The sequence below is a fragment of the Mus musculus genome, chromosome 13 (assembly GCF_000001635.26).
Source record: "Mus musculus strain C57BL/6J chromosome 13, GRCm38.p6 C57BL/6J".
NCBI classification, from domain to species: Eukaryota; Metazoa; Chordata; class Mammalia; order Rodentia; family Muridae; genus Mus; species Mus musculus.
This window is the reverse complement of record NC_000079.6, coordinates 84,203,746-84,347,924: the sequence shown is the minus strand read 5'-3', so window position 1 is coordinate 84,347,924 and position 144,179 is coordinate 84,203,746. Positions and strand designations below refer to the sequence as shown.

Here is a 144,179-nt window from a genome sequence, read left to right as displayed (position 1 = left end):
AGTGCAGAGAAACCCTGTGATCCAGTCAACTGGCACTGCCCCGTCTATTAAGAAAGATGAACGCTCCTTTCTCTTCCATCTCCTTCATGGGAGACCACTTTTCATTTCAGATTATCACATCAATAAATATTCTTCGAGGAACAAAAAAGGCACTTTGCCAAAAGATAAAAGAATATATGTGAAATGTGTGGACTGTAGAGAAAGGCACTACACGAAGGCAAAAGAATAGAAGCACATATGTAAATAACGCACATAATCACATCAAGAACACAAAACACAAGGGCAGATACAGACAGGGCACCCGGAGAGAACGTGGGCTGCTCCCAAGGTCCTCAGAGTCTGCATGCTTCCCACACGCAGAGGCACACACCCGCTGATGAGCCAATGATCTTCCCCAACACACAAGCACACACACATAACACACACCTCAGAAAAGGCATTCACGCGAATTCACACGCAGTGAAAATTTTGCAGAGGAAATACTAGAGCAGAATTAAATGGTTTATCCCCTCCCCCTCCAAAATATACTCAAGCAAAATGATTCTACTTGCATATTACTAATACACGCAGGGCACTGAAAGGAGGAAAATGGCTCCAGTTGGGGCACACAGTGGAGAATACGTGTGTACAATGCATACACAGACACACGCGCGCGCGAGCATCTGTGGGCGGGACACACCCACAGCCTGTGTCCTCTGCCCATGGGCACAGGCAGAGGACAGATTCCATCAGCAGCGCTCAGTACAATTGTCGGAAGAAGAAACCCACCCTATTCGGCAACTATGAAACATGTCAGAGTGCCAAGGGTTTCTAAGACCCAGATCAATACATTCTTGTTACAAAAGTGGTCAAAAAAATAATTGATGCATCTTAGATAATTGAGTGCTGTAGCATATTCGCTCAAACAATACTTCGAAATGACTTCAGCCTGAAGATAGCTTTCTAAACTGAAAAAAAAAAAAAAATCCCTAAGAAATTAGATGTTCATTTGCTTTCTCTTGTTTTTTTATTATTATTATTTTTAAATAATAGTATGAATGCTAGTAGAGACAGCATTTTTCTCTTCCTCCAAAAGAGGGGAACTGATTTTGTTTTGTGAACCCAGGAGCTTTCCAGTTGGTTTCCCAGTGAAAAAGGTGGCAGGAGGGTCCTCTGCTTACCCTCCCAGCCAGACAGCACCACAAAAGGCATTATTACACATCCCAAATTGCAAGGGCTGTCTATATATTTACGAATCTGTTCAAATATTTAACCTCTTAACTTGCTAAATACCCCCTCTTCTTCCTTTCTCCTCTGCGCTCTCCCTCTCCCCCCTGTCTGTCTTCTCTCCAGTCCTTTCTTTTTTCTCTTTCTCTTTCTAAAAAGGAAAGGCATAGAAAGCCCCTTTCTGGAGTTCTTGGAGTGACTGTCACAGTCTCCACCTGACACTGTTTTACTAACGATTTCCTGTCCTAACAACTGTGGGAGCCTTTTTGTTTGTTTGTTTTTTGCAGTCCCAAAGACCGAGTTTGAACCCTCAGTTACATTTCTTAAGTAGAAGCGTTGAGGTTGTCCGCACCCCGCCCCCTCAGCGCAGCTTTTTAACAACTCCTAGGGAAAGCTTTGCCTACATCCGAGGGAGCTTACTGACACTCTACAAATCTCCTGATTCCCGACCCTCTCGATCCCCACACTCTTCATTCGGGATAAACGCTTCTTTGGGCCACCTCTTTCCTGTCAAGGGACGAGTAGAGGGACGAGTGCACAGGAAGAGATCTTCCAAAGACAGCCTGAAATTTTCGTTAGTGTGGGGTGAACAGGAGCGAGGCGCACGTCTGATGCTGGGACCGTCTGGGACCACCACCACAGAGAATCTCAGCCTAAATCTTCTTTTACGGGTCAAATAACGCATTCTAAGGGGCAGAGCAAACTGCGAAGGTATCTGGTGGTGGGCCTTTATGCAGGAACATAAGCTTTCGCAAACATCGAGGTTTCCTTATGTTGATGGGTACAGTGTGGGTACAGCGTGGGTAGAGCGTGCGCACAACAGACTGTGGAACTGACCCCTCACCTCCCAGGCCGCTGCCCAGCCCAGCTCCGCAGGCGGCAGCCCAGGAGAGGGTTCCCATCGATGGATCAATCCACAGATCCATTCCCCCAAAGTGCTCTTGCCTCACCTAGGACTTTCTCCCGTGACACCATTTAAAGTAGCCTGAAAGTGCTTCTCCATGCCTTTGAGGGAGAGGGAGTCTCAAAGAATGTCGGGAAAAGTAAAATAAAATAACAGTGCCGAAAGGAGATTGACTCTCAGCGAATTTCCTCTGGCCTAAAAAAAAAAAAAAGAGAGAAAAGAAAAAGAAAAAAGAAAAGAAAAAGAATAACTTTATTTATAATCCGCTGCCAGCCTTATTTCAGAGAAGATGAAACAATGAAGGTGCAGTTTGGCCAGACAGTAAGATGAGTTTTCATTTGCCCTTTGTTCAATGGTAGGTACATACCAGTTTCAAAGAACTTCGGGGATCCCTCAGCCTGCAAGGTAATCCAGCTCCTAGCCCGCATAAGCATCTTACAGACAAACAGCCCTCAGCCCTGACACTTGCCCTCAGCCAAACTCAAGTTAGGATCACACCTGTCAGTGGTCCAAGAAACTCTCGCCCCCAGAACACCCCAGCAGCTGGACTAACTTAGTGAAAAGCTAAGCTCCCCTCAGTATGGCAATGAACTTTGCTCGCTGCTGTCGGGAGCTAGCACGCCCGCATCAACAGCTCTCAGGGCCCCGCCAAAGCCTTGAGCAAAAGGATAACATACATATTTTTAAGTGGCTTACAAATAAAAAGAAACTAAAAAGAAAAAAAAAACCCAACAACAAAAATAAAAACATTTATGCTTGCTGAAGAGGATGAAAAGCTGTTTGAAAACCAACCAGAACACAAGTATGTTCCCTTTGTGTGCTACATTAGAGGTGGAAGCACACTAGTACTGCATACCGTAGGCACACCCTCTAAAATGTGTGGGTTCGCAGGACTGTATGATTGTCCACCTACTGCTCAAGCCCAGAAGAAAACTGCTACGGTTACTGTTGTTCTAGTTTCTTATCAGAAAAGATATTCATTTGAACACATTATCTAAATCTGCGTAAGAATGAAGGCTGCTTGTCATGCGTCCTTCGTTTTCAGTAATGTGTGCCACCCAATTAGAAGCAATTTAGGCAATCAAGACCGTAGGAGAGAAGAAGGTGTTAAAAATAGGTTTTCTAAAGCCTCAGAACTCTAATTTGGAAGAAAATCTAAAATTACATATGTAACGTTTCTTTACATAAAATAAATACATAATCTGGGAGTCTCTTGTTCCTTTTTCCCTGGGGTCCCTCTCTCTTTGCCTGCCTGGTTCTTAGGTATTCATAAGAGAAGGGAAGTGTAAAGATCAGAAGAAAAGGGTCTGAGGTTTCTAAAATACCTAAAAGATCTGGGAAGGGCTTGGAACAGTTTTTCCCTGGCTTCTCTCTGTCACTATGTCCCCGGACCTTGGTTTTCTGACCCTATCTGCCCTGGCAGGAAAACCGCGGAGAGGTGTGGGGAGACCTAGGGACCCCCTTTCAGGACTAGAGTTCAGAGCCACGGGTTCCCTAGCTGCTTGGGGAAGGCGGACTGGGGAGGTGTGCTCTACGTGTTGGCAGAAAGTTGAGAAAGAAATCAGCACCTTCTGAGGCTTGGACTGGCAAAAAAGGTGAAGATGTATTGAAAGAAAGGGGAAAACACGAAGGTGCACGTGTCCACACAGAAGGGAGAAGGCAAAACTAAAAGATATAAAAGAAATGATAGCCTCCAGAGGACAAGAGAACATGCGACTTGGAGATGTCACTTGGCACTCATTTTTTTCTGAGGTCTCATAGTCTGAATGTGCTATTATGGGGTGAGAGTGAGAATGGAAGGAACTGGGACCCAATGGAGGATTTAGGCACACTCTTCTTCGAACCATGCCTGCCTACCAAGCACCCAGGCGATTTTTATTTTTCCAGCCGAGCTCTCATAAGAGAGCTAGCTGGTCCAGAATAGGACTAGAGTAAAGTTGGCAGAACTTTAGTCCTTCTCTGAAGGACTTTACTCTTCTCTGAAGGGGTTCAGAGAAGGCCCAGCTGGAGCGAGTGTGGGGTGGTCACTGGGTGAGGGAAAGAGCCAGGGTCCTTTAATCTTTTTGGTCTCAGGATCCAGGTTACAGGAAGTGAATAACACTCAAAGTTAATCTCCCAGAAGTTGAGCCTTGAGGGCCCTGGAAAGAAGTTGTCCAGAGAGTCAGAGCACACCCAGACAGGCAGGCGAGAAGTCCCCTCAAGCAGGGCAGACACCTCCCGGAACAGAAATTCTACAATAACTCCCTTCCAGAAGCCAGTCACACAGACAAAATTTAAAGTCAAACCCACACTTATCCCCTTCTAAGGAGGCGGGGAGGAGTGTAGAAGTGGGGACAGTAACTTGTGCACGCCACTATTGTTTCAAAACAAGAGTCTCCAGAGGAGGTAGCCATGCCTCTGCAGGACAGGTTTGACACCGGGTCTGGGCTTCTTAGAGTGAGCCACAGATGAACTGCCCCCAAGCACAGGCAGATGCCACAGCCTCACTTCAGGCAGCTTTTTGCAGAAGTGTCTCAGATGGCAATCTTAAAAACCCTTTCTAACAGCACCTAATTTATTATCCATTTGTTCTGCTTGTTTGTGTCTGACACATGATTCGAAACCATTTGATTATTAACAAATGCATCAGTTCAAAAAAACATTTTCATTGTCAAATAATTTTCCCTGAAAATAATAAAATTTTTTTCCTGAAAAGTTCTTTTAGAAAGTAAATAGACTATATCTTTTTACAAAGTGAATTAGAAGTAAGGGATATTTAAATATATATATTATTTATGATAATGAAGTGTTCTGATTTAGTAGAGGTAAGCAATTCTAAATATAATTTAATTCCCTTTCTTTGTAACACCCACTATGTTCGTGTGTAAATCAGAATAAATATTACTGATGAGCTACACAACTTTTTATCTTCCAGAGACCCCCAGTTTGTTAATTTAAGTGCTTGAATAAATAGAATCCACACTTTCAAAGTTAGGAAGTTTTAAAAAGTTTACTTCAGTTAATTTTACAATTATATAAAATAATAAGTTGCTAATACTAGAAAGTTAGCAATTTCTTATATTTTTTCTGTGATTAGCACCAATAGTTCTCTATGTGTTAGCTCTCCAGAAGGACTTCCAAATGAATCACTCCATTACACCATCACTCCATGAGTCTATGAACACACAGCACAGACAAGCAAGATGTCAGTGTCTTTACACACGTTACATCTTATATGTAACGGGAATGTTTAAGAACCATTCTACAGTACTCTGAACATTTGCAGAGCCGAAACACAGTAATGGTCACAGCACTCCTACATTTACTCTTTAGATCTCTTAGATACAAGTATAATCACTTTTCTAAACAGCTTGGAAAGCACAAGGTCACTAAAGTGAACATTGGGGAATTCAAATCTGGAATCCCAAGTTCTCTTCTAAATACCTAGTGACCCTGAGAGACACCTTATCCCCATGAGCACTATTTCATCTATGAACAAATTAGAAACCAGATCAGACAAGCTCCACATGCCATCTAGTTCAAACAGTCCATAGGTTTTATATTCTGTGAAGAGTCAGTAGGCCTGCAGCTATTTAGCTGTTTTCAGAGCAAATATCTTAAGCCCCTAATTCAGGCAAGAGGTCCATGCTTAAGGCTTCTCTTCATTGAGATGGGCATTGTTTCTCACTGTAGCTTTCCCTTTGCACAGATAAAAAGTTTGGCTCTTAAAATAATTTAAGGACACCAAATGCTATGTGAACTTCTCCAATACTGCTACTTTCAGCTGGAGGAAATGAAGTTCTCAGGAATGGTGTTATCTATAAGAATCCCATGTGTCTGAAAAGAGCTTGAATTTTCCTTTTAGCTGTTGAAGTTGGTGAATCAGTCCCTTTGGTAATTTTATAACTTTCTTTAGCAGACAGCTTGTTCACCTCGACAATTATAAGAATCAAGAATTATATTGAAAATATGCTCTCTGATAATGTCCTTGAGGTTGTCTTTTTCTACAGAAACAGAATCTTGTCTCACTTTCCTCGTCTCTAGCCACTTCTTTTCCCCAGGCCCAGCCCCAACCAAGGTCCATGCTTGCAGGCCAAGCTTATTTACCTTAACACTTTCTGGAATCGGCAGCAAATTACAATGAATTTTCTTATCCCCAATTCATTCCCCAGTCTATGAAATTAATTTCCATTTCTATAATCAAAAGGCTTCCCCTGGAAATATCAGTGACTACACAAGCCACAGGCAGATCAAGTGTAGGTAGGTGTTCCATCAAGTGAGGGGGACTGGGTTATAGTTTCAATTGGAACAAAGTATAAAGTGATTAAACCTGGGCCAGCAGACGTAGCACTTTTATCAAGTCCCCCTCCCCCCGCCAGCCTTTTTTTGCAGGCACAGGGGCAGTGGATCCTGATCCTCCACCCTGAAACTCTCCAAGGAGAAAGTGGAATGCAAATAACATACTGCGTCTTCCTGACTCTTCCAATCCCTTCCAGAATAAACGCTGGACAAGGTGCTTTTGAAACTTTACCCCTCTCTGAGTCACTGCATGTGAGCACACTCGAGAGCAGGGACACACACACACACACACACACACACACACACGTTTATTTTCAAGTAAACTGTTCAAAATCCTCTTCCATTCATTGAGAAGATTTTTGGCTCATTCTTCGATACCAGTACATAACCTTAATTGTTAAATGTTAACAGGCAACAAGTGACTTAGTCTACATGGACACAATTCCAGGCACCAATCTGGGTCTTACCTCACCTAGTATTTACAAAAGACAGATGCTCCAACAGCATTTTGAGCATCTTGCTTTGCCTACCTTGTACCTCATACAATTAGAACAGCAGCTTAGCAATGTCTTACTCCTCTCAGCATGCTGGACACATGACTAAAGAAAGGACTGAATTAATGAATGAAAATGTACAGGGCACCAAATGTCTGTGTGTCTGCTTGGCTCTTCAGTCTGGGGAAGGGTGAAGATCAACAGCCTTTTCATGATTATTAGCATGGTTCTGTGTTAGAGGTGTTCTTAAATTTGAAAATATAAATTTAATCCAATAAAACACTAAACACAGTTAACAAATCTGCACTTAGATTGTTAAGCATTTCATTATCATAAAATTCCCATAATTCTTTCAGCTCAGCAAAATGGGAGAAGTGAAAACTAAACTAGTGAATTGAAGAAAGCTACACCATATTTTCATGCTTTGTGTGGCATAAACTGGGACCACTTTACAGGGAAGATGCCAATGCCAAGGGACTTTAACGCCATATACCGTGTGATGCTGATGACTTGAATATAATGGTGTCTAGACTCAAGGGAAGCATCTTGGCTCCAGAGATGGGGCTCAATGTTAAGCTGATGACAACACAATTTGTTGAAAGAAGTGTAAAATACAGAGAATCAGCTAAGGCTTCTAATAATTGAAAGAGAGTAGTTGCACTGCTCTGAGGGAGACTGGGGATGGGGGAAGTGGAGAGGGAGGAGGGAGAACAATAAGGTATGGCATAGAGGCATAGGCCACAGAGTTAACTGAGACGGGTTCACATCCACAACTCCCCATGTTATAACAAAGAAGCCTTTGAAAAGTCTGGCTTTTCTAAGCCTTGATTCTTTGACTATTAACTGACAGTAACTCAGCTCTCTGCTCCTCCTCGTTCCAGAGACAGCTGTATCTTCTTGGGTAGTGCCAGCCTCATCCCTGAGACATGATGCTGAAAAGGTTGGAGTGAACAGATTTGGCTGAATTGGGTTCCTGGTCACCAGGGCTTCTTTCATGTCTGACAAAGTAGATGTTTTTGTCATTAACGACCCCTTCCTTGACCTCAACCACATTATCTGCATATTCCCTTATGACCCTTCCTGTGGCAAGTTCAACCGCACTGTCAAGGCTGAGAACATGCAGCTTGTCATTATCGGGCAGGCTATCGCCTTCTGGGACAGAGATCCTACCAACAGCAAATAAGGTGATGGTGCTTGGTATGCTGTGGAGTCTACTGGTGTCTTCATCACTATAAAAAAGGCTGGGACCCACCCACTTGAAGGGTGAGGCCATCTCTGCCCCCTCTGTTGATGCCCCATGTTTATGATGGGTATGAACCATGACAACTCAACTCACTCAAGAGTATCCTACATTACCAAGGGCTTAGCCCCCTGGCAAAGGTTATCTATGACAACGTTGGCTTTATGAAAGGACTCATGATCACAGTCATACCATCACTACACCCAGAAGACTGTGGATGTCTCCTCTGGGAAGCTGTGGGGTGATGGCTGTGGGCCTGCCCAGAACCTCATCCCTGCATCCACTTATGCTGCCAAAGCTACAGGCAAGGTCACTGCAGAGTTGAAGAGGAAGTTGAGTAGTATGGATTTCCATATCCCCAATATGTCTCTAGTGCATCTAACATGCTGCTCAGAGAAAGCTGCCAAGTATGATGACATCAAGGTGGTGGTGAATTGGCGTCTGAGGGACTTACTAAAGGGCATCCTGGGCTACAATGAGTACTAGGTTGTCTCCCGTGACTTTAACTGTGACTTCCACTCTTCCACCTTTGATGCTGGGTCTGGCATTGTTCTTAATGACAACTTTGTAAAGTTCATTTCCTGGTATGATAATGAATATGGCTACAGCAACAGAGTGGTGGACCTCATGGCCTACATGGCCTCAAAGGAGTATGAAGCCCTGCACTACCCACCCAAGCAAAGAGATGAAAACAAGAGAGAGGTCCTCAGCTGTTGAGGAGTCCCTGTCCCAATTCAGCTCCTTACACTGAGCAGCTCCTCAGTTTCCATCCCAGACCCTCACAACAATGGGAGGTGCCTATGGTGCCCTGCTTTCTTGAATGCCATCAATAAAGTTCACTATGCCTCAAAATAAACAAACAAACAAACAAACAAACAAACAAATAAATACATGCTAACTCTATGGTATTATAACTATTATACATATACACTAAAAACACAAATATTATGTTATTATTACATGGGATACAGGCTATAGTATTACTTGGTATCCTAATTGCTATCTGACTGAGATTAATTTGAAGATTAAAAGGTCAGAATATAGCATGCTTTCCCCAGTCTTCTTGTCCAACATCTTGATTCTGCTTTCCCAATCTGTTATTTTGAGATAATTGCCTGTTACCCTCAATATGAAACCAAGAAGCTAGAGTCGTTTGTATTTCAGAGGTAAACTTACATTCTTTTTGCTCCACAGAAAGGGCTGCCTTTGGAGATATGGTACCCAACTGAAGGAGGTCTGTGTTAGAAGACTAGTTTGCGATCAGACTTAGACTTTTGTTATATAAATTTTTTAAATTTATACTCTCATATATTACATCCTGCTGTTTCCCCTTTTTCCTCTCCTTCCAGTCCCTCCACACCTCTTCCCCTCTCACCCAGTCCATTTTGTTTCTCTTCAAAAATAGCAGGTCTCCCAGGGATAGCAACCAAATAAGGCATACCAAGTAAAACTAGGCATTTTTTCTCATATAAACGATCCCAGTAGGATTGAAAAAGTCCCGAAAGCACACAAAAGAATCAGAGACAGCCCCTACTCCCACTGGATGGAGTCCCATGAGGGCAAGCTACACAGCCATAACATACATACACAGAAAGCCTAGGTCAGACCCATGCAGGGTCCCTGAGTGTCAGTTCAGTCTCTGTGAGTCCCTGTGAACCCAGTTGATTCTGTAGGTTTTCTTGTGGGTTGACAAACTTTCTAACCAAGTTATCGATTTTCCTGTGGGAGATTTCTCTGTACTTAATGCTTTGCATGTTTAATATTTTTATAAAGTAAAGCATATAATACACAGCTTTAAAATATTGAAGAATAATTTATAACGAAAACCTTTAGTTTCTCTCTCCTCTTCCACACACCTCTAAAGTTTCTCTGTGTAGCCCTGGCTGTCCTGGAATTCACTTTGTAGACCAGGCTACCCTGCCTGCCTCTGCCTCCCAAGTACTGGGATTAAAGGCATGCATCATCACATCCAGTTTGTAACTTCAGTCTCTTATAATTTTCTTGACCTCCATTACAAACGTTTAGAAGAGTCATTTAAGAAATATAAACTCCCTATGCCAGGGCCTAGCAAACACATAAGTGGAGGCTCACAGTCAGCTATTGGATGGATCACAGAGCCCTCAATGGAGGAGCTAGAGAAAGTACCCAAGGAGCTAAAGGGGTCTGCAACCCTATATATAGGTGGAACAACAATATGAACTAACCAGTACCCCGGAGCTCATGTCTCTAGCTGCATATGTATCAAAAGATGTCCTAGTCTGCCATCACTGGAAAGAGAGGCCCATTGGACACGCAAACTTTATATGCCCCAGTACAGGGGAACGCCAGGGCCAAAAAGTGGGAATGGGTGGGTAGGGGAGAGGTGGGGAGGGTATGGGGGACTTTTGGGATAGCATTGGAAATGTAATTGAGGAAAATACATAATAAAAATATTTTTAAATAAAGAAAGAAGAAAAGAAAAATTAAAAAAAATAAGAAATAATGAAAAGAGTTCAGGTGTGGTGGTGTGCACCTTTAATCTTAGCACTGGCAACGCAGAGTCAGGAGGATTTCCATAAGGCCAGCCAGACTACACCAGGAGACACTGATAGTAGTAACGATAAATTGATTGGCAGCTCCCTGATATGAGAAGAAGTTCAGGTAGTGGAAATTGACTGTGTATGAAACACCCATACAAAGTTAGAAATTTTTGTTTTGGAGTTGCCATACCTATGTAAGCTTTCCTGGACTTTGCTAAGTTACAGAAGATCTTCCTGTTTGCCCAGGAAGCAGTATGGTTGCTCATATCATACATCGTGGGGTACATTGCTACTTCACAAGAAGGCAGTTTAAAAGACTGACACAACATCCACAATGCTCGCCCATCTCTGGTACCCTGGGCTGTGAGTCTTCTAGCATTATACAGAGTAGGGGTTCCCCCCACTGTAGTTATCTCTGGGTGTGTTCTACAGAGAAGTTGCCTCAGCTCTTGTTCATCATGTGGCACTTAAATCCATATTAAAAGATGATTTATTTTTATTTTGTTTTGTTATGTATTTTGGAGGGGCATTGTTGGTGAAAGTCCCTTGGGAAGCCAGGAAGAAGTTGTCAGAATTTAGGGAGCTGGACTTACAGGTATTTTTCAGAGGTCTTCAGCAGATGTGAATGCTGGGACTGAACTCCAGTCCTCTGCAAGTGTAGCGCTTAACTGCTGCACTCAATCTCAAGGCCTGATCCCTGCTTTTAATTTTGAGAACTTTCAAAGTCTCTCTCTCCCGCGCTCTCTCTCTCTCTCTCTCTCTCTCCCTCTCTCTCTCTCTCTTTCTCTCTCTCTCTACCTTTCTCTCTCTCTCCCTCCCCCCTCTCTCTCATTTGTCATTTTTCAATGATAAATGTTTTCTAAAATTTTATATGGTTTCTGATAATTTATTCATGTTTTAGGAAGGTCACATTGATCTACATTGAAGAAGAAATTTGTTTTAAAGTTTTAAAAACATTATAGTTTTCTCTTGTTTAATACAACACCTTCAATTGACTTCTATTGAAAATGGTAACCAGTCATGAGCCTGAGATTAAATTACTGTACAATTAGGAATGCTCATTTTGTTCTAAGATGGCCTTTGATTATTTTAGTGATCTCACACAAATTTTCAAACTTACGCTTTTTACCACAAAATAAATGCGAAAATTTTCATTCCCATTAAATATTAAACCCTTCAAGTTTATTTTAATTTGTTTATACCCTGCATCTTTTCAAAAGCAACTTAAAGAAACTAGAAAATCCTGCTTGAGCCACATTCAGACCAACAACTGGCAATCTAACTGTGGATGTAAGTTTGCTTACTACAAAAACAGGATCTGTAATTCCTCCTCAAAAATATCATCATTACCACACGATGCTTAGAGTGTCATATATAATATCGCAAATAGCATAGATTCTTAGACTAACTCTTGTATTCACCTGTGGCTCAGCCTCATAGGGCCTGTCTCTGCCTTTCACCATTACACCTCCAGGGCCTGGCAAAACTTGCACAACGTGGTCTGTAGGAAACAGGCCTAGTAAATGTTAGGGGAGCACAAATCCTGACAATGACAATGACTGACATATAAGAGTTAGAGATGAGATGCATCTCTACACTAAGAAGAAGAGTTTGCCCCATTTAACTGTCATATGGGTCACCTACAAAGAATGCAATAATAGGCATTCAAAAGCCAAAAGAGTGCATTAAACAAAAATGACCAAGTAGCGAGTAGAAAAGTAAAGGATAAGATTTGGGGGACTGGGGCCAGGTGTGGTGGTGCATGCCTTTAATCCCAGCACTCGGGAGGCAGAGGCAGGTGGATTTCTGAGTTCGTGGCCAGCCTGGTCTACAAAGAGAGTTTCAGGACAGCCAGGGCTATACAGAGAAACCAAAAAAAAAAAAAAAAAAAGATTTGGGGGACTGGAGAAATTGCATTGTCTGCTCTTTCAGAGGACCCAGATTCAATTCTTAGGGCCCACATGGCAGCTCAGACCTGTCTGTAACTCCCTCACACAAACATACAGACAAAACACCAATAAAAATAAAATAAAAATTTTTAGAAAGAATTTTGAAAAAAGAATTTGGATAAGTAGCCAGAGCAGGGAAGATCTTCAGCTTGTGCAAAGGACTTAAGTCAAATATTAGCTGGCTTGTACATTTAACTCAAGTAGCAAGGTTTAAAGAAACAGTTCCCTTAAGAATCACTGACAATAGAGGTTTGTTTTCTTTTCCCCTAGATATATTATATGAAGAGTTTAAATAGACATGAAGATAAATTCATCATGTCTTATAAAACCATGTTTTTATACAGTGGAAGAATTTCACACAATGAAGGAGTTTTATACAGTGGGGGAGTTCCATACTACATCTGCTTAGTTTAGGGCATAGATTGAAATATATAATTAGGCTAATATTGAAATTCCTTATTTGTGGTTGTTTGCTCAGAAAGCAAGGAAAAAATACAATTCTCTTTTAGTTTGTGCACTTTCTCAGTTTCATCTCATGGATCTAGGTCTTCCTTGCTGAAAACAAAGTGCCTAGGTATTTTTCCAAATATGCAGATATTTGTACTGCAATCAAATGAACTAGAAGGTGAGTTTGGCAGAGCTCAGTATCTGAGTTGACTGGGGCAGATTGTGGCTCTGAGACATGTATGTATTTGCAATGGAACCTCCTTCTGAACAGAGATGGAAGTGAACATCAGTCCTAGTTTCTCTGACATGGGAAAACAGCATCTCCACAAGAGCAGAGACATCCACAACTGAAGAAATGTGGAAGGCAAAGAAGGGGAGAAAGTAATGATAGTAATAAGGTCAGTTCCCTTGGTTCCTCACACCAATTAGTTCATCTAAGGAGACAGAATAATCAGAACGAAATAGTGTGGGGAGGGTTGGAGGTAGTGATTTCATTCTCTTAGTGTTGGGTGTCCTTACAACGATGAATGACTTTACTTTTGCTGTCTCCGAGGAGGGAGGATGAGTTGCTTCGCTGCCTTAACTACTGTGTCTCTTAAGACTTAGATCTTGTGAGACAGCATCTGACTTGATAACTGAGGACAGAGAAAGCATACAGAGGTATGCTTTAGAAATGCAACCAAGCCAGGCAGTGGTGGCGCATGCCTTTAATCCCAGCACTTGGGAGGCAAAGGCAGGTGGATTTCTGAGTGCGAGGCCAGCCTGGTCTACAGAGTGAGTTTCAGGACAGCCAGGGCTACACAGAGAAACACTGTTTTGACACCCCCCAAAAAAACAAACAAACAAACAAACAAACAAAAAACCAACAAAAAACAACAAAAAAGCGAACAGAAGAAAGAAAGAAAGAAAGAAAGAAAGAAAGAGAGAGAGAGAGAGAGAGAGAGAGGGAGGGAGGGAGGGAGGGAAGGAGGGAGGGAGGGAGGGAGGGAGGGAGGGAGGGAGGAAGGAAGGAAGGAAGGAAGGAAGAAAGAAAGAAAGAAAGAAAGAAAGAAAGAAAGAAAGAAAGAAAGAAAGAAAGAAAGAAAGAAAGAAAGAGAGAAATGTAACCAGGACAACTAAATGGATGAAATGCTTAGAAGCTTTAAAAGTTTAGGTTGTAGGCACTTGGATTAATTCTATCTTAATGCAAACATTTTCTCTGTAATGAATAAAGTTTTTTTTAATAAACCATTTATAACTGTTGTTACAACATAGGTCTTATTTTACAGTGGTGCATCTAACCTTTAATCGGAAGAATGGGTAACATCAAGGTAATAAAGAGCACACAGAGAACACCTGTGCACTTGGAAATCGTCATGGAAACTCAGCAACCACACTCAGCGAAGACTCCCAGACAATTTTGATCTTGCTGGAATCCGGAGATCTAGCAGATCCCTCCAGATAGGCTATATGTTTGACCTTCTATGTCTTCATCTTTGTTCTAATTGCAGATGTCTCTTTTCCTTAGCTAGCTGAGCCCCACAATTGCCATTCTACAGAGGAAAATGTACTGTTTAAAGTTGTTACACCACGGGGTCACATTTCACTCAGGCTGTGTCTCAGCTTCGTGAAACCATATGAAGAAGCAAAGTTATCAGTGTGCTAAAGTTGACCTCTAACATTACAAGTTAAAACTTAAATCTCTGTTCATTTTATTTTATTCCCTAACCCCCTTCCCTTTCTCCCTCTTGCTCGGGCCCCTGTCACTCCATCGGCTGTTCATTTTAAACGTCAAAGATTATGTCTCCTTTTCCCGTTTTATAAAAATGGAGCTCTTCATTGCTTAAACTTTCAAATCAATGTAGTGGTAACTAATGGTGGGACAGGAAGAAATTGTCAAAGCCTACTTTTTACAAAGCTTCTCAAGTATACCAGCTTTTACAATGTTAATCTCTAACGCACTACTTACCTGCCTACCATCATTCAGGCACCAGAGTACCCTACAGTCGAATCATTATTTTGTTCTCCTTAGAGCAATTAGTTCTTTTGAAAAAATAGAGGATTACCTTAGACTTTACAGCATTAACCCTAACTCGATATGTATTTATGTTGCTGTAACCCAGCTCTGAGGACAGACACTGCTGCCACTGAGAACATCTGCGCAGGTCCATTCTAAGTCCCCATGTGTAAAGGGAGAGGTGCCTGGGAAGATTGTGAGAGCATCTGCAGGTTGCACATAAACCCAAAGTTCTGTTGAGTCTGCCTGCTGTTGTTCTAGTCTGTCACAAATTGAAGCACTTTATAAAATTTGTGGCTCTTTGACAACTTTGAATCATTTTAAAGTGCTCATGCTCCAAACGATGAAGTCTTTCTTAACCACTGCAAATGCACAAAAGGCACATTGTCAAAATGACAGCAATCAACTTCTTCAATTTTAGGTATGAAATTTTTTCTAGCTCTCTCCTCTGTCTCCCTCTCTTTTCCTATCTCTTTCCCCTTCTCTGTCTCTCTTTCTTCCTTTCTGTCCGTCTCCCTCACCTCTCTGACTCTGTCTGTCTCTCCCTCTCTGTCTCTCTCCCAATCCTTCTCTGTGTCTCTCTCTCCCTGTCCCTTTCTGTCTCTTTCTCCTTCTCCCTCTCTCCCTCCTCCTCTGTTCTCTCTCTGTTCCCCCTCTGTCTCTCTCTGTCTCTCTCTCTCCCCCTGCCCCTCCCCTCCCCCTCCCCTCCCCCTTCAATGTAAGCTGTATCTCTGACTCTGCTTCTCTACCCCCCCTCTCTCTGTGAATGCACACATGCCTGTGCATCTGTCCAGGATCCTACATAATTGGAAAGAAGCCATCTAAAGGTACAAGGACTACTAATGTAACTCTTTAATAATATCCTTGAAGTATGCACCACGTGGTCAAGAGGAGTTTGTAATTCCAGAGACAGAAAATCCGTAGGAATTTTCTTTGACCTGCTCAGAACGGCAGCATGGTCCACCTCTGTGCTCCCTGGTTTTCCTTTGTCTTTAAATAATCTCATGGATTCTACTCAGGTTAGATTCCTTTAACTAAGGCATCATTTTAACTCCTGTTTACAACTAAAACTAAATACATAAAATCAAGTACTGGTTTTTCAATGAAAGTTTCCAGGCATCTTCTTTAATAACTGTCTTTCATCTCCAGAATAGTCTAATAAAAGCATTACCCATTTTGAGCACAATTTACATATACTTTATAGGGATGTAGAGATATCTCAGTAGTTAAGAGCACTAGTTGCTCTTGCAGAAGACACAAACTTGCTTTCCAGATTCCTCATGGTGGCTCACAGCCATTTCTAACTCCAGTTTTTATGTCTTTTTCTGGTCTCCATGGATACCAAGCACACACACGGTATACACATACAAGCAGACAAAGCATTCATACACATAAAGTATCTCGAAGTTTTATGCTTCAATCCATTCAAGGAATATTCCAGTAACAGTGAAACTCCATTTAAAAGCAACATCAGGTTTGGGACCTCTGAATCCCAAATAAGATCAATAGGGCAATCAGAGTGTGATATTTCTTTTTTAAAAAGTATTTAATGCTGCAAAGTTAAAATGCTTACGTAGAAAGAAAGACCAATATAGGTCTCCCTGTGAATCATTTTGAGCCTAGGAATGTACTAGAAGTCACTATTATATGAGTTGCAGTTTCAAGGGTTGTCAACTTGAGGGGATTATCTCACTAGGAGCTACCTGAGTACTTGATGGTTGCCTTTGTTTTTCTATTTTGAAAGTTTGTTTGTTTTAATTTGGGAGGCAGGAAGATAGAAGGGGGCAGGTCCCTAGTGGCAACAGAGAAGGAGGATTTGTGTTTCAAAGTACTTCTCAATGTTAGCACAATCCTATCATAAAGACTTGATGCTACTAAAAGTGTTTCATTGAGAAATACTCAAATGCTCATAAACACAGATACAAGCACTTAAGGGTAACATGAGAAGGCCCACGTTTTGTTATATTACTCTTCAGAAGAAGAGTTCTCCTCACCAAATACTCAGGCAAATGTAGATTCTTCTGGAAAAAAGAGATAAGACATACATGGAGATTAACGATCATGAAACAAAGTCAACAATGTTTTGTTTTAATTTTTATTTAGATATTTAAGCAGTATTCTTTTGCTCCTTTTTTTTGAAAATGTAGTTTTTAAGACATAGGATGGTCTGAGAAAGGTAAATGTCTATGTAATAAGTGTCTATGCTATAGTCTGAAGAGATAATTAAACTCAAATTCATAGGAAGGAACCTAAGACTCTAGGAATGAGACAGCATTAAGAGGTGGGGCCTTTAGAAGATGATCAAATTGTGAGAGTTCCATTCTCACTAATAAGCTCTTAATTAAATGAAGTAGACTAATTTTTTCCTCTGCCTTTGTTTACCTTATAAGGGGACAGCATGTGTTCCACCTAGAAGATATAGTAGTATGGTCATCATTTCAGAAATAGATACTTAGGACTCACTCAGAAACCAAATCACTGACCTTGGAGTTCCAACATTCACAACAACGAGTAAATAAATTTATGTTCCTTATACATTTTCCAAGCAACAGTGTTTTTCCTTTGTTTTTTTAAATTTCTTAAAATTTTATATGCCTTGATGTTTTTTCAGGTCCCCTGGAAGTAGAGTTACAGACAGGTGTGAGCTGCAATGTAGGTGCTGGGAATTGAATTCAAGTCCTCTAGAAGAGTATCTAGTGCTCTTAACCATTGAGCCATCTCTCTATCACCCTGCTTCTTAGTGTGATTTTAGTAGCAGCATAAATGGACTAATGTACCTCATGGTATGTAGCAGTATACTGAACATGTCCAAGGTCATAAGAGTCAGCTTGCAGAAGGTAGATAAATATGGTACTACTGCGCATGAAAATAGGAGTCAATGGGTCCGCATGGTATAAACAAGTTGATTTATTTTTAAAAGACACACAAAGTATTCGTATTATTTCTAGATATCTCTTCATAGTGTACTTCTCATGCAGAATAGAATGCCTTTAAAGAGATAAAGAGTATCTTTTTTTAATTGGTTGTTTTATTTATTTATATTTCAAATGTTACCCCCTTTTCTGGTTTCCCTCAGGAAACCCCTTATCCAAACCCCTTTCCCTTTCCTCCACAAGGGTGCTCCCCTACTCACCCACCCACCCACTCCCACCCCACCACTCTAGCATTCCTCTATACTGGGGCATCAAGCCTTCGCAGGATCAAGGGCCTTCCCTCCCTTTGATGCCAGACAAGACCATCCTCTGCTACATATGCAGCTGGAGCCATGGGTCCCTCCATGTGTATTGTTTGGGTGGTGGTTGGTGTTTTAGTCGATGTGAGCTCCAGCGGAGGGGGGGGGTGGTCAGGTTGGTTGATACTGTTGTTCTTCCTATGGGGTTGCAAACCTCTTCAGCTCCTTCAGTCCTTCCCCTAACTACATTGGAGTCCCCCTGCTCAGTCTGATCGTTGGCTGCAAGCATTCGCAACTGTATTTGTCAGGATCTGGCAGAGCCTCTCAGGAGACATCTGTATCAGGTTCCTGTCAGCAAGCACTTCTTGGCATCAGCAATAGTGTCTGGGTTTGGTGTCTGCATGAGGGATGGATTCCCAGGTCGAGTAGTCTCTGCTCCACTCTTTGTCCCTGTATTTCTTTTAGACAGGAGCAATTCCAGGTTAAAATTTTTGAGATGGGTGGGTGGCCCCATTCCTCAACTGGGGGCACTGTGCCTAAATTCTGGATATGGTCTCTACAGGTTTTCTCTCCCCTTTGTTGGGTATTTCAGCTAATGTCATCCCCATTGGGTTCTGGGAGCCTCTTGCTTTACTGGCATCTGGGACTTTCATTTACACAATGGAGTGCTACTCAAGTATTAAAAACAATGACTTCATGAAACTCACAGCAAATGGATGGAACTAGAAAATATCATCCTCAGTGAAATAACCCAGTCACAAAAGAATACACATGATATGTACTCACTGATAGTGGATATTAGGAAAAAATATCGGAATACCCACGCTACAACTCACAGATCATATGAAGCTCAAGAAGAAGGAAGACCAAAGTGTGGATGCTGCAATCCTAGTTAATAATCACAGGAGGTAAAGGGTGGGAGGGACTTGGGAGGAAGAGAGGAAGAGTAGGGGAAAAAGAGGAGGCAGGATCGGATATAGGAGGAGATGGGGGAGATGTACAGAGGGTCAGGAAATTGAACAGAGGTGTGTGGCAGTGGGGGATAGGGAACTGGAAGTAGCCAGATCCAGATGCCAGGTAAACAGTATCTTAATCAAAATATTAAAGTAAATATCACCAGCAATTGTGTAGCAGCCTAATAGGACACAATGAAGGCAGCAGTACAGAGGCATTCATGTCATAACCCTTCCCAGTGAGCAACTTAGACATCCACATATGGAAACATGCAGTATGTCTAATCTAAAGATCATTGCACAATCACTATATAGTCTTCAAAAAACAGTTAAAACCAGGAAAATCAAGAAGAGACAATTCAAGGCAGGAGAAATGTAAGAACTAAATTTAATTCTATACCAGACACGCAAAGGGGCAATTGGGACAATTGGCAAAAATTGAATATGGCTTAAAACTTACATGGAAACCAGGTATCAAACTGTCAGTTTCAGTGTTTGCAGTGTACAATGAAGAGCACTATCGTTAAATTAAGTCCTTGAGATGCAGCATTAGCAAAAACCCAGTTTCTGAGTTCTTTAGTTTAAATGGAAAACAGGAGTTAAAAGGAGCCGTTGTTAAATTTCAATGTTAAAATCCCAAGGCTACTCTGGGCAGCTCATCTTTATACTGAAAATTCAAAGATGCACAGAGCTGGCCTATGATGAGTGAGCCAACAGACAACATTGATAACTGTAAAATCCAGTAGAGAAACTAGACATGATGTCTCACTCTTGTAAAACCCAACAGCGGTGAAGCTGAAGCAACAGGACTGCTGTCAGTTCAAAGCCAGCCTGCATGATATAGTGACATCCATGACAGTGTTGGCCACAGAAGAAAAAACTATCAAAAAATGAAATAACAAAACAAAAAACAAAACCCATTACAGCAGATGTACAAAGAAACTGGCCAGTATGAAGCCCAACATCAACCTTAAACATTACTAAAATGCAGGGAGGTGTAAATTTTTCAGTAAATAAATAAAGTTTTGGCTTCTTAATAAGTATTTTTAAAAACCATTGGTGATATTATTGATAATAAAAATGCGAAATGTACTGTAATTTCTTTATTTTTTAAATAGCGTCTTCACTCAAGGGAATTACATTAAAACTATTTTGATATTTTGACTTAAAAGTGGTATTTGCTGTTGCTTTGTGGGGTTTTTTGTTTTTTGTTGTTGTTTGTTTGTTTGTTTTTTGAGACAGGGTTTCTCTGTGTAGTCTTGACTGTCCTGGAACTTGATCCATACCCAGGCTGGCTTCAAACTTAGAGATATACCTGCCTCTGCTCACCAGTGCTGGCACTAAAGACATGCACTACCATACTCAACTCTTAAATGTCCATTTAAAAAAAAAAAAGCATCTCTGTTAAATGGAGGCCCAGAGCAAGTACAATTCAACAATATATATATATATACATATATACTATGTATGTATAGTATATATACTTTATTTTAACTCTCATATCAAAGTTTTCTATCTACTTAAATTAAAAATATCTTAGTTATATCTGTAGACTCATGGCATGACATTTAATACTTCTTTCTATATAAAAAATAGAAAGAGATCAACACAATAAGAAGAGAACTGAGAGCTGGGCTATAGTTTAGTGGTAGAGTGTTTTGCATAGCATTCATGAAGTCCAGTGTTTTGACTCCCAGCACAAGAAGAGTACTCCGTACAAATACAGCATTACTTCCTTCATTGTTTCTCTTCTTTCCTCTGTAGTTAAAAAAGATGATTGTGGGGCTGGAGAGATGGCTCAGCGGTTAAGAGCACTGACTGTTTTTCCAGAGGATATGAGTTTAGTTCCCAGCAACTACATGGTGGCTCACAACCATCTGTAATGGGATCCGATGCCCTTTCCTGGTATGCCTGAAGATAGCAACAGTGTAGTCACATACATAAAATAGACAAATCTTTAAAAAATAAAAAAAAGGTAAGTTTATTTAACAAGCATGAGTGTTTACCTGCATCTATACACCATGTGTAGGCCTGATGCCTTGGAGATCAGAAGGGACATCAAATCCCCCAGAACTGGATTTGCAAGGGTTTGTGAGCCATCTAATGTGGGTGCTGGAATACGAACTTTGGTCTTCTGTGAGATCAGTTCCTGCTTTTAACCTCTTAACCGCCACTCAAACCCTTCACCTAGATTTTTGAAATGTGCCATTTAGAGAAACACCATGAAGCAATTGTGTTTTTATTCTCCCTGGCAAAAATAATCAATTTCTGAAAGTTGTTGAGAATTGCTGCTAAGGAATGTGAATCTCATGCTTCTTGTTTTCAGAGACCACGGATCAACCTTTTATAGGAGAATCTAAACTATCATTAGCACTGTTTCAAACCAAACATTATTTATGTGACTGGAGCTGCCTCTGTGGTTAAGCAACACTCAGTATATGTGCTTAGACTTAGCATTGTGGGGGGAGGGAAGACATGTAAACATCAGAACTCTAATCTCAGCACAAAGGATGCTCCTTTAGATCATATCCATAGAGCCTCATAAAACTGTATTGAATTGTCTTGCAGTCATAATCTTGATAAGAACAAGTGCTATTATACTATTATACTAAGAAATTTGACTCAGAGTCTTGCTCTTCCTTTGCCTGCATTCCTGGAGTCTAATTGTTACATAAATCCTGAATAAACTTTGAGATAATCTCCATAAGTATTTAAATTTATTTTAAAATTGTTTTTATAAATAGTAAAAAAAAGAAAAGTAAAAATAGTAGCGAATTACATGTGCCTGGAACCCAGCTTCCCTTATTAGTATCTTATTGAAGATGGTACATTTATATTATCTAATGAACCCTGCATAGACACATTTTCTTGCCTAAATGTATAATGTATACTTTCATTAGATTACTCTCTCTGTGTGTGTGTGTGTGTGTGTGTGTGTGTCCATGTGTTCTTTCAGCTATGGGAGTCTAGTTAAGTTATTGTGGACTTCTATATTTCTTAACTTCAATCATTAGACCATGTTCCATATTTTTCTTTTCATTAAGCAATCTGAATACACTTCATGTTGGGGCACATGGCTCACATACATTGCTCCACTACTGATAAAGCTGCACTCATCTCCATTGCTTATGATTTTGTACTCTTTTGATTCACACTAATTTTTCCTGCATTGAGTGAACACTACTCTACTCTTCATTTATTTTAAATTCTTAACTGATAATTTTAGGATTCTAATGTGTATTTGTTTTTAAGGAAATAAATACCCAGGCCTTTCATAAACTGCTACATTCTTTTAATTTTTCTTTTTACTGTTACTGTGCACCTTAGGCCTGTTGAATTAAAAAAAAACCACTTTCAAGCATATGGTTTTTGTGCAAGTGTATGTATGTGTGCCATGTGCATGGAGGATCTTAAGGGCAGAAATGGTATCAGGTATCCCAGAATTGTGGCTGGGAGCTACCAGGTAGGTGTTGGGAACAGAGACTCTGGGTTCTCTGACCTGCCATCTCTCCAACCCTAGATACTTTATTTTTATTTGATGTGTGTTTTGCCTGTGTGTGTGTGTGTGTGTGTGTGTGTGTGTGTGTGTGTGTGTGTGTGTCTGTGTGTCTGTGTGTGCGCGCGCACAATGCTAGCACAGTTCACAGGAGGACATCAGATCACCTAGAGCTGAAGTTACAGGTGGTTGGGAGCCAGATCCTTTGCAAGAGTAGCAAATGCTTTCAACCACTGAGCCATCTCTTCAGTATATTTTAAAAATATCAATAGACAGTCTGTTGTGGGGAGTGGAAGCAGGAGACACTACCCCACACAGTCTCCTGCAGCAACCTGACTTCTTTTTTAAGACCTCTCCTTAAGTGAAGTTGGATTTGTTGACTAGTGCACCAAAAGGACTAATTTCAGGACAAGTCAGTATTAACTTTAGTGTTACAAGATTTTAAACAGATTTCAGGTCAGTGATGGTGATTTTCCCCAGAAGTTCTTTTATTGTACAGAATTGTTTTGCTATCCTGAGTTTTTTTGTTTTTCCATACGAAATTGAGAATTTTTCTTTCCATGTCTTTTAAGAATTGTGTTGGAATTTTAGTGGGGATTTCATTTAATCTGTAGATTGCTTTTGGTAGGATGGCCATTTTTACTATGTTAATTCTACCAATTCATGAGCATGGGAGATCTCTTCATTTTTTAAGGTTTTCCATTTCTTCCTTGAGATATGTGAAGTTCTTGTCATAGAGATTTTTCACTTGTTTGGTTAGAGTTACCCCAAGATATTTTATATTATTTGTGATTATTGTGAAGTGTATTGTTTTCCTAATTTCTTTCTTAGCCAGTTTATCATTTATATAATGGAAGGCTACTGATTTATTTGAGCTAATTTTATATCCAGCCACTTTGCTGAAGTTATTCATCAGCTATAGAAGTTCTATGGTAGAATTTTAGCGGTTGCTTATATATACTATAATAGCATCTACAAATAGTGATACCTTGACTTCTTCTTTGCCAATTTGTGTCCCCTTGATCTCCTTCTCCTTTTGTTGTCTCATTGCTCTAGCTAGAACTTCTAGTACTATATTGAATAGATATGGGGAGCATGGGCATCCTTGTTTTTTTTTTTTTTTTTCCCTGATTTTAGTGGGATTGCTTTAAGTATTTGATATTGCCTATTGGTTTGGTGTAGATTGCTTTTATTATGTTTAGGTATGGGCCTTGAATTCCTGATCTCTCCAATACTTTTAAACCAAAGAGGTGTTGTATTTTGTCAAATGCCTTTTCAGCATCTAAGGGATGCTATTGTGCTTTTTTTCTTTGAGTTTGTTTATATAGTGGATTATGTTAATGTATTTTCAAATATTGAATCATCCCCGCATTCCTGGGATGAAGCCTAGTTGATCGTGGCAAATGAGGGTTTTGATGTGTTCTTGTATTCAGTTTGATAGAATTTAATTGAGTATTTTTGCATCAATATTCTTAAGCAAGATTGGTTTGAAGTTATCTTTCTTTGTTGGGTCTTTGTGTGGTTTAGGTATCAGAGTAATTGTGGCTTCATAGAATGGATTAGGTAGTGTTCCTTCTGTTTCTATTTTATGGAATAGTTTGAGAAGTGTTGGTACTGGTTCTTCTTTGAAGTTCTGGTAAAACTCTGCACTAAACCACCTGGCCCTGTTTGTTTTGGGGGGTGGTACCGTAGGAAGGGGTGAGGGGTGGGAGGTTTTTAATGACTTTTATGGGCATGTTTAGATATTTTACCTGCTCTTAATTTAACTTTAGTATATGGTATCTGTCTAGAAAATCATCCATTTTATCTAGATTTTCTAGGTTTGTTGAGTATTGACTTTTGTAGTAGGATCTGATTTTTTTTTTTTAATTTCTGCAGTTTCTGTTATGTCTTACTTTTCATTTCTGATTTTGTTAATGTGGATACTGTCTCTGAGCCCTTTAGTTAGTTTGGCTAATAATAATATTGATTTTCTCAAAGAATCAACTTTTGGTTTTGTTGATTCTTAATATCATTCTCTTTGTTTCTATTTCTGCCAGAGTTTGACTATTTCCTGCCATCTACTCTTCTTGGCTGTGTTTGCTTCTTTTTGTTCTAGAGTTCTGAGATGTGCTGTTAAGTTGCTAGTGTAGGATGGCTCCAATTTCTTTATCGGGGTATTTAGTGCTATGAATTTTCCTCTTAACACTGCTTTCATTGTGTCCCATAAGTTTGGGTATGATGTGTCATCATTTTCACTGAATCCAAGGAAATCTTTTATTTCTTTATTTCTTCCCTGACTAAATTATCAAGTAGAGAGTTGTTCAGTTTTCATGGCTATGCAGGTTTTCTGCTCCTTTTGTTGCTATTGAAGTTTAGCCTTAGACCAGAGTGATCTAAAAGTATGCATGGAATTAATTCAATCTTCTTATATTGGTTAAGGCTTGTCTTGTGACCGATTATATGGTCAGTTTGGGAGAAGGTACCATGAGAGGCTGAGAAAAAGGTACATTCTTTTGTTTTAGAGTGAAATGTTCTGTAGATATTCATTAATTCCATTTGGTTCATAACCTGTATTAGTTTCACCGTGTCTCTGTTTAGTTTCTTTTTCAATGACCTGTTCAATAGTGAGAGTGGGGTGTTGAAGTCTCCCACTATTATTGTGATGAGGGGTTCAATGTGTGTTTTGAGCTTCAGTAAAGTTTCTTTTAAGAGTGTGGATGCCCTTGCATTAGGGGCATAGATGTTCAGAACTGAGACTTTCTCTTGGTGTATTTTTCCTTTGATGAAGTGTCCTTCCTCATCTTGATTGATAACTTTTGGTTGAAATTCTATTTTATTGACTATTAGGGTGGCAACTCCAGCTTGTTTCTTGGAACCATTTGCTTGAAGATGTTTTTTCCAGCCTTTTACTCTGAGGTAGTGTCTTTGTTAATGAAATGTGTTCTTTGTATGCAGCAAAATGTCCATTTGCATATCCAGTCTATTAGCTTATGTCTTTTTATTGGGGAATTAAGTCCATTGAAACTGAGATATTAAAGACAGATGATTGTTAGTTCCTGTTATGTTAGCTGTTGTGGGTTGCATTGCATGTATGTGATTTTCTTCTTTTGACTTTGTTGTGAAATGACTAATACCTTATTCTTTGGTGTAGGTACCCTCCTTGTGCTGGAGTTTTCCTTCTGGAATCCTCTGTAGGGCTGGATTGGTTGATAGATATTGTTTAAATTTGGTTTAGTCCTGGAATATTTTGGTTTCTCCATCTATGTTGATAGTTTTGCTGGATATAGTATCCTGGGCTGGCAATTGTGTTCTCTTAGGATCTGCATGACCTCTGTCCAAGTTCTTCTGGTGTTTTATAGGCTTCTTATACATTTATATTGTGGATGGCACTGGTGTTGTTTGTATTTTGATGTTAATTCTGCTTTTCCCAGGAGGGGTTGTCTGGAACAAGGAATGAGTCACATACTCAGTATTTAGGTGACTTCTTGTGAACCATCCCCTAATGAAATAAGGAGCCAATCACTGGGTGAGTAGGCAGGACTTTTGTGGAATTTGAGGGGAGGTGTTGAGTGTGGAGGGGTGATGGCTCCTAGTCTGCTGGGCTCCTTGGGGTTCCCAGCTGCTGCAGTTATTTGGGAGAGTCCCTTGCCTGTTGCCCTGCATACGGTGAAACTCCTGGGAGGCCTTCAGACTGTGGTGTCTTCAGAGAAGCAAACAAGCTGGTGATCTGTGAAAGGCTCATATAAAATTCTTAATTTTCCTTGGTGGCTTAACCAATTTAAAGGTTTGTTCTTCCCCAGTTTTTCCATTTTCCCCATCTTCCTATCCTTACTCAGTCACTGTTGTGTTTCTTCTGCTTCCTATTTCTCCTCCTCCTCCTCCTCCTCCTCCTCCTCCTCCTCCTCCTCCTCCTCCTCCTCCTCCTCCTCCTCCTCCTCCTCCTCCTCTTTTGCTTTAGCATGGATTCATCCTGCAGAATTCCTGTTACACTATTTTAATATGGTCCATTTCACCACAGACTGTCTTTCCAAAATCAAAGAAAGACACCTTCCCTATCTAAAAGGCACAAGGTTTTACACCAACAGTTATTTCCTTTTAACACACTGAAGAAGTCATCCAAAATGGAGACTGACAGCAGCTAAACCTCAGAATGTCAGTCTCAAACCCTTCTTCCCCAGGTGACAGACATACCGGGTCAGCAGTATGTAACCAACTCATTCGTGAGACATACAAAAGTCAGGTGAGCTCCTGTAACCCTGATGAGCAGGGATTTGTACACTGAAGCTGTCATGAACTTCAGTAGCATGCACTTACTAGTATCCCCACAACCCCGTGGCTTGCCTAGGAGTAAACCAGCTCCCAAATTCTCCTTGAGGAGATAGAGAACAAAATGCGCAGCCACATCCAACTTTGGGGGGTCTCGGGCCGCAGTCCCACTTGCTTTGTTTGTTTGCAAGTGCTTATCTTGAAACATGTTTCTGTCATCCAAAAATAAAGCATGAAATTGAAACACCAAACCATAACATTTGAAACTGGGATAGGAAGAGACCATATTCACTTCACCTTAAGTCCCTAAAAACACATCTTGTGTATACTATCATTTTAAAGAACACACACACACACACACACACACACACACACACACACACACACACACACACACAGTGACATTTATTGTTTTCCTATACATGTTAATACTATAATTTTACTATTTATAAATTTAAAATACTTCTTTTGTTGATTTATTCCTGTTTGAAAATAGTAGCGGTATGTTAGCCATCTCACTGTAGCTCAATCCAGGCATTCATCTTTGGATCTGAAGCATTACTTTGGAGTAAGAACATAAATAAGTACAGAAGACCTCTGAGGGTTGCATCTTAGAATCTAAAACCCTTTAACCAATCTTAAATGTACTTTTCTCCACTGCTCCAGCAATACCAATTTATATACACCAGAAACTTCTTTTTGTAAATCTAAGTGTCCAACTGTGCTCAATTATATTCTAAACTGACTTCTAATTTTTTGAAGGAGTAATGACCACTGAACTTGCAGGAAATTAATGAACACAATCCAAAAGAACTTTCTTGAGAGAGAAGCTCAGTTATTCAATAGTTTGAGTAACTGATTTCTATATGGCAGTAATAGTGCTGTTACTTTTTGTAAAGAAATATTTATGTGTGAGTGAGTAAAGGTGAATTCCACTTATCAGACATTCCCATTCTTTCCTAGATGGTCCTTCACTGAATCTAGTGGCCAACCCAGATCCACCTCTACAAAGAAAGATTCTTTTGGCCTCTGGGCAGCCAAGTGATAGTACAAAATACAGTGCCCACAAGAACAGCATCTGAGAAATGCATTAGGAAAGGAGTCAAACCCAGTTCCTAGGCTGTCACCACAGTACATTAGGAACATACATTGAATCACTTGGACCTTCCAGCCTAGAAGAATACCCCCAAAGGAACCTCAGCCTGTGCCTTGTAGAGGTGAGGGACTGGACTGCTTGAAACTAACCCCCAAGATCAGCACAGGTAACAGAGTAGCTGTTTGAAGCCACAAGTTTGTTGTCCTAGATTTGGAGCAATAGATAACTGGAACAAGTGATCATCAGTAGGACCTCTCAAGGTTTTCCTTATTCTGTCAAATGTCTTTTTGAACTTACATTATGAACTACTAAATTATATCTTTCCTTTTATCTTTACCTACTGACTAGCCATAGAGACCTGATATGGCTTCACCCTTTCACTTTGACTTGTGATAAACCTGTCAAAATTAGAGCATTAGTGTACACTAAAAGAAAACCTCTTAGGTGACCAAATAATTTAATTTCTAATGTTTTATTTGATTAATACAATGTCATAAAATGGGTAGCTCTGGCACACTGAATACCTGACTAAGAAAAACATTTATTATATTTGTATCCATTCTACCTATGGGTAACCAAATATTTATTTTAAAATTACCTTAAGTTATAAGAAAATCAGAAAAGCAAGTCTATAGCATGATTTATGAACATTTTATTAGCAGTACCTTATAGCAAAAACATACAATATAGCAACAACTGCTAAAAACCAAGAAGAAATGTACTCTTGAGAACAAAGCCATAGGAGCATACACAGCCAACCAGAAACATCATAGGCTCTCTCAAACCTTGAAAATCCCCACTTCTTACTACCGATTCCACAGATTTTACATTTGTTACATTTAAACTTGAAAAATGAATTAATTTAAAACTCTAGAGTCTAAGAATATGACACAGAAGCTTTTTCACAGAGAAGCTGGCAAACAGGACTGTAACTTTGTGTGCCAAGGACTGTCCGGGCTGAACATGCCTTGTGGTGCCAGCTCAGTACCCCTAGATGACAAACTGTTGAAAAATTCTTCAGTGACACTGAATGCTCCTAGCTTTTGGTCTATCAAGTGACATAAAATACAAAATGCTACCACCTTCATATTTTTAGAGAGCATATGATTTTTTCTACATGAAAATATCCTTCTCCTAACTTGAGACAAATATTTTCCTCATGTGCCTTGTACATTAAATCTTTACAAGATTATGATGTTAAAATAAGTGCTATTGTGAGAACTAGCAATCTTATAAATATACACACAGTAGAAATCATTTCTAGTACACACTGAAACTCTTAGCATAGTTCAGGGATCATTGAGGAAGAGGTGGTGGTGTATGACTTCAAAGAAACAATGTTTCCTAACCACAGCAGAGTAGCTATGCATATGAATTCATAGCTCTGGGACTGCAAGCAGAGGGCCTGTTTAAGTTGGACATAATTCCAGCATGGAGAGGGAGAATGGACATTAAGTCCCACCTATAGTCAACAAGGTATTGGTAATTGACAGATAGGCAAGAGATAAGCCAGTTGTTTTTGAGCATATAGCCCCTGAAAGGTAACCAATATTTTAGTGGAAGGTGCACATCTAAGTGTATAGGGAGAGCACCAATTGCACTGGATGAATTTATCAAAAAGAGGAAACAAAGTTGCACCAGGATGGAGGGGTTTCTGAGAAATGGAAGAGGTAAATGTGATCAAGATACATTGTGTAAAATTCTCAAAGAATTAAAAGAGATTCTAGACTGGACAACATTGATATACTAAAGAGGGTTATACCAGTAGCATATTTCTAGTACATGTGCAATTATTTGGCACACTGGTACACTAGCATATAATCACTAAAAGATGACTTTTAATAATGCAGTTCAATTTAAGTCTTGAGTCTTCTTTAGAAATTCTACTCATCTTGTGAAAATTAATTTAAAAGTTAAATGTTACCTCAAGAATTCTCTAAGTAAAATTTCAAAAGTACGTATAGCACAGCTCTCATATATATTTACTTTGAAACAGAGGCACAGCCTTCAGTCAATTTCTTTCTTTCTCTCTCTTTTTTTTTATAGACACAATTTTTATTTCAAAATATAACTCCTTGTCTTTTAGGCTTTACAAGTCCTGATTGGTTATCTTGTAACAAATATTGGGACAGGTTTCATCCTCAGAAATTAGATGATTCCTGGAACACAGTAGATATATATTAAAAATGTATGGAGTGAGTGAATGAATGAATAAGTGAACTCAGAAAGAAAGGAGAAAGCCAATTCTTTCTTTAAGAGCTAGGGATATACATCAGAGGTAGAGAGTTTGCAGAGCGTGGGCAAGTTGTAGGTTCAACACAACACAAGTTGTAGGTAGCATCAGAAGTGTTCTATTCCTAAGTTTCTGGGCTAATATCCACTTACCAGTGAGTACATATCATGTGAGTTCTTTTGTGATTGGGTTACCTCACTCAGAATGATACCCTCCAGGTCCATCCATTTGGCTAGGAATTTCATAAATTCATTCTTTTTAATAGCTGAGTTGTACTCCATTGTATAAATGTACCACATTTTCTGTATGCATTCCTCTGTTGAGGGACATCTGGGTTCTTTCCAGCTTCTGGCTATTATAAATAAGGCTGCTATGAACGTAGTGGAGCATGTGTCCTTCTTACCAGTTGGAAGATCTTCTGGATATATGCCCAGGAGAGGTACTGCAGGATTGCAAAACACATGAAACTCAAGAAGAACAAAGACCAAAGTGTGGACACTTTGGCCCTTTTTAGAATTGGGAACAAAACACCCATGGAAGGAGTTACAGAGACAAAGTTTGGAGCTGAGACGAAAGGATGGACCATCTAGAGACTGCCACACCCGGGGATGGGATCCATCCCATAATCAGCCTCCAAATGCTGACACCATTGCATATGCCAGCAAGATTTTGCTGAAAGGTCCCTGATATAGCTGTCTCTTGTGAGGCTATGCCAATGCCTGGCAAACACAGAAGTGGATGCTCACAGTCAGCTATTGGATGGATCACAGGGCACCCAATGGAGGAGCTAGAGAAAGTACCCAAGGAGCTAAAGGGGTCTGCAACCCTATAGGTGGAACAACAATATGAACTAACCAGTACTCCCAGAGCTCGTGTCTCTAGCTGCATATCTAGCAGAAGATGGCCTAGTTGGCCATCATTGGGAAGAGAGACCCCTTGGTCTTGCAAACTTTATATGCCTCAGTACAGGGGAACGCCAGGGCCAAGAAGTGGGAGTGGGTGGGTAGGGGAGTGTGGGGGGAGGGTATGGGGGACTTTTGGGATAGCATTTGAAATGTAAATGAAGAAATACCTAATAAAAAATTATAGGAAAAAAAAAAAAAAGAAGTTCTCAGTTCCTGCCTTATTGTCAGCCAGAATTTGGAGGGGAAGTGCCTGATTAAGAAACAATGTGGAATGACTTATTTTTTCCTGAATGGAAAGTTTAAGAAGACTTGAATTTTAGACTGAATTTTTACTGTATTGCCTTTTCCAAGAAAGGTGGCCACTTTCTCTACTGTTATCAACCCAAACTCATGGAATCCATATTTTATTATGTTCTCAGTCATTTTCTTAAGTGAAGGAGAGGCAAGGATTCCTGAAGGAAAATCTGTGATGCAGACATGAACTCTAATTCTATAGCACTCAACGTGTCTGCCAGTCCATGTATGCACTGTGGAGGTTGGGTTTATGCACTCATTCACACATTCTCTCCCTAGTGCAGCCTCTCACCCTCCCTGTTTCTTCTGAGACAGGGTTTTCATGTAGCCCAGGCTAGTCTTGAATTCAGTTTGTAGCTGAGTTTGTAACCTTGAACTCTGGATTCTACCTCCCAAGTGTTGGGACTTGAGAAAAGTGCTAAAATACTTGTAGAGAGCAGGTTCTCAATAGAATCTTAGCTCATATCTGCTATACACTGGGCTCATTGACGATCCTTGAGTCTATTTGAGATATGTATTCATGTATGTGTGTACATGTATTTAGCAGCTGGCAGGATCCTCACCTTGGGGATTCAAGAATATGAATATAAGTTTAACTGTTCAAATTATTTTTTCCTTTTCTTTCACAATGCTACTATTCTTCGAATTTTTTGACTGAGCTTTTAAATCTAATAATTAAAACTTTAAGATAATTTTATTCTTTTTATAACTTAGCACTCTGACTCCTAGCCATAATAGAACATTCTTTCACTATAATCTACTTATTCAAAATAGGTTTTTAAAAACTTCCTTATCATGACATTAGAAACTTGAACATTTGGTAGAACTTTATTTCATGCTCAAAGAAACTATTAAAAGCAGGAAAGGAAGAGTAAGCATAAACACACCAACAAAACAATAATTGCAATTATTTTTGTATCTTTTCACTTCTAATTTCATACTTTTAATCTTGGGATTATTTTTAATTCAAAAGTACGAATTACTTCATTTTACAACTACAGAATGAAAAATTGATTAGAAATAAAAATATGTGAAAGTAACTTTTATCTGCCAGATGTAAATTTTGTCTTGGAAGCTTACTGCTGAATAAGTTCACCCTTTCTGGTTCTTTCTCAACTCTGTCTGGCTGTTTCAACTCAGCTGTTCCAACTCAAAACACCTTTCTGAGCTAACTGATTCAATCTGGCTTATTTAGGTTTCTCACTGAATTGCTCTGCTTGGAAAAGCTTGAACTGAACTGTATGGACCTCACTGGTTACCAGAACTGAACAGAGCGGAACAGAGCTGCACAAACTCAACTGCACTCAACTGAAGTTACTACATTGCCTGAACTCAACTGAACCGAATCACTGAACTACTCCATACCTGCTTCACTCTGCACTGCTCTCAAGAAGCCATTTTCCTGTCTGTTCTCCTGAGAGTTGGGTATGCCCTATCTCTGACTCATTCTGTCAAATGTTTCTCTTATTTGTCACTTTGCCCTCTCCTCAATTAGATGTCATTTTCAAACATGGCTGCTTCCTTCTACAAACTAATTTTACCTTCATTGTTTGTGGTTAAAGGTATATGGTAAGGGTGTTTCTGTATTCCAGGCAGAGGAATTAAAGACATGACATTCCAGCTGGATCATACAGACCTAGAAGGTCTTGGGATGTGATTCCTTGTAACAGCAGCCATGTTGCTGGATTAAAATTTCTCTACAAAGTTAGTTTTTATAGACAACATTAAAAACAACACATCTTTCTCTTAAAAAAAAAAAGCTGGGTTGGGATCCAACTAGCACATGCTCTCAATCACAGCTATCTACAACCTCACTTTTGTGGTACTTAATACACTCTGTATTGATTATATATTAATTTCTTACATATGAATTAAAATGGTAAGGTGTATACATATTTATTTCCATAGTGGCCTCATAGCAAGGAAAGTCCTAATAGTCAGGTTGTTGGTTTTCTAGTGAGTGCTCTACAGCAATAATGATATTATAAGCTATGTTCCTCTGTGCACTCCTGTCCTTCATGTTCTGAGAAACCAATCTCAGTCATGCTTTCTGTACTCAGTCTATTTAAAATTTAAACTTTATCTCCAATTCCATGCTTCCCCTTCCAGGACTCGTACCCTGAATTTACCAGATTTCACTCCTATTTAACGCATCCTATAAGAGAGACATCCATCTGTGTGTTTTATGCACCCCTCACTCAATTCCATCCGAGGCAGGGCTCAGTGAAAAAAAGAAAATGGCTAATTACAGTCTGAAATTGAATGAGCTATTTTTATTATTACATTAGTATTTCTGCAAAATCATGTTAGTTCATTCAAGAAAATAAACTGTCTTTTGCCAAATAGAAAAGGTTATATGGAAGAAATGCAAAATGGAAAAAAAAAAGAATGGAAGATTATAGACTATCTACTCTATTAAGAATAGAGAAACAGAAGACAGACTTAAAGCCTGAACCTTGCTTTTCTTCTATAGGAAGAAAATTCAAATGAGTAAAAACATTTACTAGTCTAATGAAAGGAAATGTTGACATCAGCTTTCTAAGCAAGTGTCAGGGCCTATGTTGCTTGTAAACAGCATAGTGCATAGTAAGAAGAGAAGGGGCTGAGAGACTACATATCCTTAAATCTGAATCTTCAAGCTATTTGAAGATCTGTGAATATGAGGAGTGAACCACATAAGAAAATCACTTAGTTTTATTTTTCTGAATAAAGTCATATACCATAGGAATATTTTTAATTATGTGATGGCTCAGAAAATGTTTATGAATTCAGAGAATTTGAGATATTATGCTTCACAATACTGAGAATTTAAAATTTGCATTGAAAAGAAATTTATCTAGTGATATTCCAATTATATATTTTATAATGAATTCGATTCACTGCTTCCTGGACCTAATAGTTCCATCAGTACATGATTATCTGTTCTGAATCATGACTCTAGAAGAGATGACAGTATTCTTACCAATGGCATTTATTTAAGAAACAATAAGACAATGGGCCAATGGTCATTTCTAGCACAAGTGGAATTTGAAGGAAAGATAATAAAAATGCATGTAAATATAAAGAGAAAATTATATGCTTTCAATTCAGAAATGTGGGAACATTGTCATCATGAACTTTATAGCAATAGTTGGGAAAGGGCCAAAAATTGTCAAATAAAATTCCACAAATTATGCAAAGCAGATAAATGAGAATTCCTACTTAATATTTCAAACCCAAATTTAAAAATTGGCCTTTGAAGCGCATTCTAATGATTAGAGTCTAATACAAAAAGCATAAAGAACTATATTGGTACAATTGAACAATATGAATATTACTTGGTAGACAAGTGTGGTGGTGCACGCCTTTAATTCTAGCACTTTAGAGTTCAAAGCTAGCCTGGTCTACAGAGAGTTCCAGGGTTCCAGGACAGCCAGACCTACATAGAGAGATCCTGTCTTGAAAAACAAAACAAAAACAACAAAGAAAAAATAATTAAAGAAGGAAAGGATGAAAATATTATTTGGTTTATATATGTTACAAATTTTTTTCAATTAAAGAACATAATTTTGTGCAGAAAGGTAAACAAGTTAAATATGCTAGTTCAAATAAGAATAAAATAAATAACTTACTTAAAAAAATGTGCCGTTTGCCCAAGTCCACAGGATACTTAGGGAGAATTATATAAATAAATGAACCAACATGACATTAACTATACACTACTCCATACAGTACTGAAGTGTGTGCCTTTTATCTGACAAACCACATGTAATATTTGAAACATAAAACAGTAACTTTTACAGTTGCTGACTTTTAGTAGGAACAATTATAAACATAGGGTGCAAGTTTCCAAGATTATCATCTCAGAACCTACACATCCAATGTAAGATCTAACTCAGTATAGTCTTGTTATAAGGCATTGGACTGACTGGTTTTGTGTGTCAACTTGACACAAGCTGGAGTTATCACAGAGAAAGGAGTCTCCCTTGAGGAAATGCCCCCACAAGATCTGGTTGTAAGGCATTTTGTCAATTAGTGATCAAGGATGGGATCCTTTCTTTCTGTTCACTCAGAACCAATCCCCTATTCCCATCCCCAGCTCGGCAGCAAAACATCTATGGAAGCCTACTGTGTCACAAACCACCTCATCTCCTATGGATTCTATAGATGTTTCTCCACTAACCTTCCTCCCTAGAAGATTCATTGCTTTTCCCCATCCTCCAATTCCAGCAGGTATGCCTGCTAACCCAAGGATCCCTCCAGCCAAGGAAACAAGTAGGCTGAAAGTGGATCCACATCTCTCCTTTGTTCCTCCAGATCCAGTTTCCCCCGTTTCATTCACAGCTCTGTAAACAGAAAACCTACCGAGGTCTCCCATTTCTCTCTGACTCTATCTCCAATGGATCACAAATATCCTCTTCCACAACCTTCCTAACTGTAACTCATTGCATCATTCCAGCCTCCAATACCAGCCAACATTCCTTAGGAATACACCAGCTGAGGAGGACAGGGGCACAGGTCCACAGAAAAATTTCTACCAGGCAGCACTCAGCTACCACATTCTCCTGAAGCCTAGAGACAAAGCAGAAACCAAGGAACAAAACACTCAAAGAACAGAGGCAAAACCAGGCATCATCACACAGACCTAAAATCATCCCAATCTTGATGCCTAGGCTTCAGTATAAAAACACAATCAATAATAGTCAGTGTGAGATGTTTCCCCTGGAGCCCAAAAACCCTACCACAGTAGTCCCTGAGAATTGCAACATAGCTGAAGTCCCAGAAGACCTTGAAATAGCCTTTATAAAGATGATAGAGGCCCTAAAAAGAAAAATTACTTACATTCCTTAAAGAAATGTAGAAAAACACAGTTGAAGAAAGTGAATAAAATGGTTTAAGACCTGAAAATGGAAATAGATTCAGTAAAGAAAACATAAATTGAGGGGATTGTAGCACTGACAAATTTGTGAAATCAAGCAGGAACTACAGAGGCAGGCTTTATCAATAGAATATAAGAGATGGAAGAAAGAATTTCAGGCATTGAAGATGTGACAGAAAAAAAACAATGGACACATCCATCAAATCCAAAAATCTCCCAATACAAAACATACAGGAAACTTAGGACAATATGAAAAGACCAAACCTAAAAGTAATAGAAATAGAGGAAGGAAAAGAAACCTAGTTCAAAGTCCAAGAAATATTTTCAACAAAATCATATAAGAAATTTTTCCTAACATAGGAGAAGTCTAAAAAGGTACAAGAAACATACAAAACACCAAATAGATTGGACGAGAAAAGAAAGTCCTCTGGACATATAATAATCAAAACACTAAACATACTGAACACAGAAAGAATATTAAAAGCTGCAAGGGATAAAGACCAAAATAACATATAAAGGCAGACTGATTAGAATTACCTATTAGAATGGAGATTCTAAAAAACAGAAGGTCCTAGACAGATGTGCTATGGACTCACATGGACTGTCATGCTAAGAGACCACACATGCCAGTCCAGACTACTATACTCAGCAAAACTATCAATCACCAACCATGGAGAAAATAATGTATTTCATGATAAAATCAAATTTAAGCAATACATATAAATCTGGCTTTATATAAGGTACTAGAAGAAAAACTTGAACCCAAGGAAGTTAATAACCATGAAACCACAGGGAGTAAATAATCCCAGACCAAAATCAAAGGAAATCCCAGCCCCCATTCTCTCTCTCACTCTCTCTCTCTCTCTCTCTCTCTCTCTCACACACACACACACACACACTCACAGTATCACTACAAAATATATCAACAATCATTTATCAACTCATAATATCTATACCCCAGACACAAGGGTGCCTAAGATTGTAAAAGAGCTCCCTAACAGCTTACATCACATACTGACCCTCAGACACTGATAGTGGGAGACTTCAATCTCTACTCCTACTAATGGAAAAGTCATCCAGACAAAAACCAAACAGACCTAAAGATGTTATAAACCAAATAAACCTAACAGATATACAGAACATTTCACCCAAATACAAAGGAATATACCTTTTCTGCACCTCATGGAACTTTCTCAAAAGTTATCCACATACTGGGACACAAAACAAGTCTCAATGAATAAAAGAAAATTGAAATAACTCCATGCATCCTAGCAGATAAACACCGATTAAAGCTGGATATCAACAAAAGAAGTTTACAAACTCATGGAAACTAAACAACTCTCTAATGAATGAAGAATCGGCCAAGACAGAATAAAGAGAATAACTGTCTAGACTGAATACAATGAAAGTGGTTCTAAAAGGCAAGCACACAGCAATAAGCATCTTAAAAAAAAAAACTGCAGAGATTTCCTAATAGCAATTTTAATACCACACAAGAAAGTTCTAGAACAAAATAAAGAAATCACACCAAGAAGATGGGAAGAAATGAACTTCGGGCTGAAATCAATAAAATAAAAACAAAGAGAATAATACAAAAAATAAAAATAAATGAAATGAGTTTGTTGAGAAAAATTAATAAGATGAACAAACCTTTAACCAACTAACTAAAAGAGAGAAAATATATATATTAACAAAACCAGACATGAAAAGTGGTGCATAGCAACGGACACTAAGCCAGAAACTCATAAAGACATACTTTAAAAACCTGCACTCCACTAAACTGAAAAGAATCTAAAAAGAAAAGGATATTTTTGATAGCTACCTTGTACCAAAGTTAAATCAACATCATATAAGCAATTTAAAAGACTTATAACCCATTGGGGAATAGAAACAGTTATCAAAAGTCTCCCAATCAAAAGAAGCCCAGGGCCAAATGGCTTTAGAAAGGGTCAGATGGTTTTTGCTCAGACTTTTACAAGACTTTCAAAGAAGAATTAAAGCCAATACTCCTCAAATTATTCCAAAAAATAGACAGACAGAACAATGCCCAATTCTTTCTATGAGACCACATTTACCGTGATACCCAAAGCACACAAAGACCAAAGAAAGAGAATGTCAGATCAATTTCCCTTATGACCATAGATGCAAAAATACTCACAACAACAACAACAACAGATCATCTATCATGATCAATTAGGCTTCTTCCCAAAGATGGAGCAATGCTTAAAAAAAAAAAAAAAAAAATCAATGAAAGTAATCTACCATACAAAGTGTAAGAAAAAGAAAAACCACGATTTTCTCATTAGATGCAGAAAATAATACCTTTCACGATAAAAGTCCTAGAGAGACTAAGGATACATGGAAAATAGCTAAACATAACAAAGGCAATTTACAGCCGAAAATGGAGAGAAACTCAAAGCAATTCCAAGGGAAGATTGTTCACTCTCTCTATAACTATTCAATATAATACTTGAAGCCTTAGCTACAATAAGGTAACTGAAGGAAAAATAGAAGTGGAAGTATCACTATTCACAGATGGCATGATTTTACATATATATATATATATATAAATCCTAGTGGGAAACTCCTACAGCTGATAAACACTTTCAACAAAATAGTTGGATACAAAATTGACTCACAAAAATCAGCCCTCTGTGGTGGTTTGAATATGCTTGGTTCATGGTAAATGACACTATTAGGAGGAGTGGCCTTGTCAGGATAGGTGCAGCCATTTTAGAGGAAATGTGTCACTGTAGAGGCAGGGCTTTAAGGTCACATATATATATATTTTTTTCTCAAATATGGCTAGTGTTACACACCCCAAGTTTGCCTTCATACTGCCTTGCTTCCCACCACGAAGACAACCTGTGAAACTGTAAGCTAGTTCCCATTAAATATTTTACTTTATAAGAGTTGCTTTGGTCACGGTGCCTGAAGCCCAAACTAAGACAGAAGTTGGTACCAGAGATTGGGACATTACTGTAACAGGACTTTTTTTTTTTTGGTTTGTTTGTTTGTAGGAGCATGGACATTGGGAAGCACTGGGATGCTTTAAGTGGAACTTAATAGGGCATACTAGTAAAAGTATGAAATATGGTACTGAGGGTGATTTGAACTGGGGTGTGTGGGTGTGTGGGGAGGAGGCTAGCTAAAAAGAGACTTCAGAGGAGAAGAATATCAACTTTGCCTAGAGGTTGTTCCTGTTATATTTTGGTGAAGAATGTGGCTGCTTTTTTTTTTTTTTTTTTTTTGAGACAGGGTTTCTCTGTATAGCCCTGGCTGTCCTGGAACTCACTTTGTAGACCAGATTGTCCTCGAACTCAGAAATCCGCCTGCCTCTGCCTCCCAAGTGCTGGGATTAAAGGCATGTGCCACCACGCTCAGCGAATATGGCTGCTTTCGCCCTTGTCTAAAGAGTCTGCCTGAGGCTAAAGTGAAGAGATTTAGATTAACTGCACTTAGGAAAGAAATCTCAAAACAGCTTAGCATAGACTCTGTCCTAGAGTTCACTCTTATGAAGAGTATTTTGATCAAGAATAGCAAGTGCAGAAATAAAAATTAAAAAATGTATGGTTCATACCACAAGAACACATTCTCCACTATGTTCACAGCAGCCTTATTTGTAATAGCCAGAAGCTGGAAACAACCCAGATGTCTCTCAACTGCAGAATGGATACAGAAAATATGGTCCATTTACACAGTGGAATACTATTCAGCTATTAAAAACAAGGACATCATGAATTTCACAAGCAAATGGAAAGAACTAGAGAATATGCTGAGTGAGGTAACCCAGACCAAAAAGGTTCATATGAATTCACTGATAAGTGGTTATTAGCCAAAAAAGTACAGAATACACTTGATAAAACCCACAGACTGTAAGAAGTTTAACAAGGCCCAAGTGAGAAGGCTTCAACCTCACTTAAAAGGGGAAACAAGCCTTTCTGGTCTGCGCCAGCACTGGGTCACCTTGGGCACGAATCAGCGAACACACCCACGGTACCCAGAGGACTCTCCACTCTATCTTAGGATAAGTGGAACACAACATCTGTTCTAAACCAATTGTGATGGGCCAGTGAGAGCAGGAGCAAGGACACAATAGCCCTGCCTAACCAGAGGCTCAGGTTCCTTCTGATCAGTTCTGGTTTACCTTGGTTTCAAACAGACCAGACAGCTCCTCGGTCATCAGAGGGGACACCACTTCCAGGCATTGTAACACACCGAGGATCTTAGGATAACAGTATCCCAGGATAACAGGAACTTGGTTACAACAGGATTTCAGGGTTTCAGAGGAAGCTTGACTGCCAAGAACTCTGACACACCCAGAATCTCAGGTTCACAGGAGCCTGCAATCAAAGGGTCACAGAGAAACTGGACTCTGAGGAGTCCTGAATCAACTGGGATTATAGGAAGGACAGGCTCCAATCAGATATATTGAGGGCAGCAAGCACTTGAGATAATCAGATGGCAGGAGGCAATCATAAGAACAGAAGCAACAGGAAACAAGGTTACTTGGCATCATCAGAGCCAAATTCTCCCACCATAGACAGTCCTGGATACACCATCAACCAGAAAGGCAAGACATGGATGTAAAGTCAATTCTCATGATGATGATGGAAGAATTTAAGAAGGAAATACAGGAAAACACAAGTAAACAGCTAGAAGCCATGAAAGAGAAAACAGAAAAATCCCTTAGAGAGTTACAGGAAAACACTACCAAACAGGTGAAAGAACTGAACAAAACCATCCAGGATCTAAAAATGGAAGTAGAAACAATAAAGAAATCACACAGGGAGTCAACTCTGGAGACAGAAATCCTAGGAAAGAAGTCAGGAACCATAGAAGTGGCCATCAGCAACCGAATGAATACAAGAGATGGAAGAGCGAATCTCAGGTGCAGAAGATTCCATAGAAAACATGGACACAACAATCAAAGAAAAGGCAAAATCCAAACAGTTCCTAACTCAAAACATCCAGGAAAATCAGGACACAATGAAAAGAGCAAACCTAAGAATAATAGGTATAGATGAGAATGAAGATTTAGAACTTAAAGGGCCAGTAAATATCTTCAACAAAATTATAGAAGAAAACTTTCGTAACCTAAAGAAAGAGATGCCCATGAACATACAAGAAGCCTAAAGGACTCCAAATAGATGGACCAGAAAAGAAATTTCTCTTGACACATAATAATCAGAACAACAAATGCTCTAAATAAAGATAGAATATTAAAAGCAGTAAGGGAAAAGGGTCAAGTAACATATACAGGCAGGCCTATCAGAATTACACCAGACTTTTCACCAGAGACTAGGAAAGCCAGAAGATCCTGGACAGATGTTATACAGACACTAAGAGAACACAAATGCCAGCCCAGGCTACTATACCCAGACAAACTTTCAATTACCATAGATGGAGAATCCAATGTATTCCATGACAAAACCAAATTCACACAATATCTTTCCACAAATTCAGCCCTTCAAAGGATAATAAAGGGAAAACACCAACACAAGGACGGAAATTCTGCCTTAGAAAAAGCAAGAAAGAAATCCTTCAACAAACATAAAAGAAGACAGCCATAAGAACAGAATCCCAGCTCTAACAACAACAACAAAAAAACAGGAAGCAACAATTATTTTTCCTCATTATCTCTTAATATCAATGGACTCAATTCCCCAATAAAAAGACATAGACTAACAGACTGGCTACACAAACAGGATCCAAAATTTTACTGCTTACAGGAAACCCATCTCAGGGAAAATGACAAACACTAAATCAGAGTGAAAGGCTGGAAAACAATTTTCTAAGCAAATGGTCTGAAGAAACAAGCTGGAGTAGCCATTCTAATATCGAATACAATCAACTTCAAAGTTATCAAAAAAGACTAGGAGGGGCACTTCATACTCATCAAAGGTAAAATCTTCCAAGATGAACTCTCAATTCTGAATATCTATGCTCCAAATGCAAGGGCAGCCACATTAAAGAAACTTTAGTAAATCTCAAAGCACACATTGCACCTCACACAAAAATAGTGGGAGACTTTAACACCCCACTTTTATCAATGGACAGATCCTGGAAACATAAACAGAGACACACTGAAACTAACAGAAGTAATGAAACAAATGGATTTAACAGATATCTACAGAAGATTTTATCCTAAAACAAAAGGATATACCTTCTTCTCAGCATCTCATGGTACCTTCTCCAAAATTGACCATATAATTGGTCACAAAACAGGCCTCAACAGATACAAAAATATTGAAATTGTCCCATGCATCCTATCAGATCACCACAGACTAAGGCTGATCTTCAATAACAACATAAATAATACAAAGCCAACATTCACATGGAAGCTGAACAACACTCTCCTCAATGATACCTCGGTCATGGAAGAAATAAAGAAATTAAAGACTTCTTAGAGTTTAATGAAAATGAGGCCACAACATACCCAAACTTATAGGAAACAATGTAAGCAGTCCTAAGAGGAAAACTCATAGTTCTGAGTACCTCCAAAAAGAAACTAGAGAGAGTATACACTAGCAGCTTCACAGCACACCTAAAAGCTCTAGAACAAAAGGGAGCAAATTCACCCAAGAGGAGGAGAAGGCAGGAAATAATCAAACTCAGGGCTGAAATCAACCAAGTAGAAACAAAAAGAACTATACAAAGAATCAACCAAACCAGGAGCTGGTTCTTTGAGAAAATCAACAAGATAGATAAACCCTTAGCCAGACTCAGTAGAGGGCACAGCGACAGTATCGTAATAAAATCAGAAATGAAAAGAGGGAGACATAACAACAGAACACGAGGAAATCCAAATATCATCTGATCCTACTACAAAGGGGTATACTGAACAAAACTGGAAAACTTGGATGATATGGACAAATTCCTAGACAGATACCAGGTACCAAAGTTACCCGGATCAGATTAATGATGTAACAGTCCCATATCCCCTAAAGAAATAGAAACAGTCATTAATAATCTCACAACCAAAAAAACCTAAATCCATGACCAGATGGGTTTAGTGCAGAGTTCTATCAGACCTTCAGAGAAGACCTAATTCCAATTCTCCTCAAACTACTCCACAAAATAGAAACAGATCGTACTCTACCCAATTCATTCTATGAACCTACAATTACTCTGATACCTAAACCATATAAAGACACAACAAAGAAAAAGAACTTCAGACCAATTTCCCTTATGAATATCAATGCAAAAATACTCAATAAAATTCTCGCAAACCCAATCTAAGAACACATCAAAATGACCATCCATCATGATCAAGTAGGCTTCATTCCAGAGATGCAGGGATGGTTTAATATACAGAAATCTATCAACCTAATCCACTATATAAACAAACACAATGACAAAAACCACATGTCTTTAGATGCTGAGAAAGCATTTGACAAAATCCAACACCCATTCATGATAAAAGTCTTTGAAAGATCAGGAATTCAAGGCCCATACCTAAACATAATAAAAGCAAACCAGTAGCCAACATCAAACTAAATGGAGAGAAACTTGAAGCAATCCCACAAAAATCAGGGACTAGACAAGGCTGCCAACTTTCTCCCTACCTATTCAATATAGTACTTGAAGTCCTAGCCAGAGCAATTAGACAACAAAAGGAGATCAAGGAAATAGAAAATGGAAAGGAAGAAGTCAAAGTATCACTATTTGCAGATTTTATGTTAGCATATATAATTGACCCTAAAAATTGCATCAGGGAACTCCAAAACCTGATAAACAGCTTCAGTGCAGTCTGGATTTAAAATTAACTCAAACAAATTAGTGGCTTTTCTCCACACAAAGGATAAACAGGTTGAGAAAGAAATTAGGGAAACAACATCCTTCACAATAATCACAAATAATATAAAATACTTTGGTGTGACTCTAACTAAGGAGGTGAAAGATCTGTATGATAAGAACGTCAAGTCTCTGAAGAAAAAAATCGAAGAAGATCCCAGAAGATGGAAAGATCTCCCATGCTCCTGGATTGGCAGGATTAACATAGTCAAAGTGGCTATCTTGCCGAAAGCAATCTACAGATTCAATGCAATCCCCATCAAAATTCCCACTCAATTGGTCAACGAGTTACAAAGGGCAATTTGCAAATTCATCTGGAATAACAAAAAACCTAGGATAGCATAAACTCTTCTCAATAAAAGAACCTCTGGTGGAATCACCATGCCTGATCTCAAGCTGTACTACAGAGCAATTGTGATAAAAACTGCATGGTACTGGTATAGTAACAGACAGGTAGATCAATGGAATAGAATTGAAGATCCAGAAATGAACCCACACACCTATGGTCACTTGATCTTTGATAAAGGGGCTAAAACCATCCAGTGGAAAAAAGACAACATCTTCAACAAATGGTGCTGGGTCAATTGGAAAGTGAATTGATCCATTCTTACCTCCTTGTACAAAGCTCGAGTCTAAGTGGATCAAGGAACTCCACTTAAAACCAGAGACTCTGAAACTTAAAAAGGAGAAAGTGGGGAGAAGCCTGGAAGATATGGGCACAGGGGAAAAATTCCTGATCAGAACAGCAATGATGTGTGCTACAAGATTGAGAATCGACAAATGGAACCTCATAAAATTGCAAAGCTTTTGTAAGGCAAAAGACACTGTCAATAAGATAAAAAGACCACCAACAGATTGGGAAAGGATCTTTACCAATCCTAAATCAGATAGGAGACTAATATCCAATATATATAAGGAGCTCAAGAAGATGGACTCCAGAAAATCAAATAACCCTATTAAAAACTGGGGAACAATTCTAAGCTAATATCCACTTATCAGTGAGTACATATCACTGATGGCCTAGTAAGCCATCACTGGAAAGAGGGGCCCATTGGACACACAAACTTTATATGCCCCAGTACAGGGGAATGCCAGGGCCAAAAGTGGGAATGGGTGGGTAGGGGAGTTGGGGGGGGTATGGGGGACTTTTGGGATAGCATTGGAAATGTAATTGAGGAAAATACGTAATAAAACAAAACAAAACAAAACAAAACAAAAAATCCTGGGGAACAGAGCTAAACAAAGAAGTCTCAACTAATACCAAATGGCTGATAAGCACCTGAAAAAATGTTCAACATCCTTAATCATCAGAGAAATGTAAATCAAAACAATTCTGAGATTCCACCTCACACTAGTCAGAATGGCTAAGATCAAAAATTCAGGTGACAGCAGATGCTGGGCAGGATTTGTAGAAAGAGGAACATTCCTCCATTGTAGGTGGGATTGCAAGCTTGTACAACCACTCTGGAAATCAATTTGGCAGTTCCTCTATCCTGAGATAGAAGAAAATTGAACATAGTACTACTGGAAGATCCAGCAATACCTCTCCTGGGCATATACCCAGAATATGTTCCAACTTTTAATAAGGACACATGCTCCACTATATTCATAGCAGCCTTATTTATAATAGCCAGAAGCTGGAAAGAACCCAGATGCCCCTCAACAGAGTAATGCATACAGGAATTGTGGTGCATTTCCACAATGGAGTACTACTTAGCAATTAAAAACAATGAATTTATGAAATTCTTAGGCAAATGGATGGATCTGGAGGATATCATCCTGAGTGAGGTAACCCAATCACAAAAGAACACACATGATATGCACTCAGTGATAAGTGGATATTAGTCCTGAAACTTAGACTACCCAAGATACAATTTGCAAACACAGGAAACTCAAGAAGGAAGACCAAAATGTGGATACTTCGTTCCTTCTTAGAATAGGGAACAAAATACCCATGGAAGGAGTTACAGAGACAAAGTTCGGAGCTGAGATAGAAGAAAGGACCATCCAGAGACTGCCTAACCCAGGATACATCACATATACAACCACCAAATGCAGACACTATTGCATATGCCAGCAAGATATTGCTGAAAGGACCTCTTGTGAGGCTATGCCAGTGCCTGGCAAATACAGAAGTGAATGCTCACAGTCATCTATTGGATGGAACACGGGGCCCCTAAAGAAGGAGCTAGAGAAAGTACCCAAGGAGCTAAAGGGGTCTTCAACCCTATAGGAGGATCAACAATATGAACTAATAAGTACCCCATAGAACTCTGTCTCTAGTTGCATATGTAGCAGAGGATGGCCTAGTCTGCCATCAATGGGAGGAAAGGCCCTTGGTCTTGCGAAGATCATATGCCCCAGTACAGGGTAACCCCAGGGCAGGAAGCAGGAGTGGGTTGGTTAGAGAGCAGGGCGGGGGAGGGTATAGGGGACTTTCGGGGTAACATTTGAAATGTAAATGAAGAAAGTATCTAATAAAAAAATGAAAAAAAAATAAGGGGAAACAAAATAATCATGAGAGGCAGAGGTGAGGGGTATGGGAAAAGGAGTGCAGGATCCGGTATGGGGAGGAGACAGAAGAGAAGCCCAGAAGGCCAGAAGAATTAATGGAAATTTGCAGCTGCTGGAGGTAGGGGAAACCTCTAGAACATTCCAGAGACCTGGGATGTGAGAGACTCCCAGGATTCAATGGAGATGACCTTAGCCTAAATGACCAACAGTGGGGAGACGCAACCTGAAGAGACTGCCTCCACTAGATAGACAGGGCCCTCAGTGGAGCAATGTGGTCACCAACCCACCTTCAAAATTGTTCCTGTCTAAAAGAAATTCAGGGACAAAAATGGAGTAGAGACTGAAGGAAAGGCCACCTAGTGACTGGTCCAACTTTTCATCCATCCTGCGGGTAGGAACCAAACCCTGACACTATTACTGATGCTATGTTGTATTTGCAGACAGGAGTCTAGCATGGTTGTCCTTTGAGAGGTCCTACCAGCAGCTGATTGAGACAGATGCAGATAATTACAGCCAACCATTGGACTGAGGTCAGGGACCCCTACGGAAGAGGTAAGGTAAGGATTGAAAGACCTGAAGCTGATGTTAACCCCATAGGAAGAACAACAGTGTCAACTAAGTCAGACCCCTGGGAGCTCCCAGAGATTAAGCCACCAATCTAAGAGCATACACAGGCTGGTCCATGACCCTCAGCACATACTGTAGCAGAAGACTGCCTTGTCTGGCTTCAGTGTGAGAGGATATGCCTAACCCTGTAGAGAATGCTCAGGGTGGGGTGAGGGGAAGTACTCTCTCAGAGGCAAAGGGGAAGGGAGACAAGGTGAAGACTCTGGGGGCGGGGGACCAGAAGGGAGGCTCGATACTTGGAATGTAAATAATTAAAAAAAAAACAAGAAACCCAAAATATATGTATGGTTCAAGTATCAAAGGGGTGGCAGGAAGTAGATGCAGATAAATCCTGTGTTCAAGAAGATAAACAGATTAAGGGAGTGGTGACCTTGGGGCAAGATCCCACCCAGCTACACTTATTGGTTATACACGTGGTTGGACAGGAATAATTTTATCATATTAGGTGTTATGACTTGATTATAATTTTCATTTAGACATAAGGAGATATTATCCTGACAAGGATAATATTGACAAGGAATGATTGTTGCTGACTATTCTTGGCTGATAGCTTGACTCTATCTGAAATGAGCTACAATCCAGAAGTGGAGGACATATCTTTGATACAGATCTTGAGGCATAGTAGCCATGTTTACAAAGCTCTTTTGAAAAGAATTAAAGAAAAACTTAGGTCCACGTGTGGTAGCAGACACTTTTAATCCCCAGGAGAGAGAGAGGCAATCAAATCTCTGAATTCAAGGCCAGCTTGGTATAGAGCAAGTTCTGGTCAAAGGAAAGCTTAGGTCCAGGTGTGGTGGTCCATACCTTTAATCCCAGCAGTCAGACACAGAGCCATATGGATCTGTGAATAGATGTAATAGAACAAGAGGATCATATTTCAGCCCCAGCAAATAGATGCCACATGGCCCTAGTTTTAGAGTCAAGAATAGAAGGGGTTACTGGGACATTTGGTGCTCGTTAGCTAAGAAATTAGCAAGAAGGAACCAGCATCACTGAAGAGAAATATTCTGGGAAATGTTCTCTGGGAGCAAAGAAGCTATGTTCTAGTGATAGACCTCATACTGGCAGCTAGACTTGGTCATGTGTAAGGATCACTCAGGTGGTACTGGTTTTGAAGACACAAAGAGCTCATAGAGAGCAGCTGAAGCTTGGCACTGTGAGAGGCCAGAAAAGGCCACTGGTGAAGGTGCAGCCTCAGTGGCAGCTGAAGCCTGAAGGGGCCATGCAAATTAGTTGAGGCTTGGCACCATGAAGAGTCTGAGAGCCTACTGGCGAAAGTGCAGTCTGCCTGCAGCAGAAGACCCTGGCATACTAGAGATGACCACCAAGAGAAGCAGCAGTGGAGTGGAGTCAGCCAGAGCCTGAAGTGCTACAGAGTGCAGAGACGGAGAAGTGACTGAAGCCATCTGGAGAAGTCCAGAAGACCACATGTGGATCCCAGTCACTGGAACAAGAAGCTGTGATGTTGAAGTTTTCTCAGAGACCCCAAGATGTTAGAGATGCCACAGCTGTGGGTTACCAGCCAAGGAAAGCGGCTAACTAGGAGTACAATCAGCCTAAGAGAAACAATTGTGTTGCAGTCAACAGAGCTGAAAGGAGCTGGAGATTGGAAAAGTCTTGACAGCTGCTTTTTGGTCTTGCTTTGTTACAGAATTAACTCACGGTGCTCCATACCCTATGTTTTGGAATGGTAACACCCTGTACCATGATATGTTAGAAATATGTGATCTCCTTTTTTTATTTTAAAGGTGAATATAATTAAGAGATTACATGAATTTCATCAGAGACTTTGAACTTTAGACTTAGAACATTATTCAGATTATGATATATTATGGAGACTTTTGAAGTTGGACCAAGTGTATTTTGCGCTATGATATGGCTAGGTATGGCCCCCAAACACTCAAGTGTTTGAAGAAGTCTATGGGAGGTCAGGGAGTAGAATGGGCTTTGAATATGGTTGGCCCATGTGAATGGAACTATAAGGAGATGTGGCCTTGTTAGAAAAGGTGTGTCACTGTAAAGACAGTGCTTTGAGGTTTCATATATATGCTCAGTCTGGCCAGTGTGACACAGTCCCTTCTACTGCCTGTGGATCAAGTAGAACTCTTGGCTCCTCTAGCACCAAGTCTGCATTCATGCTGCCTAAGTCCTCACCGTAATAATAGACTGAATCTCTGTAATTATAAGCTAGCCACTACTAAATGTTTTCTCTTTTAAGAGTTGCCTTGGTCGTGAAGTCCCTTCACAGCAATGAAATACCTTCCTCTATACAAATGACAAAGGGGCTGTGAAAGAAATCGAGAATAGTACCTTTCACAGTAGCCTCAAATAATATATCTTGAGGTAGCACTAACCAAGCCAGTGAAAGAACTGTATGATTAAAAACTCCAAGTCTTTATAGACAGAAATTGAAAAAGATGGAAAGATCACACATGTTAATGGATCAGTAAGATCAACATAGTAAAAATGGCAATTCTATCAAAAGCATCTACAGATTAAACGTAATCATCAAAATTTCAATACAATTCTTGACAGATCTTGAAAGGACAATTCTCAATTCTATATAGAAGCATAAAAAGTAAAACAAAACAAAACAAAACAAAAAACCTGACCTCAAGTCTTATTACAAAGTAATAAAAACATCATGGTAAGTAGACACATTGATCAAATGTAATGAAGACCCAAGCGTAAATCCATATACCTATAAACACCACATTTTTGGTAAAGACGGCAGAAATACACACTGTTAAAAAAGACACCATCGTTAACAAATGGTGCTGTTTTAAACTGGATATCTGTATATTGAAGAATGCAGATAGATATTAACACCTTCAACTTTGTACAACACTCAACCCCAACTGAATCGAAGACCTCAACATAAAGCTGAGTCCCGTGAACCTGATAGAAGAGAAAGGGGAGAATAGCCTTGAACACATCGGCACAGGAGACAATTCCTTAAACAGAACACACAGTGCAGGTTCTAAGATCGATTTTCAATTAACAAATAAAACCTCATGAGACTGAAAAGCCTCTGGACATCATCAATAGGACAAAATTGCAGCCTGCAGATTGGAAAATAGTTAAAGAGTTTACCAACTCTAAATCTAATAGAGGAGTAATATCCAAAGTATATAAAGACCTCAAGAAATTAGATATCAACAAACTAAATAATCTAATCAAAAAAGACATAAAAAGAGAATTCGCAATAGAGGAATCTCAAATGGCTGAAAAGCACTTCAAGAAATATCCAACATCCTTAACCATCAGAGAAATGCAAAGCAAAACTACTTTGAGATTCCATCTTTCACCTGGCAGAATGGCTAACACCAAGAACACACGTGACAGCACATGCCAGTGAGGATGTGGAGCAAGGGGAACACTCTTCCATTGTTGGTAGGTGTGCAAACTTCTGTAGCCACTATGGACATCAGTATGGTGATTGCTCAGAAAGTTAGGAATTCTCTAACTCAAGATCCAGCCTATGCTACCCTTGGTCGATGCTTTATCACACCACAAGGTAACTTGCTCAACCTTGGTCACTGCTACTCTACTTCAGAAATTAGAAATTAGAAACAACGTAGGTGTACCTCAACAGAAGATACAGAATAGGGTATTATTCGGCTATTTAAAAAATGAAATCATGCAACTTGCAGGCAAATGGATACAAAAAAAAACCATCCTGAGTGAGTAAACCAAGACCCATAAAAATAAATATGGTATGCATTTACTTATATGTAGTTATTAGCTTTTAAGTAATAAATAAGCTACAACATGTAGACCTGAGAGGTTTTGGTATAGAGAAAAGGACCGCTGAGGGGGCACATGGATTTTCCTGGAGTGGGAATATAGAGTAAATTTTATGACTGGAATGAAATTGGAATGGGGGGGGGTGGTCAGGAGTGGACAGACTAGGGAAAGGAGGTGGGAAGTTTGAAAGGAGACAGGATTGAAAGAGGGAATGAGGGGAGACAGCTAGAACTGAAGGGCATTTGAGGGCAGGAATGGAAAGCAGGGCAGTTGAAAGTTACAATAAAATGACTCCTAATACTCATAGATCAGTACCTTACTCAGCCAACAACAGAGACACTTCCTCTTATAGCAGATGGGAACACATAGAGACTCACCAGCAGATATTATGAAGTGGGGAAGAAAGAGAGAGACACACAGATAAGACTGTACACACCTTGGAACACACAGCTGTACTGGATTTGTCTCCATTAAATCCCTCTCCACAGAGCTCAGGAAACTCTGCAGAAGAGGCAGAAGGTGTCTGGGAGACAAAAGAGACAATGGACACCAGAACACGGCCCTCTCAGACATCTGAGCAAAGCTCTTATGAGTTCAGAGACTAAAGCAGCATGGCCTATGGGTCTGGACCAGGTCCCCTATATATATACTCTAGTTTTCAGTTTAACACTTTATGGAGAGGGACTGCTGAATAAATGCAGAGTGGTTCTCTAACTCGTATGCCTATTATTGGCATCTTATTTTTCTGTTGGCTTGGCCTGTACAACCATGCTATGATGGTTTTTGTTTTCTCTTATTGTATTTTATTTTGTTATGTTTTGTTGTTATCTCTTAGAAGCCTGTTCTTTTCTAATGAGAGTCAGAAAGGGAGTGGATCTGGGTGTGAGAGGAGGTGAGCAGAAAGAGGAGTTAGAGGGATAGGAACCTGGATTTAGATATATCGTATGACATAAGAATTTATGTTTAATAAAAGGCAAAAACCAAAAACAGAAAATGAAATTTAATTTGTGAGAAATCAACTAATCTTCATGACATTTTAAGTACTATTATCATATATGTACAACAAATAAATTACACTCTGTTGAGCTTTAAAAAAATGTATTTTAATCTCATTCCAAACAGAAATTTCCAGATACAAATACATCTCATTCAAATCATTGTTTAACGTACGTTCTGAAACTTAAAATATTATAAGGATTCAATATTTTCATCTTTTATAACCTCAATATATTATATATTTAATATATAATATATACACAATACATACACGTAGTCAGCAGGATTGCAAAGTAATTCTCAAATTTGATCAGTATTGATAAATATTTTTAGATTAAACATAACTATTTAAAATCAAAGAAAAAATAAAATACAGCAAGGCCCAAAACTAACAGTGAGACCGCTGATGTTCATATGGCCAATCATTTAAAAAGAACTTTCAAGCTGGGTGGCATTCACTTTAAAAGAATATTCCTGCTACTCTCAAGTAACAGTACTTGTAGACAATAGGTAATTTATATCTCCATTCAATTTAAAATGACTATGCAGCTTTTCTTACTGTAATATACAGTAGCTTTCTCTTCCTTTCTGTTGGATTTTTTTTTAAGACTAATACATTACCAACAGAAGTAATTTTCGTTCCTTTCCCTTCCCTCGAGCATGGCTCAGTTTGAAGATTGTTCTGTAGGCAGCAACTATGAGTAGTAACAGTACCACAACACCATGAAAAGCAGTCAGTAACTGGAGTCCTAGAAGAAGTCTAACAGACTGTTGGAGGTTTGCAACTGTAAACCAAGATAATCAGAAGGATTACCCCTGCAGAGAGCCCTCTCACATTAGTTCTCTCAATGAGTTACAATTCCAATGCCACAGTGTGTAACAGTGTAACAACCTATCTCATGAGTTTTAAATATTACAACATTAATTCACCCTGAGAGTACAGAGGAAGCATTCAAAACAAAACACTCCAATAATTTTTTTCTCCGTTCTATTTGCATTCTTCTTTTGTCAATCCTTCAAGGGCACAGATATTTGAATTTAAAGTGTGACTTGGATATCCGTTTTTGACTGAAATTCATGCCACTGTCAAATACTGATGATAGAAAAGCCCAAAAAGGCTTGTAGAAAAGAGGCAAGCTGCAATCCACCATGTCAAAAATGACAGAAGTCCTCGAAAAAGGAGAGGCGTGAAGATGTTTTTTAAGCTGCTCAGGGCCACTGTGATTTGTGTAACAGTTACCTTCATCTTCCCATCAGGTGATGGTAGTTCAGGGTAAGCCGAGTTGGCGGGGAGATTATTATCCACTGGCAAGGGAAAGGCGGCTTCTGGATAAATTCCCCAGGAATGATTACCTAGGATATTCAAGACACAAAATTTGATAAGTAGATGATTCTAAGGATCAAACAAAATAAAACAAACAAACAAACAAACAAAAAAAAACAAAAAAAAAGAAGAAAAGCAAACCTTAAATCCCCACCCATATTACACATTAAAAAGTTTGGTGGTAAACAATTTTACATTGAAAATAAAGTAATAATTTTGCTATCTGTTAAAGTAATAAAATTAACTGAACCATATTATAGTCTTTTTTTAAGTAAAAGTATAATAAAAAAAACAAGTATGACAGATCCTTAATTCAGTGCAGTGACATCTGGCTATGAGTCAACAGCCTTCCTTGACAGAACAGACCCATTAACTTCCTAGAAATCCTTTCTGCCGCTACAGCATCACACCAAATATCTTTCTGAGAAAGATATGACATCAATGTGAGAAACAGTTAATGGCTTTTAGAACTGGTTTCATCATAAACTTTTTTACCTTGCATAGGCTGTGATTCACATAGTATAACTGAGCTACCTGTCCCTTATGGTACAGAGGTCTAAAGGCACACTTAAACTTAGCATCTGTTCCCTGTACGAGTGAGCCTATTCAGATCATACTTAAAGAGTTTCTTGGGGCTTTTAAACCCCCACTATGGAAGACTGCCTGAACTAAGAAAAGGAAAATAGGGTAACCATGGGTAATTCCTGGGTACTAACACACAAGGAGACTTGACAGTCCAGACCCCACTTTCGCCCTGAAAATCCTTCACCCTTTCTTTCAACATAAGTTACCTGAAGTCAAACTGTCTATATAATCTGCCACCTAGCCAAGTTTACAAAGACTTTGTAATAACTGAAATGTTAAGCCCCAACAAACCTTTAATTCACCTACTTATAACACTCAAGTCTAAACAACAGTGCTTAGCCACATTATTGGAGAACTCTGGAATTAACCTTAAATGAAAACTCTTTAAACATAAAATAATAAAACTGCACACATCCAGGCTTCTAAACCCAAGACCTCTCCAGAAAAGATTTCTCTGGCTTCCTTCTAAAGCTACAACAAACAACAGCAATGTCACTAGGTACACATCCACGCTGGTGACAGAAAGCAAAGGGCGTGCCCTTGGTGCCATGGCACACACACATGCCTACCTAGTGTTTTCAGAAGCAGAGTCATATGAAGCAGCATTACCAGAGGTGCCACATACTGCAGGGCAATGACACACAGGTAGTAAAAGACTCGCGCCACCTGTAACCAACAACAGCATACAAGTGATGAGTGAATTAACCGGTCCTAAAGTCATCACACTGCAATGCTTATGATATTAACTAATCCTTTCCTGAGCAAAAAAGTGAACTATTACTAGTCTACATTTCATTATGCATGTATCTTAAATTCAAAAAGGCTCAACCTAAAGATAAAGATTTTAGAATTTGAAAGTACTACAAAATTGAAGAAAAATCTCAAAAGTAAATTACCAAAATCTCTATGGAGAGCTACTTAAACAACAGAGTAAACTGTAAAGGCAGATATGGACATGAACTCTATAAATAAAACACTAAATCTTCACTCCATATGAACATATTTGAGGTCAACTTTTGAATAACATGAAAATATATAAAATATAAAGGTGAGAAACAGGCCAACATTCTAGTAAATCTAAAAAGAAAAGTGATCAGACTCTAGGCCCACACATCCCTCACATCCCTCTTCTTGAAAGTCTCTACTAAGTACTTAGAAGTCACAGAGAAGGAGTAATCAGACAGGCTCTACATTCCCCAGTCTTCTAGTCACAAGGTCTGACAACATACTGTAATGCCTTTCAGAAGGTTAGATGGCTGCCCATTCAGCAACAGGGACTCGAAACAGCTTTGTAGCAACCAACAGTATTGACACATAAGCCCCTTTCAGCGGCAGAATTGGATAAAGGTCTCTGACAAATGCCAGCTTATGAGCACCCCATTTGTTTACAGGAAAGATATTATGAGATAGCATATTTCAATTAAAGGTCCAAATTACTCTTCATGAAATGGCTTCTTTCATTAATTTTCCATTTTGATTGTTATAAAACTTGCCATTTTCTGTAGCTCAACTGTACTTATTCGGCCAGCTTCTTTCTTCATTTGATCCACACATTTCTGGGCCAAATTTAAATATGCTTGCAGGTGACTTCGCATCATGGCCAACCGCAAAACACAGAGCAGGATTATTAACCAGAGTCGAAGAGTATCAAATGTGGCTTCTGTCATTCTAGAGATCAGAAAGTGGATATGGTGCTCTCAGGGATCACAATATATTAGCACAGTAGTCATGCTATTTACGATTCACCATGGAGAACATAGAAAAATTTATACTTATCTAGACTGAACCAGGAGACCCAGAACAAAAGAATTCTACTCTGCCAATAACACATCTAATGGCTTCCCTTGTACAAAATAAGTAAGCATAAGCATAATGAAAGTATAGGTTACAAGACAGCCCCCTTACTATCTACCTATGGCTAGGAAAAAACGTGAGCCATATGACAAGGGCAGTAAGTCTGAATGGTCGCAGATTATTTCATTCAAAGGGATCATAGGAGACCACAGGTGGAACTAAGCAAGTCAATGACTCACCTACAACTTGCTATAGTTTTACATGTTTATAGACTTATTTGTTTGGGGGAATTTCAGTCTGCTCTGTTTCTAATTAGGACCACTGAAAATTAAAAAAAAAATCTCATAGATTAGAAATCTCCTTAATCTGTCCTGTTCTAAGTGGTGCCTCAACAATAAGTTTAAGATTTTAACACATCTTGTAGCTTGAGACTGAGGGGATTGGTGTGTGTGTGTGTGGGAGGGGGGCAGGGCGGGAGGGAGGATAGAGACAGGTGCATCCCTGAAGCTCACTGGGCAGACAGTCCATGAATCGGTGAGCTTCAATGACACTGTCTCAGAGAAATATTAATAGAATGTGATCCAGGAAAGACAACTGATATTGACAGTGTCCCCCAATCCCTTATCATGCTCACATACATGTACACATGTACACACACACACCATATATACATGCACATACCCTTCCCCATTGTGATGCTTTGAATAGGAGTGGCCCCACAGGCTCATGTTTGAACGCTTGGCCCATAAAGAATGGCACTATCAGGAAGTATGGCCTAGTTGCAGTGAATGCAGCCTTTCTTTTGAACAAAATGTGTCCCTTTTGGGACAGTCTTTGAGGTATTCTATGCTCAAGTAACACCCAGTATGGTATGAGATCTCTGGGTGCTGCCTGCAGATGATAACGGACTACTAAACCTCTGAAATTATAAGTCAGGCCCAATTAAAATTTTTCCTATTTAAAAGTTGCCTTGGTCATGCTGTCCCTTCACAGCAATGAAACCCTAACTGAGATAGCCCCTACACACAATGTTCCCCGTTGTATGTTCTATTCATTCTACCATCAATTTCAGGGTACATCTTTGTCACGGGATTTTCCCTGTCCAATTACATCAGTGCCGAGGAGGGCCCGTGATTGGACAGGGAAAGGGGAGCAGAGCTAAGAGTCGGAGAGACAGAGAGTGTCTCAGAGTACGAGGAAAAGGAAGATGGTGGCTGACCTGTACCCATGTGGTGTTTTCCAGCTACAAGTAGCTATGATTTCACAAGGTTATAATATTGAGAGAGATCTTTTATCATTATTAATTAGCTCTGAAATTACTGCACTGGCATCTTATAAATTGTGATATTATTGATACATAAATCTGATTGGTTAAGCATTAAGAGTCTTGATTCTACCAGGGTAACGTGTATTATGATGTGATGGCTGACCGTGGAGTTATTGGTAGCGAGAGGAACTGGGGGTGTGTGGGGAGTAAGGAGAGGTGCCAGAGAGATGGCCCAGCGGGAGCCCTGAGGTCTGATGTGGCAGGAGAGTTGGCAGGCCAGCAGGAGCGCAGAAGTGTGGTCTGACCCCATGGAGAGTTGGCGGGTTAATTATTTTAATATTTCTCACAACACATCTTAACTCCAGCTCTTATTTGGAAAATCAGTGTGTGCAATTACACCAAGCATCATCGAGTTACTATATCAAGTCACTCACAAGGTACTACTTTTTCAAACAGAAACCAGTTCTTACAAAACAACAATAAAACCTTTAAGGCTTAAAGAGACATCAAAAGTCTATCTTCATTACCAAAATACTTTAAGCTTTTCCCATCAGTCTAGCTTTTGAAGAGATGTCATAAGAGTATGTATTGTCATGCCTTGCTTTTTATGTAGGTCTGGGGACCTGATCTTAGATCTCTGGGCTTGTCTAGCTGTCAACTTTACAAAATGAACCATCTCCCAGCCTGAAACAATAAAAAAAAAAAAAAAAAAAAAAAAAAAAAAAAAAAAAAAGGAAAGGAAAGGAAAGGAAAGGAAAGGAAAGGAAAGGAAAGAAAAAAGAAGCCTAAAACAATTCACAATAGGTCTTCCCTGATCATGGTCTATTACTACATCACCCTTCTGTACAACAGCAATTGCCTGGGAAGTGAACTAAAGGCCTATCTATACAGGTGCTATGGTACATCATGCTGTTGAATAAGAAAAAGGGAAGGCAGAGAAGCCATGAAAATGTGATTCTGTTTGAGCGTTTTCTGAACTGAAGGTCAGAAATGGGAATGAGACAAAAACTTTATAACCCATAGTGGTTTCTTTCCCTTTTTAAGGTTATAAAGGCACACAGATTTAAACTCCAATGCAAAGGCACTGTTGGCTAGAAAACATAAAGACATAACAATTTAACAATACATTTCCACTAGAATAAGTGAGACAAACGAGCCAGTCAAAAACAATAATAGTACAAAGATGTAAGGGTACGTGCATCCTCGAAGCTGTCATTCCAAGTGACCTGTCTAGAAGAAGTCTGTTCCCTGGAGTGTGGAACAAGGACTGACTGGTAACACAGTGAAGATGGCTATTTCACAGCTATGGAGGAGAACAACACAAACTTACTAGAATAAACTAGAAAATGACTGGCTCATTTTCCAAGTTCAGGATCTGGAATCAGCTACTGATTAAGTATCTTCTAACACATCCTATGGTAATACAAGTATCTGATCATGTGACCTGATGGAGAGTCTCAAGCAGGAATCTGAACTGGGGTATAGGTGAAGAACGGGCAGAAGGTAAGGACAGCAGTTGCAGGCAAGCCTGAGCAGAAAGTGAAAAAGAAGCTCACATATGACAGTGTGTGGAGGCAGAGGCAGAGACAGGTGACCACCCACTGTGAGTTCAAAGTGAGCTGGGGCTTCAATAAGACCTAGTCTCTATCTATCAATCAATCAATCAATCAATCAATCAATCAGAGAGAATGGGGAGAAAGAATTCTTCCCAGATTCCAAGGTAATAGTGGTCTTTAGGATAACTTCTGGTTTTCCTTTCTGGCTATAAACACACAAAGGCTGCATGTAGCCCCATTTTACTTTTTCCATACTGTACCAGAATATAAGCACAAATTTAAGCACATATCCAATCAGAACAGCAGCATATCCATGGTACTTCTGACTACAAGCACTATTCCATATACTAAGTACTTTATGTGACAGAAAAACCATATCACTTTCTTTTTGACCAACAGTCATTATTTCATCAACTGCCACATGGATGCTTGACTTTAAACAGATTTTCTCTGTGTACTCTGGCTGTCTTGGAATTTGTGTTATGGACCAGGCTGGCCTCAAACTCAAGACATTCACCTGCCTCTGCCTTCCACATGCTGGGATTAAAGGTGTGCTCCACCACTGGCCAGCATAAACAGTTATTTTCAACTAAATTATTAACTTACAACTAAAACAGGATAAGATGGAGGATATCTAGGCTGTAATTTTGATTAACTGTTTATGAAATATAGCAGAAGCAAAGATAAAACAATGGAGAAAACAGTTTCGATACTATCCCAAGGGAGGATGTTGTATATAAACAAATTGGATAATGAATTTCTATACTGCTACATTTGGAGGAGGGTGGGAACAGAGAGAATTGCGAAACTCACTAGGCTGCCCAGCCTGACCTTAAGCCCCTCATCTTTAGGCCTCCCTCATGACTTTAGAGCCATGACTCTATTATCAGATGTGCATCCTCAGGTCTGTCTCCCACAAAATGGTTGAGTAACACCATTAGTCAACTATTTAACGTGTGAGTCTGCTATCTCATCTAGTCAATGAGAATGGCAACTATGAACAATTATTACACAAAAGACCAAGAAAAAAATGCTGAGAATCACTGACACAGCATAATTGGTTTCTGACAAATGCTAGTTTCCTTGTTCTTCCTAATTTTACTTGTAGCCTGTCAAGTTAAACCTATTATTAAGATTTACTTGTTTAGTTATATGTAGGATAGACACTACTTCTTCAGGGAATACTTCCCTAGTTCAAAAGAATTATGTAAAAATAAAAATGTCATGGTCATCACTGGTTCTATTCTCCAAGGCAATTGAGTATATACTACATATAACACAGTGCACACCATGCAGCCAGTGATTTGCCAGACTTCTCGACTTTAATTCTGACGACACAATAGTGAAAAGAGCATCATTAAGCACTATTCAAAGGGCTGCATTACATGTGATCTTTCACTGAATTCTACCAAGAACCCTGTGAGGTAGATATCACTTCTTTTTCCAGATGGGGAAACAGAGACCGAACAATTAAAATCAGCCTCACGTGACAGTGTCAATGAGAAGCCGGGCTAGAGTGCAAAGCAGCTCTGAAGCTTTCGAGAACTGTAATAGAACCCACGACACGCACCCAGCACACAGCTCTGAAGCTTTCGAGAACTGTAATAGAACTGTAATAGAACCACAGCACGCACCCAGCACACAGCTCTGAAGCTTTCGAGAACTGTAATAGAACTGTAATAGAACTGTAATAGAACTGTAATAGAACTGTAATAGAACCACAGCACGCACCCAGCACACAGCTCTGAAGCTTTCGAGAACTGTAATAGAACTGTAATAGAACCACAGCACGCACCCAGCACACAGAGTAGTTATTAATGCCTGGCAATAAACCGCTTCTTTATTTCTTTGACATCTTGTTCTGCTAAAACATAGTTGTCTAACTGGGGATACATGAGCAGGTAATAATAATAATAATAATTTAAAGATATTACTTTAAATTTTCCTAAGTATGTTGTAGAAAAAAATTTTGTTAGAGATGGCAACTATAGTACTTACTGTATAAAAATATGTCTCTAATTTATTTGAAAACATTTTATCTAAAAGCTATGAATGAAGCAAAAGGAAATGTTAAAATTTTCCATGGATAAGGAAATAAATACTACTTTAGTTTTCATTGGCATTACTTTCCCTCCATAAGTTTCACAGTAGAACAATAATAAAAGCACCGTAGAAGGATCCAAATAGGCAAAATGGCAGATGATAATTGGACATCAGGAGATAAATCTCAGGGTGTATATAGGCTAATATTAGTATAGAATAATATTTGTTAGTATTCTTTTCAAAAAAGTTCAAAAATAGGTTAGAAGATGGCCTGCAGCTTCAGGCTCAAGCCTTATCTTCACCACTTACACTAGTATTAAAGAATAAAGTACCTCCCCTTATCATAAAAGCAGGCAGACAAAAAACTTTAGAAGTGTGACATGTCTTCAATTCTGGTATTCAGGAGGAAGAATCAGGCAGATCTCTGTGAGTTCAAGACCAGACTGATCCACACAGTGAGTTCCAGGACAGTCCGGGCAATATACTGATACTCTGTCTAAAAAAAAATGAACAAACCTACCTACAATTAAAAAAAGCAACTTTGATGTATAGTGAATTAAAACATAGGACTCAAGTACCCATACTTACAGAGGGACACTCTCTCTACCCAACGGTGGGTTCATGATATAGTCTTTGGTGATTGGTTTCACCCAGAGCAGAACCATAAATAAAGGTGCCAAGAAGTTGATATGAAGTAATGTTCTGAAAATATACAAGAAATACACATAAAGATCTAGAAACAAAATGTGCAAGTGTAACTAGGGTATAGCATTTCTAATTATTTACTGTTAACCAGAATCCTTAAGAGCTGAGTCATTATCTTAGTGTTTCAGGTGAGAACATACGGACCTAGAAAGTTCAATGACAATCCCTTAAATCCAGGACTCAATGATAGGTGTTTTAATGATTATCTACAGTGATCACAAGGGAATATACATACACGTCATCTGAAAATTTTCAACACAGCTAAACTGAACATTTGCTTATTATTCACAAATAAATGAGAGTGATTAGAAGTCTTATCAGAAGGCAAATGGCAAATGAAACACAACAGTTTACAACTGAGCAACCTTGCAATATGCAATGATCATTTATAATGCCAAAATTACAAATGACTCAAGATTTGTTATTTCTTGGACTGTTATAAACACAGATGAAATTAATTTACCATATACAAATAAAGATAATGTACCCCCCCCCCCCTATTTTTGGTTCTATGGAACACACCTTGTTATACAGCCTAGCCTGGCCTTCATGCTACTCTCAGCCTCACAAAAGCTGGAACTACGGACATGAGCCACCACACTGGGGCTACATTCCTAATGCAGAAGAGGGATATCAGGATTAAGCTGCAACCTCTCTGTTAACTAAATCTGTATCCTACAGATACACATGGCTTGACAAAAGTTTTCTCTTTGGAACAAAAGACAGACTTGTTACACTATTTTAATACAACACACTGCTTTCATTATCAACCATAGAGAAGGCTTAACTATAGGTTTTAAAACACACAGACTTTTAAATATTACTACACAGACAAACGGTAGGGACAGGTCTGGAGGACACAGGGCTGAGTCAGGAACAACCCAACCACAGTACAAGCTGCACTGCCTTGCCATAGGGGTGCAGTCTGCGCTGCTCCTTTGCCACTCAGGCTACCCACAACAGAACTAGCTTGCCCATACTGTTACAGCATGACAGCGTGAGTGCTGTACCACAACAGGAGGCTGTAAAAAACTGGAAATAACACAAAATCCCAAATTCCCACAAGGAAAACCCTTAAAATAAAGCCACATTTTACTGAAGATAGATGCATCACCCTCTCTCCAACCATCACTAAATGCTTTATGTTTTATAATGTGATTCTTTCATCCCACAGTCTTGGTAAACCATGGAGGGCAGGGAAGAAAGAGCAGTATTAGGTATGCAGTGTTGCTAGGGAACACTCCAGTATCAAGGAGCAGCCCACAGCGGTTTCAGTAGCTTGTGAAGGGCTCCCCTCCACCCACCCTTTTCAGCTTATTTAAATCCTAACACTGGGGTTAGTGGACTGCAGTGTGTGTGTAGAGGGGGGGGGGGGATCAGGTTTTGTCTTAAAAGAAGCCTTTAGAGAGCTGGGTGGTGGGAAAGGCAGGGCATAGTGAAGAGCATGCTGAGTAAAAAAAAAAAAAAAAAAAAAAAAAAAAAAAAAAAAACGTGGGGGAAGATGAAGTAGTGTGTAACAGGGGCGGGGCAGCTAGGAACAAGTAAACATCTAAACACGGAGAAAATGGAGTCAAGGGGAAAAGTGAAAATTAAAGAACATAGGTAAAAGCTAAGAATGTAAAGAGAGGAATTAGGATCTTAAAGTATCTTAAATACAGTGTCCTCCTAGAGGAGCTTACTGACTATACATATGTATATAAGATGGAGGGTTCAAGGACGACCTGCAGTGCAGGTAAGAAGATCCTGGGTATAAACGAAAGCAAATACAAGCTCACCCTTCTGTCAAGGTGGGAGTGGGTGGGTAGGGGAGCAGGGCGGGGGGAGGGTAGAGGGGACTTTGGGGATAGCATTTGAAATGTAAATGAAGAAAATATATAATAAAAAATTGGAAAAAAAAGATGTCTCTATTCATAAACAAACAAAACTCCAATCAACCAAATAAACAAAGACCCCTAAATAAGGACAGAAAACAGCAATGGCTTCAGAGCCATGAGCAGAGGTTTAATGTTTTCTCCTTAGAATCAAAATAGGATTTGGTGGTTAAACTAACTGGATACAGGGTGTTGCATATTATTTACAATCTGGAAATAAAATAATGAATTACTTGAAGTTTAACATGCAGATCAACAACTTAAAATCATTCTTACAAATGTAACTCAGGCTTAAAATTATTTGTCATAAATAAAGATATTAAAATATCTGAATCAACACATAAACTTTAAGTATTAAAAAAAAGTTTTTTAAAAAAATTTTTCTATGAGATTTTCAATTTGAATGTAGAGATCAAAATACTATAAATCTCTGAATTAAAAAGAATATAAACTTTAACATTTTCATTTAAACAGGTAAAAATTAGTTTAACAACAAATGTATTTTTAACACTAGCCTGAAATTTCAAAGAGAAACTACTTATAGCTGACTAAAAACAGGTGTGACATCAAATATTTATTAATATTAATTTTTAATAAAATAATTTATTTTATCACAATAATATACCTTAATTAAGATGGAAAACATATATTTATCTGCATGTGCTTATGTACATTTTCCGCTTACTGTGTAATTTTTTCTGTTGCCATATTCAGGGCATCCAGATGCATTTGAGCCAGCCGTAATCCAGGAAATGTCAAAAAAGCCCCAATGAGTGAACAGAAAACAGCCAGGAAAAATTTGAAAGTAAGTTTTGAAACAGGGCCCCTAGAAATAAAGTTTAAAAAAAAAAAAAAAAAACAACTGATAAATTTTTTGATAACTTACTAAGAACCATTTTTTCTATCCAGGTAATTTACAAGTCATGACAACGTCAGTACATCAAATTATGTACTACACACATACATACTGATCTTATTCTTAACAGGTCATAGTGAACTAACTATAAACTAAACCAGATATTTCTTAAATAATAGCCAACAATCCAAGCTACACATCAATGACATATGGCTCAGATATAAGTTAATTTCATCTTTGGACACAGTGGGATTGTAAGAGCAAATATAGCTAAGAATTTGATGGGAAAGTCTACCTTCAAATGACTGTACACAGTATGAGTAAGGTGTTCCTAAAAGTGGTAACCCGGGGGCTGGCAATGGAGTTTAGGGGTAAGCCCCTCTCACAGTGAGTTTGGAGGTGAGCACCTGCTCGTCTGTATGCACTGGTCCCAGGGTTAGATCCCAATACTGAAATGAGTGAGGGAGAGAAGTGAGAGTCCTATCATAAGGGAATTATTTTACTGATTAAAATCAATTATTTATAGTAAAAATTGCTTTAAGAAGGAAAAACGTTAAATTTAAATAATGCTCAAATTGTCAAAAACTTACTGAGATTCTAAACCCTGCTTTTCAAGAAACTGCATTGCACTGTCTGAAAAATTTGTAAACCCTGTAGGAAAAAAGAGACTACTGTCATCATAGGGTGAAATATACTCTTAGAAAACACAGCATCTTATATGCTAATGACTAGCCTCTTTCTCTGTGTTAAAAAGTATGCTATGATGCAATAAAAATCAGTTATTTGCAAGAACAGTCTCTAAAACATCCCTTTGGTACTTGTACATTTCATGAGTGCAGAAAATTTGAAATTAATTCCTTAGCATTACAGAAATTAATTAAACCTTAAGAAAAAACTAAGGGTGCAACATTTTGGGAACAAGGTTAATAAAATCTAATAAAACAGTAACAATAAAGATCTCATTGAAGATTAGTAAAGGTTAATTAGAACATAAGCCAACTCAACATTTAAATATTTATCTGACAAAACTTAAATACTAAAATAAAAAATATATAACTAAAACTGATTTTTAAAGTTGTATAAAAGTTTTACCTGTTTCAAGGCCAAACTCCAGGTAGTTCTCTGTTACGATCAAAACTGCCATTGCTTTAACGAAGAAAAAAAATCCAAAGGTGACACAAACTGACCTTTCACCTCCATCTTCTACTTTAAAATAGTGTGTAGTTAATGAAAATAGAACTTTGCTGCAAAAGGAAAAGTTCAGGAAAAACCACAAATAACTTGTGGGAGCTATGCACAGCCATCTTTACATCAGGCAAATGCCAAAAGAACACCCAGTATTTGCTTTGATTCTATCCAGTGTCTGTCAGATGTCCTTGGGAAGTGAAAACTAATGAAAATCTTAATGGAAACAGAACACAAAGAGAAAATCTAATGAGTCTATATTTTTAAATTAAGGAAAAGTATGTAAAAATTAAATTGTAATTACATAATGTATTTCTTATGAATAAGACTCAAATTCAATGGGAGTAACAACAAAATTTGAGAAACCAATAGGTTCAGGACAACAGCAGCTTGAAAAGGAGTGGTTTTAAAGAGATTTTAGGCTGCTACTCTTATCAGGCATACTTATTAAGCATTTATATTCATTACTTTCACTTATAATAAAATACATATTATAATATCACGGAAGTCTTTTGTAACCACTAAATTATAAATTTAAAAATTGCTTATACCTGCTGGTGTTATATGAAAACTATTTAGAACTATCCATCATTCATATGAGGGCTAAACAAAGACAATTCCAACTGAATATTCCAAACTGATCAAAGTTTCAACATGCCCACCTTGAAAATAAAACAAAAGGCAACATGTTACCTGAACTCCACATAACACATATTTACTCCTTTAGTTAGGATCAAGTCAAATATAGCGCAAACCTAGCACTTGGACCTCATGCTCCTTGAAAGAATGCACTCAGTAAACAAATGTAGACAGACATAAGAAACTTTGATAGAGCTGGCTCCCACTCACAGCCTTTGCAGTACATTGAGCTCCAAGGGACAGCGCGCCGGGTCATGCGAGAGCTGGACCGGCACTGGGCGACTCTGTGCCTCTCAGAGGAAAATCAGCTAAACATGGGCAAAGGAGATCCTAAGAAGCCGAGAGGCAAAATGTCCTCATATGCACTCTTTGTGCAAACCTGCCGGGAGGAGCCCAAGAAGAAGCACCCGGATGCTTCTGTCGACTTCTCAGAGTTTTCCAAGAAGTGCTCAGAGAGGTGGAAGACCATGTCTGCTAAAGAAAAGGGGAAATTTGAAGATATGGCAAAGGCTGACAAAGCTTATTATGAAAGAGAATGAAAACCTACATCCGCCCCAAAGGGGAGACCAAAAAGAAGTTCAAGGACCCCAATGGACCCAAGAGGCCTCCTTCGGCCTTCTTCTTGTTCTGTTCTGAGTACCGCCCCAAAGTCAAAGGCGAGCATCCTGGCTTATCCATTGGTGATGTTGCAAAGAAACGAGGAGAGATGTGGAACAACACTGCAGCGGATGACAAGTAGCCCTATGAGAAGAAAGCTGCCAAGCTGAAGGAGAAGTACGAGAAGGATATTGCTGCCTACAGAGCTAAAGGAAAACCTGATGCAGCAAAAAAGGGGGTGGTCAAGGCTGAAAAGAGCAAGAAAAAGAAGGAAGAGGAAGATGACGAGAAGGATGAAGAGGACGAGGAAGAGGAGGAAGGAGAGAAAGACAAAGATGAAGAAGATGATGATGAATAAGTTGGTTCTAGCACAGTTTTTTTTCTTGTCTATAAAGCTTTTATCCCCCCTGTACACAACTCACTCCTTTTAAAGAAAAAAAATTGAAATGTAAGGCTGTGTAAGATTTGTTTTTAAACTGTACAGTGTCTTTTTTTGTATAGTTAACACACTACCGAATGTGCCTTTAGATAGCCCTGTCCTGGTGGTATTTTCAATAGCCACTAACCTTGCCTGGTACAGTCTGGGGGTTGTAAATTGGCATGGAAATTTAAAGCAGGTTCTTGTTGGTGCACAGCACAAATTAGTTATATATGGAGCCAGTAGTTTTGTTTTTTTTTTTTTTCTTTTGGTTTTATTTTTTTCATCTTCAGTTGTCTCTGATGCTGCTTATACGAAGATAGTAGTTGTTCTGTTAACTGAATACCACTCTGTAATTGCAAAAAAAAAAAAAAAAAAAAAAAGTTGCGGCTGTTTTGTTGACATTCTGAATGCTTCTAAGTAAATAAACTTTAAAAAAAAAAAAAGAAAAAAAGAAACTTTGATAGAATGTCATGTTAAGCACTGGAAAAACCAGCTGTGTTTTAGCATTAGTCACGTACAAAACAGACCATGGCTAAAGAGACCTGTGCCAGAAGTTAGGCAAAAACCTGGAAGTTATGCAGTTAGATTCGAGGAGACTTGAGTTTTAACCCTAGCATAATCCAGAGCCTGGACACTCAGCACTCACTTGTCTGCCTCCACCAATGACACTAAATAGTCAATCGCAGAGCAGAGGAAAAGATGGATCTTTTCAAACTAGTTAAACATTTTTGTTACATTTTTTCAAAAGGAGCATGCTCTATGCTAAAGCTACATTTTTTAAAAATTTATTTTATTTAATCCATCAAATAATGAATAAATGGTGTTAGGTCCCCAGCCTAGGGCCTTAAGCTTTCTAGGCAAGTGCTAAACCATGAGACATATGTACACCCTGCTCAATAATCTCTATAGCAAAGACTAAATCTTCCCGTCGTCTGAATATGGAAAGCTGGCAACCTCTTCAAAGCACAGAAAGAACTTAAGAAACCATACTGACGCTTGCATCTTGCAGCGCAGGACTTTGTTGTGCTTCTATGCTCCACTCCTAAAATCCCTACTACTGCTATGTAAATCTTACCTGAACCTACTAGTCAGTCTTTTTCCTATTTTTTAATAACACCTACTCAATCATATGTAAGTAGCTATGAGTAAACTGTGGCACTGTTGAACTTGGCATGATGCTCTGCTGTCAAGCTTAAGCAAATTATCAAATTTATTTGATGTTAATTTCAATTCAAATGATTCAGAGGTTTGTCAAAAGCATCATTTCCATGTTATTTTAAGAAAGATGATTTTTAAAACTTCTCTTCCATGAAACCCTTACATATAAATCAATATTATTCTTCTCAACTTTTATACATAAAGAGGTTTTGCCAATTATGACAAAGACTACAGAGACTCAATACCAGGTTTTTTGATAAAGCCTCGAGGAACCATATCATTTTACATTTGCTTCAAAACTAAAGACACACATACACACACACACACTCTCTCTGTGGGTGGGTGTGCATTCACTTCACTTAAATCATGCCTGGTAGAAGAAACGTAGCAACTGTCTGGGACTGGTGAAGTCACGGATCTTAGAAGAGAAACTACTACATCCTACTTTACTAGACCAGCATAATTTTTAAATACATTCTAAAACTTAAAAGTCTTTTTGTTTGCTTGTTTGTTTTGTTCCTTTTTTTTTCTTTTTCTTTTGAGACAGTTTCTCTGTGTGGAGCCCTGGCTGACCTGGAGCTTGCTCTGTAGATCAGCCTGGTCTCAAACTCAGATCCACCTTTCTCTGCTTCCTGGGTACCTGGATCAAAGGCGTGCACCAGCACCAGCAGCTAAACTTATACTCTTGAAACTCCCAGGTCAGTACAGCCTCTCTCTACCACCACAGAAGACAGTAGACAAACTGCAGCAATCAACAGACCACGCTGATCTATCTACAGCACAGCTCCCATTAGCTAAGACTCAGAGAACATTTAGCCGCGCATACCAATAAGAATCAGAGGGAAAAAGGCTATCATTTTGAGAGAGAGTGAGGAAGGACATGGAAAACTTTCAAGAAGGAAAAGGAAGGAGAGAAGTGATATAATTATATGTTAATTTACTGTAGTTTCTAAAAAGACCATATGCATTGAGAGACTATGACCAACCCTAACCTGAATTAAGTGTCGAGTCAATTTTAGCAATGCAGGAATAGTTTGACATACATAAATGTAACTCATCATTTAGTGAAGATTAAAACACAGAAATAATACCACCTTACTAGAAAACCTTGGTAAAATCCAGAATTCATGGTAGAAATCATAGAAAGGCTAGTGACAGAGGGCGTGTACATCAACACACTCAAAGCTGTTTACAGCAGCCCATCGTACTAAATGCAGAAAACCTCAAACACATTCACACTAAGATCCGGGGTAAATAAGGAGGCCCATTCTTTTTATTGCTATGCAGTACAGTTTGAAGTCTCAGCTAGACCAATAGGACAAGAGAAGGAAATAAATGGGATAAGAATAGGAAAAAAAAAAAAGAACAAAGGATCCTTGTTTGCAGAAGATATGACTTATTATATAAGAGTTCCTAAAGTCTCCACCCAAATCCTTTTATAGATGATACTTTCTGCAAAGTGGGAAGACACAAAACACGTACAAACCAAGAGCTGTCTTATATACCAATGACAAACACACCAAAAAGGAAATTCCATTTATAACAGACATAATAAAATAAAGTAAACATGCCTAGGGACAAACTGAACCAAGGAAATAAAAGAACTCTACAATGGAAACTTTACAACAAACAACACAGAAATTAAGAAAGATGCAAGAAGATTGAAGAGTTTCCACGCTCATGGATAGGCACAACTAATCTTGTAAAAATGGCCACCCTACCAATAGCAACCCACAGAGTCAATGCAATTCCAATCAAAATTACATGGCCTCTTCACAGATGCAGAAAACCAAAAACCAACCCCAAGCATTTCCGGGCCAAAAGGAAGTAGGATTAGCTAAGACAGTCTTGAGCCAAAAGATGCTTAGGGAGGTACCACCATACTTGATTTCAAATTATACTACAGTAATAAATATTGTATGGTACTGGCACAAAAACAGAGATCTATGGGATAGAATTGAGAACCCAAATATAAGTTCATGTAACTATAATTATACAACTTTTGGCAGAGTTGTCAAATATATATTGAAGAAAAACTGTATCTCATCAAATAATGTTGGAAAACCTGGATATTATGTTAATAATATGTAAATAAAACCAGGAGTGGAGAAAGCAGAGTGCATGTTTCAACTTACAAGGACAGGTAAGAAGCTGGCGAGCAAGGCTCCAGTACCTTCGGAAATAAAAACAATTGACAAAATGGTATCCCACAAAACTCAAAAGCTTCTGTACAGCAAAGCAAACTGTGAAACAAGTAACAGGCCCATGTTTACCAGCTATTCATTCATCGGGGATTCATGTCCAAAGTATACAAAGAACTCAAAAACTAAACATTAAGAAAATCAAGAATCCAACTAAAAATGGGTTATGGAACGGAATAGAAAATTCTCATACAAAGAGCCAGAAGAACCTTAAAAAGTGCTCATCAGCATCACTGCCCATCAGGGAATGTGATCAAAACTCTTCAAAGATCTGCTGTCACCCCAATCGAAAAAGCCATCTCCAGTAATACAAATGACAGCAAATGCAGGCGTGCACATGGCAAAAGAGAATTCCTTACATACTGTTGGTGGAGTGTAAACTAGTGGAAATGAGTTCTGAATAAAACTGCTTAAGACCCAGCTATACTACTCCTGAGCCACATTCAAAGGACTTCATACTCTACCTCAGAGACACTCAGACAGCCATGTTTTGGGCTCCTCTCTTCACAAGAGGAAGAACATGAAGCAGCTAGGATATCCCAACAGATGAATACATAAGAAAAACATACACACAATACGGTGCGGTTCTTTGTTCAGGCAAAGAACAAAAAAACAAAGAAATGGATAGAACTGAAAAACTGGTACTTCAGGCCCCAAGTTCCCTCCTATATTTATATCCTAGTTGCAAACTTTTGTTTTGTGTATTTAATTTGGAAGACAAGTTGAAGCCAGGAAATTAAAAGGGAGATATGGGGAGGTGCGTTAAAGGGGAGGAGAAAATAAATTATAGGTAAAAAGAAAGTAGAAAGTGGAAAACTGGGGGTGGAGAGGCTTATGCAGGAAGAGGCATATAAGGAAGAGTGTGGGAAAACCAATGGAAGCCTAATAGGACCCATGGGATACAAAAGAAAGGAGATTGGGATGGGCTTAATGAATTAAGTGGAGGTGTGGATAGGAGAAATAGCAAGAGGAAAGAAAATAGCAAGCAGGTTAATCAAAACTAAGGATGTATGAAAAAGTTATTATGGAAACTGACTAGTTTAGCAAGCTAATTTCAAAATGGTAGTTTGAGCAGAAGGACCCCACATAGATGGATAATGCCACTCCCAGAAGTCACAGGTTATTAAATAAAAGTCAAAGTGCGAGGCACGGGATGCCTCCCCATGAGTTATTAGTTAGAGAAGCCCAAGAGATATCAAAACTATCACAAGCTATTGTCATTGCACTTGGCGACGCATCATAGCTACGTATTGCTGAAAACACCACAGACTTGGGCTACAGGACATAAATTAATCTCACACCAAACAGGAAACTTCCTGATAACTAAGCCTTCAAGGTGCTAGAAAGAGATCATGCTCCTACTTAAACTGAATTTCCTATAAACTGAAATTTGTTCCACCATGGAGAGATGATATACTTATTTAAAAATGCTAGTACTTCCCTCTATTCAAATGATTAAGTTTCACAGCAACTAAGACAATTACATTTTTCATTTTACACTACAGAACAAGGAGACAAACAAAACCCTAAAAACAATATTATATCTCTATTACACATTTTTCATTTAAAGCTAATTTATAATAAGCACAGTCACTCTTATGATCTATTTAGCAAAATCTTTCAAGATGATCATTCCAATTCAACAGTACAAAAAGTTTATAACATTACCTTCAAGTTTTATCATATTCTAGATGTGCAGGCTTATTACTTAGGAAGAAAAAAGGAACATAAAGTTTTTCTAGATATTAGAAAAAAGTATCATACATGTTTTAAAGCACATCACAAAATAACCTTATAGTGGGCCAGGGTAAATCTAACCAGATAATAGAGAAAAATACCTATCAAAGATACATGAAAGCATAAAGATGGGCTTTATTTTAAAAAACAGAAATGGCCAAGGTTTTAGATTCTAATAAAACAAAAGGCCACCCTTGAATCCTTTTTGACTAGACCTGACATCTAAAGCAAACTACTTCAGAGTTCCAACTTTCATATCACATTTGTACAAAGGAAGAATATAGTAATAGTATTCTGTAACCTTTTAAGGGATTTAGAAGTAGCTAGGAACTGAGTGGCTATGGCTATTTCCCACAGCAAATAAGGTAGCATTTAACTTCTATACCTTTGCATGTCTACAAATAAAACTGCCTCAACTGGAAAGCCTTAGGACTTATGTTCATTTAAACTACGACTTGGTTTTATAAATATCTGCATGTCCATAATAATAACAAATTAAAAACTCTGGCTAGGTATAAAGATATGCATAATGGCTTTTGAATCTTACGTATTTGACACTGTATAATACCGTGTGGAAATATGACTAATGATTTAGTACTGTAGCCAAGCACAATAGGTCTGAAAAGCCTTAGAATTCCTTGCATAAGCATAGCTCCAAGCATTCCAAGCATAGCTTTCTTCTTGAAATTCATGTAATTGACCCAACACTACTATGGGCTATAGTTTATTCTCAAGAAAGTTTATTTTAAAAACCTGCCTGTATGTTATAAACTACTTTAACATTTTGACTTCTATCACAGGATCACTGGCTTTTGCTATGATGATTTTACCTCTTTGCTTTTCATTTCTTCATAATGAGATTAAAATGCTCTATAATCAGAGATGTCACATGAAGTAAAGACCATTAGAACAGCTGCTTCCCTGTGCTCGAGGTCTTCACTGTCATTGCCTTACACTCTAGCTCATGGCATAAATAGGACTGAAGCATGAAGCCTGGTCAACGATGATGTGCAGAGCTACAAACCAATGAGGAGGGAAGTCAGGGTCAGTTTAGAGTGCACTGATGACCAGAGGTGGCCCACATCCAGGCTCCAACATTTAAATTTAGTATCATGCATTCAAAATGCCAGTCTCTTTCTTTTAGGACACTCAAGACTACAGAAAATGTTTCTGCTGTCCAATGTAAGTACATCAACATAAATACACCAAGAAAAGGAACAAATGATTATGTAAATAAAACAACTGGCCTATGTAACTTAATCACTAAACTGATTAAGTTAAATGCTCCTAATTGGAGAAGTACTTTAACCACTAATATTTCATTAGTAACAACTGCAGAGAATATCTGAATCAATTAATGTGTATGTGCTTGGAAGTCTGCAGAGGCCTGCATTTGACTCATAAGTAGGGACATACAATAAGGAGATGAAGAAATCCTAAACAGTAGTCACTGCTAGTAGATTTGATTCATAAAGATGAGAGCAGTTAAAGCTACGACAAGCACGGGCTGTCAGCACATTCTTCTTTGGTGTATGGCATTTAATTCCATGTCTAGAATGGATGTAATTGCAGTAGGCTATTATCTCACACGCAATGTTAAATAGAACTCACATATCCAGTTATTTATACTATTCTACTACTTTCTTTTCTCTAACATCTTCACACACAACATTCCTGTGGGGGAGATGCCATTGTTTGGAACCCTTTATGAAAACACCACTTAAATGGAGTAGAACTAGTTCATTGCTAAGGACTGTGTAAGAGTGCTGCCATCAATCACATGAAGCAATGTGAAATAAAATGAAAAATGACAGAAAATATGAGTGGCTAATCACAGTGTATGTTCTTTTCTTTGATAATATATGAATGGCTATACCACATAAAATAATCTGCATAGGAAGTATATCCATTCCCACATATGTATAAACTTTAACAAAAGTGGAAAGAGAAGCATTCTATAAGGAATATTTATCACTAATAAAAAGACACAAAATGTAATAAGACAGATTTTCAAAGGAGTTAAAAAATAAAGAGCTCACGAACATTTTAAACTGTAGTAAAAGTCTAAGGGAGAAACATAAGAAAATAGTTGAGAAAGTTAAGAAAATTTCCTAAAAAATACAAAATTATAATAACCATACATATGAAATACAGACAATCCCAGATGCTAGTATAGGAGACTCTACTTCCTCAGCAATAAGCATCCACAAAATGTTCATTAGATAAATAATTACAAAAAAGCTTCCTAGAACTCACGAACATGAATTTTCAAAACAGATGATTTTACAAAAATAAGACCAAATCCAAGCTGGGCAGTGGTGGTGTATGCCTTTAACAATCCCAGCACTTGGGAGGCAGAGGCAGGCAGATTTCTGAGTTCAAGGTCAGTCTGGTCTACAAAGTGAGTTCCAGAACAGCCAGGGCTGTACAGAGAAACCCTGTCTCAAAAAACCAAAACCAAACCAAACCAAACCAAACCAAACCAAACAAACAAAAAAAACCAACAACAAAAACAAAACAACAAAAACAAAACCACCCAATTCCTAAGGTACAGAATCTAGCTTTTGTTTTGTTAATCTAAAGGGTAAAAGAGGACTTAACAGGAAAACATCAGAATACCAATAATAATTTAAAAAACAAAAAATAGCAAAATAGGCCGGGTGTGGTGGCACATGCCTTTAATCCCAGCACTTGGGAGGCAGAGGCAGGTGGATTTCTGAGTTCGAGGCCAGTCTGGTCTACAAAGTGAGTTCCAGGACAGCCAGGGCTACACAGATAAACCCTGTCTCAAAAAAAAACAAAAAACAAAAAACAAAAAACAAAAAAAACCAAAGCTGGGGAAGGCGGAAGTGGAAATGGCTGAGAAGGCGAAGGTGCTGGGTCGCAAGCCTGAGCCTCGTCTCAAACCAACATGGCGAAGCAGCAGACTCCTGCAGCTCTTCTCTGCTCTTTCAATGTGTGTACACACAGAGTGACACATAAAACGTAACTCTTTCAAGTTTATAGAAGGAGAGTTCTATGGCAAACAAGATGGAAATGACGTTCTGATCGACTGATGAATCACTACTCTGGGAAAGCTTACTTTCCAAGAAATAAAAATAAATTATTGAAGGAAGGCAGTGAAATATGTTTTGCTACAAACAAGATTTTCAAAGGTAGCTAGCACAGTAAACCTGAGTGAAACTTAATGAAATGCTATCTGTACTGGAGGGACTGGAAGAGAAAGGAAAATCAGAATATCTCTGTCTCAGGATCACAGGGTATTAAGCACTGGAAGGAAATCCTCCCTTTATTCCCAGTACAAACACAGAGCTCATTACAAAGGAGAAACTGTCTGCTAGCCTTTCTGATATGCTACATGGATAAAAAGAGAAATGGGAAAAAAGTTACATCTTTTCCTACATTTACCTTTTAGAACTACCCTATTTTGAAATTTTAAGAAGTTACAAGAAGAATGTTTATTGAATGTGATCAAATTACACTGTAACTTGATCACATTCAATAAATTGATCACATTCAGTAAGAAACTGTCAAAGAAGAAAGTTAACATATCCTAAAAATTCTGTAAAGAATTCAAAAAAGGAAAATTCTTTAACTGACAAATCTTTTCAAAATTAAACACAAGGTCTAATGGTATTAAGTTAAAAAAAAAGGTAAGTTCACAATGTTAATGATGGTTTGAAGGATACATTGCAAAAGACAAAACCAGGAGGCACCAAACTAAGCTGATATTCATTTCCTGTGTAGGCTTCATGAAGCTGTAATAGACCTCAGTTACTAAATAGACAATGGTAGCAGCCACCGTGAAGTCCACCAGCCACTGGTATTCTGGGAAGTAATGCAGTGCTGAAAAAGAAAAGGCCAAGACAAGTTGCAGTTAAATGTGAGCTTATGAGGATAAATCTATGGAACAGTAAGTATGTTAGACTCCATTCTATTTGCAGACTTGAACTGTAAATTTTACGAATAAAAATGCATCTGTCAAATTTAGCAGTTAAAACCAAAATTTGATAGCTCATAAATTAAGTAAGAAAATAATCTTGAACTGATCACTAAAAATTATTTAAATTGCTATTAAAACATGAATGCAAATATATTTTTAATCTTCTTAACCTTAGCTTATCTCTATAAAATTACATGCAAAGTCTTCTTCTGGTGTATTTAGCTGCGTTAACATTAACTTCAATGAATACAATTTCTACAGAAGTTTACATTTGTTCTTAACCACTGGTAGGAGTGATCCTGTGAGTTATTACACACATAGTAAGTGAACAAGTGCACTTCTTATTCTCTCTTAGAAGTAAGAAAAACTGATAGAATGCTGACTTTACATATAGCCATAGCCCTTCAAAAATGAATTCATAATTCAGCACTTATTCAAAGTTCAAGTCTCTGACAGTACAACTAATTACACATTTGATTTAAACATTTTTCAAAGTGTAGTGTGGTTTATTTCCTTCAATTTGTGATAGTTATCAATTATGAACACAGGGAACCAAAGTAAAACTGATAGATATCCTTGGTCATATTATTAACCCATATGATCATGTTTTTTTACTTCTATTCAATAAAAACATTGAGTTCATACTCATGTATGTCTCTCTTCAATAGAATAGTGGGAGTCAAAAGAAGTTCACAGAGCACGGAGAGCTCAGCTGTAAAGCATTTGCTTGAATGAGGCACTTCAGTAAGTTGTACCATGGAAAGGAAAGGTGCAACAACTCCTCTGCATAACCATACAGACACGGCATGCATTGTGGAGGCACAGAAACACCAAGGAACATGTCAGTGCTACTCTGGTTAACAAGAATGCTCCTGATATGAAATAACCAGTTGTTAAACTAGTACCATTTGCAAGTAGTTCTCAAAACTGTCTACATGAAACCGTATGTTCAAGAAACTACATGCTAAAGCCACATTACTGAAGTATATTAAGTTAAAATAGCAAGTTCTCACTGGTTTGTTTTTTAACATCCAGAATATAACTGTGCCCAGTAATTTACTTTTTCTATAAAATTAGGAAAAAAGTCAATACCTAACAGTAGTCTACTACATTTTTAGATTGGTGTCTATTCCAGTTGTCAGCAGAGAGGCTTCCCCGACAGCTGATGTAAACAGACGCAGAGACCCACAGCTGAGCTCAGTGAATGAAAGCCATGGAAGAGGGAAAGGATGGACTGAGGGGTCCAGGGGGTGAAAGACACACAGAGCTCGCAGACGCTCAGAGACTGAAGCAGCAACCTTGAAGTCTGCATGGGGTCTACATTAGGTCTTCTGCATGTATTCTGTGGTTGTTTAGGTTGAGGTTTGGTGGGAGTGGTGATATCTCTGATGCTTTTGCCTGATCAGGGGACCCTTCTCCTCCTACTGAGTTGCCTCATCCAGCCCTGATATGAGAGTATGTGCCCAGCCTCAGTGCATCTTGTTATGTTGTGTGCAGTTATTATCACTGAGGCCTACTCTTTTCTGAAGTGAAACAGAGGAACAGTGGACCTGGGTGGGATGGAGAGACTATGAGGAGAGGAAGCTACTCTTGAGATGTAAAAGAGAATAATAAAGAAAAACAAATGAATCTTCTGTGCGAACCCAGTAGAGGGTCCCAAGGTCCCCAGAGGACTCTCCACACCACAGGCCCCCTAGCACACCCAGGATCTTGAGATCACTGGTGAATGGAACCCAACATCTGTTCCCAAGAATCCCGGAGGGTCTTGTGCCAGCAGGAACAGGAACAAAGGAACCCCTGAGATTCCTTCTGGTGGCTCCAGACCCATGCCATCTTGGGCGCGAACTGGGCAGGCCCTAGCACACCCAGGATCTTGGGATCACTGAGACCAGTCTACACAAGAGAGCACATGGGTAGCAGAAGCAAGAGAGTTTTTTGGGCAGCATCCCTTCAGGCCTTCATCCTCAGCCAGGAGGTGGAGACCCAGACCCCTGGGCACCTTCCTTGCCAGAGGAGAGTCGGCCTGCAGAGAGGGCTCTGATCCAAGGAGTCAGGAGGAGGATCTGTGCTCCAGACTTCTGGACACCTTCCATGCAGGAGGAGAGTTTGCCTACAGAGAGTGCTCTGACCACTGAGACTCAGGAGAGAGCTGGATTTCCAGAGTGCTGACAGAGGCTAACAGAATCACACTCAGAACAAGTGCCACCCAGAGACAGCTAGAACAGCTAACACCAGATTACCAGATGGCGAAAGGCAAACATAAGAATCTTACTAACAGAAACCAAGACCACTGGACACCATTGGAACCCAGTATGCCCACCACAGCGAGTCCTGGATAGCCCAACACACCCAAAAAGCAAGACTGGGATTTAAAATCATATCTCATGATGATGGTAGAGGATTTTAAGAAGGGCTTTAATAACTCACTTAAAGAAATACAGGAAAACACTGCTAAACAGGTAGAATTCCTTAAAGAGGAAACACAAAAATCCCTTAAAGAATTACAGGAAAAGACAACCAAACAGAAAATGGAATTGAACAAAAACATCCAAGATCTAAAAATGGAAGGAGAAACAATAAAGAAAACCCAAAGGGAGACAACTCTGGAGAAAGAAATCCTAGGAAAGAAATCAGGAACCATAGATGCGAGCATCAGCAACAGAATAAAAGAGATGGAAGAGAGAATCTCAGGTGCAGAAGATTCCATAGAGAACATCAGCACAACAATCAAAGAAAATGCAAAATCCAAAAAGATCCTAACTCAAAACATCCAGAGAAGTCCAGAACACAATGAGAAGACCAAACCTAGGAATATTTTCAACTTAAAGGGCCAGTAAATATCTTCAACAAAATTATAGAAGAAAACTTCCCTAACCTAAAGAAAGAGATGACCATGAATGTACAAGAAGGCTACAGGACTCCACAAAGACTGGACCAAAAAAGAAATTTCTCCCGACACATAATAATCAGAACAACAAATGCACTAAATAAAGATAGAATATTAAAAGCAGCAAGGGAAAAAGGTCAAGTAACATATAAAGGCAGACCTATTAGAATTACAACAGACTTCTCACCAGAGTACATAAAAGCCAGAAGTCAAAAGATCCTGGACAGATGTTATACAGACCCTAGAGAACACAAATGCCAGCCCATGCTACTATACCCAGCAAAACTCTCAATTACCATAGATGGAGAAACCCAGGTATTCCATGACAAAATCAAATTCACATAATATCTTTCCACAAATCCAGCCCTTCAAAGGATAATAAAGGGAAAACTCTAACACAAGGATGGAAATTCCGCCCTAGAAAAAGCAAGAAAGTAATTGTTCAAAAAAATCTAAAAGATGACAACCACAAGAACTGAACACCAACTCTAACAACAAAAATAACAGGAAGCAATGATTACTTTTCCTTAATATCTGTTAATATCAATGGACTCAATTCCCCAATAAAAAGACATAGACTAACAGACTAGCTACATAAACAGGACCCAACATTTTGCTGCATACAGGAAACCCACCTCAGGGACAAAAACAGACACTACCTCAGAGTAAAAGGCTGGAAAATAATTTTCCAAGCAAATGGTCCAAAGAAACAAGCTGGAGTAGCCATTCCAATATCCAATACAATCAACATCAAACCCAAAGTTATCAAAAAAGACGAGGGGCCCTTCATACTCATCAAAGGTAAAATCTGCCAAGATGAATTCTCAGTTTTGATTATCTACACTCCAAAGCAAGGACATCCACATTCATTAAAGAAACTTTAGTAAAGCTCAAAGCACACATTGTACCTCAAGTAATAATACTGGGAGACTTTAACACCCCACTCTCATCAATGGACAGATCCTGGAAACAGAAACTAAACAGAGACACAGTGGAAACTAACAGAAGTTATGAAACAAATGGATTTAACAGATATCTACAGAACATTTTATCCTAAAACAAAAGGATATACCTTCTTCTCAGCAACTCATGGTAACTCCTCAGAAATTGACCATATAATTGGACACAAAAGAGGCCTCAAGAGATACAAAAATATTGAAATTATCGCATGCATCTTATCAGATCATCACGGACTAAGGCTGATCTTCAATAACAACATAAATAATAGAAAGCCAAAGTCATGTGGAAGCTGAACAACACTCTCCTCAATGATACCTTGGTCAAGGAAGGAATAAAGAAAGAGATTAAAGACGTTTTAGAGTTTAATGAAAATGAAGCCAGAACAATACCCAAAATTATGGGACACAATGAAAGCAGTCCTAAAAGGAAAACTCATAGCCCTGAGTGACTCCAAAAAGAAACTAGACAGAGCATACACTAGCAGCTTGACAGCACACCTAAAAACTCTAGAATAAAAGGAAGCAAATTCACCCAACAGGAGTAGTAGAAGGCAGGAAATAATCAAACTCAGGGCTGAAATCAATCAAGTGGAAACAAAAAGAACCTTACAAAGAATCAACCAAACCAGGAGCTGGTTATTTGAGAAAATCAACAAGATAGATAAACCCTTAGCCAGACTCACTAGAAAGCACAGGGACAGTATCCTAATTAACAAAATCAGAAATGAAAATGGAGACATAACAACAGAACCTGAGAAAATCCAAAACATCATCAGGTCCTACTACAAAATAATACACTAAACAAAACTGGAAAACCTGGATAAAATGACAGATATAGGTGCCAAAGTTAAATCAGGATCAGATTAACGATCTGAACAGTCCCATTCTATTTCCCTAAGAAATAGAAGCAGCATTTAATAGTTTTCCAACCAATAAAAGACCAGGACCAGATGGGTTTAGTGCAAAGTTCTATCAGACCTTCAAGGAAGACCTACTTCCAGTTTGCTAATTCATCTGGAATAACAAAAAACCTAGGATAGCAAAAACTCTTCTCAAGGATAAAAGAACCTCTGGTGGAATCACCATGCCTGACCCTCAAGCTGTACTACAGAGCAACTGTAATAAAAACTACATGGTAGTGGTACAGCGACAGACAAGGAGATCAATGGAATAGAATTGAAGACCCAGAAATGAACCCACACACCTATGGTCACTTGATCTTTGACAAAGGAGCTAAAATCATCCAATGAAAAAAAGACAGCATTTTCAACAATTGGTGCTGGCATAACTGGCAATTATCATGTAGAAGAATTCAAACTGATCCATTCTGATCTTCTTGTACAAAGCTCAAGTCTAAGTGGATCAAGGAACTACACATAAAACCAGAGACATTGAACCTTATAGAGGAGAAAGTGGGGAAAAGCCTCAAAGATATGGGCACAGGGGAAAAATTTGTGAACAGAACACCAATGGCTTGTGCTATAAGATCGAGAATTGACAAATGGGACCTCATAAAATTGCAGAGCTTCTGGAAAGCAAAAGACACTGTCAATAAGACAAAAACGTCACCAACAGATTGGGAAAGGATTTTTACCAATCCTAAATCTGATGGGGACTAATATCCAATATATACAAAGAACTCAAGAAGCTGGGCTCCAAAAAATCAAATAACCCCATTAAAAAATGGGGTATGGAGCTAAACAAAGAATTCTCAACTGAGGGATACTGAATGGCTGAGAAGAAGATGTTCAACATCCTTAATCATCAGGGAAATGCAAATCAAAACAACCCTCAGATTCTACCTCACACCAGTCAGAATGGCTAAGATCAAAACTTCAGGTGATAGCAGATGCTGGCAAGGATGTGGAGAAAGAGGAACCCTTCTCCATTGCTGGTGGGACTTCAAGCTTGTACAACCACTCTGGAAAACAGTCTGGAGGTTCCTCAGAAAATTGGACACAGTATCCTCAGAAAATTGGACTGGAGAATCCAGCAATACCTCTCCTGGGGTTATATCCAGAAGATGTTCCAACTTGTAATAAGGACACATGCTGCACTATGTACCTAGCAGCCTTATTTATAATAGCCAGAAGGTGAAAGAACCCAGATGTCCCTCAACAGAGGAATGCATACAGAAAATGTGGTACATTTACACAATGGAGTACTATTCAGCTATTAAAAACAATAAATTTATGAAATTCTTAAGCAAATGGATATATCTGGAGGGTATCATCCTGAGTGAGGTAACCCACTCACAAAAGAACTCACATAATATGCAGTCACTGATAAGTGAATTAATATTAACTTAGAATACCCAAGATACAATTTGGAAAACATATGAAAATCAAGAAGGAAGACCATAGTGCAGATACTTAATCCCTCCTTAGAATGGGGAACAAAATACCCATAGAAGGAGTTACAGAGCCAAAGTTTGGAGCTGAGATGCAAGGAAGGACCATGCAGAGATTGCCCCATCAGGAGATCCATACCATAATCAACCACCAAACCCAGACACTATTGCATACACTAGCAAGATTTTGATGACAGGAACCTGATATAGCTGTCTCTTATGAGGCTATGCCAATACCTGGCAAATACAGAAGTGGATGCTCAGAGTCATCTATTGGATGGAACACAGGGCCCCCAAGGGAGGAGTTAGAGAAAGTACCCTAGGAGGTAAAGGGTTCTGCAACCCTTTAGGAGGAACAACAATATGAACTAACCAGTACCTCCTGAGCTCGTGCCTCTAGCTGCATATGTAGCAGAAGATGGCCTAGTCCATCTTCCATTTGCCTAGTCTACTGTGAAACTATGCCGGGGCCTAGCAAACACAGAAGTGGATGATCACAGTCATCTATTGGATGGATCACAGGGCCCCCAATGGAGGAGCTAGAGAAAGTACCCAAGGAGCTGAAGGGATCTGCAACTCTATAGGTGGAACAACAATATGAACTAACCAGTACCCCCGGAGCTCGTGTCTCTAGCTACATATGTATCAGAAGATGGTCTAGTCGGCCATCAGTGGAAAAAGAGGCCCATTGGTCGTGCAAACTTTATATACCTCAGTATAGGGGAACGCCAGGGCCAAGAAGTGGGAGTGGGTGGGTAGGGGAGTGGGGTGGGAGGGTATGGGGGACTTTTGGGATAGCACTGGAAATGTAAATGAAGAAAATACCTAAAAAAAAAAAACCCAAAAAACCAAAAAAGACTTGCAAGTTGGAGAGGGTCAACGTATCAGATATGGAAAGTTGGCACATAAAGACATTATTTTTGAGACAGGATGTCATATAGCCCAGGGTGCCCTCGACTTGTTGTGTAGCTTAGGATGATCTTGAACTTCTGATCATCCTGCCTCTGCCTCCTGAACATTGGGATTCCAGGTAAACCGTTTGTGGTTTACGCAGTGCTGAGGACTGAACCTGGAGATTCCTGTAGGCAAGCATTCTATTGCCTGAGTCACACACTCAGCCCAAGATACTTGATTTAAGTGGAAAAAGATCCACCACCATCTTAGAGCATGTTCAATAGAATGAAAGCCACACCACCAGGAACTGGAGAGCCCAGCAGAGTTTGGACTCTGGAATCTGGTAAGCTCATCTGGCCCTTATCACTTAATGGGTTCATTATCTTCAGTACACTGTATTTCATTAACTCCTCTGCACACACTTGGATGCTGAGTCAACTTCAAGATTAGAGATCAAGTAAGGTATATATTTGGAGAACGAGGCATGTATTACTTGCTCAATAAAAATCCTGATGTGTAAAAAAAAATTTAAGACACTGAAAAAAGAAATTGAAGACATCAGAGGATGGAAAGATGTCCTATGATCATCAATAGGTATTACTAAGATACTGAAAATTGCCATCCCACTAAAAGTAATCTACAGATTCAGTGCAACCCCCATCAAAATTACAACACATTTTTTTATAGAAACAGAAGGGACAATTTTCAGCTTCAAATGAAAACACACGACACCCAGGATATCTAACACATTCTGAATAATAAAGGAACTATAAGAGGTATTATCAAACCTCATGTCAAGGTATCCTACAGATCTATAGTAATAAAAACAGCATGCTATTGGTATAATAGTAGGTACACTGGTAAATGGAATCAAACTGAAGACCCATACATAAGAAGTCTGTATACACCTGATTTTTGAGTAAGCCAGAAATATACAATGGGAAAAAAGACAATAACAAATGATGCTGGTCCTACTGGATGGTTGCCTATAGATGAATGAAAAATATTCATCTGTATTTATAACTTCACCCAATACATAACTTTAAATGGATAAAGGCCCTTAATGTAAGAACAGAAACACTGAATCTGACAGAAGAGAAAGTGGGGAATAGTCTTAAACTCCTTGGTGAAGGAAAGAATTTTCTGAACAGAATACTGATAGGTACTGACATGAAGAACAGCTAATAAATGGACTTTTGTCAAACAAACTGAAAAGCTTCTATATGGCAAAGAATACCATCATTTGGACATATAGAATGGGCAAAGATTTTTACTAATTATTTATCCGATAAGGGGTAATATCCAGAATATGTAAAGAAAAACACTAGACATCAAGAAATATGGACCAATTTAAAAATTTTGTATAGATATAAATGGAGAATTCTCAAGAGGAACCATGAATGGGTAAAAACACTTAAAGAAATGTTCAACGACATAATTAATCATAATTACTTGGAGATTTCATTTTATACCCACAAGAATGGCTAAGATCATTACATTACATGGTGGCAAGGATGTGGAGTAAAGGAATATTTATCCATAGTTGATGGGAGCACAAATTTGTACAGTCACTACTAAAATCAGTGTGGCAGTTCCCCAGGAAGCTGAGAATCCACCTACCTCAAGATCTAGTATAACACTCTTGGGTATATAACCAAAGGACTACACTCTACTACAGACACTTGCTCAGCCATGTTCATGGTTGCTCTATCATAGTCAATAATGAGAAACAATGTAGATGCCCACTAAGTGATTAGTGAAAAATGAAAATGTGGTACATTTCACAATGAGATATTACTCAGCTGTTAAAGAAAAAGACCCCGAAATTATGAAGTTTGCAGTTAATTGGATGTCACTAGGAAAAAAATCATCTGGAGTGAGGTAACCCAGACCCAGAAAGATAAATATGCTTATATGTGGATGTTATCTTTTAAGACTTCAATTGGCATGCTGCAAATATAACTATATAGTCACAGGAATTTGGTACTGGATAACGGACTAACAGGATCTCCCACGAAAGCTGAAATGAAATTTATAGATATAAGAGATAAGAGGGAGACTGGAGTAGGAGGATTAAATTGGGAAGAAGATGGAATAGAGGGTAAAGAGGGAGATATCAGGAGGGACAGCTAATACTAAGGGCCAGTTGAGGGATCCTATGAAAGCCCACAGAAACTTCCTAACATGTATACATGTATGAACAAAATATAGTTGGAGGCTCCAATAATAATGCCCCAATTAGACAGCTTTCGCCACCAAGTAAAAACTTTAGTGCTAGGAATAGGTTATATCTAGTTGAATTGTTAGACAAAGAGGCCCCAGGGAAACCCCCCAAATATCTCAGGCCATTAGATGCTCTCTATAAATTTATGGTAAGGCCCTACAGCTGAAGATAGCACATACAATTTTATTGAACACAAAGAGGGCAAGCTGGTACCTATCTAGAGCCTTTCCTGCTACTGACTATGTTCATGGTACCAGAAAAAATGCTGCATGTACTAGAGGAAACAGGTAAACATTAATCCAACTACAAACCCTGTGATTCATAATGATAACCTGCCTGCACGATATGGTAGTACAATACTCACACAAATGTTGTGCAAGTGTCTTAGGGTTTCTATTCCTGTACAACATCATGACCAAGAAGCAAGTTGGGGAGGAAAGGGTTTATTCAGCTTACACTTCCACGTTGCTGTTCATCACTAAAGGAAGTCAGGACTGGAAGTCAAGCAGGGCAGGAAGCAGTAGCTGATGCAGAGGCCATGGAGGGATGTTCCTTACTGGCTTGCTTCCCCTGGCTTGCTCAGCCTGCTCTCTTATAGAACCCAAGACTGCCAGCCCAGAGATGGTCCCACCCACAAGGGGCCTTCCCCCTTCATCATTAATTGAGAAAATACCCCACAGCTGGATCTCATGGAGGTACTTCCCCAACTGAAGCTCCTTGCTCTGTGATAAACCCAGCCTGTGTCAAATTGACACATAAAACCAGCCAGTACAGCAAGTGACCACCCACTCTTTGATTAGATTAGAATCACACTCCAGCAAATGGAACCTATGCCCGACACTGCTCAGGTGGCCAAGAATCTGCGCTGGATAGGCCATTGGCTTAGGGGGAAATCAAATACTATTGTTCTGCTAAAAGAACATAATAAATGATTCTTAACAACACTCTCCTATAGACTATTGTCTTGCTTGGCCATCATCAGTGGAGCATCCTGTTGCAGGAGATAGGAACTAACACAGACATCCGCAACTGAACAAAGCGCTGAGAGTAAGAGGCTTTGGAAGAGTCAGTTCTAAGGTGCCTTTATCAAGTCAAATCCCTCCTCATAGGGTTCAGGAAGCCACGCTGGAGAGGAGGAGGAAAGAGGGTAAGAGCCAGAAATGAAAGAGGGCCCCAAGGAAATCGTGTCTTCAGACACAACAGGCCTAACACATACATGAACTCACAGAGACTGGCAGCACACATAGAACCTGCTAAAGTTTAAGTCAGATGGGATCCCAGTGCTAAGAAAAAAAAATAGTGGATATGGAATTCACCCCTAACAAACTGACACTGCCTTGCAAAGGCAAAAATTGTTTTCTCCACTTGAGTCTTACTGGGTATTTTATTAGCTACACTTAGAATAGACCCCATGTCCAGCAATAGATGGCCTGCACAAAACAAATTTCCTGGCATTTTTTTAAACTTTCTAACTCAAAATGTTTGGGGTATTTTTGTCTTACTGATCTTTTGCTTCTTTATTATTGTTCCCAATTCTGTGTTTTTAATGGGTTTTAGTGGGATTTTATTGGAGGTGGCAGACACAGTAGTAGTGGTGTGTGTGCTTTGTGACTTTTAAAAATTCTGGTTTGGGTTTATTTGTTTTGTTTTATTTTCTAAACAAAGGGGGAAGGGCATAGCGCTGAGGGGGCGGAGAAGTGGGAGGAGCTAGGGGATAGGAAATCTTGATCAGAATATAATGTATAGGCTTTTTTTAATAAAAAGTATTGACTGATTAATGTGGTAGTTCCCCATTTTTCATGAAATCCAGTGGTTCTCATATCTGATTAAGCATCAAAATCATTGGTATTTTTTAAGTCAAATACCAGAACCTGTTCTAGAATCAATGGATTTTTAAAGATGAGAACAAGAAATCTGTATTTTTAAAGGTCTCTTCAATAACATAATATAATGTATAAGGCTTGAAAACTAGTGTTAGGAACACCACTTCAGACAGCTTCCCCCTCCAGCATTTAATTAGCTTTATATAAAAATTTCATTTTAAACTTAAAATCATTATAGTCATATTATTACAGAAACTGAGGGGTAAAGTTCATTATTTATTTTGATATATCCAATTGATAAAGGTGAACTGTGAATAAAATCTCAACTTCTTAATCCCTAACACCATAAGAATAGTTGAGTTACTAAAATTTAGATATCTCAATTTGCAAATATAATTTAAAGTTCATCATGACAGTAATAGATTATTAAAGGAGATAAATTTGAAATTTATGATCTCAAGACTGGTTTCAGCCCAATAAGCAGAAGCTACAGCAAGGCTGAGCAGGTGTGCCACTTCCCAGCCGGGGAGAAGAATAGCATAGGGACAGAAAAGAGGACTTCATTTGAATAAAGCCTTTGGAGCTTGACAAAGTCAGTTGTCAGATTCCATGGAAACAAAACCATACCCACAACAGATACAGTTTTCCACTGACACAGACTGGTGCATGCAGAACACTTTACAAGATTGCCCTTACCTAAAGTGTCCACTTCTGTAACAGACTTGGTTTCTAGATGAAGGTCAATGTCTTTTGGAATGGTTAGTGGCTTATTTTCAATATGGCCATTGTATTTTCTGCAAAAATTAGATAAGTAACACAAAAATAAAACACTTAGTTATCCAAGTACATACATTATCCTAAATACAAGAGATTTTAGCTTCATTGCGCTGTCACCCTAGAGGAGGTCACATACTCCAAAACAGTTTCCCAAAGCAGACTACAAGGTGCTGAGGTAAATTATGTGACCATGTAGATGACCAGGAGAAGAATTACCTAGACCAAAAGAGCAACAAAATCTTGCTTGCTAGTATCCTGTTTCACACCCATTCTTCCTACTCTCTTTTGCAAATTTAAAAGCCACCTAGAATCTCTTTAGTAGGTAACAAGATTAAAGGAAAGGAAGAAAAAATAAAATTCTCTTTGAACGTACATGTACATACATATACACATAAACACAGCTGTAATGTAGGTCAGAGATGAATAAGTATATTAAAATTAATGTTCGTAGGAAATTCATAAACATGAAAGGCAACTGTGGAGGTGCCTACGAAGACTCAGATGGAGAAACTCAGAAAAGTTCTTTAAGTATATCCTGTCACTCCCCAATTTAAGTTTTAAGGACAATCAAATGGATATACAAAGTAATAAGCCCAGTTTTAATAACTATTTTCAACCCTGTATTTCCTCTTTGGTAAGTAAACATGGGGCTCTCCGTGACAATATGTCACATCAGTGACCCAAGCCCTATTGCTGGTAGTGAGAGGAGAGCTTCACCAGTGCACCCTCCTGTAGTCTCCGCACTGAGTGATCCTGGAAGAGCTATGCACTCAGCTCAGTGGACACTGCCTGCCTGGCTTGCATCAAGCCCTTGGTTTGCTCTAGGATGGCGTAAGCCAGGAACGGTTATCTGCTGCTACTGGGGTCAGGAGGCAGGAGGATCACAAGTTCACGGTCATCATCCTCTGCGCCAGCCTGAGCTACATGAGAACTCAAGTCTAAAAAGAGTAAATTAACAGGTTATTAGGCATCCAAAAAGAATATGAATATTTTCGAAATGAATAATAAACTCCATAATTAAATCCCACAATTGTTTAAACATGGGAACAGTGGCCATCTGCTGAGTTTGGTGGTTGAAAATAATAAACAAACAACAAAAACAAAGTAAAAATTCAGCCTATATTAAAAAACTGGTCCTTAAGTACATAAACTTGAGAAATCCATTTGACATTTTAAAATTATTTTTTTATCATTTTTGGATGTATGGGTTTTTCTGCAAGAGTCTGTGTAGCACATGCATGCAGTGCTCTTGGAGACCAGAAGAGGACATTATAGCCAAAAGAACTGGAATTAGACAGTTTGTGAGTCTGGGTGCCAGGGACTGAATCAGGACCTATACAACAGCCGGCACTCTTGACCACTACACCATCATTCCAGCCTCTGGTTCAACACTTCTAATCAACAGCATTTTAGTAAAATGTAAATTAAACTACTTAGGATGGCTGTCTATATTAAGTAGCAGCTGTACATAATAATATCTTATGAACAAAAACCTTGGTTAAGAATACTTTATTAAAGTACTGAAATTTTTAAAAGGGAAGGGCTTATGATTAATAATCCACTGAAATTCAAGATTAATAAAAAAGATATCCTCAACTGATCCCCAGCTGAGGACATTGAAGCTAATGTGGACTTTTGAGTCAACTCAGACTTTCTGAGATTTAAATAGGGGTATGCAACTTGAAAGCCATCAGAGATATACATATGACTATGTCTAGTCTTTGCAATTTACAGAGGTGACTGATTTAAGAAGGCCTGTTAGCAGACAGTTAAAACATTAAACAAAATATAAAGAGCCGGGCAAGGGCTACAGCTCAGTGGTAGAGCTTTGTTCAGTAGCGCCATAGAAAAAAGCAATGCAGTGACTGAAGGGAACCTACAAAGCCATATCTAGTAAAGAGAACCCCCAACCCCGCAAAGACTCCAAAACAGCTGCTCTGAAAGACTTAAGATATCCCTGCAGCTCATCTCTTAAGCCACGTAAATATCTATAATATAGTTCTCATAACAAATCAGAATAAAGTTAACCATTGTTGAGTAAAACAATTGTCTTGACCTTCCTGTTTTCACTGAGATTTACATGGGTTCTGATGTCAAAAAAACTAACTACTTGAATAAAGTTAATCTTTTGAGTACAGCAATCATTATTTTGTACTTATATTCTAATTTTTACTTTACTGGAATTTGCAAGGGTTCTGATCTGAAATTTATCAACTACTTACATCATTAATAAATATTCCCTTAATTGAAACAAATATACCTGTGTAACTTATGTAAAATGTTTAATAAATTAGAAGCTTGTCAATATAACTTACCTGTCTTTTTTACTTTTTCCTTTCTGCTGCTTCCCTGCAAGGATTCTTAATTCTTCTTCGGAAGGATGTTGATACCATCTCAAACTAAGGGAGGAAAAAGGAGCCCTTTGAAATAAATCACTTAAATGACCATGTAATCCATTTGCAAGTATTTACAATTGGAGGACACTGTAGGAAAATAGTCACGTGACAAATGCAGAGCGAACTGACACGGCCTCTGAAACCCTGGGGTGAGATGCTCGCCCAGCCAGCATCAGTAAGCACTTACTAGATGCCAGGCAGTTACCCTGTATTTCTAACAGCCTGCCGTTTCCTAGGCAAAAATGACACCAACTCTGCAAGAAATTCTCTACCAACCCTCTATTTGAACCAAGTGATAGTTATCTTTAAGAGAGCTGACTCCATGTTCTCTCACATTTACAAATCTTTTTTTCTCTTCTATTACACAAAATAGCCACGTCGTTTAATCTTCCCAAGCACCAAACCACTTCACTATGACTTTCCTGTTATACAGAGGCGTCACTATTTAGCAGTCACTTAAATGTAGTAGTTCTATCTTACCCTTGGTGTATCCGTATGCTGCTAGCAGTATTGTGCAATGCTGTAAACTCTCCCCATTCTACTGCACACACTACTCTGGACCTGTGCTCTACTTACTCTTCCATAGCCATGACTCTCACAACACTCTTACCTCATCTTCCTGCCTTTCTTGGACATCCTTCTCATCCTCCCACCCTGAGCCCATTCTTACTTCTTTTTCCATAACAGATATTGTGTCAAAGTACATGAGCCCATAAAAACCTGTCTCAAGGCTACTCTAGGCAGTACAATGTGTAGACTATGCAGGGACTTTCCTCAAGGTCCTTACCATTATATTGTTATAAAGAATAAATACAAACGTTGTATTGCTATACTTTTTAAAATCACAAAACTCTAGATTATGAGATGTCTAAATTTAAATATCGACTAGCTTGCTGTTTCAAAAAAAGTTACAGAATTGACAATTTGAGTCATAACTCAATATTGCATATAAAAAAACTGTTAAAACTCTGAGATGGCATTGGGATTGTGTTAATTTTAAAGCTTACATAATTTAGAAAGGTACTGAAATACTTATGCCTAAAATAATATAATGTTTGGAATTTGCACCAAAATATGTTGGGGTGAGGGTAGATGGAGCCAAGAACAGGTAAAACAAGTCTAGGTACTAGCTACTGCGATGAGTACATAGGAACTAAAAAGTGTCTACTCTGAAAATTTAGGTTTTAAGACCCGAAACGTATACAGGATTTGTGACTTCCTACTTCCATAGCTTGCAGGATGAGCCCAGAGCTCACTTCTCCACATTCCTTTTCAGTCATTCTCTACTTCAAAAGAGCACACACTATCTTGAATAAATGATACTTATTTCTAACAAATTCTTTCATCTTGTGATGCTTTTGCATATATTCTTCTCTCTGGCTATGAACATCTATATGCCCATTTATTTCCTGTTTCACAAGGCAGTACTCCAGTGACAATACAGAATGCTCCATTTCTCATTCCAGACAGTGCTTCAGAAGGCCGACCTGACAGGTGCTCGTTCTGCTATAAGTTAACAGTAGAATCTGGTCATGGAAACCCCAAACACGTGATTATCGAGGGTTGAAACTTTAACTCCCAGTCATGGGAAAGAGACTAGAGTGTGAGTTCAATCATTTAAATCAACGATATAAAATCTACCACATAAAATTCTACGTTTGCAGGAAATTTCCTTAAAAACTTTGGATTTCAAAGCTTGTTGTAATCTTCTGGTTTACACGGATGGGTCCAGAAGGAGAAACCTTCAAGGTGTTCTTGTGTTGGCCACAGAGGTCAATGTATATTTTTAGATAACATAGCATGGCTATGGATACTCTGGACACTCAGCATGCTGAACACTAGACATCCAGAGGGCTAGGAAGGAAGCACACTGCAGGTCGGGAGAATCCCAAGTGATAGTGATAGCATCTATATATGAGGGCTATTGTTGGCAAAAATGCAGCTTCCCTGTGGGTTTTGTGTACACAGTCTTGAAGACAGAGGCTGCTGTCCATGTGTCTGTCTTCAGACCTGTGTACAAGCCTGCATACTTGACTATGCCCTTCAGTGTGTGGCTGTGAAGTACTTTGAGGCCTTGGCTGCGTGAATAAACTGTTTCTACCTGCCTGTGACTTCACATCTCCTAAGCTTCCAGGTCTCCCATGCCCCACTTCCTTTCCTGGCATGAAACTCAGATCTCATAGTTCAGCTCTGTTCAGGAAACTTAGACGGGAGTTCTATTTTCCAGCCTCCTCTAATTTTCTTGACGCTGACTTACATTTTACTATTTTTTATATAATACAAAGCTAGTATAGTTGCTGGCATATAGTAACTGCTCAGAAAGGATCACTGAAACAAAATAATTCTGTTTCCTTCCTAATTCAATGAGTACACACACATACCAAAAAGTCTCTAATTACAATTAATAGGTGAGGAGGAACTTCCTGCAATTTCTACCCAAGTCCAGAATTTTAACTGACAGTTGACTTGTTACTCAGGGTAGTTACGCTCTATAGGGAAACACTGAATCATTGCTCCTAGGAAATACAGGAACCTAACCCTGTATTACAATATAAGATGGCTAGGTGCCAAAGAATACCACCAAGAACACAGTAAGTATAATCTGTCTGTATATGAATATATATGATGTATATATAAAAGGACATTATTCTACATATCCATGACATTCTCTGAAAGGCAAAGCACTGCAAGGGAAAAGGGGAAAAGGCAATCCTATTTACTCAAGTGCCAACAGAAACTTCAGTTCTACTTGTGGTTAGAGATCACATTTACAATCCTGTTCACACAGGAGACAGTTCCAGGACAAGATGGGGAGTACACGAGAAGCAATTAATGTAGCAAATAGGAGTTCAGCCTACTCAGTGGTATATACCACTTACCCTTAGTAGGTATTTGAAACTGCAGACACTATCAAACCTTATATATGCTATGTTTTGTATGCATATATACTTTTTGATTAAGTTTAATTTATAAATTAGGTACAGTAAGAAAGTAACAATGAGGAACAAATAGAAAAATTATAACAAGATACTATAATAAAAGTCGTTAATACTGCCTCTCACAATCTCACTGTACTACTGACCTTTCTTGCGATCGAGTGAGGTAATACAATGTCTGGATGATCAGATGACGTGAAGGGTAAATGATTTAAGGAACCTGATCTATGATGTAAAGATAACTTGAATACAGCACCCTGATACCACAAAAGTAAACCTTATCCGGACCTAGGATTAAGTGATGAACAGGCAGGTCACATGTAGTGTGACCAGTTAGGAAAAGAGTGTAGTTTCATTATGTTATTTAGAATGGTATGTCATTTTAAAAACCCTTTATTTCTGAAGCTTTTCCATAGTGTTTGCAGACTGTGATGGAGTGTCGTGAAAAGCACCATCATGGCTTTAGGGGGAACTGTGGCACTAGACCATGGCTTGGGCTTCTCGAGGAAGGTCTGAAGCTGTTTATTTGTCATCATCTGGACCTGAGTATATCACTTACAACTGACTCCCATGGGTAAAATGGAATTACCAGTACCTATTTGAAAAGAGAAACAGCTGCTCAGCTATCTTGTTATATCCGAGGTACAATAAAATCATCTCAGCTTCCCCTTGACCTTCAGCTACTACTCGTCAAGCTACTACCAGCTATGAATACATGAGTCTGAGTTCTAGGCTTGGTACCTCAGAATCTTTCGATTCATAATCTACTCTCTTTTTACTTGCCAACCAGCACAGCATTTAACAGCTGACTCTGAGGTCATAGAGAGAAAAGTCCACAAAAGGCAGGACAAGTAGAATATCTTTCACCACTTAAAAGATAACTCAATTCCTTCCTCACCATTTTGTGAGGAATCCAGCGGAACAGCAATCACACTGCCACCCCATCTGGCCCCTTTCCAGTCTGACAGATGTGAAGCCACGTTAACCAAGTACTGGGACTCTGCAGGTTACATGTCCCAATGTAGCTCGTTCCTACTGCACTTAGAATATCCAAATGATGGATTTAGTTTTTTTAAAAAATTATTCTTTGCTTTATATGAATACAAAGACTTTACAGTTTTCTTTTTAAACAAACAAAAATGTTAAAATTATGGCAATGTTAGTGAGAACTAGAAAAATAATGAACTTTTTATTTTAAAAGGCTTGTTAATTTTAAAATCTTGCTTATTTCTTTAGATACAGGTGATTATTTTTTGAAAGCACTGACCAGCTTAACTATCAAGTCAATATACTTAATCAGGTGCCACTTTAATCTCTGCACTGCAAAGATCCAGAGGTCAAAGAGATACAAGGAATTAACATAAACCCAAGTACTAACCTTTAAGAAAATTATAATTTATTTATATTATTATGAAATAAATGAATAAGATGATACCTACAAAAACTAAAAAAATAAAATAAAATAAAAAATTTCACCCAAATCCTTTAGCATACTGTTGGCTAATACTGTGGTATTTACACAGGTATTCTTCACATAAATGGTCTTACTAAACAGTTCTATCAAACATAGTAATTCCCAAGTCATCATATAATAGTTTCAATTGCTCAAATGACTTCAAATAAAAACTATCATTTACGATCAATAGTACATAAGCCACTAAGATGGTATCAATTTTAAACACAGTATGGTTTCATATCATTGAAGATAGACAAGAGTAATTTATCCTAAATGCTATAAATCAATGACCTTATTCTATTGAGTTAGTTAACAGTGCTGAGAGTTGGCGTTTGTTGACTTCAAATGCCAGCATAAAACCTTAAAAAGGTAGGTAACATTAAAACACAAGACAAAACAGTGAGAACACAAAATAATAACATAAAAGTAACCTAACTTGAATATATGGCTTTTAACAGAACTTCATTTTTCATTAAAGGCAGCCTTAATCAATACAAAATACATTGTTTACAAGAACAAGTTTCAATCACAAGAAAATCAGCCTCATGTTTCATTTTAAAGACTGAGTTTCACACATCTTATAAAAGACCAAACTTTGATAGGATGTAGCTCAGTGAGAAACCTTAGCTCTTAGCATATACAGTACCTACCCTACGTTCAACTGAAAAGCTTATAACATATTACTTTAACAAATTTGTTTTACATATTTTAAGGTTTTATATGTTTATTTCTAAGTCATTTACTTAGAACTAATGATAATTTGCCCAGCTGACATTTTATTATTTCATAATCTATAGAGTGCAAATTAAGTTATAAGATTATGGAAGGAACATAAAATCTCAGTCACAAATGATAGATTTGTACACATAACAATTTCATCAAAAATGTCCATCACTCTTTATTCATTTAAAATACACTTAAACAGTTTATTTCAGTACATAATCAGCACACATGCAAATATGTTATATTAAAAACTTTAAAGTTTGAATATTTTCCTATATTTGACTATCACAAAGGAAAAAGTACAAAACATAGCAAACACAAATAAAAGAGAAAATAAAGGTGAAAGAAACTTAAATTCTGTAAAAGGAATAGCCTTCTAAATTAAAGGCGTATTTGTCTTGCTGTACAAAAACATATTAGTAAGAGAGCCACTCATTGTGTTCAAACTTCAAAGGTCTAAACAAAGACAGTGGTCAGCATTTAATCAGCTACTGAAGCAGCTATTTTGTACTGAAGTAGCATTTTGTAACTGCCCAGTATTGTTCAAAGCTTGCAATTCTGTGTACAGATTTCTCTATAAATTTATCATCTAACTTCTTTTTTTTTAATTTTATAATATTATGCAAATCCTAACATGTCAACCTAGAGTGGACATAAATAGTATTATATTTACAGTATAACAGATTAAATAATACAACATAATTCTACTCCTTCCTCACTGAATCAAGGAGATTAAAATTTTCTGCAATAAAACAAATTATCTGCAAGAACATCTGGTTCTTATACTAATTTTTAAATTAAGTCACCAAAAACATGACATTTATTCTAATTTCTTTCCAACATTTAAGCACTTGCTTCTAACTTTCCACCCTCTTGCTGACCAGCTTTTAAAGGTAACTAGGAAAGATACTTCCTATTTTCAGTGGTCAGAGAATAGACAGAAGGAAAAGGAAGAGTGGGATTAGGAACTGGATCTCGTCTGTCTTGTTGCCTTTGTGCTATGCAGTTAAACCACCATGGCAAGAGAAAGCAAGCCTCCCTCCTAGATTCACTCTCGTTATTTTGGAATCAGATTCCCATGAGTCATTGGAGGAGGTCACCCAGCCTTATAAGCTGGGGACTCCGGGTGCCAGGCATTACCCAGGTGACACGGTGTGTGCTCATAACCCTAGTACCTGTAAGGCAGGAAGATGAAAGACAGGGGACTGAAGGCACCTTAACTGCATAGGGAACTCAGGCCAGCCTGGGCTATCTTAAAGCTTGTCTCAAAACAAACAAAAATGTGCCCATTGCAATGAGCCTATGCCTTCCTTACCTGCCATTACAGAGTAGCCATCGAGCAAGAGAATAGTGAGGTATAATCTTCTGCATGACACTGGCCATCACCATGGTAACAACCAGCTGTATACCTATCACACCCTGTGTGAAAAAAGAAACAAGTACATTTAACAATAAATTATTAATGTTTGGGGACCCTGTGGAAAGCTATACATTTCGAAAATTCTATTTTAAAAAACTGGCTTTAACATTAAAATATCTTGTTCTTGTGGCCTTTAAGTATTCAGGAACTCATACTTTGTTTAAACTACAGTATGGGTTTCACTTCCAAAATTCTCTTCAAATTACCAAAGTATCACATGCTTGTGAACACATGTAAAATAGACCAACCATTCAATATTTATTCCCAAGAATACTCTATATAAATTAAGGGTATCTGGTCAATTTTGGTGAAAGTTCTATGAGGTGCTAAGAAGACTGTTGTTTTTGTTTGGGTGAACTGTTCTGTAAATATCTGTTAGGTTCATCTGGTTTTTAATATCAGTTAGCTCTAGCATTTCTATCTAGTGCTTGTCTGTATGGCCTGTCTATTGTCAAGAGTGTGGAAGTAAAATCTCCCACTATCAGTGTGTGAGGGTCAATATGTGATTTAAGCTTTTACTAACCTGAGTATCCTTGTGTTTCGTGCACCAATATTAAGACTTTAAATGTATTCTTGTTTTTTGTTTTGTTTTGTTTTGGTTTGGTTTGGTTTTTGATATGTATGTAGCATCCTTCCCTATATTGCTTTTGGTTTGAGGCTTTTTTTTTTTTTTCCAGGTCAGATATTAGATCAGCTACACCAGCTTGCTTCTTAGATCCATTTGCTTAGAAGATCTCTTCAATCCCTTTAACCTGAGACAGAGTCTATTCTTAATGTTTCATGGATGGAGTAGCAAGATGGTTCAATCTCGTGTTCATTCTCTTAGTCTATGTCTTTTTACTGAAAAATTGAAACCAATAATGTTGAGAGATATCAATGAGCAGTGTTTATTGATTCTTGTTAGTGTGTGTGTGTATGTGTGTGTGTGTGTGTGTGTGTGTGTATTTACCCTCTCTTTATTTGCTAGCCTGGGATTATTATTTGTATTCCCCCCCCCACCTTTCTGTCCTTTCTATATGTATTTATGGCTTCCAGTTTATTAGCTTTTTAAAATGTGATTCCTAAGTAACAAGTGGGTCTCTACATCTACACTTGTTTCCTGTGACTTTCCCTGGGCTCTTTCCTTCTGTTTGTCTTGTCCTATTCCGATGTCCTATTAATTTTTCTTTTATCTTATATTTCATTGTTTACTTAGAAACCTGTTTATTTTCCAATTAAAGATAGAAAGGGAGTGGATCTGGACTGGAGGGGAGGTGGGGAAGAACTCTGAGGAGTAGATGGAGGGGAAACTGTAATCAAGATATATCATGTGAGGGGGATAATCTTATTTTCAAGAAAAAAAAAAAACCCAGTAAATTAAGAGTATGTAATATGGTGAAAGTATTGATTTCATCATCATTCTTTAATTCATTTAAGAATGAAAATAGGAAACTTTAAAACCATTAGGCTGGGCATAGTGGCATAAACTTTCAATCCCAGCACTCAGGAACCAGACGCAAGAGGCTACATAGTGAGACACTGTCTCAAAAAAACATAAAAAAAGCAGTATATGCAAAGTCAGACCTGGTGGTGAATGACAATGGAAACTGAGGCAGGAAGACTGATTCAGAGTCAGAAGCCAAAGTGAGCTATCACATCTCTAAAGAAACAGAAAGACAAAAACAAAACACTACAAACCCCCAGCTAAGCCCACCTCTTTAGACTGACTGCACAAAGTGAATGAGTATAGACCATTGACTGAACTAAGTGTGGAAACTTGAGGGCAGAACTATATTCCTCATCAACTCCTGGATCTACGTAGCAATGTGGTTCCGGCACACCATCTACTTAAACACTAGACCTTTGTTTCCACAGAGACAATAATGCAGTCTACTTCACTGAACTGGCTAAGAGTAAAAACTAAGTGATTACTATCATTAGAAGTCGAGAGGTGCTTCTTAGACAGGACAGCTTTTAAAAGGTTTATCAAATCAGTTTCAACTCTGCTTTATTTAAAAGGTATATCAAATCAGTTTCTGCTTTATTTAAAAGGTTTATCAAATCAGTTTCAACTCTGCTTGATTTGCACGTGCTTTAATGCCTTAAACTCAGGCAACTGGGTTACAAATAAGACCCCTTTCATTCTGTTTTGCATCGATGGTTACATTACTACACTTTACATTCCCCACTGTTTTACCTGTAGTTTGTAACAGAAGTTCTGCAATTTCTATACTCTGAATATAACCACAAAAAACTCAACAGTGTGCCTGGTTGGTTTCTTTAAAATTATAGATTTAAATGGCAAAGGAGTTTTGAGTTAGTAAAGTGTTGTAGATAAAGTGAGCATCACTCAACCTGGCCTTGAAAATGGTGACAGCAGCCTAGAGTGTCAAGGTCAGCAATATGGCCACTCACAGACACACTGACAATTTGACAATTTAAGAGTACAGTCATTTCTATCCTCAACAGTAAAACCATATTTTTAGTCACACTTAATAAAAAGTCACTGCTATAAAATGTTATTGCAGGAAGATTGATCTAAACAATGTATATGACAGAACAGGATAAAGTGGAGAAGGACATCACTTCTCTTCTTTCAAATTACAAACTGTAGTGAGATACTGCTGTTAACAGCTCTCCTGTTAAAGATGCAAACCATGTAATATACAAATAATCCAACAAATGTCAGAGAAACAGACTTAATAATCCAGGTTCCAAAATAATGATGTTATACCTTTGGTACCTGGAGGGAAAAAAGCATTCTAGAAATAATGTTGAAAAATTGAAAGACTGATCAAATATAAAGCCAAAAAGAGACTTAAGGAGACTCACCTTGAGAAAGGCAAAAAAGCTGGTATATTCTCAGTATTTTACTTCATGGACAAATTATTCAATGCAAACGTGAAACTCTCATTTGCTCAATTTACTATGTTACTTTCCGCTACTGAAATGAAGCTGAAAATAGCTTTCCAAAACCTCATCCACATACTGTGCTAAACACATGATTGCCTAACAGGAATCTTTCAGCTTTCTAAAGGGAATCAGTAAGTCTTTCCTAGAAGGTGCCCCTGTTAGATGAGTACACACACGATACAAAAGGAAACATCACTGTGACCTGAAAGCAGGGATCTAGAGTAAGAGATCCTTTTAAAACTATGTGAAAAAGATTTCAGCATAGTTTCTTCTTTTCACACACATATAGGAGAGGTACACTGTCAAATTGTGTTTTTTGGAGAATTGTCTCAGTAATTGACTCTTTTACTAGCACCAACTTAGACCAAGTTCTACAGCATGAGCGACTGTAGCATTATTATCAGATTTGAACATTTTCAAGTCTCTTAAATGCTCTGATTTTTTTCTTTTTAGATTTCTTTAACAGAGGATATTTTAAAGAAATTTAACTATGGAGTTAGGAAAATTTCACAACATAAAGCTTTTAAACAGATGCGCTGAAGCTTCAAAGACTATCCGAGCTGAATCGCAAACATTCCACCATGAACTCTTAATGGTTTTTATTGGGACCTTAAAATAATAACTTGGTCAAACAGTTTCTATCTGGATTCACTGCCTTTATTCAAACTCCCTTGACAACTGGAACTAGGAAAATTAACTTATGAAACAGTTTAGGAACCCAAGAGAGTTGCAGTGAACTTTTCCAAGTCTACTAATCTAAGGCCATCAAGAGTGAGGAAAAGTTACATCTAGTGTCTAGAATGACCATTTTAACTTTTGTCAGTTTCTGAGCAGGTTAAAAAAAAAATCTTACCAATAAAAATTAAGTAATTCTCCAAGAAATAAAAAAACAAATACCAATAGTTTCTTTTGCTTGTCAACACTAGAAACAAAACTTCAATAGAGAAATACAAACAAGCTGCAATTTTAAATTTCAAACTTTGAAAATTATGTCACCTTCAGTGGAGCTGACATTGTTATGTTTCATTAAAGTAGCTCTCCTGCTGGCAAACAAATTGGAAGGAAACACACAATGTACTACTAGAAGGCATATTTGCATGTAAACTTGGGACTCACATCACCCCAAATGGTTTCAATTATCATCTCCTGAGTAAGTTAGGCAACAAAAAGGAAAAAGGCTATTACCCATTGACCTTCACATTTTTTTTTGTTTGTTTGTTTTTTTTTTTTTGTTTCTCAAGAGTTTAAAATGTTTAGCAGCTGAAAGAAAGTTATACCGGTTACAGATTTCTTAAACATGTGAACAGCATTTTACGCTGACACCATTGCATACACTAGCAAGATTTTATCGAAAGGACCCAGATGTAGCTGTCTCTTGTGAGACTATGCCGGGGCCTAGCAAACACAGAAGTGGATGCTCACAGTCAGCTAATGGATGGATCACAGGGCTCCCAATGGAGGAGCTAGAGAAAGTACCCAAGGAGCTAAAGGGATCTGCAACCCTATAGGTGGAACAACATTATGAACTAACCAGTACCCCGGAGCTCTTGACTCTAGCTGCGTATGTATCAAAAGATGGCCTAGTCGGCCATCACTGGATAGAGAGGCCCATTGGACACGCAAACTTTATGTGCCCCAGTACAGGGGATCGCCAGGGCCAAAAAGGGGGTGTGGGTGGGTAGGGGAGTGGGGGTGGGTGGGTATGGGGGACTTTTGGTATAGCATTGGAAATGTAAATGAGCTAAATACCTAATAAAAAATGGAAAAAAAAAAAAGAACAGAAAACATCATTTCAACCTAGAGTAATACAACACTTAAAAGAATTCACACTTTAGGCACTTAACAAACCTCTAGACAATTAACAAAGGAAAACAATTTAAATGACCTAAATCATACAGTACTTAGTTATGGACTTACATTGAACCCAGGTACCTAATTTCAAATTTAATGATTCTTCTACTAAAGTCTACTGAGATCACTTAATTAACATACATTCAGGAACAAGCCACTGCATGGTGCTTTAGAACACTAGCAGCAAGGAAATGTGTGTGGTCTTGACCTCTAATGAGCAGTTAGCACATACTTTATGTACTGGCTGGCTTTGTGTCAACTTGACACAAGCTGGAGTTATCACAGAGAAAGGAGCTTCAGGTGAGGAAGTGCCCCCATGAGTTCCAGCTGTGGGGCATTTTCTCAATTAGTGATCAAGAGTTGAGGACCCCTTGTGGGTGGTACCATCTCTGGACTGGTAGTCTTGGTTCTATAAGAGAGCAGGCTGAACAACCCAGGGGAAGCAAGCCAAGCCAGTAAGTAACATCCCTCCATGGCCTCTGCGTCAGCTCCTGCTTCCTGACCTGCTTGACTTCCACTCCTGACTTCCTTGGTGATGAACAGCAGTGTGGAAGTGTAAGCTGAATAAACCCTTTCCTCCCCAACTTGCTTCTTGGTCATGATGTTTGTGCAGGCATAGAAACCCTGATTAAGACACCTTTTAGATGAGTTACATATTCTATTAAAAAGTGATGAAAAGATGAGCATTCTATGACAATACAACAAAGGGGAGAGAAGTTGAGAACAAAACTATGACAGGTCACTATGGAAGGTCAATTCAAGAGGCAGTAGCGTGGTCAATCAAAAGTGCTAACTGCTGAATGGGAAAGATGGAAGGCCAAAACCAGATATCAAGAGGTGAGACTATCTGACTTAAAATTTAAACTTAAGGCTATAATACCATGAAACGTGGTAGGCTATGGTGAGTAGTTAAGAAAATTCTTCTGCAGACCAAGAACAAATATGGAAGAGGTCAGCAGCACTAAGCCAAAGGCTCAAAAGAGAGAAGAGGACCTGGAGTTCAAGTAGGAAACAGGGCAGCAGAGTCTCTTATTTCAGTGGCAGGAACTATTTATGCCTGTGTTTGTCGCACAGTGATAATTTAATTAATTTCAAACAATAACAGAGCACTATAAAACAAATTATACCATCACAGAAATAAATCTAAAAAGCAAAAATGTGCTATCCTGCTGGTTATGGTGACATATGCCTATAATCTCAGGAAACAAAAGCAGGAAAACTGCAAGGTCTTCCTTTTTTTCTTTTCTTTTCTTTTCTTTTCTTCTTTTCTTTTCTTTTTTTTGAGTTGAGCCTACAAAAAGTTGGTATCCTGCCTGGGCTACACAGGAAACATATTTCAAAACAAAACAGAACAACAACAACAAAAAAACCTCTCTAATATACATAAGCCGATAACTTGCTAGCTATGACCAGGAACTTAGCACAAAAACCTGTTTTTATTGACAGTTACACCTCCATCACTCAGAGCAATATCATCTAGAATTGTTTAGACAGCAAGTACAGCATGTGACAGCCGAATGAATGAAATTATAAAGAGTCAGTATTAACAAAATTTATAATCCAAGATAACATTTGGGCACAAATTTGCACAGTATAAGGAAGTGCTATAGAAATTGAAAAACTGGATATGAAAGTTTCATAGAAATGGGGAAACCTAAGATGGAAATTGAAATTTCACAAACAAGGAAAATTCCAGGCTAAATGATAAGCATAAATATGAGAGGGGAGAGAGAGAGAGAGAGAGAGAGAGAGAGAGAGAGAGAGAGAGAGAGAGAGAGAGAAAATAAATGTGTTCCCAAAGTTCTGATCACCAAGAACCTTTACAGCACATGAGGTTGAATATTAAATATTCCCTCAAAAGGAGTCATCTCCAGGTGGCGGATCTCATTGAAAAATGATAGAATTTAGCCTAAATAACAAAGGGGTCATTCAGTGACGGGGTCATATAATGTGATGGCATTACTGGGAAATGGTAGGAACTAAAAGGTGGGTAGGCATGGATGAGAGGAAGGAAATCCCTTAAGGATGTTTCTGTAAAAGGTACAATTTGTTCCTATCCCTTTCCTATCTGCCTTTCTGTTTTCTCAAAATAGCAAATACTCTCCTGCCTCAGCACACTGTCAGAATCAAGAGAATAGTTGGCATGAACCAATAATTTTAACACTGTAAAAATCTTTAAAATGCTTTTGTATTTAATCGTGTCAGGTATTTTGTCATGGCAACAAAACTTCTAACATGGCAAGTATTTAACTCTCATATTCTGTTTGATTAAAAGTAACATTTTGGAAGTCTAAGTAGTCAGAAATAGGACAATGAGTATATACAGAATTAGACACATTAGTAACCTGCTTACTCAAAAAGAAGTTCTAATACCAAAAAAAAAAAAAAAAAAAAAAAAAAAAGCAGCTATGTATGGACAGAGAGAGACCATTCCAGATGAAAATAAAACTGAGTATGCCTGAATACAGGAGAATACAACTGAGGAGGGCTCATGGTATGTTGAGAAGTTCCCTTTGGTGTGGGTAACACTATATAACAAAGTGGTAGACTGAAAGAATCTCAAGAAGTAGGTGGCAAGCCCCAGAGAAGCTACCCAAGGACACCTGACTACAGCCTCAGCTTTGCAGAAAATACCTGTTTACTGATGTGGTAAGCATAGTCAATCTGCTTGAGACAGACTGACCAAACTCAGGTTTGTAAGAGTGAGTGCTATGACTTAATTTATAGGAAAATGGAAGCTAGCAAGAAGATAAAGCATTAAGTTTACTAAGGACCCATTCAATTACTGTTTTAATGTGTAAGTTACACTAGTAACCAAAAGAACAGGCTAGTTGGTGAGTTTAGCACAGAAAACAGTAAGTAGCACTGAAGGACATTTCACTCAGGAAATGCTTAAGACTGATGAAAAATTCATATGCAGGAGACCTTTGTAGTATGTAAAATACATTCAACCCCAAATAGTTATGCATACACGCTTTACCTGCTTTACCTGCTTTACCCGCTTTACCCGCTTTACCCGCTTTACCTGCTTTACCCGCTTTACCTGCTTTACCCGCTTTTCTTCAGACTTACAACTGATAACACGGACTTGTCTTCTCTTATATAAAATACAAATGAAGCATTACTGCTTTTGACTCATAAATACAATTGATATGACTATAGACTACATAGGCAAAAGAAAAAAACTATAGCTAAGTTCAATGTAAGAGGATATAATATTTCTTGCACTGTATGTTGATTTCATACTGAAATGCTAACCCTTCCTTCACCACCACCTACAAATAAACGGTGATAATTCTTAAAACAAATATCATTGTCCAATGTTAAGTAACTGTGATGGTTTGTATATTCTTGGACCAGGGAGTAGCACCATTTGGAGGCAAGGCCTTGTTGGAATAGGTGTGACCTGGTTGGAGTAGGTGTGTCACTGTGGGTGTGGGCTTAAGATCCTCACCCTAGTTGCCTGGAAGTCAGTCTTCCACTAACAGCCTTTGGATGAAGATGTAGAACTCTCAGCTCTGCCTGCGCCATGCCTGCCTGGTTACTGCCATGCTCCCACCTTGATGATAATGGACTGAACCTCTGAGCCTGTAAGCCAGCCCCAATTAAATGTTGTTTTTTATAAGACTTGCCTTGGTCATGGTGTGTGTTCACAGCAGTAAAACCCTAACTAAGACAGTAACCCTCCAAGTTTAGGGAATAATTAAGTCTACAAAAGTGGTCTGGGAAAGTCTGGTTCAAGGAATGACATCTGATTCCCTCAAGGGCCGCTCCGGTCAAGTAGGCTGACAGTGGACCCACACCTCTCCTTCTTCTCCAGTCCACCAGTCTCATCCACAGCTCTGTAGCAGAAAATTCGGTCTCCCTTTTCTCTCTGACCCCATCCCCAATGAATCATAAAGATCTTCTCACCAAACTTTCTTTCTCCCAATCATCCCACTCTCCTAGCCTCCAAAATAGGGATTCACTGGGAACAGGAGAGCTGAGAGCTGAGAGGCAGGGAAACAGATAAGCCAACCTTCACCACTTCCCTCCCCCTCTAAATCCAATCCCTGAATCTCAAGCCCAGCTCTTCAGCAAAACACCCATGGCAGCTCTCCCTGCCCCTGCTTCCAATCTTCCCCTTGTAACCTGTCTACCCCAACCCAGCACTGTACTTCATCCCCCAGCTTCAGCAGGTACCCCTTGCTAACCCACCACAGCCAGAAAACCACACAGAATCCCTGTGTCTGCTATTCCAGCCTCACCCCCAGCTCTGCAATAGAATGCCTGCTAAAGCTTGCTTTCCTCCTCTGCCTGCATCCCCTGTGGATCCTGCAGACCTTCCCTCTCCCCATTTGTTGCTTTATCCCTGCCCCAAACTCTAAGCAGGCATCTTCCCTTCTCTAATCCCTAGTCTCATTCCCAGCACGACAGCATACCCTCTGGGGTGACCTCTCTTCACTGCCTGTCCCCTGCTCCCATTGCCAATTCAAATAGACAAAAAAAGCAATTATCATTGAACCTTCTGTCCTCCCTCCTATGGATCCCCTTACACCCCTAGCTTACCCCTATTCCTATGTGTCAGCCCCCAATACCCAGAAACACATTTTACCTGGTACCCACAATGGTCATAACTATCACATCCATAGAAAACTTCCTACCAGGAATACCTCGGCATCACACTCACAAAGACAAATCCAGAAATCAGCACCTAGGCCTATAATCAAACCATTTCCAGATGCCTAGACACCAGCATAAAAACACAAGAACAACCAGGACAACATATTTCCACTAGAACACAGTTATCCTACCAGAGCATGACCCAATATCCCAGCATAACTGAAGCACAAGAAAAAGAACTTAACACCAACTATATGAAGATGAAAGAGGTCCTTAAAGAGGTAATGAATAAATCCCTTAGAGAAATACAGGAAAACACATAGAAACAGTGTGATAATATGAATAAAGCTATTTAAGACCAGAATATAGAAATAGAATAAGAAAAGAAAAAACAAAAGGAAGAAATGCTAAAAAAAAATGTAGGAATTCCAACAGGAACTACAGGGGCAAGTTTCATGAACAGAATATAAGAGATAGAAGAGAGAATCTCAGGTGTTGAAGATATGACAAATGAAGTGGATACACAGGTCAAAGAAAATGTTAAATCCAAAAAAACTCCTGAAACAAAGCAGCCAGGAAACTTGCAACACTCTGAAAAGATCAAACCTAAGAATAATAGGAATAGAGGGAGGAGAAGAATACCAGCTCAAAAGTCCAGAAAATGTTTATCACAAAATTATAGTAGAAATTCTCCTAACCTAATGTTGATATCTAATAGAGATATAAGAAGCATAAAATACCAAACAGATTGGATCAGAAAAGAAAGTCACCTTGAGGCAGGGAATGGTAGCACAGACCTCTAATCCCAGCACTTGGGAAGGCAGGCAAATCTCCGACCTACAAAACCAATACCAGGACAGCTAGGACTGTTACACAGAGAAGCCTTATCTGGGGGGCAGGGAATAGTCTCTTTGCCACATAATAATCAAACATACTACAAGAATATTAATAACTGCAAGGGAAAAAGATCAAGTAACATATAAAGGAAGACCAATTAGAAAGGAGACTCTAAAAGCCAGAAAGTCCTAGACAGATATGCTACAGACTAGAAGAGACCACAGATGCCAGCCCAGACTATTATACCCTGCAAAAATTTCAGTCACCATTGAAGGAAAAATAAGATATTCCATGACAAATCCAAATTTAAACACTATATATCTACAAATCCACCCCTACAGAGAGTGCTAGAAGGAAAACTCCAAACTAAAGTTAACTATACCCATGAAAACACAGGGAATAAACACCAGCAAAATCAAAAGAGAAGCATACGGAAGCATAGACACAAATACACACACACACACACACACACACACACACACACACGGGCACACAAACACCGCCACCAGGAAAATAAAAGGAACCAAGAACCAAAGATCAATGATATCTTTCAGTATTAATAGTCTCAATTCCCCAGTACAAAGACACAGACTAACAAAATGGAAGTGAAAACAGGATCCATCCTTCTACTGCATCCAAGAAACACACTCAACATCAATGACAGATACTACCTCAGGGTAAAGGGCTAGAAAAAATATTCTAAGCAAATGTACCTAAGCAGCAAGGTGGAGTAGCTATTTGAATATCTATCAAAACAGACTTCAAAACAAATCCAAACAGAAGATATAGGTAAGGACACTACTTACTCATTAAAGAAAAAAACCTACCAAAGAGACATTTAAATCCTTAGCATCTATGCCTCAAACACAAGGGCATTCAACTTTGTTAAAGAAAGACTACTACAGTTTAAAATCACACAAACACCCTTACACACTGATAGTGAGAAACTTCAATACCCCACTCTCACCAATGTATTGGTCATCCAGACAAAAAGTAAACAGAAATAATGGAACCAACAAACATTATCAATCAAATGGACCTAATAGGTATCTACAGAACATTCCACCCAAACGAAAGAATAAACCTTCTCAGTACCTCCTGGAACATTCTCCAACATCAACTACACTTGCAGACATAAGCAGGTTTCAGCAGACACAAGAAACTGAACTAACTCTCTGTATGCAGTCAGGCCGCCACAGATTAAAGCTGGATACCAACAGTAACAGAAGCAACAGTAAGCTTACAAACTCATAGAAACTGAACAACTCTCTACTGAATGGGTAAAGACAGAAATGAAAAATTAAACTTTCTAGAATTCAATGAAAATAAATACACAGTATATATGATTTTATGGGACACAATGAATGCAGTTCTAAGAGGCTAGAACAAAGCACTAAGCACCTACATTAAAAAACAAAACAAAACAAAACAAAAAACCAAACCAACAACAACAAAAGCTGAAGAAATCTCATACCAGCAACTTAATAGCACACCTGAAAGCCCTAAAACAAAAAGAAGAAATCACACCCAAAAGGAGTAGATGGGAAGAAATTAACTCAGGGCTGAAATCAATAAAACAGAAACAAATCAATAAAACATAGTTTGTTCTGAGAAAAATTAATACGCTCAACAAAGCTTTATCCAAATTAACCAAAAGGCAGAGAGAGAACAAAGTCAGAAATGAAAAGAGGGACATAGCCATAGACACCAAGGAAAGCCAGAGAATCATAGAACATATCTAAAAAACCTGCACTCAACCAAGTTACAAAATCTAAAAAGAAATGGATAATTTTCTCTATAACCACTTACCAAAGTTAAATCAAGATCAGATAATCAATGTAAAAGACCTATAACCCCTATTAAAATAGAAGCAGTCACTAAAAGTCTCCCAAGCAAAAAAAAAACAAAACTAAAAACTCTACCAGGGAACTCCTACAGCTCATATCTACTTTCAGCAAAGTAGCAGGATACAAGATTAACTAAAAATCAGCGGTCATTCTATATACAAATGACAAAGGACTGTGAAAGACATCAGGGAAACAGCACTTTCACCATTCCTGACTTCAAGCTGTACTACACAGCTATAGTAATAAAAAAAATCTGCATGAAATTGGCATAAAACCAGACAAGTTGATGGATAGAATCAAATAGAAGACCCAGACATAAAACCACACACCAATGGGCACCTGATTTTTGATAAAGAAGCCAGAAATGCACACTAGGAAAAAAAAAAAAAAAGACAGCAATCTTTAACAAAACATTAGATACATTGAACCTGATATAAGACAAAGTGGGAAATGGCCTTGAACTTAATGGCAGAGAAAACACTGTTAGCACAGGCACTAAGATCTACAATTTATAAATGGGACTTCATGAAACTGAAAAGCTTTTGTAAGGCAAAGGACAAAGCCAACCGAATAAAGCAGCAGCCTACAGAATCAAAATATTTTTACTAATTCTACACTGATAAAGGGATAATATCCAAATTATATGAAGAACTCAAGAAACTAGGTATCAAGAAATCAAATAACACAGTTTAAAAATGGGGTACAGATCTAAACAGAATTCTCAAAAGAGGAAAATCAAATGGCTGAGAAACATTTAAATAGAATGTTCAAAATCCTTAGTCATGAGGGAAATGCAAATCAATACTATTTTGAGATTCTATCTCACACCTGTCAGAATGGCTAAGATTAATAACACAAGTGACAGTTCATGCTGGCAAGGATGTGGAACAAGGCTAACATACATCTATTGCTCAGAAGAATCCAAACATGTACAGCCACTGTGGAAAGCAATATATTGTTTCCTTAGAAAGCTGGAATCAAGTTGGAATCAATCTACCTGAAGACCCAGCTACATATACCCAAAGGATGATTCAGCCTACCACAAGGACACTTGTTAAAACATGTTCATTGCTGTTCTGCTAATAACAGACAGAAATTGGAAACAACCGAGATGTCCCCTAAAGAAGAATGGAGTATTACTCAGCTGCTAAAACAATAAAAATAAAGTAAAATACAAAAAATATTGACATCATCAAATTTACAGACAAATTGGTGGAAGTAGAAAAAGAAATCATCCTGAGTTAAGGCAGCCCAGACCCAGAAATGTAAATATGGTATGCATTCACTTATATGTGGTTATTAGCCATTAAATCAATATCTAAGATAAAAATCTATATCAATCATATCACACATATATGGGACAAGAGAGGGCATATGCATCTCCCTAGGAGGAAGAAACAGATTTTATGGGTAGACTGAGGGTGGGGCAGAATGCAAATGGCAGCATCAGGGAGGAAGGGGCAAGGAGACAGGGTTGAGGATGGGAATGTAGAGAGAGACAGCTAGAATTTGCTGTTTGTATTTTGATACTAATTCCGCTCTCCAAACAAGGAGTGAGTCAAGTCCTCAGGTGACTTCTTGTGAACCAATCCCCTAATGAAAAGGAGCCAATCACTTGGAGAGTAGGAAGGACTTGGGGGGTGGAGGGGAGGAGAGGGAGAGAGAGAGAGAGACAGACAGACAGACAGACACACCTTTTGGACAGGGATATTGTGAGGACAAGATGGAGCTACCAGTGTCTCCCAGCTTATATCACCGGAGAAATTAGATTTAATATAGCTTACAAGATTAGGATTCTAGTTGTTGCGCCCAGATATTGAGTTATCGTTGTTTCTGAACTAAGTTTGGGTGGTGTTTTTCTTCTCGCGGCAACTTGACTGGGTAAAGAGAAAAGGTCCAGCGTCAAAGTCTGGGTTGCCTGAGGTGCACCACAGAGGCTGTGGAAGTACTGAAGCATGGGCTGACGCGTTAACGACCCGCCAGTGGGAGCCTAGCGAGCTAGGTGGAGAGATTTTGGAGTTCTGAGTCAGAGTCTGCATGAGAGAAAAACAGGTCTGCCATTCCCCACCAGTGCATGGCCAGCCAGGCCGCCAGAGCAGAGTTGCCGCACAAGCGCTGGAACGTGCCGGTTCTTTTGTTAGTATTCCTGCAACAAACGAGTGCCAATTGGCCATCTTATCACTAAAGGAGTCTTCCAGTACTGGGAGTAGGTGGCATTACAATGAACTGTTGGCCAGCGGGGTACCAGAGACATCCCCAAACAATCCAGGCTGCTACTAAGATAATAGCTTCCCCTCTGCAAACTGACTGCAGGGCCCCATTGCCAAGGACAACTTCCACCCAATTCAAAGAACATGCAGAAGTGGAGATGGAGCCTACATGGCAGCCCCACCCACATGTTCCAGTGTCTTTTGTGTGGTAAGGTTCTCTGCAGGCTCCCCAATGAGAAATGTAAACGCTAATCAAGCCACAAAACCTGTGACCTATAATGCCTGCAAGATACACTGGGGCAATAGTAGCAAAGAACTTAAAGGAGTAGTCATCAATGCTGATTTGACTTAAAGATGCATCCTCAAGACAGAATCCATACCCACCACTGTTTGGATGATCAAGAACCAGAGACTAGATAGCTCAGACATCTAGAAAACCAAATACTACTGGTCTAAAGAAAAAAGAGTAGCAATAAAATAACTCCTACTGATATTCTGCTATATGCATAGAATGGTGCCTTAAACATCAGAGGTGCTTCCTCAACAGAATAATTAAAGACCCAGAGCCAGGTGTTACACAGAGAGAGACTTTAGAACCTGACTCAGGAACCCTGCAGATGAAGGGTAGAAAGAACTTAAGGAAGAAGGAAGATTGGTGGATGGGAGATATGGAGGACACCAGGAGAACAAGGTCCTCTGAATCAACTGAGCATGGCTCATATGAACTCACAGAGACTGAAGCAGCAAGCACAAGGCCTACACCTGTTCCTCTGTGTATATACTATAGCAGATAGAAAAGGAAACGGGTCTGGAAGGGGAGGAAGGGGGAGGGCACCTCGAAGAGTAGAGGATGAGGAAAGTGTAATCAAGATATACTATATGAGAAAAGAATCTATTTTCAATAAGCAATCAAAAATAGTTCAAATAAACAAAAAACAAAAACCCACAAACAACCACACACTCGCGCGCGCGCGCGCGCGCACACACACACACACACACACACACACACACACACACACACACAGAGCAAAAGAGGCAGATTAAATATTACCATTTATGGGTAAGATTAGACCCAAGGCATAAAAACAAAGTATATCTTTAGGTCTTTGTCCTATTGAGTGGAAGTATAAGTACGGACTATGTTACATGTGAAAACTGTGGCCATCACAGGTAATATGAACCAGGTCAGGATAAACCAGATAAATGGTGTCAAGAGTCTAGACAAATTTGCTCGTACCATGTAGTTGAAAAACTCCTTGGATTTTTTTTTCCAGAGATTTCAAATTAGCTCGGGCAGAGTATGTAAGCCATAGGAGGGAGCACCTCCAACTTAAGAGAATTTTGGTTAAAAGCAGAACACAGGTATTGCATGGATCATTATCCAAGTGACTGTAAGTCTGCCTAAGTGACAACAAGCTTAGGCACATTATCAGAAAAATGAATTATCGGGATTTAGAACCTTTAAATGTTACAAGAATTAATCAACACAAGATAAAATAGCTTATCAATAGCCAAATATTACACCAGGCAACATTTGAGATGTCCTTGAAGAACAGCCATGCAACCAACAGGTTCTCTGAAAGTGAGAAAAACAAGTCATAAAATAAATACTAGGGTTATCATCAAAATCAATGGCATTAAAAGAAGGGTTAGAAAATTAAAGGGAAAACTGATTAAAAAAAAAAAAAATCACACAGGTGAATGACTAACAACCCTAAACTGAAGCTTTGAAGATAGATGCTTTAAAGAAGTCAAACATTAGAATAGTTGCTTTAATAGGTCAACAGATTAAGAACAGTTTAGACTTAATCCAAAAAGAGAAACCCTCTACATATGCCAAAACTGGAAAAAGTAACATAAAACAACCATAAACAGACAAGAAGTCATTCTCAGGAGCCATTTCCAGTACCACAGAATTGGTTATATGAGCTATTCCTGCCTAGAGCAGCCTTTAGTGGCACAGTAAACTGGATTTTTCAAAACAAGGCCTTTATAGTAAATGACATTAATGAAAGAATTTTGTAGTAAAGCAGCTAAAGAGGGCTGGCAAAATGGCTCAGTGTGTAAAGGTGCTTGTAGCTAAGCCTCATCACCTAAGTTCAATCCCTGAAGGAGAGACTACGCTCATGAACTATCCTCTGACCTCGGTAACACACGTGTCTCCCCAAGTAAATGCTTTTTCCATAATTATAAAAAGGAAAGCAGCTAAAACATTAAGGTCAGCAGTCAATATTTAATACTGATTTATTAAATGATTTATGAATTTAGTCAAATAGTAGATAGTTAACTATCTTCTGCTATAAAATAACTACATCTTAATGTTCAATTTAGTCCTAAAAATAGAACCATTGTATCAACTGTGAGTTGAACTCAAAGGACAAATTTTTTAAAATTTGTATTTGTATGTGCATTGTTTTTTTGCCAGCATGTATGTCTGGGTGAGGGTGTCAGACCTTAGAGACAGTTGGGAGCTGCCATGTGGGTGCTGGGAATTAACCCAGGTCCTCTGGAAGAACATTCAGTGCTCTTACCCACTGAAAAACATTTAGCTGAATTGTTTACAGAACTCTTTAGTTTGCTAGTATCAATGCTTCATTAACAAAATACTTTTTAATTTCTTTAAAACAAAAAGTATATACATAAATTTTACTGCTATTTTTCTAACTCAGAAATAAGTGAACATATTTTAAAACTGAAGTGCTGGATTGGAGAGCTACCTCAACAATTAAGAGCACACACTAACAGTCCACACCTTTAATCCTACCTCCCAGGGGCAAGGGGCAGAGAGCAGAGTGCAGGCTGCTCTCATGGAGGACCTCAGCTCTGTTCCGAGATCCTTTCCCAGAAGCTCACAACAGGCCAGTAGTCCTGCTCCAAAGGCACTTAGTTAGCACTCCTGGCTTCTCTAAGAGCCTGTGCTCATGGGGACACACCCATCCACATACAGATACAGGCATCGTTTTTAAATACTAACACAATACTATTTTTAAAAAGATTTATTTATTTTATGTGCGCTGGTGTTTTGCCTGTTTTTATGTCTGTGTGAGGGTGTCAGATCCCCTGGATCTGGAGTTACAAACAGGTCTGAGCTGCCAACTGGGTGCTGGAAACCAAACCCACATCCTTTGAAGAACAGTCAGTGTTCTCACCCACTGAACCATCTCCCCAGCCCCCAGTAACAAAACATTTTTTAAAAATTATTAAAAGTTATATTTAAAAGTACAAGTTCTCAAGAAAATGCCTAAATACAAGGTAATTTTCTTTAGAATTAAACCTATGATGCAACAGAATACATGCAATTGTATTCAAACCCATCAGGTCTATAGTTTTTGGTAAAGATAATAATAAAAACATCTAGAAGAACTGATTAAATTAAGAAATAACAGAAGACTTATTCTTCAAAATAAGTTGATAAAGCAAACGAGATTAAAAAAACAGCAAAGATAAGGATACATGCTAATGAAACACAATTTATAAACTATTCTAGCATACTGGTGTTGAAAACAGCAAAGAGAAGGATACATGCTAATTAAATACAAGTTATACACTACTCTAGCATACTGGTGTTGAAATTAATAGTTGTTCATTTTAAAAGATAATTTTTCAGTTATAGCAGTTGAATAAATTATGCAATACCTCTCATAAAGCAATACTGTAGTCATAAAAACATTGCCAATGAACCAAGTATCTTGGAAGATGTTAGTCACTTCATCTCTAGCTAAGACATGAATAAATGTTTCATCCTAGTTCTGAAAAGTTACAGAAAAGGCTCAGTGCAAAAAGCCATCCTATATTCTCCCACTCTTCTTAATTGTAGGGATGTTTTCTGACATTGCACAAAACAACTCTATAGGTCTATACTCAATGAAGCTATTTGCTGGAAGCAATACACATTTGATTTCGTTCAAAACAATTCCAACTCCGTTAACATTCACTTTTTCACTGAAACCTTAGATAAGTTTCTACGTAAAACTACTAAGTTCACCTCCAAATCACCCACTGTGATGCTCAGCTTGCCTGATGACTGATGGGCCACTAAAACTGCTCTGATTTCTTCCACTTCACTCCAACCTCCACTTCCAGGAAGTTATCACAGTAGTTTTAATACCACAAAGTTAATACTTACTCCTTGATGAAATAAAGGACAAAGGATAAACTTGCCCCATTGTTAAATTACAGGCACTGTATGAAGCACTGAACTTTAACATAAAGAAAAGTACTCTTTTCTTTATGAAAAAGTAGTACCTCTTACTAGGATAACCAATATATCATGCTCTCTATGCCTCCAAAGACAAGGCATACGATAATCATCTCAATTTAAAGTAGTGGCTACTTGTGTTACAAATACTTTCATTTATACAAGCTATATTTTACAACCATGTTAAGCCCAATAGTAATGATTCGTAAAGCAAATTTACAATAAAAATTCAGTTATAAATTTAAAGTTATAAATACAAAAGCCAAGAAACTTGAAGCATATATCTATACAGTTAACTATTCCTTAAACGCACTCATGGTGAATATTTTAATGCACTGAGTAATTGAACACACTAGAATACATAAAGTTTTGTTACTAGCAACACAACAATTAGAAAAGCTCTCTCTCCCAGACTCACTTCCTATCTCTAAAATAAGGGGCAAATGATATCTCAAATCCCAATTAACCAAATTAACAAATAAACAAATAGTATTTGAAAATTTAACACTTTGACAGCATCAACAAAGTCTCTGATATTGAATTTTCATCCAATAAATAATGGTCCTGTGCAAAAAAAGTGATAAAATGAGCTACAATTTATAAGAAGTTTAAAAGGAAACTGAGATTTGCAAATTAATGTAAAGTAGGAGACTCAGTCCACTACTCAACAGTCTCATTGCAAATTAGCGCTTTAAAATAGACAGACAGACAGACAGACAAACTCTCCAGGGTCACTGACATGCTTAGAGTATTAAGGGCTTTTCTGCCAAGCCTGAGGACCTGAGTTGGGTCCCCCGGATCCCCATGGTAAAAAAAAACTTAAGTCCAAGCAATCTTCAGAGCTCCGCACACTCCATACCATGGCAGGTGCACCTGTTGCAGTACACATAAACACAGGCACTAAACTTTTCAAAGATTCTATTCATCTGAGAGACTTAGGACTTAATGAATCTTACAGTCTTGTTTTTGTTTATTTGTCTGGTTTTTTAATTGTATTGCAGAAACTTAGTAAATTCTCTCTTTAAATGACTTGGGGATTTTTAGTTTTAAATGATACAGTATTTTTTTCTAATCAGTGGTTATTAAGAGAAAGGAGTTGGGGATATCACTTAGCACTGGGAAAATAATGAAACAAAACTATTTGAGGGTATTAGTAACACTAAGCACTTGGGAGATTTTATCAGCACAAGAGGATCAAGACCAGCCTGACCTACAGCATTACATTACAGGGCGCTCAGAGGTCCACATTCAAGAAGAGGGAAAGAGGACATAAGAAATGAAGACCACAAACACTTTTAGTAAAAATGACTAATAAACAAATTGTAAAGATAAAATTCAAGGACTCAATAAGCATTGCTAAAATTATACTAGAAAAGAATTTCATACTAAAATGTTTCAAGATCATATTTTACAGTATATTGAATGTTTCAGGTTTCTTTCTATGTGTTTCTCTTTTTTTGTTTTTTTTCGAGACAGGGTTTCTCTGTATAGCCCGGGCTGTCCCGGAACTCACTTTGTAGACCAGGCTGGCCTCGAACTCAGAAATCCGCCTGCCTCTGCCTCCCGAGTGCTGGGATTAAAGGTGTGCACCACCACGCCCGGCTTTTCTATGTGTTTCTAATGGTCAGAAAAATACTGACCAATTACTTCCAAAATCCAGTTGCCAAGTCGTCTACTTTTTTTTTTCCCTTAAAGAGCATAAGACAATTTTTAAGAACAATAAATGCAAAACTTAGCTAGGCATGGTAGTATATACCTGTTGGAAGCCTGTGGCAGAGGGATCAAGAGTTTGAGACAGCAGGAAGTACAGAGTGAATTCCATACTAACCTGGACTAATTGGCAGAACAATATGGCAAAAATCAAAAATCAAACGGTTTTCCTTTTGAATAAGGCTAAACAGAAAAGAATGGTATTAGTGACAAAATAAATCTGTTTACACAGACAACGTCACAAAGTGCAAGAATAAGAATCATTTATAATTAATCACTTATAATCATCATAAATATTGTTGAAGTCTTCTGGAATGATAAAAACATTAATAAAGTTATGGATTTGGTGGAAAAGCATCTTCCATCATGACTTCCCTTCAGTGCAAGGAAGCAGAAGGTGACACATGGCTTTCCCAAGCAGATCACAGCAGTAGAGCAAACAGCAGCAGTCAGCAAATAAAGATAACACAACACCAGTTGAGCACAGCATGGTGCCAAGGACAAACATAATTTGAATGACTTAGATTATTATTTTTAAAAGTTCCTATTTATCGCAGAGATAAAAATGTGAAGTTTACTTTAAAAAGTAAACACAGGCTTGTAGCTCAATGTCAAACCCTTCCCTCAGCATTGGCAAAACGAAGTAAAATGAAAACCTGATTGTGCTAAGTATTCATGGTAGGTATCAACCGCTGACCATCTACAATAAAATATGCATGAAACACAACAGAACAACATGCTGAAGGTTCCTGTAGATATGCCAGTTGCACTGAACAAAGGTTTCTTTTCCCCTTCCCGGTGCCCACTGAGACTAACCACATTTCCTCAGAATGCAGACCTCTCTGTTCCTGAGCTTTTGCTGCAGAGGCGCTATGGCTATCAACCCAGGGCATGTACTGCAGGATAACTATGGATGCGGCCCAACATAAAGCTGTAAATGCACTTCAAATGGTTTCTAACGTGATGTCTCTTCTAACTCAACTGCATGTTGTTGAGCATGACCTTGAGACGACAAATACTTTATCAAAATATTCCATTTTTCCTCTAAAAAAAATCTGTACTAATTAAACAGTCAGTGATCATAAAGAAGTAGCATGGAGAAATGGTCTCTGTGTCCACTGAGCTTATGGAAGGGAGGCAAGTTTCTCTGAGAGATTACAGTTATTTTATAGCTCATTTGGAAGCCAAGTCATCATAAGTGCAAAGAGGAGGAGGAGACAATAGCTAGAACCCTGGCAAGAATGGGTAAGTGTGCCACATGCTTGTATGATAGAAAACGCTTTCAGTAACTAAGGAATTCCAGTGCACAGCTTCTCTTCGGCAATCCCTCCTCACTCATCATCAAGTCCATGCCCACACCTAAAGGATTAATACTCTGGTATGAAGGGATGTTTTAACTAGATATAGTTGAAGCAAAATAAGTACTAAGGAATTTACACTGTTACTCTAATTTTGTGCCTCCATCTGTACAAGTGAAGTTAAAACAAAACCTCAGATTTCAACTACTTCGTAAATATTTAAACTGCTAAAAATACTCGTAGGTATTATAGTTACTGATGTAAAGCAAAATGCAATTTTTATCCATCTATAGTGCTTTAAGTCTTTAACTTAAAAAATTTTCTTAGCTGGGCGTGGTGGCACACCACCTCCCAGCACTTGGGAGGCAGAGGCAGGCAGATTTCTGAGTTCGAGGCCAGCCTGGTCTACAAAGTGAGTTCCAGGACAGCCAGGGCTACACAGAGAAACCCTGTCTCGAAAAAACAAAAACAACAACAACAAAAAAAAACAACAAAAATTTTTTTTCTTATTTTTACTCTTGCTGCTGTGATATCCCTGAGAAAAGCAACTCAGGACAGAGAGCTTATTTGGCTTACAGTTCTAGGTTAGTCAGGGCTCAGGAACTTGAAGCAGCCATCACAATACATGCAGTCAAGACCAGTGAGCAGTGAGCTAATTCTCAGCCAGGGATCAGCGTGCTTTCTTGTCTACTACAGTAGAATCTCCTTCCTATGGAGCAATTCATCTACAGACAGGGTGGCCTTCCTACCTCAATCTTCTTAGGAAACATCAAAATTGTTCCTTTTTACCTTAAATCTTACACTTTATGTCAAAAATACAAAAGATAGTCCTATAATTTAATAACAGAATTACTATTTCTGTCTTACTTAAGTGTTATGAAAGTACTGCGACTTGGTGGATGGGATGTGTTTCCTCAGAACTCTATGAGGCAGAGCACTAATTTGACACACTGTGGATCCAAAAGTGAATATACAGCAAGGTTGCAGAATATAATCTAATATATAAAAATCAATGTCCTCATTGACTTTATTTTTCAGGTTCAAACAAAACAGTATTTTGTTTTGTTTTGTTTTGAAGACAGGGTTTCTCTGTGTAGCCCTGGCTGTCCTGGCACTCACTCTGTAGACCAGGCTGGCGTTGAACTCAGAAATCCACCTGCCTCTGCCTCCTAAGTGCTGGGATTAAAGGTGTGTGCCACCACTACCCGGCTAGCAGTATTTTATATCAGCATCCAAAATAAAGTGAAATATTTAAATATTGGTCTAAGAAGATATAGCTAGACATGGTGACACACACCAATCCCAACATGAGAGAAAGTAGGAAGAGAATAAAGTATAAGATTAAGCGGGGGAGGAACAATTTTAATGTTTCCTAAGAAAATTTATTTTAATTGAGGTAGGAACACCCTCTCTGTAGGTGATCTGTTTCACAGGAAGGAGATTGCCTACTGTATGAGATAAGAAAGTAAATTGATCACAACCTGTCTTGACTTCACTCTTGCTCTAGACCAGTTCTCTGATGCATAGCTTTCCAGTCCCACAGAAGTCCTCCTGGTTGGTTAATATTTCCCTTAGAGATGGAAACATTCCACCCAAAAAGGAAAGCTTTTTTAAATATGAAGGTAAACAACTTAAAATAGCCTCAGTAAGATCCTGAAACTAATCAGATTCCCTAGTGCCTTCCCTGCCAGAGTAAGCAATGAAAGCTGAGAGTTACCCTCAGACAGAAGGAAACCAGGCTGAGAAGACGACTCAGAGCTGCAAAGAAAACTTGAGACCATAAAAGCTGACTGGAAGGAGAAGGCAGCCAAGCTGCCTGGAAGAGGTTTCAACCAGTGGAGGCGCCTGGAAAGAACACTCTCCAGCCTGTTGAGCTGCCTTTAGGCTGTCTAGTGCGCTCATGGTTTCCAGCTTTGTGAGCTGTCACCTGTGCTAGGCATGTGTTGGGTGGAGTGGGTAAGGGGAGGGCTCAGTGATATAGATGTCAGAGTCATTTCTGCTGCTGTAAGTAATCCCTTACCCATAATCTTTTAAGTTACCCTACAGCACACATCAAGTTGGACTTCGGTGGTATCTTACTTAGGTCTGTCATAGGTTCCCTATCTTGATGAGAAGACATTTGTGTTACATCTCCCCAGGACAAGTTTTGTCACACAGCACATTCCCTGCAATCCAAGTACCACTGACTGGCAAGTATAGGTCCTGGCTCTGTCTTAGAATAAATGGAGGAGGAGGGTAGGAAACACAAGAGGAAAGGAAGAAGAAAACTATCAAGACACAAAGGCCAGGGTAGAGGGACTTTAATATTACAAAGAAGAATAAGCCAATCCACAAGGGTTTTAATATTGCATGGTTCCAATTATATAATATCCTGGAAACCCTTGATTATAGTGAAAAAAGATCAGTGGTTGCCTGAGGAAGGGAAAGAGGAAGAATGATTTCAGGGGAGTTAAAATACACTTATACCATAATGATGGGTGTACATAAAAAAACAAACAAACAAAAACTATTCATCCAAACCCACAGATAATGTGATCAAAATACACTATAAAATTCTCAATGAATGAAAACACATTATTTTTTTTTAATTAAAGACACATATCACTCTGGTAAAAGCTACAGATAATGGAGAGGCATGGAGAACAGAGACTTGCACACACAATCTAAACCTAATCAAAAGTCCCTCTTTAAAAAATATCTTTATGGACTGGAGAGATGGCTCAGCAGTTATGAGCAGTGGCTATTTTTCCGTAGGAACCAGGTTCATTTTCCAGCACCTATGTGACTGTAGGAACTCTACTTTGATGATCTTGTGGAATTTATCACATCCCAATGGCAATACCCTGAAACATGAGTTAGGTGAAGTTTCTACCCTCCTAAGTCATTGGAAGTTAAACCCTAGTGTGAGTTTCAGAGAGGACAAGCCGTAGTTTACTATCCTATCTGCTCTGGAATTATGTGAAACAAACAAACACAAAACAAAAGTCCTTGTGAAGTGAATATTTTATTGGTTTGGCTAGAATGACTATACCCTTTGTCCTACCAGACAACTGTTTAAAAAGCCCTATTATTTTAGAGGATACTTCTTCACTCATTCACTTGCCATTTGCTGAAACATTTCACTGTCAGCAAAGCCATCAACTAGATGAAGTCCCTCTAACTTGGACCAGAACTGTGAATAAAACCATACTATGTCATTAGCAATGAAAATAGAGTCAAACAAGCAAAAAAGCAGAAGGTAGTTTACAAACGTTTGTTTCTGCAAAGGTGCTCAGGCACAACCTTAACTAACCAAAATACTAACCGAAGAAACACAAGGCTCTAACATAGATTGACTAGGCCTCTCGGAAGACAAAGAGCAAAGAATCGCAGGAAAGAGAAATCAGAAAACTTGAGAAGAAACTCAGATCTCTGCTACTACATTCAATGTTAAAACCTCCTTAGAATCCTCAAAAGGCTCACAAGAGACATCTGTATCAGGGTCCTTTCGGCAAAATCTTGCTGGCATGCCTGGCAAACACAGAAGTGGATGCTCACAGTCAGCTATTGGATGGAACACAGGGCCCCCAATAAAGGAGCTAGAGAAAGTACCCAAGGAGCTGAAGGGGTCTGCAACTCTATAGGTGGAACAACAATATGAACTAACCAGTAACCCCAGAGCTCGTGTCTCTAGCTGCATATGTAGCAGAAGATGACCTAGTCGGCCATCATTGGGAAGAGAGGCCCCTTGGTCTTGCAAACTTTATATGGCCAGTACAGGGGAACCCCAGGGCCAAGAAGTGGGAGTAGGTGGGTTGGGGAGCAGGGAGGGGGAAGGGTATAGGGGACTTTTGGGATAGCATTTGAAATGTAAATGAAGACAATACCTAATAAAAAATTGGAAAAAGGAAAAAAGAATCCTCAAAAGGATTATCTCACTTTCGCTCAAATGCAAAAGAACCTCCAATAAATACCCCCCAGTTCTTAGTCCTCCATCTTCCTTTAAGAATGGTTTGAAGGCCACTTGTTTCAGACTTAACTATAGAATTTATTAAAAATAAAATTTTGAGTTGGGAATGATAGCTCATACAATAATCCCAGCATTTGGGAGGCTGAAGCAGGAAAGCAGGGAGTTCAAGGCTAGCCTGAGCTACTGAATTAAGAACCTGTTTCCAAAAGCAAGCATGCAAAGATTCTAAAATTTTACTACTCAAAATAGGATCCAAATACACATTTTTTTTTAAAACCAAGAATCATAGGTATTTTTTTTTTTTCTGAATAGTACAGAATTCACTGTATACCAGACTGGCCTTGGACTCACAGATCCCATGCTGGGATTTAAGGCATGCACCACCATGCCCAGGCATTCTTAAGGAAACTTAAGTATCCCAACACTCTTCACAAGTTCACTAGATGTCAGCTATTCCTTGACTCCCTCAGTTTACAATCAACTCACTGGTCGGTACTCTCCAAGTGTGTGTTTCTCTCTAATCACATAGCACATTATTTCTTCCCAGCACCGCTCCTCACCAACTCTGCTATAGCAAAGCTTTCTGTCTCCCCACAATTAACAGCAGCAAATTATTAAACTGCTACATTGACTAAACAAGCCACCAGGGATCTGTAACTCAAAATGTTGCTCTAATTGTGCTACTGTTCTCTCATAAATCAAAACCAATGCAAGATTTCCATCACAACAGAAAGTGGAACAGAATTAAAACACTTGCAGTATGCTTTCTACCAAATATTTTCACATACTGAAAGCAAATAATGTAGTTCAGTATTTTTGGTCTACGTCACAAGCCTATGGTCCTTTGCTCACAATACAAGAACCTGATACACACAGCACATCTATGAAGTTTGGGGGCTACAAAACCAGATCAGAGAATGAGAGGGCAGAATAAATTTATAACCAATTAAACATCAGTAAATCCAAAATATTCACTGTGGGGTAGCATTTATAAGACATGAAATAGCTGGCCTAATATAAAGACAAGGATTCTCAGACTACCCAAATGATGTGTGTGTGTGTGTGTGTGTGTGTGTGAATATATATGAATGATGTTTTTAAAGGAACTAAAAGAGCAAGGGAACCATATTAAATCTTTTTTTCTTTTTTACTTATTGACTTTACATCCCACTCACTGGCCCCCTCCCACAATCCTTCCCCTGACCCCCACCCCCACCCCGAGCAGGTGGGGCCCCCAGAATATCCCTCAACCCTGGTAGATCAAGTCTCTGTACCACATTAAATTTTAATCAGAAACTTGTATTTGTCATGAAATAAGGTTCTAAGTCACTGAATGTAAAGAATCAGAAGATGACTAAAAGCCAATTCTACTTTTGCCAGGAATTTAGAACTTCTCAAAGAGTTCAAACTCTTACCAAATGCATGTATGTAAACTAATGGGTAGAATCTGGGTCTTGAGAGTTCATGTCTAGTGAGTGTTCTTCTCACTGTATGGTTCACAACTTAAAACAAACTGTTAATTCAACCAAGCTCAACCTAAATTCCGACCATCCTTGCTTTATTTTTTTAAAGGATTCCAAGCAATGACGGCAATTCCATACACAAACATCAACTTCATAGCGGTGAACAACTTTAACTTTAGTCAAGTAACTAACTCAAAAACAAGACAGATCAATGTCACAATGGGGACAACCAGGCCCCACATTGTGAAGTGTCACCAAGAGATTAGCTGAAAATATATCTACTTCCTTAGAGCGGCCAGAATGGTTCTGTGGCTCTCTGGATGCAGAGAACACACTCTAATTCAGCTTCCCTGTGACTATCGTGTATTTAATCATTTTATTTAGATACTAGTGTCAACTTCCTAGACAAGACCAAGTTTATTAGACCTCACCTCAGGTATAACACTGCCTGCTTCTAAACTCCACATTCTTCCTTCTGTAAAATTTGAAGAGATGGGGAGGTTGCTAGACTTTAATTCCTTCTAGTTCTAACGTTCCCTCTCTAATTTCACTATCTCAAATGAAAACAGAACTCTCTTAAGGAATCTAAGCCATACTATTCAGAGGTTCAAAACACTAAAACAAACAAACAAACAAACAAAAACATTAAAAGAAACAAGTCACCTGGTAGTTTGCAACTGGAACCAGGTGATTTTTTTATTCTCTAGTAAGTCATACAAAACAGCAATATTAATCCTGAAAAAAGGGGCATGGCCAAACTGGGAGTAGTGGCATATGCATTTGATCCCAGCACTTGGGAAGCAGAGGCAGACAGATCTCTGAATCAGAGGGCAGTGTGGTCTACATAAAAAGGCAGCAGCATAGTCAACTAAAGCTTGAACCCAAGATAGAAGTCTCTGCAGATGGTTTGAAATCGTTCATGTGGCTGATTGCCTGTTCAACTTTACCAGAACCCTAGGACCTTGGAAATAGCAACTATCTTTTTTAAATCCTTTTATGTTCCAGGAAGTAGTTGACTGCAGTCACCAGCCCCTACACAACCACCTGCCTTCCTCTCATAGTCCCCCAATAAAGCCAAACTTAGATGTTTCGAAATCCCATTCATTTCATCAATTAACTCCTGAACTGTGTGATCAGTCAGCACCCATTGCTTCTTATCTACAGTTGATTAAGACGTTCTTTGTACAAGTCCCTGAACCTTGTCCTTTCAGACTAAAACAGCAGAGAACTCTGAGAATGACTGGCCTCACGGTAAAACACCCTTCGGTTACTCCTTTCCCTCCAATCTCTCACACCAGGTTCTTTTTATGTTTACGTATCCTTCTCACCTAACCTTTAAGACACTTGCAAATAATATGGCTCAAGCTGTGCTCCCTCCTTCGATAGAGATGTACAATAGGAAATTACAAATTTTTCCTTTCAAGTTAAATCTGTTGGGACTCAACCTGGACATTTTCTTTAAAAGTGACATTGATTTTCAGTTCTGCTCTAGTTGAGTGTTAAGAGAAGCCAATTTTGTCTTAAGTGCCTCGGCGTTGCTTGTCTCCAAGGAGACAGGCAAGCGTGCAAAAAGGCACTGCTGCGTCCTTAAAATCTCAGCCAAAAGCCTGCGGCGGGAAAAGGTGGCAGGGACAACGTGGTGGGTAGAGCAAGGTCATCAGTGGGCCACCTGGCGCCACAGGACACACGCGAGGGCAGACTCCTTAGACTGGGTACTCCGACAGACCCGCCCCTCTCCAACCCCACAGGTCCCTCGGCTGTCTGGAACCCCGGCGGCGGCCGCGCGCACTCTGGGAAGGTTGGGGTCCTGCCAGCGGTTCATCCCAACGCTCCAGCAGGTTCCATTCCCAGCAGGGACATCAACCGGCTCCTTTCACAGACTGACCTCCCTGTCCTTTCCTCCTGAAGGTTGTCACTCTCATCCTCACAAGACTCACCATAACGCCAAGAACAGGTCGTGGGACAGACAGTCTAGAGTCCCCGGGACCGTCCAGAATCTCCCCTTCAGGTTCTGCAAAACGGAGCTCTCGAAACCGCGAAGGGAAAGGTCTTCCGGCTCGGCCGGAAGTCCTGCCCGCATGGGACAGGAAGTTCCTCCCTCTCCGGACCGCCAGCGACCCCACGCCACGCAGAGAGGAGGAGCCGCAAGGCGTTCTCTAAAGCCACTTCCGTGGGTGTGAGGCTAGGGCGGGGGGCGGGGCTGACCTTGAGAACGCAGGGGCGCAGGCGCACAGGTAGGTGGGCGGGGCGGGGCAGGGCGGGGCGGGGCGGCATGCCCGCAGGATTCCTAGGTAGGTGCGGTATTTTTCGCGGGCGCTGGTGGTCGGTTTGTGCTGCTGCAGGGATCAGCTGGGTGGGTGTAGCCCTCGTACTCTGACGGTTTATTGAGGGTAAAGAACCTTCTTGGCTGTATTCATGCTGAGATCATTCAGAAATTGTTTAGCTCAGCCAGCCTCTTTTCTGTCCGCTTTCCTTACGCAGTACCTTGGAATCTCAGTTAAAAATTCATGCTGTCCAAGCACCTTCCTCTCTTAGGTCAATGGAATGTGACCTTTAGAAGTTCTTTGCTCTTCACAGACGCCAGCTCAAGCCAGAGGATATCTACAAAGAGCAGAGGAGCTAAGAAGAAAATTCAGTATGGACATTTCCTACCTACTTAATACCAATATGAACAAAAAGGGCCTTACAACATTCTCATATACATACATACATAAATACACACACATTTATGCTTTATGACACCTCCCTCCTTCCAAATCTGTACCAGTGAACTTGCCTTTATATTGTGATGAGGGTTAACCATAGAGGTAAGTTTGAAATAAGGACACAGAGCATCTTTGGCCCAGAAATTATCACACCGTTTAACGATCCTTATGGAAACATGCTTATCTCACCCTTCTCCGTGAGATACCTTTTACCATAATGTGGTTCTCTTGTGGAGTCAGAACTGGGGAGGAAATTCATCTTCAGCAGTCAAGGTTGCACAAACTTGCAACTATGAAACAGCTATGATGTTCAACCTCTAACTGGCCCAAGGACCCTGGGAAACAATCCTGAGCTACCTAGAGATGTTAGATTGGTGCTGTTTCAAAAGGATACAGAAACAAAGTTTATACATTATGTTAATTTTTAATGGTGGGGGGAGATAGGGTGACAGGTGATAGAGAAATTATAAGAAATGAGAGAAGCTACTCCGAGACCAATAGCCTTGAGGAATAGTTTGTGAAACTGAGAACTTCCCCAAGGGTTCTGTTACTGCTTTATAGAAACAAGCCTGTTAATAGACAGGCCCCAGGGCAACTGCAGTATAGTAAAGAAGGACTCCGGTTGACCGCTCCTGTATCTGGGGGAAGCCATTGCTATCCTTGAGAAAGAAAAGATGGAGGTGGCGAGTGCCTATCAGCCTGTCAGTGACATCACATTCTGTGAAGTCTTGTCTTTCACTTGTGACACAGTGGGTCTTCCATCTGTCCTAAACCTGGCAGCCTTGTTAAGGATCAGAAAACATCTTCTCCTATATGACAGTAGGATAGGAATTATTAGCAGGATAGAATCCATTCCTGCCAGAGGAAAAACAAGAAATCAGTTTTTACTACCTTATTACTTTCAATAGACTGTCAGATTCTATATTCTCTATTTTGTACATGGCGCATTGATTAACAATCCTTGGTTAAAATACTTTAGTTTCACATAGTGTGTATATGTTTACATTTACAACTGTATCAAGTCTTTTTGTCCTATTAAAAAACAATATATTCTACTAATTACCTGTTTTTTTTTATTGACCATTTTCTATTTCTTAAATGTATAGAAGTCTTTGACAAAGATTCAGAGAAAGAATTATGAAAAGGAAAGAGAGGAAATGTGATGATGAAGATGAAAAGATCTTTTTGGCAAATTAGTTATGATCACAGTCTTTGATAAAAGTCATGGCTGCTTACCATGTGGGGTTTGTGATAATTTAAAATGTCCTCTCTACGAACTGATCTCAGATGTGTATAAATATCAACAGAATAGTATTTACATGAGCACTCTGGCCTGAAACTCTTCCAATTTTAAAAATCAATTTTTAAAAGTCTTAAACCGTCTTAACAAAATGTGTTAATAGTTTTACCTCTAAAAAAAATTCAAACACTTTTCTCTTTCCTTTACTGAATATGATATGTTTTATTCTGTGATTTCTATTTCTTGTAAATGGTAATTAGTCTGTAACTATGTGGAAAGTTGGGTTTTGTTTCCTTAGGTAAATTGTACTTAAAATTCTTTATTGGCCATCTTAGAAAAATCATGTACCAGTAACAATGATTTATTGGTCATGTTCTGCCATATATGGTTAGTGGAACATTTTGCAATTGTTCCAAAAAGCCACTAGAGGAAAATGGTTGCCTTTTAAGTAGGATCAGAGGATGGGACCTTTGTGGTGTGCTGAGTGTCCTTGTCAGAGAGAGAAGAACTTGCTTCCTCGTTGTTTATTCTGCACCATGTGAGAACTTAGTCACAACTCATTTGCCAACAACAAAGGGGTCCATTTTCACCCCCACCAGTGATACATATGGGAACTAATTTTGTGGTTTAAATCACTCAGTTTATGGTACTTTTGTTATAGTATCCAAAGTAAAGAATGCAAAATTGTGTTCAGTGTAATTGCTTTGACGTGAATAAAAAGCCCTACACTCACAGAGAAAGATAATTGAAAATGTATCCATTACCATTCAGCATTCATTTTCTAAACTGTTCTATTTGAAACAATTATTAAAAAAAATTGTCCATCAATAAAGCTTCTTAAAGCCTACCTATATTGCTCTTACTTTTCTAATTTAGGAGATAAGGTCTTCAGAAGTTAAACCAGGCATATGACCCTAACCCCAGCAATTGGAGGGTAGAGAGCCAGGAGTCCAAGGCTAGTCTGGGCTACATAAAAGTCTCAAAAGTAAAAATGTACTGCATTCCTTCAATAATAGTAGCATTCCTGAGAATCTTTATTGCCATGTTCCTTCCCCCCCCCCCGCCCCCCATTGATTTTAGAAGTTGAGTGCAATGACAAATCTTGTACAAGCTGTATAGTGTATATTTTCACAGGATCTGGGGTAGGGGGAGCCAAAGACAAGTGTCCTTCCTCAAGAGCTGCCCACCATGCTTTTAAAAAGATATAATCCTTTTGTCTCTGTCTCCACTGTCTTTGTCTCTCCCTCCCTCCTTCTCTTCCTCTCTCTCTCTCTCTCTCTCTCTCTCTCTCTCTCTCTCTCTCTCTCTCTCTCCAAGAAACAATAACAAGTGTGTGTGTGTGTGTGTGTGTGTGTGTGTGTGTGTGTGTGTGTGTTGTTTGTTTTGGGGATTTGGTTTTGTTTTACGCATAGGTTCTAAGATTCAAACTCAGAACAGCCAGCATTTTACTTGTCCGAGGATTCAAACTCAGAACAGCCAGCATTTTACTTGTCTGAGTTATCTTCCCATAATGGGATCTTGATGCCATTTGAAACGTTTTCCCCCTCCCTCAAGTGCCCCCTGGTCCTTCCCCATCTATCTACTCATCTTCATGTTCTTTCTTACTTTCAACATAAACAAAAACTTTAAGACAACAAAGCAAAACAAAACAAAACAAAAAAAAAACCCAAAAATGCAAGCAATCAAATAAAGCTACCAAACTATAACAGGAAAAAGCCCCCCCCCCAAAAAAAACACAACAGGACCTCAGAAAATGAAAACATTTCTGTGTCACAGAGGACTCCATCAAAGCAGCAGCCTATAGATTGAGAAAAAGATTTACCAGTTATACATTTGACAAAGCCTTTGTATGTAAAACAAAAACAAATAACTGAACATCAAGAAAACAATCCAATTAAACACTAAGGCCTAGAAATAAAAGAGTTCTCAAAAGACGGAACACAAAGGGATAAAAATATTCATCTATAATGGGCTGACCCGAGCCCCACATCAACTGTTAACCAAAAAAATATTCTACAGACCAGTCTGATGAAGGCAATTATTTAACTGAGGTTCACTTGACAACCGAAGCTAACTGTGACACAAACTGAGTCATTTTTTCTAGCCATAGAAATGTCTTCTTAAATAGTCTACCTAGATTAAATCTTTAGTCAAACAAGATCACACACACACACACCAGTCATAAACAACTTTAAACAAAATCATATAAAAGTGTCTCTTTAAAATCTAATCTAGCTTTATTCTACCATTAAATATTGACTTTCATCTTTCTATCAGTTACTGTTATACACTAAAGAAAATGGGAGAGTTATATTTCCTATGATCGGGAGTTTTTGTTTTTGTTTTTTACTACTAAAAGTTATTTTACCAGTAAAAGAAGTACTTTTACTAGAAATGGGTCATAGGTGAATAAACAAAATATAAGGGTTAAGTCCTAAAAGGGTGTCATTTCAATGACAAGAAAACCCAGTTTTTTAAAAAACTGGGAAGCCTTTATTAGCCAAATAGGGAACAGTACAGAAACTGAAACTATAATCCAGCTTGAAAAATTTCACGTAATTCTCTCTACAGCACTATATCTAAGCAAAACTCAAAGAGTTACCTAACCATAGAGATAAGATTTCATATCCTCTAGGTAAGTAACAATTTGATACTGGGAGTATCCATGGAACATTTATACATTTCTAATAGGTGGCACTGATACCGATTCTGGAAACAATTTGACATAACTAATAAAATTAAAAATGGGCAGTATCTTTGTACCACAAGATATACAAGAACATTTACAACAATGTCATATAAATCAGCAAAATTTAGGAATAATCCATTGTAGTTTGATAGAAAAGTAGGGAAATATGTTGAGAATATACACACAGTAGAATATAGCATTAGAAAAAAGTTCATTACAAGTATAGAAACATGGATAAACCTATTCCTAAAATTAGTCAAATAAAACAAAAACTCACAATAAAGTATTACAGGATCCTACTTAAAAATTTAACAACAACAAAAACAATTTAAGTATAACATGGATAATAAATTGTGGATTTACTTTTTTTTTTGTTCTTTATGTGTGCCTTGTATTACATTGATGTAGCCACACCCACACATGGTAAGGCTTTGCACCTTGAGACAAGTTCTCTCACTGAACCCTATTAGATAGATTTAGGGTAGCTGAACATTGAGTTGCCAGCATTTGCCTGTCTTCTCTTCCATCATCAACCCCCAAAGGTGAGGTTATAGTACAAGCTGCCAAGCTTGGCTATTCATATACTGGTCTTCTTGTTTAAATATCCCATCCTCTCACCCACTGAGCCATCTCCCCTGTCCCTACTTATTCTTAAAGTAATATTTTCTTTACTAAAATTAGATAGACTGTATATAGCTGTTCATTGAATGGGTGTTTTGTGTTTCTTACATATATTTTATAATTATTCATTTGAAACTAGTCAATGAAGTAATTCTAAGTGATAGCCAGTAGTAATACAGCTTTAAAATATTTGTGTATATAATAAATATAAATAGGGTCTATTTAAACAATTATCTATGTAGTTGTTATAAATAACATGTACCTGGCATTGTATTATACTTTTAAAAGAAAGTATATCACCTTTATGGAAATATCTATAAATAGTTGATATATATATATATATATATATATATATATATATATATGTTTACCTGTAAAGAATGAGTCCCCCAAAATATGCATAACTTTGACAAAATTATAACAGTTTTAGCAAATGAGGGTTTAAACTCATTGTGATACAAGAGTATATATTCTCAACCACAGTAGCAAAAACTGTAGTATTCACTGTTAGCTTTTCATATGTGCCATAGACATCACTTATAGTCTGATAAAGTCTATAGAGTTCCCTTTAGAATAATATTTTTAAGTAGATAAAATATAATATGTCAGATCAATTGTTTCTGATACAGCAATAAAGACATTAAATGTATGCATGTACTTTTAAAATACTGATTTAATGGAGGGTCTAATTGTAAAGTTTTGGAATAGTAACTACCAGTTATATCTTGAGACACATAACTATGATAATGTGATAGAAAAATATCTAACATTTTTTTCTTTTATTTGGAACTTTATTTAGACCTTTACCCATATTTGGATATATTATTCAATAATATTAAGTAAATATGCTCTATGCAACAATATTTTTCTTTTTAAAAATGTTTTTATTAGGTATTTTCCTCATTTACATTTCCAACGCTATCCCAAAAGTCCCCCATACCCTCCCCCCCACTCCCCTACCCACCCAAATATCTAACTTTTATAGGCAAAAAGGTCCCCAATACACTAGTAACATTGATCTATTGTCTGTGTCCACTATTTGAAGAAATTAGATTTTATTTAGAAGTCAGCAGGTGTAGGACTGCAGATGTGGCTCATTGGAAGAGCATTGGTTAGAATAGATTAGATCCTGTTTGTGATCTCCAGCAAACATAAAAAACATTAGTAGACACGAGACTGCAGGTGTGTGTGAGCAAAAGAAGTCTTGGTAAGCATGTTTGAGACCCTATGTTTGATCCCCAACATAAATACATGGCAGACATGGGACTGTAGGTGTGCATCAGTGGGAGAGCCCCTGGTTAGTGTGTGTCAGATACTGAGTTTAATCCCTGATGTAAATAAAATAGCAGAAAGTGGGACGGTAATATTTTTCTGAACTTGATTAAAGCCTGCTTTATTATCTCAACTTGTAAACTTTCCAACATGTTTTACTTAAAACGATCATCCTCACATAACCTATTCTATGGCTTGAGATTATAAGCAAAAAGTGTTATGCAAATACATTTAGTTTACTGGAAAAAATACTTCCTCAGGTGAATGTGTGGATTCATAAATGACTGTTAGAGTAGTCAAACTCCTGTATAGACAAAAGAAAGCTCAGGGCTCATACAGAAGGTTTTATGTATAAGCTTTGAAATTAGCTGCCAACATTTACTGCCATATACTAGTCATAAAATAATTTATTGTTGATTCAGTACCATTTAGCATATATAAAATTTCAATACCTGTACCCATGCCATACTCAGAGAAGAAAATTCAAATAACTGGACATCTTTAAAAGTTTACTTGGGCTAATTTTTTTTTTAAAGTGAAGTTTTGTACTTGCTTTTCTTATGATTTTAGCATACTGGCACAGCACCTGGGAAACCTGACTCTGATCAACAAGGAGGAATTGCTTGGCTAATTGAAAGTGACAGAAACCTTTGGAGAAAGCAATAGCACACCAAGGATAATTATAAAAAGTAACATGAGCACTAAAGAATACTGTTAAGAACCTAAAGCTCCCAAATGAGGTTAGACTTGCAAAAACAATCTAACAGAGGACAAATAATGGACCTTTTTAAATTCTGCTCAGAACCAGGAGATAATCAGGGGAAAGCCATGCACAGCTTCTCATACTGGATCAGTGCTAACAGAGAAAGCACAACTCGATGTCTTGCTTCATCTGTAACAAAGGAAGCATATGCTGGGATCTTGAATGAGCCTGTGTCTGTGGTGTCAAGCACCTGGGTTTAATCTCTGTTTACAATATTAAAATGTATCAAGGCCATAGTTTTGAACTGAGCTTCCCCTATAAAGCAGGCAAAAATAATCTTCCTGCTAAAACTGGATATCACCAAACTGAAAGCATCCAATCCCCCCAAAATAAGCTAGTTTTAGCCCACATAATAATATGCTCTGCTGTAAGCCTGCTAGGAAAGTCACTTTGAAGTGACCAGTTGTCTTTGTATTCCTTGTTTGTATTCTTTAGCCTTGTTCTGCTTATTAAGCCCACCTCCCCATCCCAGCTTATTGGATCATCTATATTAGAGAATGAGACACAACTCAACATTTAGACTCATCTATAAATCCATCTATAAATTTTTAAGATAAATGTTTTGTGATTTTTGACATTTGGCAAAACTTAAATTTATTATTCTGGGTAGGTGTTTCTCCCAGCTATAAGATGGAGATAATATTTCTCATAGGAATTATCCAAATAATGAAAATAACATTTTAAAACATGGAATCAGGCTCACAAAGAGTACCTAAAACTAGTAACTCTAGCTTGCTAAATCTTCTTAAAAGCAAAGTTTAAATAGTAGTGAAAAGAATACGATTTCCAAATAGGTGGAGAAATCTTGATAGTTCCTAATGATTTAAGTTTAGATTATATCCTGCTATGAATGGTTTGCTTTCCAGGCTTTTAACAGAAAGTTAATAAGATCTGAAAATAGTGATACATATATTTGAGGAATTTCAGGAAACAAATAGAGCAAACTAACACATGTGTATCTTTTAGGGTAAGAAATGGAAGTCTTTGAGAACTCAGGAATTCAAGGCTCATATGGAAACATAATAAAAGAGCTACAGCAAGCCAAAATCCACTATCAAATTAAATGGAGAAAAACTTGAAGCAATTCCACTAAAATCAGAGGCAAGAAAAGGCTGCCCACTGTCTCCCTATCTATTCAATACAGTACTTGAAGTTCTAACTAGAACAATCAGAAAACAAAAAAGAGATTAAGGGGATACAAAGGAAGGAGCCAAGGTATCCTTATTTGTAGATGATATGATAATATACATGAATGAACCCAAAAATTCAACCAGAGAACTTCTATAGGTGATAAATAACTTCAGCAAAGTGGCTGGATATAAAATTAACTCAAACAAATCAGTAACCTTCCTCTATACAAATGATAAACAGTCTGAAAAAGAAAATAGGGAAACAACACCTTTCACGATAGTCACAAATGATATAAAATATTTTGGTGTAATTCTAACCAAGCAAGTGAAAGATCTGTATGACAAGAACTTCAAATCTGAAGAAAGAAACCAAAGAAGACCTCAAAAGATGGAAAAATCTCCCATGCTCACAGATTGGTAGGATTAACATAGTAAAATTGGCCATCCTACCAAAGTAATCTATAGATTCAATGCAATTCCCATCAGAATTACAACACAATTCTTCAAAGACATGGAAAAAGCAATTCACAACTTCATATGGAAAAACAAAAAAACCCCAGGATAGCAAAAACAATCCCCAACAATAAAAGAACTTCTGGGGGAATGATCATCCCTGACCTCAAGCTGTACTACAGAGCAATAGTGATTAAAAAAACAAACAACCATGATATTGGTACAGAGACAGGTTGATAAATGGAATAAATTTGAAGACCCAGAAATAAACCCACACACCTATGGACACTTGATCTTAAACAAAGAAACCAAAATCATACAGTGAAAAAGAGAAAAAATTTTCAACAAATGGTGCTGGTATAACTGGTAGCCTGCATGTAGAAGAATGCTAATTGATCCATATTTATTTCCTTGTACAAAGCTCATGTCCATGTGGATCAAGGACCTCAACATAAAACCAGATCCACTGAATCTAATAGAAGATAAAGTGGAAAATAGCCTAGAACACCTTGGCACAGGAGAACATTTCCCGAACAGAACACCAATGGCTCAGGCTCTAAGACCAACAATTGACAAATAGGACCTCATGAAACAGAAATACTTCTGTAAGAGAAAGAACACTACTGATTGGGAAAAGATCTTCACTAACCCAATATTTGATAGAGGGTTAATATCCAAAATATACAAGAAAATCAAGAAATTAGACTCCAGAAAACTAAATAACCCTATTAAAACTGAGGTATAGAACTAAACGGAATTCTCAACAGAGGAGTCTCAAATAGCCGAGAATTACTTAAAGAAATGTTCAATGACAAGTCCCTTTAGGTCGGCGCAAGTACCGGGTCACCTTGGGCACAAAGTCAGTGGACACCCTCAAGGTCCCCTAAAGGACTCTCCATGCAATCTTAGGACGACCGATGAGTGGAACACAACTTCTGTTCCAATCCAATCGCGTGGAACCTGAGATAGCATTAGGGAAGCAGAAAACCCTGCCTGACCAGGGTCACAAGTCCCTTCTGGTCAGTGCCAGCACTGGGTCACCTGAGCACAGAGTCAGCGGACACCCCTAAGGTCCCTAGAAGACAGCATCTGAGGCAGACCCCTTTTCAGGCTCCAGACATCCGGGCACCTTCCCTGCCAGAGGAGAGGTGTTTGCCCTGCCCTGGAGGGCTTTGCCAGAGCAACTTGGGGAGCCATCTTGGTTCCCGGATTCCTCTGAGACTAGTCTGTGCTGGTGAGAGTGTGGACTACAGAAGCAACATGGCTTCTGGGACAGGTCCTGTTTCGGGCCTTCATCTTCTGCCAGGAGGCAGGTCCAAATGCCAGATATCTGTGGACCTTCCCTGTAAGAGGAGAGAGCCTGCAGAGAGTGCTCTGACCACTGAAACTCAGAGGAGAGAGCTAGTCTCCCAGGTCTGCTGATAGAGGCTAACAGAATCACCAGAGGAACAATCTCTAACCAGAGACAACTAAAACAACTAACTCCAGAGATTACCAGATGGAGAAAGGCAAATGTAAGATCTTACTAACAAAAACCAAGACCACTCACTATCATCAGAACACAGCACTCCCACCTCACCCCATCCTGGGCACCCCAATACACCTGAAAAGCTAGACCTGTATTTAAAAGCATATCTCATGATGATGGTAGATGACATCAAGAAGGACTTTAATAACTCACTTTAAGAAATACAGAACACTGCTAAAGAGTTACAAGTCCTTAGAGAAAAACAGGAAGACACAACCAAACAGGTAGAAGTCCTTAAAGAAAAACAGGAAAACACATCCAAACAGGTGATGGAAATGAACAAAACAATACTAGACCTAAAAAGGGAAGTAGACACAATGAATAAAACACAAAGTGAGGCAACGCTGGAGATAGAAACCCTAGGAAAGAAATCTGGAACCATAGACGCGAGCATCAACAACAGAATACAAGAGATGGAAGAGAGAATCTCAGGTGCAGAAGATTCCATAGAGAACATCGGCACAACAATAAAAGAAATGCAAAACACAAAAAGATCCTGACTCAAAACATCCAGGAAATCCAGGACACAATGAGAAGACCAAACCTACAGATAATAGGAGTAGATGAGAATGAAGATTTTCAACTTAAAGGGCCAGCAAATATCTTCAACAAAATTATAGAAGAAAACTTCCCTAACCTAAAGAAAGAGATGCCCATTAACATGCAAGAGGCCTACAGGACTCCAAATAGACCGCACGAAAAACAAATAAACAAACAAAAAAAAACAAAAACAAAAAATTCCTCCCGACACATAATAATCAGAACAACAAATGCACTAAATAAAGATAGAATATTAAAAGCAGTAAGGGAAATGGGTCAAGTAACATATAAAGGCAGGCCTATCAGAATTACACCAGACTTTTCACCAGAGACTATGAAAGCCAGAATATCCTGGACAGATGTTATACAGACACTAAGAGAACACAAATGCCAGCCCAGGCTACTATACCCTGCCAAACTTTCAATTATCATAGATGGAGAAAACAAAGTATTGCATGACAAAACCAAATTCACACATTATCTTTCCACGAATCCAGCCCTTCAAAGAATAATAACAGAAAAAAAAAACAATACAAGGACAGAAATCATGCCTTAGAAAAAGCAAGAAAGTAGTCCTTCAACAAACCTAAAAGAAGACTGCCACAAGAACAGAATGCCAACTCTAACAACAAAAATAATAGGAAGCAACAATTACTTTTCCATAATATCTCAATATCAATGGCCTCAATTCTCCAATAAAAAGACATAGACTAACAGACTGTCTACACAAACAGGACCCAACATTTTGCTGCTTACAGGAAACCCGTCTCAGGGAAAAAGACAGATACTACCTCAGAATGAAAGGCTGGAAAACAATTTTCCAAGCAAATGATCTGAGGAAACAAGCTGGAGTAGCCATTCTAATATCGAATAAAATCAACTTCCAACCCAAAGTTATCAAAAAAGATGAGGGACACTTCATACTCATCAAAGGTAAAATCCTCCAAGAGGAACTCTCAATTCTGAATATCTATGCTCCAAATGCAAGGCCAGTCACATTCATTAAAGAAAATTTAGTAAATCTCAAAGCACACATTGCAGCTCACACAATAATAGTGGGAGACTTCAACACACCACTTTCATCAATGGACAGATCCTGGAAACAGAAACTAAACAGAGACACAGTGAAACTAACAGAAGTTATGAAACAAATGGATTTAACAGATATCTACAGAACATTTTATCCTAAAACAAAAGGATATACCTTCTTCTCAGCAACTCATGGTACCTTCTCCAAAATTGACCATATAATTGGTCATAAAACAGGCCGCAACAGATACAAAAATATTGAAATTGTCCCATGCATCCTATCAGATCACCATGGACTAAGGCTGATCTTCAATAACAACATAAATAATAGAAAACCAACATTCATGTGGAAACTGAACAACACTTTTCTCAATGATACCTTGGTCAAGGAAGGAATAAAGAAAGAAATTAAAGACTTTTTAGAGTTTAATGAAAAAGAAGCCACAACATACCCAAATTTATGGGACACAATGAAAGCATTTCTAAGAAGAAAACTCATAGCTCTGATTGCCTCCAAAAAGAAACTAGAGAGAGCACACATTAGCAGATTGACAACACACCTAAAAGCTCTAGAACAAAAGGAAGCAAATTCACCCAAGAGGAGTAGACAGGAGGAAATAATCAAACTCAGGGGCGAAATCAACCAAGTGGAAACAAGAACTATTCAAAGAATCAACCAAACGAGGAGCTGGTTCTTTGAGAAAATCAACAAGATAACCCTTAGCCAGACTCACTAGAGGGCACAGGGAGAGCAACCTAATTAACAAAATCAGAAATGAAAAGGGAGACATAACAACAGATCCTGAAGAAATTCAAAACATCATCAGATTCTTCTACAAAAGGCTATACTCAACCAAACTGGAAAACCTGGATGAAATGGACAAATTTCTAGACAGATACTAGGTACCAATGCTAAATCAGGATCCTCAGGTTAATGATCTAAACAGTCCTATATCCCCTAAAGAAATAGAAGCAGTCATTAATAGTCTCCCAACCAAAAACAGCCCAGGACCAGATGGGTTTAGTGCAGAATTCTATCAGACCTTCAAAGAAGATCTAATTCCATTTCTTCACAAAAATTCCACAAATCAGAAGCAGAAGGTACTCTAACAATTTATTCTACGAAGCCATAATAACTCTGATACCTAAACCACAAAAAGACCCAACAAAGATAGAGAAATTCAGACCAATTTCCCTTATGAATATCAATGCAAAAATACTCAATAAAATTCTCGCTAACCGAATCTAAGAACACATCAAAACAATCATCCATCCTGACCAAGTAGGTTTCATTCCAGGGATGCAGTGATGGTTTAATATACGGAAATCCATCAACATAATCCACTATATAAACAAACTCAAAGACAAAAACCACATAATCATCTCATTAGATGCTGAGAAAGCATTTGACAAAATCCAACACCCATTCATGATAAAAGTCTTGGAAAGATCAGGAATTCGAGGCCCATACATAAACATGATCAAAGCAATCTACAGCAAACCAGTAGACAACATCAAAGCAAATGGTAAGAAGCTGGAAGCAATCCCACTAAAATCAGGGACTAGACAAGTCTATCCACTTTTTCCATACCTATTCAACATAGTATTTGAAGTCCTAGCCAGAGCAATTAGACAACAAAAGGAGATCAAGAGGATACAAATTGGAAAGGAAAAAGTCAAAATATCACTTTTTGCAGATGATATAATAGTGTATATAAGTGACCCTAAAAAACCCACCAGAGAACTCCTAAACCTGATAAACAGCTTCAGTGAAGTAGCTGGATATAAAATTAACTCAAAGAAATCAATGGCCCCTTTCTCTACTCAAAGGATAAACAGGCTGAGAAAGAAATTAGGGGAACAACACCCTTCACAGTGGTCACAAATAATATAAAATACCTTGGTGTGACTCTAACTAAGGAAGTGAAAGATCTGTATGATAAGAACTTTAAGTCTCTGAAGAAAGAAATTAAAGATCTCAGAAGATGGAAAGATCTCCCATGCTCATGGATTGGCAGGATCAATATAATAAAAATGACTATCTTGCCAAAAGCAATCTACAGATTCAATGCAATCCCCATCAAAATTCCAAGTCAATTCTTCAACAAATTAGACAGGGCAATCTGCAAATTCATCTGGAATAACAAATAACCTAAGATTGCAAAAACTCTTTGCAATGATAAAAGAACCTCTGGGGGAATCACCATGCTGGACCTAAAGCTGTATTACAGAGCAATTGTGATAAAAACTGCATGGTACTGGTATAGCGACAGACAAGTAGACCAATGGGATAGAATCGAAGACCCAGAAATGAACCCACCCACCTATAGTCACTTGATCTTTGACAAGGGAGCTAAAACCATCCAGTGGAAAAAAGACAGCATTTTCAACAAATGGTGCTGTCACAACTGGCATTTATCATGTAGAAGAATGCGAATTGATTCATTCCTATCTCCTTGTGCTAAGGTCAAATCTAAGTGGTTAAAGGAACTCTACATAAAATCAGACACAGTGAAACTTATAGAGAAAGTGGGGAAAAGCCTCGAAGATATGGGCACAGGGGAAAAATTCCTGAAGAGAACAGCAATGGCTTGTGCTACAAGATCGAGAATCGACAAGTGGGACCTCATAAAATTGCAGAGCTTCTGGAAAGCAAAAGATACCATCAATAAGACAAAAAGGCCACCAACAGATTGGGAAAGGATCTTTACCTATCCTAAATCATATAGGGGGCTAATATGCAATATATATAAAGACCTCAAGAAGGTGGACTCCAGAAAATCAAATAACCCTATTAATAAATGGGGCTCAGAGCTAAACAAAGAATTCTCACCCGAGGAATACTGAATGGCTCAGAAGCACCTGAAAAAATGTTCAGCATCCTTAATCATCAAGGAAATGTAAATCAAAGCAACCCTGAGATTCCATCTCATATCAGTCAGAATGGCTAAGATAAAAAACTCAGGTGACAGCAGATACTGGCGAGGATGTGGAGAAAGAGGAACAGTCCTCCATTTTTGATGGGATTGCAAGCTTGTACAACCACTCTGGAAATCAGTCTGGAGGTTCCTCAGAAAAGTGGACATAGTACTACCGGAGCATCCAGCAATACCTCTCCTGGGCATATATCCAGAAGGTGTTCCAACTGGTAAGAAGGACACATGCTCACTATGTTCATAGCAGCCTTATTTATAATAGCCAGAAGCTGGAAAGAACCCAGATGTCCCTCAACAGAGGAATGGATACAGAAAATGTGGTACATTTATACAATGGAGTATTACTCAGCTATTTAAAAGAATGAATTTATGAAACTTCTTGGCAAATGGATGGACCTGGAGGGCATCATCCTGAGTGAGGTAACCCAATCACTAAAGAACCCACATGATATGTACTCAAGGATATGTGGATATTAGCCCAGAAACTTAGAATACCCAAGATACAAGATACAGTCTACAAAACACATGAAACTCAAGAAGAATGAAGACTAAAGTGTGGACACTTTACTCCTTCTTAGAATTGGGAACAAAACACCCATGGAAAGAGTTACAGAGACAAAGATTGGAGCTGAGAGGAAAGGATGGACCCAAGGATACCCAAGGATACCCAAGGATCCATCCCATAATCAGCTTCCAAACGCTGACACCATTGCATACACTAGCAAGGTTTTGCTGACTGGACACAGATATAGCTGTCTCTTTTGAGGCTATACAGGGGCCTAGCAAACACAGAATTGGATGTTCACAGTCAGCTATTGGATGGATCATAGGGCCCCCAATGGAGGAGCTAGAGAAAGTACCCAAGGAGTTAAAGGGGTCTGCAACCCTATAGGTGGAACAACAATATGAACTAACCAGTACCCCCAGAGCTCATGTTTCTACCTGCATACGTATCAGGAGATGGCCTAGTCAGCCACCTTTGGAAAGAGAGGCCCCTTGTTATTGCTAACTTTATATGCCTCAGTACAGGGGAACGCCAGGGCCAACATGTGGGAGTGGGTGGGTAGGGGAGTGGGGTAGGGTATTCGGGACTTTTGGGATAGCATTGGAAATGAAAATGAAGAAAATACCTAATAAAAAATAAAAAAATAAAGTTAAAAAAAAAAGATATGTTCAACATCCTTAATGACCAGGAAAATGCAAATCAGAATGATCCTGAGATTTTACCTTACACCAACCAGAATAGCTAAGATCAAAAATGTAAGTGATAGTTCATGCTAGTGAAGATATGGAGAAAGAGGAACACTTTTCCATTGCAAGAGGGAGTGAAAACTGTTATAGCCACTCTGGAAATCAATCTGGAGGTTTCTCAGAAAATTGGAAATAGCTCTACCTGAATTCCCAACTAACTACTCCTGGGAATATACCCAAAAGATTTTCTACCATACCACAAAAACACATGCATTATGTTCATATCAGTCTTATTTGTAATAGGCAGAAGCTGGAAGCAACCCAGATGTCCCACAACCGAAGAATGGATACAGAAAAGGTGGTTCATTTACACAATGGAATACTATTCAGCCATTAAACAAATGAGGACATCATGAATTTTTCAGACAAATGGACAGAACTAGAAAATATCATCCTGAGTGAAGTAACCCAGACCCAAAGGACATACATGGTATGTACTCACTGATAAGTACATATTACCCAAAAAGTTCAAATTACCCATGATACAACTCATAGACAATAAAAATCTTAACAGGAAGAAGGCCCAAGTGTGGATAACTGAAAACCTGATACAATGATATAACTCATAGATGATAAGAAGCTTAACATGAAAAAGGCTGAAGTGTGGATACCTGAAACCCACTTAGAAGGGGAACAAAATAATCACGGGAGGCAAAGGGAAGGAGGAAACTTAGTGGGAATGGAGAAGGGGGAGGAGAAAAGGAGGAGCAGAGTCAGGTATGGGGAGAGACAACAAGGGATGCCCAGAAAGCCAGAAGAAAGTATTAAAATATGCAGTGGTGGTTGTTAGGGGGCAGATGGTACCTCTAGAAAATCCCAGAGACCTGGGATGTGAGAGATTACCAGGACTCGATGGGGATGACATTAGCCAAAATGCCCAACAGTGGGAAGATGAAACCTAAAGAGACTACCTCCAGTAGATAGACATGGCCCCTAGTTGAGGTATGGGGCCACCCACCCATCTCAAAATTTTTAATCCAGAATTGTTCCTGTCTAAAGGAAATGCAGGGACAAAAATGGAGCAGAGATTGAAAAAAAAGGCCACCCAGTGATTGGCCCAACTTGGGATTCATCCCATGCACACACACCAAATCCTGACACTGAGACCAAATTGTCTGTGCCCACAGAAGCCTGGCATGGCTGTCCTGTGAGAGGCTCTATCAGCAACCGACAGAGACAAACGTACATGGTTTCAGCCAACCATTGGATTGAGGTCTGGGACAAATATGGAAGAGTTAGAGGAAGGAGTGAAGGAGCTGAATGGGATTACAACTCTATAGGAAGAACAACAGTGTTAGCTAACCCAGACACTTCAGAGCTCCCAGAGACTACGCCAGAAACCAAGGGACATACACAGGATGATTCATGGCCCCTGTGCCATGGGTAGAAGAGGACTCCCTTGTCTGGTCACAGTGGGAGAAGATGGGCTTAATCCTGTGGAAATGATGCCCCTGGGAAGAGGGATGCTGGTGGGGGTGAGGTGGGAGTGGGGTGGGTGGTGGGGGAGCACCCTCTCAGAGGTTGGAAGGAGAGGGGGGATGGGGTGAAGAACTCAGGGAGGGGGGACCTTGAAGGAGGGAAAGTTTTGAAATGTAAAATAAACTAATTTAATAAAAATTTTTAAAAGAAATGGAACTTTTAAAAATAGCTTGGTGTGTGTGTGTGTGTGTGTGTGTGTGTGTGTGTGTGTGTGTCTGAGTAGTAAATGTTCTGGAGCTGGAGTTATAGGCAGTTATGAGCTGCCTGATATGGGTGCTGGGAATCAAACTCAGCTTCTCTGCAAGAGCAATTCATGCTCTTCACTACAGAACCATCTCTATAGCCCCCCAAAATAGAAATCTTAAGCTTTGAAATAAAACCATGTTTTAATGTTTATAATAATATTTTGGTAGTCAATAGGTCATACATCTGATAGAAAAAAAATTCCTATGTCCTTGTGATGTCAGCGATCTTAAAATTGTAACTCAACACATTATGGTTTATGGTAGTTTTAATGTTATAGCATGTACTGTAGTGTTGGTTGTATGAAAACATAATGCACACTCAATAGCATATATCTTACTGATGTATTTACTGTCTTTTAGTTACTTTTGATAAAATAACTGACAAATGGTACTTAAGAAAAAGTTGATTTCAGCTTGTAATTCTGGGGGTTAGTTTACCATGGAAGGGAGGATTTGAGGACAGGAGTAAGAGGTAGCTAATCACCTTGCCCCCATAGTCAGGAAGCAAAGGGTGATGAATGCTTGTGTTCAGTTTACTTTCTCATTTTTATTCAGTCCAGGATCTTAGACATGGGGATAGTCCACTAAGACCCTAAGGTGGGTCTTCTCATTTCAGTTAACCTAAACTAGAAATGTTCCTCACAGACATGACCAGTGGCTTGACTCATAGGTGATTCTAGAGCTTGTCAAGTTGATAACACCAACCATTAAAATGTGCATTTATCATTTTTGAGTTCTACTTATT

At 38.6% G+C, this 144,179-nt stretch overlaps 1 protein-coding gene, 2 long non-coding RNA genes and 1 pseudogene across 12 annotated transcripts in view; 2 read left to right on the top strand and 2 right to left on the bottom strand.

Annotated features, from left to right (window-relative positions):
- Gm41011 overlaps nucleotides 1-4,032 on the bottom strand; it is a 13,879-nt gene extending 9,847 nt beyond the window's left edge. The window contains exon 1 of the long non-coding RNA XR_873707.3: nucleotides 1-4,032. This exon is cut by the window's left edge and continues 975 nt beyond it. This is a non-coding gene — a long non-coding RNA (predicted gene, 41011).
- Nucleotides 4,033-51,958: 47,926 nt separating this feature from the next.
- Tmem161b (transmembrane protein 161B) lies at nucleotides 51,959-125,629 on the bottom strand. Of its 10 annotated transcripts, none has more exons than NR_029419.1 (12): nucleotides 125,491-125,629; nucleotides 96,592-96,695; nucleotides 90,081-90,164; nucleotides 87,685-87,782; nucleotides 75,598-75,754; nucleotides 65,063-65,214; nucleotides 64,561-64,621; nucleotides 63,740-63,940; nucleotides 61,127-61,240; nucleotides 55,372-55,546; nucleotides 54,448-54,544; nucleotides 51,959-53,322 (listed from the first exon to the last, which is right to left on the bottom strand). NR_029419.1 is itself a non-coding variant. In NM_175187.5 (12 exons), the coding sequence occupies exons 1-12, from the start codon at nucleotides 125,491-125,493 to the stop codon at nucleotides 53,045-53,047; spliced, it is 1,464 nt and encodes a 487-aa protein (NP_780396.2). In that variant the 5' UTR covers nucleotides 125,494-125,629; the 3' UTR covers nucleotides 51,959-53,044. The 10 variants fall into 10 exon arrangements, 8 of the variants coding, with proteins under 8 accessions (NP_780396.2, NP_001348840.1, XP_006517468.1 ...); NM_175187.5 differs by having other exon boundaries at nucleotides 63,800-63,940; NM_001361911.1 differs by having other exon boundaries at nucleotides 63,800-63,940; nucleotides 65,063-65,176.
- Nucleotides 66,049-66,749, top strand: Gm46432 (annotated as a pseudogene).
- Nucleotides 125,630-125,749: 120 nt separating the features above from the next.
- A230107N01Rik (RIKEN cDNA A230107N01 gene) lies at nucleotides 125,750-128,344 on the top strand. Its single transcript, NR_138587.1, has 2 exons — nucleotides 125,750-125,787; nucleotides 126,035-128,344. It is a non-coding gene; the product is annotated as an RIKEN cDNA A230107N01 gene (long non-coding RNA).
- The last annotated feature ends 15,835 nt before the right edge of the window (nucleotides 128,345-144,179 follow it).

Bases quoted from the DNA above. Each gene is read 5' to 3' on its own strand.
- Tmem161b (NM_175187.5), bottom strand. The intron at 55,547-61,126 runs GTAAGTATGGGT...TCTGATCTCTAG, and splicing joins GGTAGAGAGAGTGTCCCTCT to AATGACAGAAGCCACATTTG. The intron at 54,545-55,371 runs GCAAGTTTTATA...TGTTGGTTACAG, and splicing joins CAGTTGAGCTACAGAAAATG to GTGGCGCGAGTCTTTTACTA.